Below are 143,251 nucleotides of genomic sequence, written 5' to 3'. Positions count from 1 at the left end.
CAAAGGTCACTGGATCCACGCTTTGCCCTTCCATCAGCTGAGGCTGCAGGAAGCCCCTGGGCACAGGCTGGAGGTCGGGTCCGGCTCCACAGCAGGCAGCCGTGATGAGAAAGCCTGAGAGAAGCAAACTTTGCTCATCTTTTTAACTAATCAAGACCAGAACTGCTGAATTTTTCATTGAAAACTGAGATGAGAGGGCTGGGTGTTTCAGTGCAAATGGGGGGTGAGCAGTGAAACCAGCCAGCCTGGACCCGGGGTGTTTTGGAAACCTCCAGGGTAGAGCTGGAGGACTCTTTGCCAGGAAGGGTAATGATAGGACAAGGGGAAACAGTTTTAAATTGGAAGAAAAAAGATTCAGATTAGATCTCAGGAAGAAATTTTTTACTATGAGGGTGGTGAGACACTGGAACAGGTTGCCCAGAGAAGCTGTGGATGCCCTATCCCTGGAGGGGTTCAAGGCCAGGATGGATGGGGCTTGGAGCAACCTGCTCTAGTGGGAGGTGCCCCTGCCCATGGCAGGGGGGTTGGAACTCGATGATCTTTGAGGTCCCTTCCAACCCTAACCATTCTATGATTCTATGACTTGCTTGGTCTCCTCCACTCCTGCCTGCCACAGGCAGCCCCTCTTCCCTGGCACCTCGGAGTGACCCGCTCTGGCTCGGGCACTGCGACCAGGCTGGTGGCAGCAGACCTGGAAGCACCTGCTGCCCAAGCTTCCCTGTAACCACCACAGCTCCCAGGCTTGTTCTCAAGAAGCTGTGGGAACGTTAAAAGGCTTCTCCTTTCAGACTCAGTGGTGAGGAACATGCACTCAAAACAGAGATAGGGCTAGTTTCTCTCGAGCTCATGGGAGGACATCCCTTCTCCTGCACACCGGTCCAACCCTGAGAATCTTTGAGATAAAGTGGCCTCTAAGGGTAGGAAAACCCCACAATTTGCCTAAAATGGGGCTGTTTGCACTAGTGAAACATCATTGGCAGATGGAAGTATATACCATGTATGATTCAGGCACAAGTCTGGGACACGTGAGCCGCTGCCCAAACTCCAGGCTGAGCCACGCAGCCCCAAGGGTTTCCTTGGAGACTGACGCAGAGGGGGCTGCTCCTCCAGAGGCTCCTTCTCCCTGCCTTACCGTGCAAAGGAACACCCTAAATCCCATCCCCACCAAGAGAACCGTCAAGGCTCCACCACGCCGCTGGAGGAAGGGGCAGTGCTGGGGGCCCGGCGGGTGGTTTTCCTCCCCTGGCAGTGGTTTTCCTGCTGCGCGGCTCGATCACGCTTCTAAAAATGTTCGCTGGAGCAACTGTCTCTAAGGCAATTTCCATAACAATGGGTGCAGAAGAACAATCCATGCTGCTGGTGTGCCTGGCTCCCTCACACGCACGCCGAGGAACTGGCAACGCAGCACTTTCAGGGGTGAGGTGCCTATGTGAATGAGAGGAAAAAAAAAAAGAGAAAAAAAAAAAATAGTATTTAACTGGTTTGCTCTTGATAGCTGCTAGAAAGTTCCCCACTGGACCTGCTGCCCATCGCCCAGCCAAGGGGCACAGGTTAGGGCTCCCCCCTGCCCTGCCTGGGGGAGACAGCTTGTCCCCGGGTCATTGCGAGAGTGATGGAGCCTTGATGGAGGCATAAAAACACCCAACACCAAGGGTACAAAATGACAGAAAGCAGTTCCACACCTTCCCACCAAAGCGGCTTACTGGTGCCCTGTGCCTGCCCAGTAAACACACACCAGTGTGGGCAGAGGGGAAGGACCAGCGCCGGTGGCAAGGGGTGTCCATGGCAGCACTCCTGACACCAGCCAACGTGCTTCAGCCAAGGCTTTGGTCCTCCAGAGGACACGAGTTACACAAAGTCCCCAGGTGTTGCTCTTTCACCTCACAGCCCCAACCCCAGCCAGACTCTCCCAGGTTCTCTCCTTCCCCACATCTTTCCCAGCTGACCCATTAAATCCCACACTCTGCCACTGCCTCTGGCTCAAATCGCTCACATCCTGCCACCACAGCTTTGTTTAAATCCTCACGGAGCTCAACCTGTTGTCAGACATACACTAATTTGTGTGTTTCTAATTATTTGTTTCCCTCTTAAAACCTGTTTTTCAGCAGATTGCAGCTTTATTTTAATACAGGCTTGGCTAGAGCTTGATATACTGGTTGCCAGTAACCTAGACACAAATGGGCTTGCATTGCATAGGGGGGAGCAGGGGGAGAAAAGAGACTGAGTTAAACTGAGTTAAAAGCCTGTTCATAAAAATGAATTAAGCAAAACCATGAAGCAAGTGGCAGTTTCGCAGCGCAGAAGATTCTACTTTTATGTTCCTCTGTTTCTAGCCCTTGACACCAGATGAATCTCAGCACTCGCAAAAGGGCATTTGAAACATCTCCTTACGGAAACACTTTGACCACCTCTGTTTTACGTGATTAAAGCTCTTAAGCTTCTGTTTAATCCTTTTTTCACTCATATGCTTGGTGTTAAGAACTAGCTCAGCAGCAGATGACCAAACCAGGACCATTTTCCACCTGGTTTCCCAGGATGTGAATGGAGAAAGTCAGGCACCATCCTCAGCCTCTTCATTCAAACAACGCTCCACCAACAGCCTTTTACTCTTCCGGTAGCAGGCTGGGCACTCTTTCTTGGTCATTTCCACACATGACTTCCAAAGGCAGAAGAAGCAGCTGAAAGCAAACCGGGGTGCTGCTCCAAGGCAGCCGGTGCCCCTGCGACACACCAGACAGCATACCCCCTGCTCCAGGACTTGTCCTCGTTTCATTCTTTCTCTGAAGCTCTTTCTCCTGGGCTAAGGATTTTGGGGTCTCTGATCTAAAATGCAGATTGGGAAACTGACTCTGAGGCAATTAAACCAAAAGAAAAAACATATATTATTTGCTGGCAAATACTGACCTTTTAGTATCACTTTGGTGGCTTTCTGCATGGCATGCTGGTCTGGCTGCCCACCCATCCAGCCTGGGAGAGCAGGAAGGGTGCTGTGGTGCTTGCAGCAGGTTGGGGAGACCCTCCCCAGCTCTTGGGGTAGGACCCTGGGCCAACCAAAGCTGCAACAGCTACAGAGAGGTCCGGGCTAGGTTTTGCTGGTTGCTCTTTGCATTGGTGCTGAGATGGGGCAAGTCATTTGCAGGGGGAGATGCTCAGCAGCACCAACCATTGAGCATGTTCCTCACCCCAAGGTGTTTCGCCCTTATCTCCCGTCTTCCTCAGGTCCAGGCCACAGCACCAGTTCCTTCCCCTCCTTCATGTGCATGGCCCAGCCATGCCCTTGCTTGGTGACAGTTGGACAAGTCACCTGCCCACTCTGTCTGTGCTAACTTCACACTCAGCCATGTCAGCCCTTCTTGCTGGAAAGCCATGAGGATCCTTGGTTTAAATGGCCAAACGTAGTGACACAAGACTCTGACGTGCGGCTTCACAAGTCAAATCAGTATATCTTCTGCAGGGATGGAGAAGGCTCCACAACTAACTCTGGATGGGTGGTTTAAGAATCAAGTCTTGACTGAAGCTGCTCAGAACAGTCTCGCCTTTGGCTTCCCCTTCCCACCTCCCCGAGTGTGTGAAAACTCAGGAAGAGCATCCCACAGGCAAGAAAGCTTCACACCCCCCAGCACAGGAGTTGCTGATTGCCCTCCAGGACAGGCAGGAGACACATGAGGAGCCAGCAGTGTGTTGTTTCCTGAGCGCAGCCTGGCCTCCAGCTGTCTCCATCATCAGCCACAGAGGGAGAGTGACATCCTTGTTCAGATCTTTCCAGTGGTGAACACAGTCCAAGTACATCCTGATTTCTCTGCAGGCTTTTTGTCAGTGGACAAAGGGGCTCAAAAACTTGATGTGACCAGTGAAGTGTGAGGATACCCCTTCCCAGGAGGAATGGCTAGAAGCAAGCAGCTTTTCTGCATCCACAAAGTGCCCTGGGACTTTGGAGGAGACTCTCAGTTTGAGTATGCAGTCCAGAGCACCTGGGAAAGGCATCTTGTGCAGAGGCCCAGCTGAAGGCTGATGGTGTGCAGCATCTCCACATGAGCACCAGTGACCTTCTCCTTCTTGCAGGTCTTGGATTCTGCAGGGTACTCGGCCTGGGGCAGCCTCTCCATCATTACCAGACACTTGGCAGCAGCATGGAGGTCACCTGGGAAAAGACTTTTGCCAGGCTAAATTTTGGTGTGGGCACCAGCAGCAAGGAGATCCTATGGACAAGGCCATCACATCCTGATTTCCTCCTTGCAGAGGAGCATCTCGTCCAGATATATCTGCCTCCACCTGCCAGCTGGGCCTGTGGGAACATGAAAGGTCCATCACTTCCTTGTAGCCCTTCCCTATTTCTGCCCAAAGACAATTTTGGTGAGTTCCTGATCCTTTTTTTCTTTGCTAAAAAGGAAAGAAAAAGGGAATAGACGCACTTGATGTTAAGGAAATCTAACAGAGCGTGCAGCAATCCAACTGCTCAGACACATATGCCGCCTTCCTTCTGCTCTGTACCAGCGAGGCTGTGCCATATTTAGATCTGGCTCCATCTCTCGCAAACTTGACCAACTGTTCCTCCACAGTGTCATCTTAGCTTGTTTACCCCCAAACTGTTCACTGAAATCCTCAATTCAGTGGGAGGAAAAGTAAAAAAAAAAAAAAAGTAGGTTTTTCTTTTTAATGACAGGAAAAGCACTAAGTGCCAAGAAAGTTAGATCTCAACACTGCCGGGTAGAGAGGTCAAAAGATCCCTTGGTGAGTCACCATCTCCATCAGGGACCTCCTGTGTGTGCCTGCAGCCCTGCTTCCTAGAAATCGCTCCGCTGCGGCAGCGGGGTCAGCCCTGGGCAACCTCTGGCCGAAGGAGTCATCAGCCCATGGGATGCTCCTACAGATGACCAGCAAGTTTAGTGACCACACGTGAGGGCAAGCAAAGAGCTGCAGTCATGTTTGCTGGTGGTGTAACTCCCCCAGGGAGCCACCCCGAGCAGAGCACTGCACATCTGCAAAGCAAACAGGTAACAGCCTCCTTGAGGGAAAGGCTGTAAAGTCCAGCTTTGTCACAAGTAGGAAACATGGGAAAGGACAGAGGGCATTTCCTGACCTTCCTCATTGTGCTAAACCACTGCAAGTTCACCCCAGTGTTTGGGCACTGGCTTTGAGACCAGGAGTCAGGCAGAGATGGTCTTGCTCATTGCTTTCACCCAGGGCTATATCATGCACAAGGCAGAGGTGAGCCCTTGTCCTCCCACAGACCATGGGGAGACTTGCAGGCTTCTTATTGAACATCCACATCTCTTCCTGGCTTGCCCTTGATGTCAAGGTACTGCTGGCTACTGGAAGATCTGGTGACAGCATGTCCTGCAGCCTTGCAGGACACTGCAATGTGCAGCATCTCAGCCTTCCCACCAGCTCTGGGGCTTCTATACGAACATTTCTCAGGTTTGAGGCAGATCTTACGGAGTTAAGAGCATTTTCTTGGGTTGCTGTGCCAGTGGAAGAGCAACTTACAGCACAGCAGATGGATGAAATTCTAATTTGGGTTTCACATGATTTATATAAATAGGCTTAGACGAGGTTGCGCATAGATGGCGCAGTCATCTGCCAGCTTTGCTCTGTTTACCTTAAGACCCTCTCCTCCCTTCCCACTGATCTTCCAGAGCACCCCAGGAACGTCTAGTGCTTTTGCAGTGACAAGTCATCTCAGCCTGTGCCATCCTCCCGCACACCCCACAGCTCAGGTCTGGCCTCCCAGTAATGCCGAGCTGTCTCCTGGCCACCCCAGCTCACTGGGGACAGCATTGATGTGCCTCCCTCAGAACAAGGGACAACTTGTCAAGGAACACACTGGAGCCACAACTTCAGTTGGCTCAGGAGATTTGGGACAGGGGATATGGACCATGCTGCTTCCTACCCAGGTGAGTGGGGGCAGGAATGGGACTCCTCCATCTCCACTACTCACTTGTAGGACAAGGATTTCTGCCAGTGCTTCTCCCCACCAGTGGGTACTTGGAGTGAGAGGACACCAGTGCCATCCACTGCGTGAAGATGACGCAGCAGCTCCCTCCTCCTCCTCCCCGCCAGTGCGTCACAAAGGAGCCTCCACCACATCCTAATGAGGGGAAAAAAAAATAAAAAAATCAACAAGCACATCTTTGTTGGGTTTAATTAGAAACCTCTGCCTCATCCCCACTGCTCCTCTGTCTCTTGAAGGGTGGCATGGGCTGGTGATGCTGTCAAGAAGGGGCTTGTGACAAACAGATGAAGGGCTGGCTCCTGTGGGGCTCCAGCATGTACCTGCTGAACATCTCCCTCACACATTTATTCTCTCCTAAAAAACAAGCATGACGTGATCCCAGGAGAAAAAGAACAGAAAACTAAGCTGATGCTTTCTTTATATGGCCACCAGAAGCTATTGCCAGGTTATGTGACAGCTGCATCTGCCCTGTGTCGGATACAGCTCAGGAGGTTACTCCATGCCTGGTGCAGAGGACAGCGGAAGGGCTCTGCTTTGAGCATCCACCAACCCCAAGATGTCCCTAAGTCTGAGCCGCAGGGTGATCAATGCCAAAAACGCCGAGTCTGGGCTGAAATGGGCAGCTGGACACAGGTTTCTCCAGTTTGGAGGCCAAAAGCCAGACTGCTGAAACAGAACAACTCCTCTCACCTGCGGACCCAAAGTGCCCCAAGCCCAACACTTTGCCACGCGGCACCTCTGCCTTTTGAGGCACCTTCGCCTCCAGCAAGATGAGCATCATCACAAAGCGTATACGCAATTTGGGGCAGAAACTGGTGGAAATGTCATTAAGCTTCCCCAGAGGATGCTCTGCCTGCATCCTTCATTTTACAACCTGGTTTTCTATGGAAACAAGGTTTACGCAGCCATACCATCCGGGCACCCCTCCTCTCCTTTTTTCAGCCACACTCCATAGGGGCTCCCGGTTATTATGGGAGTGTAAATTTGGTGAATGTTTAGCTTTTACTGGCCAGCGAGAGCCCACATGCACCCTTTGCCCCACGACACAAACCCATCGGAAACCAGGCTCTGCTGGCTTCCGCCCCTCGTGGAACAAGTTGTGTTATTTGTATTGTTGTATCCTAGGAGCCCTAGTTTCTGTCCCGCATTTAGTCCCTGGCGTGAGCAGCATTTTCCATGGTCAGCCTAGAAGGAGGGAGCAGACTTTAACCCCTTCGGCGCAAAGAGCAGATTCCCACGTGGTGCTATTTCCATGCAACCCTCCCCATGAGGAGGAAAGCCCTCCTAGGAGCAAGGCACATGGAGGGAAATCCCAACACCAGTGAGGGTTGCCTCTAGAAGAGGTGTGGATGGCTCAGGAGCTGCTGGGGAGGCTCCTGGGGGGCTGCTCAAGCCTTCGCAGCTCCTGTAGCTGGTACCATGCTCAAACCCCACCTTCAGCCCAGCCATTGCCAAAACTCTCTGATTCAGCCTCTCTTTTCCAGCCATGTGCCATAAAACAGCTCTTCCCCAGCTGGGCCAAGGCGCAGGTCACCAAACAAGTGAAGAAAAAGAGATTTCTCAAGAGACAAGGCAGAGAAACCCCCATGTTTCTGCCTAGTTTCCCTGTTTGCGCATCTCTGGTGGAGAAGAGTGATGGTACATTGGCAGCTAGAGATACCTCTAGTTGGGGAGACGCAAGCAGAGCCACAGTCCCTGCTCTAGTCCCCTGTGAAAGATAACAGGAACTTCATCAGGCATCTCTGGCGTGAGATGGGCAGGCCAAGGCTTTGCAGAAGTGATATGTGACTTGAAGCTTCCTGAGATCTGAGTCTGGTACACACTGAAGGACCCTGAGTTGAGAAGGCAAGGACTCAGGGAAGCCTTTGGGGAGATCACACCCATCCCAGAGCACAGCTACCCTAGTTCTTGTGGTTTGAGTCCATTACTGAGGTCCTCCTTAGCCAGCTTGAGCCACATCAACTACCATTCCCGCTCGGGTTTGTTGTCCGAGATCTGTCCCTAGTTACGGGCAGCAGAGAGAAGAAAGGAAGCACAGAGGAGGTCAGGTCAGGTCCCACAGATTCAAGTCAGGGAATGGTGGGGTCCTAGGACACCAGCAATCCCTGACAGAGCTGCAAATGGTCCATGGAGCCCCCTACCATCAGCACCTCCAGGGTCACATAGCCAACCTGGGCTATTTGCACTGTGAGTCATGGCAGATATGGACCATGAAACTGAGCTTAGAGACTCGGTTCTCCACTGCCTGGGAAAAATAAGAGCGAGCAAGCAGCAGATTCAGGGTACTGCTGGCAGAGCAAAGTTTACAACGATGTTGGGAATCGCTCTTGCATTTCCCCAGTGCCCGCGACAGCGGCAGATGAGAATCACGTCATCCGGAAAATATTTGGGGTTTTCTCCTAACAGTTGCTGCCTCTGTGCTGAGGACATGCAAGAAAAAGGGCCGGATCTTCTGTCAAAACCATGTCCCATTATTGCAATGTTTTTCAGCAAAACCCCAAGCATTCCAAAGAAGACCGAGGAAGACGCCCATAAACCAGAGAAAATCACTTCGGGGATGCAAAGCAACGGGTGGGTTGGGGTGTCATGTGCTTGTGGGAGGAATGGCAGCCTCTGCCCCGGCATCACCCAGAGAGGAGGAGACAGTGAGCCCTGGGCTCAGGACCTGGCATCCCCTCCTGCTTCCACCGCTGGATGGTGTGAGGTACGGCACCCCAGCCACCCCATTGCCTAAAACGTCTCACTGGGAACATGTCAACTGGGAAAGCCAAAGTTCCCATGGGAAACCATTCAGAGGGAAGGGCCAGCATCACCAGTGCGGAGTGGGGAAGGCAGCAGGAATACTGAGGGGGGGACAATCCCTGCCCCAGAACCCCATTTTGGGCTGAAAGGCAACCGTTTCGCCTGCCAGGATGTTCCTGCTGATGGAAATTCAGCCCCCACTAAAGCCACACACATTGCTCACTCAAGTCACAAAAGATTTGTGGCTGGGCCAGCAGTCAGAAGAGTCGATACACATCCCTCACAATGTTTCAAAGAGAAGTTTCTCCAAAAAGGTTTGCATTTATAATCAATTTCAGAACCGGATGATTTGATTATTTCTGGATTTCATTTCAGCCTTCATTTTTTCTAATCCTTTTAAAAAGCACCTGCTTAGTAGTTATGGTAAAGGTATTCCCTTGGAGAAGTTTGAGTAGTTTGTCGAGGTGATGCTTTAAGAATAATAAAAAAATAATAAAACTTTGCCAGCTCCCAAGAGCAAAGGATAAAAATCACATTTGTCTAGAAACACACACCATCAGGATTCTACTGGCACGTGAACCAGTGTTCAGTACAGACACAGTCTCTGAGGCTTTCCCTGGATATTAACAATAAAGTAACATTATTTCAGTCCCAAGCAGTAGGATTCCTTACAACACCTTCGACAAATATCCTGTGACCAAGCTGAAAGCTTTGATGAACAGGACAACTGATTCCCACAACAGGTACAAATCACCAGACCTCGATCCACGCCAGCAGAAAAGCTTGGGTGAAGCATCTACTGAAGCCTCTCTCTTGAGCAAGAGACTTTCCTGAGCCAGACACTCAGGGTCTTTCCCTCTCCCCTGGGATATAAGGGCATCACTTTGGTTATTTGGGTCTCACAGGGGGTGAAGTCTCCACCACCGCAGCGCCACTTGCGCAGAGCCCTTCCCATTCACAACTCCTGTTCATTCACTCCAAAGCATTCCCCTTGGCCAGATATTTATCATTCTTGTGTCACCCTCCAACTATTTTGCAGGGGTGGTAGGAGTGGCTTCTGGAAGACATTTGAGCACATATACAAACACAGGCTCAGGCTGCTGTGTGTTCGGACAAATAAATAAGTGCAACTTATCAGCAGAAATGTTTTTATGGTAGCTACGAGCGGGAAGAGAGTATCCCAGTCCTGCCAGAAAAGGAAAAATCCCCTTGGGGATTTCTGAGTGCACCCAAAGCCAATTGGACTAAGACCCTGCCTGTCCACCCCACTGATCTGCGTGGGCGAGGAATTCACAAAAATAGGAAGCTTTTGAAAAATAAACCTAAGCAAACAAAATAAAATCTCCTTACCTTCATAAACACAGTCTGAAAAGCCACACGGCTGTGTAGGTCGGGCAATAGGGCCACCAGGCCAGGTCTCTTCAGCCTTGAGCTGGACATGCAGCGCTGATGGAGGTGGCTGCTCCTGCAGCAACCAGGGGCCAGCACCTTCTGCCTAAAAGAGCCAGTCACCTGTATAAATTCAAATACACAGTTTTTTACCCTATTTAAAACATACATAGGAAGGTCTGCCTGCCTAGGAATGCTTTTCCTGTCCCCACGGCACGGTGACAGCAGGGAAGCACTAGCCCTGGTGCAACACTGTCGGTGGTAGTGGTCTTCCAGCTCCAGATAAAGCCATCCCAGACCCATTTGTCTCGACATTCAAAACAGACACTGGCAGGATCTGTCATTCCTGCTGGTTACAGGCAGTGACGGGCTGTTCCTGTATCAGGAGATGGTTTTGAGAAGGTGGCTGAGGAATTAGCAGCTGCTGCTCGGTGAGGTTTCACAGATGCCTCAAATGGAGCTTGAGCCCACCTCAAGCTCAAGGTGGGCTTGGTCTGGAGCTGGGATGTGCACAGGGAAGGGGAAGCACAACCATGTCACCTGCTGCTATTCTAAGTGCTCTGTGAGCCTTGCAGCACCCAGGGAGCAGGATCCCAGCCGCCTGATTGTCCTGCTGAGGGCAGATGTGCTTAACACCTGGCAGCAGGTCCCAGCCCTGATCCCTCTGAAATCAACAGCTAAAGTCCCCATTTAACGTCAATGGGACCGGGATTTGGCTTGGATCTCAACTAAATCCAGGACTGTCAATGGCTTTGCTTTGGATTTAATTCCCTGGATTAAAGGGAATTGCCCTGGGGTCCCCTGGGGAGCCTGAGGAGGAGAGCCAGCTCCCTGGGCAGAGCTCAGCACCCACGTCCCACCACCGCTCCACAGCCAACAAGAGCAAACCAACCCGAGGTCCCCGGGTTTTAAACAAACAAACAGCAAAAAGAGAAAAAAGGAAAATAAAAAAGAAGAGCATTTATTTCCCCCGCAGCTGTGCTCTCCCGGACAGAGGATTTCTGTGGCAGGACAATAACGCTTTATACGGCGAGGTTAAGTTTCAGTTACTTGAAACTATCAGCTCTTGTGTTCGAATCATCTTATTACCTCCACAACCAAACAAGGCTTCCCCGTCGGCAAGTATTCGGTCATGCTGTTTAAATCGGACACGGAGGCCAAGCAGGGCTGGATTTAAAGTGGTCTAACAGGAGCTGCCCGAGGCCCCTTTGGGGAAGGGGGGGTTACAGCCATCGTGTTATTCACCCTGTTGGGCTGCCCAGCCCCTTTCCTGTGGGGGAGAGGCAGGTCCCACACGCTGAGCCCTGTTCCTAAGAAAGAGGAACCCAAACCCAAGTTCTAGAGTTGGGCTTTTGGTTCCCACATATTCCCTCTGACAACGATGGACAACCATCTAGCATCGGGTTTGGTCCTCTGAAAAATGCTTAAGGTATCTTCAGGTCGAGAGACACATCTCCGGTAGACTTGCACTTTATCTTTCTTCAAGCAAACCTTCAACCCAATTCTCTCCTGGCTCTTGCCTCTCCCACCAGCAGGTTGGGGAGGGCAGAATCTCATCTAACTATCTATCTAAACGTTCTCCATGATCCAAGTGGAAAGAAACAGTCCCAGATCCCATCTGTCCTAGTCAGACCCAGCTTGGGAAGTTACTTAATATTTGGGCACATCCCACAGTCAGAAGCGCTAAACATGTGATGGAGCCAACGTGCGTTTCAGAGCTGTAAAGCTAAAGATAGCAGATGCTACAGCCTGGGAGGTGCTTCTGAGCTACCACTGCAAGGAGGTGGCAGGGAAGCACGCTCTGAACGTCACCTGGAGAGGCAGTGGGGGACCAACTGTTTGCATTTGTCCCTGGTGCAGGGGACAGGAATCTACAGACCAACCCAGTGCCACGCAGACCCACGGAGACAAGGGGGAACATCCTGTGCTGACATCTCACTACGCAGGCACGAAAGGCAACCAGGAGGAAAACAAGTTGCCTGCATCTCATTTATTCGTATGGAAAGCTGCTGCTCCTCCATCCATCCCCACCCTGATGGCTCCCCTTTCCCCTGCCCCAGCCTGGCCAGTGCCTCGGAGCTGTGGTTACAGAGAGGAGAAGCTGGTGGTAAAAATCAATGCTGCTTCAGCAATAAGCAGCAACCAGTTGCTGGCTGCTGCTGGTACCTTCTGCAGAGAGCGAAGCAGTCTGTCTCCTCCTCATCCAGGCGAGCTCCTCACAGCTTCACAGGCGCAATTGCATTTGGGTTTCCGCTCCAGCGTGACTGCCCTTCTCTCACTGGGCATCCCGGGTACCACCCAAAGCCTGGCTGATGCTGCACCAGCATGGGTCTGTCTCCTAGGTAAGATGCAGAGATTCATTAGCAAGAAGCTGCGTGGAGGGAGCAGACAGCACCGAAGGAAACAGCCTCATGAAACACACGCATGGGCTGGGGATACTTTACCCATCAAGGTACCATGGCTTGTGCCCCACAGCTACCCCAAACAGACACTCCAAGCTGAAATCACGCCCAAAACATCCACTTTTGAACACATTCTGCTCTTCTTCACCACTAAATAGTCTCTGGCCTTTCTCTGCACCAGAACAAACCGCTCCTCCAGAAGAAGCAGCTGAGCTGGTCTTGCAGCAGGATCCTGCAGGTTTCATAGCACTGTTGGCCTGGCTTCTTCTGCCAGCCAAAACCTGGATGCTCCATCAGCCCCTTGGAGCAGGCACCAAGCCTGGGAGCTGTGCTTGGAGCTGGCTCCAGCTCTGGACAAGTCTCCAAGGGAAAACTGTGGCTCCCATGGTCTGATCCACCCCCTTGCCCCGAGGTGACACATGTCATTCTACACTGAGGAGCTGTAGGATGAACATGTGGCATGAAATTAGCCTGCTAACCTGCACTCTTGGCTACCAAAGGGAAAGATGTTGCATTATCAGACCCCACGGCTCTCAGGAGTTCTCTCATGGCCTGGGAAGGGAAGGTGAGGGAACAACACAGAATCCTCAGGGACGCAGATGGGCACTGAGCTGCTCAGAGCAGCCTTCTGGGCTGCGTGTGGCAACGTGCTAAGGAACATCCAAAAAGCATGAGGACAGGGCATGTGTCAGCTCACCCTGTGGCTCCTTTCAAATTAACAGGTTTTTTCTCCCACCCGGCTTCCTTCTCAGTTCCTTGGGATCTCAGTCCAGGGGAAGGAGGGGAGGCCAGGAGAAGGCACAGACACAGAGGAGTTAAGCAGAGCCTTCCTAAAAGCGACGTGAAACCTTTCCACAAAGCAGGACTGACTCTGCCCCAAGACCAGCACCTGGGCTCTGCAACCCAGCCTTGCACGCCTCTTCCTACATCTCCTTTAGGTCCTGCCCTAACAGGCACCACCAACCTGAGCTCGCTGGCTGGCTCCTCAATGCGAGGTGACATCCTGGCCTTTTCAGACGAGCCCCAACCGCTCTGCCAAGATGGAGAGGAAGCTCAGCTGGGCTTTCTGCATGAGCAAGCTCTGCCCGTCCCTCCAGGGGCACAAGCCAAGAACCGGAGTCGCTGCAAACAGCAGCTCGGTTGGAGGCAGGCAGATGCTCAGGGGATCGTCTAGACACGATCGCCATTTCATCCGCGTGATTTCACAGCTTCAAGTAGCTCTTAAGTAGCTTGATTTAATGATCCGGCACATTTCCACCCAGCCCCCAGGCTACAGGGAAATTCGTGCAGGTGTGGCAGTGTTTCATTACACAGCAAGATGCAACAGCTTCTGGCCACGCTCTGGAGCTCCCGAGAGCTCCAGAGACACTATGGCTGCGTTATCTCCTGCTCAAGGTGCTCGGCGTGTGGCTCGCATCAGCCTCCACACCTCGGAGCTCACCGTCATCGGGTGGAGGAGCCAGCACAGGTCCATGGCATGGCCACATCCCACGGCAGCAGTGGAGCTGGGCATGGAGTCCACCTCCCCCCTAATGCCTCGTCTTGTACTTGTCATCATGTGGACAGCCAAGGTGTGAAAAAGCGCAGGGTAAATGAGCCAAATCCCATAACTATTTAATATAATTAACCACAGGACTGAAAAGAAGATAGGCTGCTAGAAACCTTCCCTCTTCTTAGAGCACTAATTTGAACACAAAAAAGGCTTTGCCACATCTTCCCCATCGGGGCAACAGAGAGGAGTAAGTCCTGCTTTCTTTTCTCCACCCCCCAGATTACTGATCCTGAAGCCATCTCTCATCTCAGGCTCTGACACTGCAGGATGCCAGTGTGACCCTGGGTTTCTGGGGTTTCTGGGCAGCCAGCACGGGTGGTCACGCTGGTTTGGATCAGAGCAAGGGAGGCAGCCGCCTTCCACAGCCCCATCAACCACTCACCAGGGCTGTGGCCAGCACCCTTCCTATGGGGCTAGAGAAATTAATTGATTAATCATCCCCATCCTTTGGGGTTTTACGTGAGTCAGCTCACAAGAACCATCCATTCATTTGCTTTGTGAAAAGCAGCCAAATCACTGGCTTTCTCCTTTTCACCTCTTCCACTCCCACAGAGCCGTCTTAACCCACCGGGGTCTGACCCATGAGCCAAAACATGCCATGAGGCTCTCGAGGCTTTGAGCAGAGCCACCAAAAGCCACGTTTTCGGCCAATCTGGCCGGCTCCTCACTGAGCAGCATGGCCTCAGCGTTTGCAAACACCGCCTGTAACGGGGTAGGAGGATGAAGACATCGTTGGCAGCGCTTCGCCCGGGCTCCCTTCCAGCAGCCCTGGCTGCGGGAAGGGGGTGACCCATTCCCGGAGCGGATCCGTGAAGTCATCCTCTCCCCACGTGCCTTCTCCTCCCCGACATCATCGGCCGGGGAAAGCAGGCACAACAGCGGTCCCCTGCTGCAGGATCTGCTTCCGAAGGCGCCAGCAAAGGATGCTCACAGAGTTGGCTGGCATCTCGGGGAGCCTGGCCTGGTGCCCCCAACACCTTTGCTCCCTGGTAAATTGCCATGGGGAGGCAACCCCAGAGGGCTGGTGTTGGGTGAGCTGGGTGGCCCTGGCTGGAAAAAGCTCAGAAAAGGCAGGAAGGAAGCGACTCACCCAGCTCAGACCCTCTCATTGAACCTGGCTTGGGAGCATCCTCATGCCACGGATAACCAGAAGTTCACGGGCTCAGCAAAGCCTCTGTCTACCCTCAGGTCAAGGTCTCGCAGCGGAGATCTGTGTGGTCCAGGGCAGGGATTGCAGAAACCTTCCTTTAAATGAGAGAAACATGGCATCAGTGATGGACATCTTCTAGAGGGGCTCCGATGGGAAAGGAGGGCACACACCCTTCACTGCAGCCACGGTCTTAGAATCATAGAATCATAGGATCATAGAATGGTTAGGGTTGGAAGGGACCTCAAAGATCATCGAGTTCCAACCCCCCTGCCACGGGCAGGGACACCTCCCACTAGAGCAGGTTGCTCAAGGCCACATCCAGCCTGGCCTTGAACACTTCCAGGGATGGGGCATCCACAACTTCCCTGGGCAACCTGTTCCAGTGTCTCACCACCCTCATAGTAAAAAATTTCTTCCTGAGATCTAATCTGAATCTTTTTTCTTCCAATTTAAAACCATTTCCCCTTGTCCTATCATTACCCTTCCTGGCAAAGAGTCTCTCCCCAGCTCTTCTATAGGCACCCTTCAGGTATTGAAAGGCCGCTATAAGGTCTCACCAGAGCCTTCTCTTCTCCAGGAAGAGATCTTCCTCCAGTCCCTTTCATGCCCAGCAAAATGCCCAGGCAGAGAGAGCAAGGTGCTGCCCTTGGGGATGCTGCGTGCCCAGGCTGCTCCCCTGGGAGCAGGGCATCCCCCAGCCCCAGAGAGAGCAGCTGGGAGTAGCTCCCAAATTAACAGGAGTGGGGGCTGAGCTCCTGCTTTGGAAGTATTTAAAGATTTTTCTGGGCTGGCATCTTCACCTCCTCGTCCACCCCAGCAGCACCCGCCGTGGTTTCACCCAAGGAGAGTCCCAGTATAGCTCATCCTGCAGCGCCGGGGCTGCGCGCTGCCCTTCCAAAAGCTTTTATCCACCCCGGATGTCCCTGCCAACACACCCACAAACACTCACCTTCTGCCCCAGTTTCCAAATCAAACTTCTTAATTTAAGGCAGGATGAATTATTTCAAGTGGTGGCAGTGGGGGAATCACACGCAGAAAGTGGAATTTCTCTTCCTTTTTCCAGAAATTAGCACAAACCACTTCATTTCTCTTTAAAGTTCTTAAAAGATTAATCGGAAAATGAAACATTTGGCCTTTTCATTACTTCTCCCCCTTTTTTCTTTTCAGTTTTTTTCCTGTGACAAAATGAAAAGAAGAAAACATTGAAACCATTGGAAATCATTTACAAAAGGGAAGAAACTTTTGTTTCTCAACTACAACACAAGCAAGATTTGTAGTCTTATTTAGCATCTTCACTTTATACCTTCTTAGTCTTAGAATTTAGCAGAAGGGGGAGACTTCTTAAAAGATTTTTGGAAAAAACCATCCTGAATTCCAGAGATCCTGGATCCTCGTGCTCTAGAGAACTTGCCAAAACTTACTGTACTTGAAGACTATATACCAGCACTGGAACAATGTCGGTGGTGGAAATAGCCAAGAGTTGATTTGAAATTAAGGGGGTTTGATGGTACTTGTACCTTTTTGTCTTCACTTTCGTGCTGTCAGAGTTCAATAACAGGCTGAAACGTAACCCTTGGGCTTATACCCAAGCAAGAACATTCCTCCAGGCTGGGGACAGCAGCAAAGCCACGTGCAAAGCTGCATAACCAGGACTTGCTCGTTTGAATTCCAACCAAAGATAAAGTGCAATTTGAGAATACACTTCCCCTGAGCAACTTCCATGGCAGAGTCTGAGATAACCACGGATCTGTTTGTCGATGCTCTGCCATCAGGGGAGGATGGGCTCAGGAAGGACAGGATCTGTTCTGACTGCTGGTGGTGGGCTGTCTGCAGTTTGTTCAGATGGCTGGGGGACACCAGCTTGGGAATGAGGTCTCCTTGCATGCTCCAGACCTACAGAGAGAAACCACACGATGTGAAGGTTGCATGTAGCTCAATGTGCTTTAGAGGTGCTCTTTCAGGGGGCCTCCAAGCTCTTACAAATCGAATGCACCTAAATACCAACCGGATTTCAACCTAATTCCAGAGGTAACACCACCTACTCACATGCCAAAGCAGGGAGCAGACGGCTTGCTAATTAACGTGTCTCCTTCATGAATATTACACTTTCCGAGGAGGAATTTGGTGCTGGAGCGAAAGACTGCTGAAAGGAAGCCAAGCTCAGTTGAGCAGAGAGGATGCTTTGAAACCACTGAGATCCCTCCGGTGGGGCTGGTGCTAAAGCCAGCCCCTGGTTTTCACACCTGCCAGGTGACACACAGGTGACACTTCCAAAACACACACGCAGCTCATAGCCACCTCTCAGGGGACACAGGAGAGGAGGTGGTGGCAGGGATGGGGTGGGAGAAGACAGTAAACAACAGGGTGTTCGTGGTCCTGAACCTCCGTGACATTTGACAGTACCTGGGGGCTAGTCTTTTTTAACACACACCCAAATCCTTCCCCGAAAACCTTCTGGGAGCTTCCTGGGGCTGCCATACCCCGCTGGCGCTGGCTCTCCTTTGTGCCATAAGCAGCTGCCCCAGGCAGTGGCCACGTCCTGTCCCCACACAGCAATTAGGTGGCCCAGGGAAGGGCTGAAGGGCTGGCACGGCCACACACTGCCCTGGGAAGAGCCGGCTCCACCAGCCCGATGGAGCCGGGCAGGCGGGTTTCCCTCGGCCAGGGCTCCCGAGGTTCTCCCATGACGAGGTGTTACCTTGCTCTCTATTTTTTTCCAGCCTCCTTTGATGTTACCCCACGGGGCCGAGCGGGGAGAGACCAAAGAAACCTCACCGTGAAGCATCTGGTGTTCTCAGAAAGCAGAAGGTTCCCTCGGTGTCCTCCCCAGCCCAGCATTCCCGCTCCCACCACAGCACAGCTCAGATGCCCAGTCCTCCACAACCCACGTAGTGCCTAAATCCCGTTGGTCTTGTGTAGGGTTTAGATATTTAAGTAGAAATTGTGCTCCTAAACCCCTCCAGGAGTCTCACTTTACCAGTTGTAATTGAACCAGAGAGGGAAAGCCAGGTCTGACCACATTAAAAGGGTTCCTGCTTTTACCCAAAGTGCTGGAATGGCCACGCTGGGGCCAAAGGACTCGTAGTTTGGATGCCTGCAAACTCAGCTGCCACACTGCCAGCGCTGGAGAGCAGCCAACCAACCGTCCCACCATGGCCTCATTAGGAGGAGACTTCCAGAGATACCAAACGGACACCTTTGGACTACAACACATGCTCCAGAGGAGAAGACAATGTCAGGATGTTGCTAAGGCATCATCTGCGAAGCTGTGTAGCCCCCAGCATCAGCTGCAGCCCTACCAGTATAACACGGGCCATGGGCTTTGCTGCTCATGCCTGACCCCACAGGAGGTTAAGCAGGTTGCTGCAGAGGGAACAGGGGCCATGCAAGTCCTTTGGCCAGAGGATCCTTAGATCACCTACCAAGAGAGATCGTAGGGCTAATCACCCTGCAGATCACCCCAGCAGAGACACAATAGAAGGATGACGGAAGGATGGACCAGGGTGTGCAGAACAAATGAACCTTCCCATTTTCCTCCAGGTCAGCTTGAAGGACACTGGTAACGCTGCTGAGAGGTAACAAAGCAGCTCTGTCCTCCAGGCTTGCCATGGCAAGAGAGCAAGCATGGTTTCATCTCCATCACTGGCCAACCCAAAAACACAGTCCTGCCTGGCTCTTGCTCTTGGGAGATCAAGTTCAAGGGCTGGGTTGAGCTCTCCCCACAGCCTGGCTGCTGGCATCTGGTCCATGACAAACAGCCATCCCAGCAGCAGACTCCAAGCTGAGACTGGATCCCACAGCAACCTTTAAAGCCACTTCCAAGAAAACACACAGGCCACGTTATTGCCCTGTGGGACAGGTAGAGACTTCAGAGACCTGCTCCATCGCCCTTTCTGGACAATCACCCTTTAAATTTAGCTCCTACTACAAGCGTGCATGAAATCTACTTGGCAGAGCGAAAAACCATCCCTGAAAACTCACTCAATCTTCGTTAGCATTTCCAGCCCTGCACAAACAGCCTCCCTTGGAAAGTCTGCCTTTCCCCAGCCAAAACGCTCCTCTGCAAGTCATTTGAGCTCTTACCTCAGAAAACTCCTTTCCTGCCTGCACACGGGGGGAAGCAGCTGTAATCTGACTTTATTACGGCCGCGCACGTGCCGTTGCCATGGAAATGGTGGTGATGCTACTGGGGCCGACTGCGGCACAGCTGGGCACAGGCAGGGACGGCCAACAGGCTCCCCGGGCAGAGCTGCTGGAGAACCCACCTTGGCCAAGTCGCAAGAACACCCCACCGGTGACAGTAAAACCCTCTCAGACCAGGGGCAAGAAGGCTTCACTGCTGCTCCAGCCCTCAGGGTAGCACCAACAGCACCTACATGGGGACACCATTGGAGACCACTTGACGTTCATCTTGGTAGCGACACAGCTCTTGCTATGTCATTATCAATGCACCTGCTTAATTGACTCCACTGCAAAGTCATTAATAACCCTTAGGTAAGCTAAGAGACAAACATCCCCAAACGTTTCTTTTCTTCAGACAACTTTTTCTCAAAGACTTGGTCTCTTCCACAGTTTGGCCAGTCAAGTCAGCTCCCTGAGGGTGTGAGACCAGCCACCACAAGGAAACGGGAAAGTCCTTGCCAGTGTACAGCAGGACATCTCCCAGCCTGACACATCCCTCCTCCTTGGTCTTGAACCTACAAGGTGAAAGAGCAGGAAGAAGCAGAAAGGTCTCACTGCCCTCCTTGCCCTGGTGGAGCAGGCACTGCCTGGATCCTGATCCACAGGGTGTAGACCAACCCCTCAGGAAAGTAACAGCAGCCTTGGTGATGGGGCCAAGTCCACAGAGCCTGGAGGACAAGCTTAAATTGTGATAAAAGAGGAGGGTATAAATTCCTGGAGAAGAAGTCATCCTCTCCTGACCATGATGGACTGGAAACCATCTCTGTTGGGGAAGCAGAGCTTAAACCACAGCTTGCCAAGGGCTGCCCGCCAGGGAAGAATGGGTCTACACATGCCCCTAATTCTTCTTTTAACCCCACAGCATGCCTCACAGTTGCTCTTGGAAGTAGGAGGTGCCTTCCAGTCAGACCCACGAAGGCTGTATTTATCTCCTCCTTCAGGCCTGTGCTCAAGCCTTGTGCTGGGCAGGGCTGGGGAGAAGCCCAAATCCAAGGCTTGGACTGTGCCAAAAGGGACCACACACAATCCCGGGGCAGGATGGAGGATGGCTGCCCTGGAGCTGCACAGCAGCAAGGGCTTTGTCAGCACACAGAGATGCAAACACAGACAAGCCCTGTGAGTTTAAGAGTTACCGGGGTGTCAGGCAGAAAGGGTTCTAGGGCACCCAAAGCAGAACGTGAAGGAAAGCAGAACAAAAATTTGATCTGCTGAAAACAGAGAGAGGACAAAGCTTCAGCTGTCACGTGTGGCACCCGAGGAAGCCAAAACGCTCCTCTAAGCCACAAGGAAGGAAGGAAAGACATCACAGCACCAACCTGCCCACTGACGCCCAACTGCTCCACCACCACGGGTGCGTGGGGAGCGTCGGTGATGCGAACCCCTCGCCCCGGAGCAGAGATGTGGATGCCCCGGGGGGTGCACCCGGCGCCACGACACCCAGGTTGGTCTCTTCGTCTGGGCAGGAAGGCTTTTAGCATCCTCCCATCCTGGAGCCAGCGGGAGTTATCTTCCAAGGCTGGTGTTTGGCAGGTAGAAACCGTGGCGAAGGGAGATCCCACATCAAGGGGGTGCCTCCCTGCTGCACCCCGGCGCTCGGGCTCCCAGACCGCACGGCTGAGCGCCCCGCTCCCAATTACAGATCTTCCAGCCTCCCCGGCCCTTTCATCATCCCAGACACGCAATACCCAGCAAACCTGGCAACTTGCTTCTCATTTGCCTTCAGAAGAGTTGAAAGAACCTGGCCAATATTTATAGCAGCAAATCAAGGTGGTAGCGCTTTGAGAAAAACAGCTGAGGCTTTTCTGAGCCTGAGATTATTTATTATTCATCAAATTGGATTCCACCTTCCCCCCTCAATTTTATGTGGTTTTTTTCCCTAAAATATGGGTGTTTCTTTACATTGAGGTTTTACTTAAGGATTAAAAAGTAGGGCACAGAAAGGGAAAACAGGAGAAAGGGAAAAGGGGGATAACAAAGAACTGTCGTTTCGTAAAAATAAAAAAAAATTGCAACTAACAAAGTTTACCCCCTCAGAAGCCTGCAGAGGAGGCATAACAAAGTTTACCCCCTCAGAAGCCTGCAGAGGAGAGGACATCAACAAATGGCACGATGCACATTTTTTTATGAACTACTTCTTATGAACTACTCAATGGATGGAGAACCCAGGTTACACCAACACCTCCACCACAACCAAACCCGTACAGCTGATAGAAAATGGTGTCCCAAATTGGCTGGGGGAATGAGTCCCCCCACAAACCAGGGGGATCCCTCTGGGAGGGCTGGAGGGGGGCAGTAGGGGCAGGAGCGGGCGCTTGGCTGATGCAAGGCTCCTGCTCAGAGGACCTTGCTCCTCCATCAGCCACCCAGGGCACGTCTGGTTGACCACAGGGCCGTGAGAAAAGGACGGGATCTGCAACTGAATTACCACATCTGTTTTCTCCAGGGCTTGCCCAGGAGTGAGTCACGTCAAGAGGAGGCTTTGAGCACGGTCTGGACCTGAGCAGATAAAAGCAGTGTTATTTGTGTGCGTTTGCTTGAATTAGCCAGAGAGAAAAGTGCCCAACACATCAATCCTGCAAAATAAGCACTGCCCCGTAGAGGCTGACCCAGGAGAGACTGCCCGGGAAATGCTCTCCTGCCTTTATCACCTGCCCGGGGAGGAGGAAGCACAAAGCAGGGATGCACAAGAGCACGCTCCCACAGCACTGCCCAGCCTTCAATAGGGAAGCAAAAAAAGACAAGGGCAGTTTCTTCCTGGAGAAGAGTCCTTTGGTAGAGCCACCATAAGGGCTCAGATACAGCCAGGCAGGCATTTTCCATTTCCCGGGTTACCGTGGCAAGGAATTCTTTCACCTCTGCGTTAGGGGTACTCCCTGCGTGTTAGGGAATCACACCAGGACAAGCTCTCCAGTCCCTGGGGCTTGAGCAAGTGGAGAGGCATAGCCTAAGTGTGTCTTTTCCACACAAAGGGGAGGCAGAGACAGCAAGAACCACTTGAAGGAGGAAAAAACACGTTCACAAGAGGGGTACTGCTTCAGGGATCAAATCCACCATGAAAAATCAACCCCAAGACACCAGTAAGTTGGCAGGAGGAAGGCTACAGAGCAGGCTCAAGGTGGAAAACTAAGCAGCTCCTGCAGTGGGGATCATGAAAGAGAAGAACCAGGCTGAGGAAGACACTGGGAAAGGCAAGAGACACTTCCACAGCAAGAAACAGATGGTCCAAAACGACAGGCACATCACCTCAGGTGCCGTTGGTAAACATTCACTGCTGACATTTCACATCTACACCAGGGCTTCCTTGTAACATCTCAACACCCAGAAGGTGAGACAACATCCTCACTGCGTTTGTCCCTGGTGCCAGGTCCTCCAGCCCAGATCTTTGGAATTAGACTCCACATCAGATCCCTTCCTCCCTCCCTGGAGATGCACCCAGAGGAAGCATCATCCTACCATCCCATTCCTTCAGAAGAACGGCACTTTCCTTGGCAGGGACTACCAAAGCTCCCAGCAGTAGTATTTAGACTTAACAGCTTGATGTCACCCTGAAGGAACTGCTATTTATTGGGCCACTGACTGAGGGCACTGAAGGTCCCAAACTTCAGACAGACAAAACCAAAACTCATGTAGAAAAACACCCAGTGATATTTTCCACCATTCCTTGGAGAGTCTAAACAGAATGTCTGTATGTGGTGGGAAGGGAGCCTAGTTCATGTGGCCTGTTGTCTAAAACAGTTGCTGTGCCTGAGACATCTCTGCTCTGGAGGTCTCCTATTTATTTGGTCGCTTTTCCCCTCTGGTTCAGTCTAAGGCAAGAATTTGCAAGAATTTCCCAGGGACAGGAAAGCCCCTGCCTGAATTCCTTTTGATTTCCTCACCAACCCAAGGGTCACAGCAGCCTTCCAATGCTTGTGAAGGCAGAAGACGCTTGTGAAGGGACACATCACTTGAAAGGGGACACCCCTGTCATCAATGAGACCTTTCGTCATCTGCGTCGGAGGGGAAGGGCACGGATGTCGTTACCCAAGTAGGTAACGTCACTGCAACGGCTTTGCCATTGGCAAAGGGCGCGTTGGCTTCAAGATCCTTTTCCTTCCTGACATTTTAGAAAGTACTTCTGATGTCTAAACACTTTCATCATTCAGCATTTCTCTTCCCCCACCTCCATGGGCTTCGCCACAGCACAAACCGAGCAGCTTCCTGCTTGACAGGAAAAATGCTAAAAAAAATAAAATAAAATAAAATAAAGTAAGACGAGTAGGATTTAGGAACTGGGCAAAATGGATTCAGATTTTGCCAGAAGCAAGAAGCAGTTGTTCTGAGCAGAGGGGGAGCAGCACCAACCCCAGCCCTGCCCTTACCACAGTCAGGCTGAATCCCTAACGGTTTCAGGATAAAGAAAGTGATGTTTTTCTACAAATTTGCTACAATGAGACCTTTCGTCATCTGCGTCGGAGGGGAAGGGCACGGATGTCGTTACCCAAGTAGGTAACGTCACTGCAACGGCTTTGCCATTGGCAAAGGGCGCGTTGGCTTCAAGATCCTTTTCCTTCCTGACATTTTAGAAAGTACTTCTGATGTCTAAACACTTTCATCATTCAGCATTTCTCTTCCCCCACCTCCATGGGCTTCGCCACAGCACAAACTGAGCAGCTTCCTGCTTGACAGGAAAAATGCTAAATAAAATAAAATAAGACGAGTAGGATTTAGGAACTGGGCAAAATGGATTCAGATCTTGCAGAAGCAAGAGGCAGTTGTTCTGAGCAGAGGGGGAGCAGCTTCCTGCTTGACAGGAAAAATGCTAAAAAAAATAAAATAAAATAAAATAAAGTAAGACGAGTAGGATTTAGGAACTGGGCAAAATGGATTCAGATCTTGCAGAAGCAAGAGGCAGTTGTTCTGAGCAGAGGGGGAGCAGCACCAACCCCAGCCCTGCCCTTACCACAGTCAGGCTGAATCCCTAACGGTTTCAGGATAAAGAAAGTGATGTTTTTCTACAAATTTGCTATTCACCAAAGTCTTTCACCCATCTTCACTCTACTCGGAGCAAGTCAGTAGATGCTGGCTGGCAGCAGATGCGACCTCAATGATGTTGCAGAACGACTCCCACTGAAGCACTTAACAGACTCCCAAAATTTCCATCTTTGGAAATCAAAGTTTTCCCCAAGCCTGTCCAACGGGAAGTCTTCTGTTAGATTTCAACAACCATAACAACAACATTTGGCCTTATGAAAGGTTAAGAACAATTGGAGAGCAAGATAAGAAAGCAAGCAATTTCGAAAGTGATGTTTTTCTACAAATTTGCTATTCACCAAAGTCTTTCACCCATCTTCACTCTACTCGGAGCAAGTCAGTAGATGCTGGCTGGCAGCAGATGCGACCTCAATGATGTTGCAGAACGACTCCCACTGAAGCACTTAACAGACTCCCAAAATTTCCATCTTTGGAAATCAAAGTTTTCCCCAAGCCTGTCCAACGGGAAGTCTTCTGTTAGATTTCAACAACCATAACAACAACATTTGGCCTTATGAAAGGTTAAGAACAACTGGAGACCAAGATAAGAAAGCAAGCAATTTAAAAAAAAAGACAATAAATTTTCTCTGTCATAACAAAAATATTCATCTTTTTTTTTCTCCCAAAGACCCCCAGAGATCTCTAAACAGGGAGTGAAAAAATGAAAATCGCTGCTTTATGTCTCCTCCACAACATGACTGAGTGTACGAAAACATATATAACATCTATATAATGAAGGAGAGAGATCAGAATTACCTCTACAAGAGCAGTAAGGCTCAAAGTTTTTAACACCCAGTTGTGCATATTACACCTTATACTTGCATTTTAAAATCAGTTTGCACTAAGGGTGACCGATTACACTCTGCCCCAAAATATTTCAATCGGATCTAGAGACGGCTGGAAAACGAAGGCCCATTTTATGGCAAAAGATTTGCGGTGCTCTTCTGTCCACACATGTCAAAATTTGGGGGAAATTAGAAAGGACAACTAATCAGGGAAGGCAATAGTGTCACTATTTCCACCAAGACACTTGCTCTGCCTCTCCCGGTGGGCTCTGTGCCCTGCTCACAACACGGGCAGAGGGAAAGTTTCTTGTGTGACCTGAACTTTGAACACTGAGCACCCGTGATGGGCACCACACAGTCCCAGCTCCTTCAGCCTGGGAGCTGGGAAACAATTTTGTTGAGCTGGGTCATCACATTCAACAACAGAAACTATCAGAGCTCCGAAACATCCCTCCCAAAAATGAGTTTATACAGAAATGTTGCCCAGGCTTTGAGCAAAGCAGACACTTGCCCCAGACCAAGGCAGCTGGAGAGGACACACTTGCTGCAGAGAAACCAGGGCTCCTTCACCGAGAGCTTAGACCAGTTGAGTGTTTCCTAACGCTGCAGAGGATATCTCCCAGAAAACCTGGGTGAAGCTGGACGGCCATGCTCCTTTCCCTTCATTCACCATATTTTCACTGCCATTTTCCCCTCCCCACTGTGAAACCGCACGCTCCAGGCAGTACAGAGACCTGAAGAACGGGGTTCAGGGGAAGGAAATGGTTGAAATCAGCCAGAGGCTTTCCACAAGTGTCATGCACCAAAGACAAGTTATTGCAAGGTTCCTTGTCATAACCAGGCTCACCCAGCCACACCACAGCTGCCACCTGGTAAACTCACTTCTACTCAAACCTGGAAGCTTTTGTTGCAGAACACACAACTGAGGACTTTTAGATAAGATGTGGTATTTAAGGTAAGAGAAGGTGTGATCATCTCCTGATTATGCCTCCCCATGCAGCCTGATCTGCCCCCACAATCCACACGCTGGTCTGACCACAGAGACCACCAAAGCACTGATCCCGCTCTCCACTGGTTGCCCCACGGACCTCATGCTCAAGGCAGGAGCCAAAGAGCACTGCACCCTGAAGAGCTGATACATGTGTGCACTGCTTGGCCAACATCCTCTGCCTTTCATTTGCAGCTTATTATCATCTTGGGGATGGTTTAATGAACTCATTCTTCCCCGTGGCTGGGGAGTAGACACACCAACCCCCCGGGCTTCCCTCCAGCTGTGCAGCCCCACACACCAGTAGGGTTTGGGAGCTGCCAGTTTGCCCCTTGGCAGGTCAAGCTCACAAGCTCAGGGAAAGCATTGAGCATGTCCAATTTTTGTGGAGTCCCCCTTTAACAGCACCTCTGAAACCTTTCTGCTCCACAGCACCCAGCCTGAGCAGCAGGAGCCTCACCACCACCTGCCTCCTCCTCCTCCTGCCCATTGCACCAGCCTCTCCTCGTGCCCCGGGCCACCCCGAGAAATGGTGAAAGTGCGGGTGTCACCCCAACGCATTGGAGAAGGAAGTAACACCGCCTGAGCAACCCACTTTGTGCAACGCGGGTGTAACGCGGTCAACCAGGGCAGGTCTCATGCGGCAGGAGCTTATCTCACCAGCACGAGCTCCGTGGGTCAGGTTTGAGGGGTGATTTCCCACCGCACGTTATCAGGAACGCACCAGGCGGCAGCTCTCGTTGGGCAACGGGAAATGCTGTTCCTCTTCCACTGGACGAACCGAGTCACCGAGCCACGCGGCACTGCCCACAGAGGACCTTGCTGCCTGCCCCTCTCCCAGCCCCCTGCTCGGCATGGCAGAGTCATGGAATCGTCAGAGTTGGAAGGGACCTCTAGAGATCCTCTGGTCCAACTCCCCTGCTAAAGCAGGGTTGCCCAGAGCACATCACTCAGGACTGCATCCAGGCGGGTCTTGAAGATCTCCAGAGAAGGGGACTCCAGGACCTCCCTGGGCAGTCTGTTCCAGTCCCACCAGCCTTGGCCAAACACAGCGATGGCAGAGCGGTACCAGGCTGGGAAGGGAAATTAAAGCTTGGGATTTTGTGCCTGAAGCCTGCCACCAAGGAATTTCACTGAATTTCACTGAATTTTTAGAGTTGGAAGGGACCATAGAGATCATCTAGTCCAACTCCCCTGCTAAAGCAGGGTTGCCCAGAGCACATCACTCAGGACTGCATCCAGGCGGGTCTTGAAGATCTCCAGAGAAGGGGACTCCACACCCTCCCTGGGCAGCCTGTTCCAGGGCTCCGTCACCCTCACTGTGAAAAAGTTCTTCCTCATATTCAAGTGGAACCCTTTATGTTCCAACTTGTGCCCATTGCCCCTTGTCCTCTCACTGGCAACTACTGAAAAGAGTCTGGTTCCTTCCTCCCTCAGCCCGCCCTTGAGATACTTGTAGGCATTAAGGAAAGAGGTCTCAAAGTGGTAGCAGGAGAGCACATCACTCAGGACTGCATCCAGGCGGGTCTTGAAGATCTCCAGAGAAGAGGAGAGGACCTCGCTGGGCAGCCTGTTCCAGTCCCACCAGCTTTGGCCAAACACAGCGATGGCAGAGCAGAACCAGGCTGGGAAGGGAAATTAAAGCTTGGGATTTTGTGCCTGAACCCTGCCACCAAGGAAAGAGGTCTCAAAGTGGTAGCAGCCTTGTGCCCATTGCCCCTTGTCCTCTCACTGGCAACTACTGAAAAGAGTCTGGTTCCTTCCTCCCTCAGCCCGCCCTTGAGATACTTGTAGGCATTAAGGAAAGAGGTCTCAAAGTGGTAGCAGGAGCCTGCTCCACACCTGATGCTATCATATGATCATATGTCTGGCCCCTCAGCACAACACAGCAGGGAGAAAGGCTTTGTATCAAGGGAAGCAGTCTGCAGGGAAGAAAAAGGAGAGATGGACCCCTCCCTTCACAGAGGTCTCCAGTGAACCCACCAGGCAGCATCAAACCCTTAGATGACAAAGAGGAAGGGAGTAAGTCACAAAATCCGAGTGTAGAAGCCAGCTTGTGGAGAGTCACCAAGGGAGGAGGTTTGGTGTAGGAGACAAGAAAGCCTCTTGAGAAAGGGCTGGAGAGATGAGCTGTAAGACCCACAGGAAATCAAACAGCACCAGCAGCCCCACACCTGGGCTGTGACCCAACCCTACGCATTTCAACACGGCCATGGGCTGTGTCCTCAGCCAGGCACAGACACCGGCAAGGGATGCGGGCATTTGTGAGGACCTGTCTTTAGGATGCTGTTCTGCAGTCTCCAAAGAGACTGGCTCACCCTCAGCAACCCCTGTTTTGACCAACATTTCTGCCTCCTGGAGTATATTGATAGAGAGGAGAACATCACCACAGCATGGACTTGTGGCTTTCCAACACCTGCAGGTCTTTCAGCATTACCCCTGCTCACTTGGCTTTGGCCTTTCACACCACCCCATCAATAGAAATATTATCCCTATCTATGGGAGGAAAAGGCCTTCAGGACTCAGCTCTCCAGCTCCAGTTCAGGACAGGGAACCCTGAGCCAAACCAAACTCTCCCTGCAGTGCCGAGTCTCCATCCAGTGCCCAAACGCCGGGGCGCCTTCCAGAAGGCAAAGCCACAAATTGTCCTACAGGACAGCCCTGCCAGAAGAAACAAGAACACAGGTGTTGATCTTGGCTCAGCCTCTCGCTGGCTCGGACGCTGCAGCTGCAGAAGCCAAGCTCCTCACAGGCTGCAGAAGTCAGCTGAGACAGTGGCAAAACAACCGGATGGTCCAGCCGCGCTGCACTTCCACCACTAGCAGCACCCTGGCCAGCCGGCCCAAAGCGAACCTGCATCTCCCTGTCCAAGCTGGAGATCACAGCCTGACCGCAAGCAGACAAGTTATGGAGTCTTAAGCAAGTCCCTCCTCCTTCCAGTGAGTCAGGATCCCTATCCACCAGGGGTGGTTTGAGTAGGACCTCTCCCATCTCACAGGGCTCCGTTAAAGATCTCACAGATGCTTGCACAACGCTGCCATTATGTGACACACCATCTATGTGATGGTTTTCATCAGACAGGAGCACTGAGAAACCTACCAGCAGGGAAGTGGATTGTCCACTGGAGGAAAGGACCGTTTCCAGCACTACCCAAGACTTCTGGGGGCAGATTGACTCACTGGTGAGACCCACATACCAGCACACAGAAGCGGTAGGTATTGTTCTGTCCAGCCCCGCTTTGTCAGGTCCAAGCTCACAGAACTGGCCCTGGAAGCCTTTCATAAAGGGGCTTTACAAAAAGCCTCTCCATTCCTGTCCCATGAACAGCCCTTCCTCCACAGGGGAACTCTAGCAGACAAAGCCCACCTAGAAAGGGTAAGAAGTCCTGATCCATTAGCACAATAAAGTAAGAGACATTAACCCTTCACATCTGCAGATGAGACGAAGATGGCCCTAATGCTACTGAGAGGATCTGGAAGAACATACTCCTACGTGCCTTTGGAAGAAGTCTCCTTCTACACGCCAACTGACCTGAACCCATCAATGAGGCTTCAGCCTCCATGGAAGGACCTCAGCCACGGGGCCTGCAGAAGCCCATGACTGCCAGGGTGTGATGAGAAACACGGCGCACACAGCTCTGGTAACGTAGTTTAGCCAGGCCAGAGGTGAGCAGAAGCAAAGAAAAACCAGAGCTGGCCCATCAGGCAAATTCAGAGAGACCCTGCTGAGCTGCCAAGTGCTTGGTGGGCTGTGACCATGTTTCCTCTCTTCAGGTTTCCCAGCTAGTGCTTTCCTTACCATTCCTGACTTGGTTGTCACACCAGAGGGTGATGAGAGGTTTCCAAGCACACGCCATCACCCTGAGATACAGTAGCCCAACAATGGTCTACACCAGCTGATGGACTTCATCCCTGAACAGCATGGGAACAAAGACCACAAAATTGAACACAACCCCACACAAAGTCTCCTGGAGACACTGTCTCCCACACTTTACACTGGTCCCTTGCTTAGATGCGATGGGACCCATTTGAACACCACCACCTGCATGGACCGTGTGCAACTCATCCTGCAAGGCCACAAAGCAGCTTTACGTCCAGCCAGGATGCAAACACAAGGAAAGGAAAGGCCTGGGGAAAAGGAAAATCTGTGTTGTGGCTCAGAGGAAAGGAGGCATTAAAGTCTCTCCAAAACAACAGTCCTGCAAATGGTTGCAAAGATGCTGCGTTGAGTCAAAAGCAATTTCAGTGCCACCTTTCTGAGCAACACGTTTCGCATTTGGACAACTCATCAGAGCCAAAGTCCTTGGAAGGGGCCTCCCAAACCATCCGGCCCCAGCTCTGAGCAATTTTCCATACAGGTACCTGATCTCCCCTGTGGTGAGGGAAAGCTCCTGGGCAGCCAACTGGGACATCACTGCTCGCTCTGTGCGACCTGAAGGGAAGGTAAAGGGTTAAATCCTTTGCAAAATCCCTTTTGTTTAGATGCAGAGGCTAGTTTTAACTAAACTGGGGGATTTCAACTGGGTTAAACTGGTGCAGATAGATGTGGATGGAGTCTTGCTTGGATTGCCAAGGAATCAACTTCAGGTGAATTGATGTAAAGCTTTTTAAGAACATTTTCCATGCAGCCCAAGAGCGAGCAAGAAGAGGGGAAAAAACCCTTCACTGAGTAGTTAAACCACATGAAATTTCTCACTGGATAGAAAACAAGGAGTGTTCAGTGGGGAAAAAGGTGGGGAAAAGGCAAAGGGTTCTTAAGAAGAGGAGTGGCCAACACAGGCTACAGCTCTCCACCACCCCACAGTTCTCCAAAAGCCCTGGGGCGGTTCACACCCTGGGGAAAGCAGAGATACCTGGGGAGGAGGTGGAGCCTGGATCCACAATCTCCCCCTCCTGAAGGAAAGCCTCACCTGGCTGAGACCCCAAGATGGGACCATCCCAGCTCGTTGCAGGACGAGGGGAGCCGATCCCCCAGCTCTCCGGGCGAGCCTGTGCGATGCTGGGCTGAATTAAGGAAAGACACCTTTAGTTGACCTTCCTTTAGCTTTCTGCTGCTCCTTTCCCATCAGCGTAAATTAACAAGGTATTTGCATCTAAAAGGTGGTCAAAGCCAATCCAGGGGGGCCCAGGGCAGCACACACTTGCAGAAGGGGCCAAAGGGGCTTTGCGTTTAAAAAAGTGGGGAGAAAAAGCTACTTTTCTGACTACCAGGGCCAGGCTGGAACCCCCAGAGAACACAGCAGCAGGTAAAACATGCCACTGGCTTCCCCCTCCCCTCCAGTGCCGTGGTGGAGCCTGGCATGGTCCTGGTGAGATGTCCTCCTGTGGTTTCAAAGCAGCCTCTTGACTTCAATAGGTGGGAGAGCGGGAAGGAAAACGGCCCCCAAGCACCGCGCCGATTTTCGTAGCTATTAAATACAATCATCTCCGCTCTTTCATCTTTGCTTCTCCTCCGAGAGCTGCCAACAAAGGCAGCCCAGGGCAGGGAGAGGCAGGAGAGAGGGGTAATTGCAGCAAAGAATGTGACCTGGGGAACGCGCCGCCGGGCAGGGAGCGCAGGGAAAGGGGACGGGGCCCATGGCCATGGGAGGGGGGAGAGGGGAGCGGGGCAGGAGACTCGCTCAGCTTTGTTTCTTGAAGCACAGCAATATCGATTCCTGGTGCAGGGAACAACTCGACACCCATCCCAAGCTCTAGACCTCGTTCAAGCAAGTCTTAGCTCTGTTAAAACGCTGCTTGGTCAGCAGGTGACAAGGCTGCCCCTCGGCGCAGGCAACAGGCAGCTGCTGGAGGCAGCAAACGGCCAGAGGTGGCAAAACCACCCCAGACGTGCTCACGGCAGAGCTGGTTCCTGTGGCCATGCCCTCACCCACAGCCCGGGGACAGCAAACCCATCGCTGAGTTAGACAACATCGGGCTTCCCTACCAGCTCCTGCCTTCTGCAGCACCGGGGAGGGGATGGAGGTAACGCCGAGCAAGGAGCCCAGGTGCTGGAGGGGCTGCTGGCACAGATCTTGTGCTCCGTCCGGAGATGCTATCAGGGACAATGGTTTTAAGCTGGAGGGGAGCAGATTTAGATTGGAGATTAGGAGGAAGTTCTTTACTGTGAGGGTGGTGGAGCACTGGAACAGGTTGCCCAGGGAGGTGGTTGAGGCCCCTTCCCTGGAGATATTCAAGGTGAGGCTCGACGAGGCCCTGGGCAACCTGGTCTAGTTGGGGGTGTCCCTGCTGACTGCGGGGAGGTCGGTCTAGATGACCTTTGGAGGTCCCTTCTGGCCTAGATAATTCTATGATTCTAGGGAGAAATCCGTCACAGGGGAGCAGCGAGGGGCCAGGGCTTCTCCCCGATGCTTGCTCCTGGCCCCACAAGTGGGTACAGCAGCACAGGAGACCTCCCTGTCCACTGGGGATCTGCACCCCCCATCCCACCCTCCCTGTGCAGGAAGACAGAGTGGTTTATAGCCTGGTGCTCAGGTTACCTGATTTATTACCTGGAAGCAGCAAGGGGCAGTTTAACCCCAAGCTCCCCCCTGGTCCTGCTGCCTGTTTCTTCCACAACTCTTCTCCCCTGCCCAGGCCACCCCTGCAGCCCCCCCAGACCCTGCTCCACCTCTGGGGCATCCTCCAAGGACTTATTCTGCCTTCCAACCTGTAAGACCCAGACGAGCAGATGCCCTTTGACTCAGGGAGAGAACACTCACCTGCAACAGGAAAAACATAGCAGCAGTGAGGGGGGAAATAACATTTTTCTCTTCCTCAGCTCCACCGTTTGCTGAAGATGCCTCTGCCCACATCCCCAGCCAATACCGAAGGCAGGGCTACATCAGCTGGCTCAGAAACTGGTTCTTCTGGTGGCTTTGGTTCCTCTCAAATAGCCATGTCAGTGCTGGGCTACCAATGCCTGGAGCATTAGCAACAGCTGGTGCTTTGCTCACACCAGCTGGTGACCATACCTGAGCCAGGCTGGAGACTGAGAGCCCTTCAGCTCACGTGGGTGCAGAGAAGGAGGACAAAGCCAGGGTGCTCCCGGGCTGCACCCCACCAGCTGGGTCAGCTGAGACTGCTCATTGCTGCCTCGGTACACACAGAATTTGACTTCTCCTGTCTCCGTGGAGAAGCTGGCAAAGCCACAGCGTGGAAAGCAGCAGGCCAGTTTGGGCTGTGGGACCCTAGAGGCAAAGGAACTCGTGGCACCACCTTGTCAGGCAAAAACCTGGGCTGATGCAGGTGCATCAGTAAATGACAGCCTGGAGAGGCTCGGCAGAGGCAAGAGACAGCTTTGTGCCATCTTGTGCAGGGTGCTGCACAGGAGCAACACGTCTGCCCTCTGAAAATGAGATGGAGCAGCCCCATGGACTGCTGTAAAGTCTCCAGAGCAAACCGAGCCTGCTCAACACCACCAAACAGCCCCTCTTAAAGGTATCTAAAGAATTTTCAGCGTCCTCCGCAGCACATAGCCTGGATCATGCCTCCCCTTCTCCCACCTGGGCTGCCAAATTTAGAAGACCGATCCCACGGCCCACCCTTCCTCCTGCCCCTGCCTCGCTGTGTGACCTGCAGGTACTCAGGCAAGAATTTCTGCTTTAGCCCCCTCACCTGGGCCACCGCCAAGGCATTTTCACAGACAAACCACCCCTTTGTGCTCAGGTGAGGAGCTTCTCTCCCCCTCTCTGGCAAAGACACTTGGCTGGTGGGACAGGCCGTGCTAACAGGCAGGTTTTCACATTCTCCACCAGCACACCTTGCCCCGCTCATTGTGCGCAAATGTTCCTTTTTAAGATCTATTGATTTCATAAATAATAGAGCAAAGGAAAGAAATACTTCACCCAAACACACAGGTCAAATAATCTCTCCCTTAGGAAACAAACAGGAGCTACCAAAAAAATAACCTATCAGACACACATTGATCTTTAAGCAAAAGATCAAGTGGTATTAAAGCTATTTCTTAATCAACAGCACGTAGGTATGGCCATATTTGAATGAGTCACCTTGAGGGGGTCTTGCTCCACAAACCTGCAGCTTGAAGCCTGCTTTTCTCACTCCTGAAGCTGTGGAAGCACCCGTAGTATTTTGTCACATCATCTTGCTGAAGATCAAGCCCTTGAAGAAGGGAACAGCTCCACGGCAGGGCAGCTGCACCTCTTCCAAATCACTCCTCCCCATCACACATGTAGGATTTTAGTCTCTCGTGCTAGGGCATCATCTCCAGAGCTTTAGCTGCAGTACATTCCCTAAGTATGGTTTTAAACCGAAAGAGGGGAGATTTAGATTATCTCTTAGGAAGAAATTCTTTCCTGTGAGGGTGGTGAGACACTGGAACAGGTTGCCCAGAGAAGCTGTGGCTGCCCCATCCCTGGAGGGGTTCAAGGCCAGGCTGGATGGGGCTTTGAGCAACCTGGTCTAATGGGAGGTGTCCCTGCCCAGGGCAGGGGGGTTGGAACTGGATGATCTTTAAGGTCCCTTCCAACCCAAACCATTCAAAGATTCTATCCCCCCATCCTGTAGTTCCCAACCCAAACCATTCTATGATTCTATCCCCCCATCCTATGGTTGTCTTTCAGCCAGCTGCTTTCCAGCTGTGCCACCACTGCTGCAGAGCACAACAGGGGAGATGTCCAACGAGCAGGAGGGTTTGAAAGCATCTTTCCAGGGTGGCATCAGAGCTGAGAACAGAGTTAACCTGCCATTCCCACCCGTGCTCTCAGACCCGAAGCCTGGGGTAAGTCACTTCCCAGCTGAACGCTGCCATTTCCACTCCAGCCCTTCACCTCACTCCACCTCCACAGAAAGCACCACCCCGTTAATGGGGACTTCACCTGCAGCCCAACAAGAACAGTGCCAGAAATGAAGAAAGAAGTTAAGTTTCCTCACTAGATATTTGCAGAATAATCATGGTTCCACACACAACGCACCGCTGTGTCCTCAGCGTGACCAGTGTCCGGAAGGCGGCAGTGAGTTACCAGCTGCATGGAAGATGCCTGCAGGGAGCAGAAGCAGTGAAGAAGAACCAAGGTGACAGGTTTTTGGCACTGGGTCACGACACTGATTCAGTCTAACTGTTTGGTGACAACAAAATGGTGCGTTTCCATCTTTACTGCATTATCAGGGAGGAAGGGCTGGAGCGAGCATAAAGAAATCTAAGGGTGGTCACTGGGGAAAGGTTTCCTTGCAGATGGCAAAGTCATGGCCTCAAGCAGTGGTCACCTGGCATGTCCCAGCTGCAGCTAAGCAGACAATGAGCTACCCTCTCTCAGAACATTCCCAGTCATTCACCATGCTCATCCCCCACCAGAGAGCACCCCACAGCACCATCTCCCAGCACGCTGATGTAAACACGTACCCCTGATCTTTGCTCAGAAGTGCTACTAGTTAATTTCAAACTCCACCTGAAGCCCTAGGTGACAGCCACCACTAGTGCTGAACAGCAGAAAGGTGCCCAGCACAGATCCCCCAGCAGCTCTGGCTACTGTGCTACAAGAAAATGGGGAGAAAGTCAAGGATGCTTGAGACCTGTGCTCTGTAAGTGAGCCCACCTCTCTCTCCTCTGACACACTACAGTCAAATCTCTAATGAGCTCTTCATCCACAGAACCTGTACCTCAAAAGAGGAAGTAATTTATATGCATCTCCCCTGACAAGGAGAACAGAGGGTTGAGGAGTGATGTTTGCCTGCAACGGCAGTTCTGTTGCAGAGATGGAAATAGATCCCAGTTTTCCCGGAGACGCACATAAAGCTTCCTACAGTAGGCTAAATCCAGGTTAAATATGCAGATGAGCATCAATAGGAGAATCTTCTTTCCAGTCGTGTTTCCTTCCCAAAACTACAGCTGATCAGGTCATGCCATTCGAGAAGCACTTGGAGACCAACCATTTCTAAAAGCAAGAGCAGGAACGCAGCCCTGCTCTCACGTCACAAGTGACAAACCTTTGCAAAACGATTCGCTTCCCTCCCCTCCTACTCACTCGTGTTTCAAAAAACATTTCGTTCAAAAGCAGCTCTTTAAAGAGGTTATATAATAAGTGATTTGTACCACGAGGCCGGCTAGTTTTAGCCCAGCTACTTAGATCATAACTGGATTTTATTTCCTCGTTAGCTGGCGGACTCACGTCCAGTGAGGACCCTGGAGGCAGAGGATGCTCCTGGCCATCTCGCTTCCCAGCCAGAAGAGTCAACACCACGGAGCTCTGGTGTTTTTGCCTATTCAGTTATGAGCTCAGCTGTGGTATCCGTCCAATTCCAGCTCCCAGACAGGAAGGAAAGTGGGCAGTGCTTGAAGATTCTTACTTTTTCACAGATCACGGTTATGTTTAACATGCTCCATGCTCGTAGCAGCCAAAAAGCCATTTGCAGCAGCGCCGGGCTCCCCAGGGGCCAATCTGGACACAAAGAACTGTTGCTAAAAGTTTAGTGAGGTCATACCTCTGGCAAATGTAATGGCAACAATTTAAACTACTTTTTTAAGAACTTGGCTTCAAGCTGCCTTGGAGATCCAAAACAAAAATCTTTAACTCTTTGTAGCCTCCCCATTCCCAGCTCACCACCAGCAGTTTTCAAGGCAGGGTATATCCTCACGCGAGGCAGAAGCGATGTCAGCCCAAGTACAAACACCACACTCCTCCTCGCTCGGCTGTTCCATGGCTCCCCGAGTTCACAGCTTCACAAATCAGCCACTGACGATGTTCCCAAGTCAAAAAAAGATTGAGAGTGTAAAAGGAAAAGCAGATTTAACTCATTCCAGAAGCTGCTCTCTCCTCAGCGCTCAAAAACTGTGGTGCTGAGTGGGCAGAGTTAAGCATGGAGCCCAGGGACAAGACAGGTGATAGAATGTGTTTTTGGGGTTATTGCTCAGCTTTTAAGCACAAGGATTATAATTTAAACCTTGCGTTTTCCACACCTTGCCTGCCTCTCAAGAAATAGCCACCCTTGAAAAGTGATGGCACGTTTTAAGTCCTGATATCCTACTCAAGACAAGAGGTTGTAAGGAGGGGAAATGAAGAGAGAGTGAGTTGCTGAGATCTGGGACAAGGAAATGATTGTGATGGAGTGGATCTGGGACAAGGAAATGATTGGATGATTCAGAAGAAATTCCTTTCAGGTTACCTTTCTTGCCATCTAAATCATGCAGAGGCTGTTAGATTCCCTCTCCTCCTACCTCTCCACACCCACCCAACCTGGGTTACCTCTACAACGATATGTTGTATTGATCAAATGAGTACTTTTAAGAAGTTGAGGCCAGAAAAGCATCTTTGCCTACATCCTAACTGGCTTGCCCTTCAGCACCTGAGCATCTCATCTGTTTCAGAAACACAATTAAACCTTTTAAATGGATTCACTCAGAAAAGAAAGTGTATCGAATGTGCCCAAATCATTTGTATTGCCATTCTCCCTAAAATACTATATACAAATTGCTTCTGTGGTCTCGAAGACATTAGGAGCTACACATTAAAAGGAAGCAAAGGCTATTTTTAAAGCAAAGCTTAAAACTGATGGATGTTGGAAGAGCTTAAATTTTCCTCTCCCCTCCACACCCCCACCCCAAAGGCCAGTCCACAACATTGAGGATCAAGTTGATAAATTAGGCTCCTGCAACTCATTTTTGTCATCGCTTTAGCGGCAGCAGACCAGGGCAGGAACAGCCTTCTCCTAGCAGCAAATTGGCCGCACGTACCTTCGAGTCCCCTCCTCCCCACCCACCCGCATCCCAACATAAGCTCATTTCAATGAAAATGATGTCAGGCTCTCAGCAGAAAGCCACTGAAAGCTTATAGCAAGAGCACAGAAGAATATCACTGAATTGATTCCATTAGCGTAATCTAAGAGAAAATAATGATTTATCAGACTGGGAGCTTGGAAACAGAAAACAAACAGTCTGTGGCAGAGCGGAGAGAAACTCAGATTCATAATCGACCCAATAAGCATGGAAATGAGAAAGCTCTCAGCCTCCCGCAAATGAAAAAGTGAAATATTGTGTTAATGCCAACAAGGGGCTCTTAGAGATGCAGAAAGTACCAGGAGGGAAGGAGACCAGAAGCTTCCTGGTGATGGCAGGGGAATGAGAACAGCTTCACCCAGACGGGCTGAGGAGTAGTAACACTATCAAGACACTGTACCAGCAGGCACAGCCTGCAACAGGAACAGGTGCAAAAACAAATGAACCAAAAACACATGGGCTGGCCTTAAGATCTGCTAAGCCCCATGTGAAATACGGATGCCAGCCAGTCCTCGGGGCAAGCATCCAGAATGCCCACAGCACATCTGCTGGCAGGCGGTGGGGGCAGGAGAGACCACCAAGGGCAGGGATTGAAGCAGCCCCCCCTGTTTGAAGAGGTCAGGCAGACAGTGGTAAAGAGGGTTTCTTTAACCCCGAGGTGCTCAAGTTCCCGCAGCTCATTTCTCCAGGGATGGGGGTAATAGCTTATTGCAAGAAAGGAGACCTCCAGTGTGTGTTAGCAGAAGAGGTGTTGGAGAACAGAATCACCCAGAAGTCCAAATTTTTGTGCAGCTACATATTGAACACCTGCTAAAGTCCTGAAAAAGCCAGGAGGAGCAGTGAGGGGCGCAGGGTGAGGGCGTAGGTGTGAGTAATGAGCTACTCAACTGTAAAAACATCTGCAAAATGACTGGAAATTAAAGGCAGTCCAGTGCAAGAGGGAAGTTCCACGATGAAGCAAGTGCTCAGCTGTTTAGTTGCCTTTCCTCTCCCTCTACCCTGCCTTTAATTTAAGAAGCAGACCAAGATGAAGCAAAATCCACTTGGAATCCCTGCATCTGACCAGTCAAGGCCTCTTCTCCAGCCTCAAGCAATCACTTTTCACACTTTGCAAAAAGGAGGGGGTTAAACCCCATCATTGGATTTAATCAGCTCTGCACAAACACCATCCAGGGGCTGAACTGCTCTTTGTCAGGTTTGCCAGGCACCGCCTGGGACTTGGATGAGACAGGCCCTTCTCCAGGAGCCGGTTGCGCTGGGACCTCACCTCGTCGCTATGGTCTGAGAACAGAGGGGAACTCCCACTGCCCAAAATATCCTCGTAGCTCTTTGCTTGTCACCTACAGCTGGCACTCACCTCAGCAACAAGCCTAATACAGCCCCCACCAGACACGTGACAACTCCAAGGTGCTTAAAGCTTTTAAAACTAACTCAGCAGCACCAAAGGCAGGAGAGATGCAAGCTTCCTAGTTAGTACTCAGACCACACGCTGGCTGCTATATCACTGGAAAACACAGGAGATCACAATCATTACCCACACTTATGAATAAAATATTCCTTTTATTTTAGTAAAGTAACAAAGCTTATTTACAGACAATAACTGTATACTCCAATTGAAAAATAGATTGCGCTCAAAATCGTTAAAGCAAGTCACACACAGTCTGTTAAGAACACGAACAACTTCAAACCTCCCAACACCTTCAGCTCCCATCATCTCTCTGGAAATCAGCTCATTTTGTTCTGAATGATTTTCTGCTGATTCTCAAGACATTCCTTCAGCTTGTCTTCAGTGAGTGTCAGCCGCTGCTCCAGGATGGAAACCGTCTACAAAACAAAACGAAAGCTGTTGAACCACTCAAAGACAAGCTACATACTGTACTCTTAGTGGGGAGTAAAATGCCAAATGTACAGGAGTATTTTGAGGTATTTCAGGGATGTAACTCCAGTATCAGCATTTTAGCAGAGCAGAGCCCCACGTGACTTCAGAGAGGAGCAACAGAGGCTGGTGGGCATGAAGCTCTCCTGCAGACAACACAAGCCACCCATTTCAGCACTTGGTGCTTTCAAATTGGGCTCTGCATTTCCTTTCCTGGACAGGTTTTGTCCTTCCACATTCATGAGCCACCAGAAGCTCTTCTGCTAATGAGACACAGGGGTCTTGAACAGTTTCACCCAGTTTTAGCTTTGATTTTGCCCCTCTGCTTCTTAGTCTTTCCTCCCTTCTCTGAAAGCCGTCAGTTTGCTGCAATTAAAACACACAAAACTTGCTGGACAAGCCCAATGACAAGCAAGAAAACCCTCCCAGCAGAAGGCAGTGCAAGAGTCAATGGAAGGGAACCAAAAGCCAAAGCAGCAACATCTACCTCAACGTAATGCCTAAATATTTCTGTATAATCCAGTTACCCCACAAAAGATTGTTATATCTCTCTCCTCAAGCTGAAGTCATCATGTACAGGATGCACAGGAAAAACATTTTAACCACGTGGCAATAAAAGCCTCTGCTGAAAATGTTTTATTGATCACTCTGAGGTAATCAAGGGACCTGGCTATGCAAAGCCCATTTCAGCTTCCAAAGACACCGGAACAGCTGATAATAGGCGGTGATGATCTAATACTTTAATATCCATAAACTTATCAGCAACAATCACTAGCATTTTGAGCTTTTTTACTGCATAAATAACATCCTCTGTTAAAAACAAAGGAACCTTGGACTTTAATAAAGTAATTCAAATAAACTTGGACAACCACTGTTTGTATAGAAGTTATACATAGAAAGCCTTATAATAGCACGTTTCATAAGCACATCTCTAAGTGCCTGACAAAAGAAAGCAGGTCTCAGTATCCCCATTCTACAGCTGGGGAAACTAAAGCACAAAGAGAGGAAATGGCTTGGCTAAGGCTACTCTGGTGACTAAGGAAAAGCCTCCTTAAAGTGATTTAGGGAATGATATGAATAGGGGGAGGGTGGAGAAAACAGACGCAGTAAAAACACAACACCAAGCACTATGGCAAAACCCTTTCCCTCTGCCATCTTGCAAGATTACATATCAACAAAGTCAGGAAGGGCCACCCATCATGCCATTTACCATAACACACTTTTTTTTTCCTCCCCAAACATAGTTCAAAGCTTATTTCTATTACACATGCTCTGCTGACCTGGGACGAGGCAGAAAAGGCAACTCCTGCTGCCTAATGCAGCATTGCTGCAATGGTAGAAAGCCTCACTTGAAAGAGCAAACCCTGCGTGGCTTAAATAGTCCCCTGGGCTTCGGCACCAGCTTCATTTAAGTTTTTCCTTCTCTATTTGCCACCCCTTTGAGGCACAAGAACTCAGCACACAGAGCGCCAGAAGAAAACTCATGGAGCCAGCAGGTAACATCCCAGGTGCCCCAGAGCCAGCAGGAGCCCTCCCTTCTCTTCAAAGGAGAGAGGATTTCATCTTTTTCATGTATCCAACCACACTATTGCCTAGTGGCTGCCTCAGAGAGGTCAGGAGCAAAGCTGCTCAGGACACAACACAGCAGGCTGGATGTCTACCGGGGGCTTACAGCAAAGATCTTACCCTGCAAGCAACCAGAGAGAGAATGAAAAGCAGTAGGGATCCTGGCTTTTCCATTTAAAAAAGAACTAGTAACTTAAGTCTCCGTTAAAAAAAGGGAGGGAGTGAAACATCGCATCAAATATCCTTTAGAAAGACAATCAACTGAATTCATGTCCTGGTCACATCACCCCACTAGAAGCAAAGCCCCAGATTACTCGTGTTCCCATATCCCATGATTTACTGCCACCACAATCCCACTGATACAAGTTAAATGCTGTTACACAAGGCACTGTGAGACTAAGCACAAGTAAAGCAGACTTCACAAAGTGTTGAATTCGTGAAAAAGCTGTAAGGAAAATGTTTATTGGAATGGAAACTGCATGTAAGTATAAGCAGAAACCTTGTAGTGAGTATTTTTTGGAAACTAAAAGTGGAAAAGTAGCAGTCAGAAATTAAATCCAGGAAGTCCAACGTAGGAACTGATGACTACAGCCCATTTAGACTTGAATATATGATGCCCAAAATACCCAGGGCATCTGACATCCTAGGGAGGTAAGGGAAAGCAGAAGTACTGCCCAGCTGCTATTAGTGCTATATTGTAACTTACACATAAAAGAAAAGCTCCTTTATTAGCAGCTGACAGTTTTACAATGTTTCCATGTTGTTGTTTATAAAGCAAGTCCTTGTTGGTAGGCAAATTAAACTGCACTCATTCAGTTCCCGCAAGCTTTTGCTATTGCTTTTCAAAGACAACGAACCAACAATTAAGCCAAGGAGGAAAATGCTGTTTGTCAGATTCAGTGAGGATTCCCTGGAGCCAGGTTCACGCTCGAGCCCTCTCTCTGTGGCAGGGTCTGAGCCTCCTGTCGTGTCAGGAGCACAGCACATGTCTCCATTGCCCACCAGGGAGTAAATGCTAGATAATTTATTAAAGTCCTGGCTCAAATTGGCAGAGTAACAACTTAAACAAGAAGAAAGATCAACCCATTTAATTTTTTTAAGGAATATTTCTGACATTACAGTAATATACTCTGGACACCAGAACTGAATATGGAATTTTTCACACAAACGAAAACTCACTTAAATTATTTTTACCAACACTTCCTGAAACATTTCTCTTCATTCATCTTCACAGACTTAGCCTGGAAGAAAAATTGTTCTTCTCTTTGGAAATATTAATGAGAAACTATGTAGAAACAAGAAGTTAACAGAATCACAGAATGATATGGGGTTGAAAGGGAGCTCTGGAGATCATCCAGTCCAGCCCCCCTGAGGTTGTCTCCTATTTACTTTAAGATCTGGGGAATATTCAGCTCCATCCTCCCTGAGGACACAAATTGAAGCACCCAGTAGCCACTGTTGCTTACATGACAACAAGCCCCCTGTGCCATTCCTCCAAGTTATTTTTACTCCCTCACCCCAAATAACAGTGATTTGTGATGCTGTTCCAAGCTGCTTTCATCAGTATCTTTCCCTTAGTCCCTGTTGAACATTTCCCTGCCTGATTAAGAAGCAGAGAGAGTTTAAGAACCTCTAACCTCGGGGCTGAAGCTTTGGCAGCAGCCCTGGAGGGGGAAATCAGTCCTGCCTCTTTTGAGGACTACAGATAAGGGGAACCAGGTGCTAAATTAATGCCAACAGAAACCAGTTCTACAACTGCCAAAGGAAGCCTGAAAAGCAAAGTCCAGAGCAAGCAAGGGGAAGCCACCAGCAGCCCTCTGGAGCAGTGGTGGGAGTCCCTGGGAGAGAGGAGGGACCCAGACAGACAGACTGACAGATGCTCATTAACTAAAGCAGTGCTTACTCTGGAGCTGGGGGCAAAGTGAGCAAGAGCATGGGAAGGGCAGAATAACATTAGGCTCGTCCCGCTGTAAGGGATGACTGTTCTGATGCTAAAACACGCAGCACCAGGGATTTCACTCACACCAGCTTTGCTGGAGACAGCACACATAATAGCAGGGGGGACATAACTCTGCTCCAGCTGATCACCAGTAATTGTAGAACCCCCAAAACCCCATGTATCGATACAAGAGTTACTCAGATGAGGTAACAACAGCTTGGCTGAGCCTGAGGGACACCATCCTGCACACCCACCGCAAAGCAGATGTGCTCTTGCCTATGGGCAGGCAAAGTATTACTCTTGAACTTCTGTTCCTGCCATCATTCCATAACAAAATCCATCTCTCCATTGATTTCAAAGGAGGTAGAAGTAGTTTCCTAGCTTCACCTAAATAAAAAGATACTTAAATGTTTGTTCCACCAGTTTTTCTAGGCATATGCTAAAGAAGATTGTGCAGGGCACTAACATATCAACCAGACCAAGAAAAACACGTTACTTCTACCTCTTCAGCTTTTTTGTTCCCTTCTGACATGCTAATTTATGAAGACAGCATTTTCTTCTCAATTTACCAAAAATGCACCTGCAAAAAGAACATGCAACAAATGCAGAAGTTTGTAAGTCTCCGTGCCCACAGTTCCCCCACCCCACTGTGCTGGCACAGGATGAGACTGAGGGATGCCTGTCAAGAGATGTGATGAAGACAAGAGATGGCCCATGGATTGGCAGAATGAGACTTGTTGAGTCTGACCTGGAGCTGCAGGTGTAAGAGCTCTGCCCACTGTAACAAGCAAGCTCAATGTTGGTTTGTTTTTCAAGAGCTACATGCCCTGTTATAACTCCTTATGGTTTTCCCTAAAAATGGTCATTTTGGAGCCGACCATGACCAAATACATCAAGTAAACTGCATCATAAAAGTGCTGTATTCTCATTTGCCAAGGAGGGACCCTTGGATGCCAATGAGTGGGTTCAGAGGTACCTACACACCTCTAGGGCACAAATTCATGACACCTGGGGCACAGACTGCTGCACAGCATCCCGGACACCTGTTGGCACTATACTGGAAAGTGAAAACTGTCTTGCATGAAAAGAATACAGTTGCCAACCTTCAAATACACCTGTTAGTGAGCAGTATCAACAAGAGACCCCAGTTACTGTATGTAGATCACTGAAATGGTACCTGCAACACCCCCTAAACACAGCCCTGAGCTATACACAGTCCCATGTGCGACAGAAATTAGCAAATATCCAGGTAAATTAAGCTTTGGAGCCCTTTCTCCAAATTAATGCAATGACTGAAATGAACTACCACTAGAAGGGCTTGAACCAGGATGGCCCTACCTGCCTTTTACCCAAAAAAAAATTTAAAAATTTAACTAATTCCAACCAATAATAGTTTGAAATACCCACGACAGCTGCAAGATTAAAAGGCTCATTTACTGTATGTAGATCACTGAAATGGTACCTCCAACACCCCCTAAACACAGTCCCGAGCTATACAGTCCCATGTGAGACAGAAATTAGCAAATATCCAGGGAAATTAAGCTTGGGAGCCCTTTCTCTAAATTAATGCAATGAGTGAAATGAACTACCGCTGGAAGGGTTTGCACCAGGATAGCCCTACCTGCCTTTTACCAAAAAAATTAAAAAAAATTAACTCATTCCACACCAACAATAGTTTAAAATACCCACTACAGCTGCAAGATTAAAAGGCTCACGTGGGGCACAGACTGCTGCACAGCATCCCGGACACCTGTTGGCACTATACTGGAAAGTGAAAACTGTCTTGCATGAAAAGAATACAGTTGCCAACCTTCAAATACACCTGTTAGTGAGCAGTATCAACAAGAGACCCCAGTTACTGTATGTAGATCACTGAAATGGTACCTGCAACACCCCCTAAACACAGCCCTGAGCTATACACAGTCCCATGTGCGACAGAAATTAGCAAATATCCAGGTAAATTAAGCTTTGGAGCCCTTTCTCCAAATTAATGCAATGACTGAAATGAACTACCACTAGAAGGGCTTGAACCAGGATGGCCCTACCTGCCTTTTACCCAAAAAAAAATTTAAAAATTTAACTAATTCCAACCAATAATAGTTTGAAATACCCACGACAGCTGCAAGATTAAAAGGCTCATGGGAGAACTTGTGCAGCAAAAGTCACTCTGAGGTTCAAGCACAAACCTGCCTGGTAAGAAGCAGCCTTTCCTCCTGTTGCAGTGAGTTTTGCCCTGACTTGCTGTCAGCCTCCCTTCCATCTCAGCAACTGCACCTCGAGCAACGCCAGGCAGCCCCCTACCATCGGTCAGGCTGCCCTCCTCAGGGACAAATTCCATCTTAACACAGTTTTGAGATGGGGTCCAAACCAGTGACTGTCATTGAATGTGCTCCGAAGCATTTTCAGCCAAAGCCAGCAGCTCAGATTAGCCGAGGAACTGGGCCTCGTATCTGAGAGTATAACAAGGTATGAAGCCTTCACAGTTATTAACACTTTATGCAGCAAACAAAAGGTAGGCAAAGCTCTTTGCATGCTGGGACCAGCCTCACTCTAGTGGTCAGAGCCTTAATCTCAGAGATCAAATACACAATTAAGGTTGGTTTTTTTTTTTTTTAAATATGAAATGATTTCTAAAGAAGTGATAGCTCCTCATCTGCTCAAACTAAAACAAGATCTGTTACCCCAGAGACATTTCCAATAAGTTCTGTAGCTCCTCACTATCTCAATTGCTTTGAATGCAAACTCTAAGGCGAATTCTCACAAAGCCTATTTGCATAGAATATTTCACACCAGGCTGATTTACAGATAGTATATTGATTATTACAGAATTAAGATAGCTCTTGCTGTGCTTTAGTCTTTCCCTCAATCTTTCTTCATGAATATTCCTGGGTTTACTTTGTAACATGCTTCAAATTCCACAAACTTTGCTATTTGTTACTACAAAACACCTAGCTCCAGTATGGCTAGACAGGAACAGACTGGTCAGTGGTGCTGTTGCACAGCTGCGTGTTAGGAAGTCCCACCAGCTCCTCCACACAGGTTTCACACATTCATCTACCACTATTGTGCCATGTGGGCTAGGGAAATGTGACTACGCCTGCAGATGTGCAAATGTCTCATCAGGATCTCTGTGCAGAGCTCCAGGTCTGCTCAAGAAGTTGTGCAGCTAAACCACCTGGAGGTCTTTCTCTAGGGCAGGACGCAAGAGCTCACAGTCCCACCAGCTCTCTTCAGCCAGTCCAGACATGTGCTACTCACAATACTTTAAAAGAAAAAACTTTTTACATTTAGCAGCCCAAAGCACTACAACAAGGAAGTGGGTAGTTATAAAATTCAAACCCAGTATTGCTCATCTGTCCCTTCCTCCTTATTACCAAGGGTGGTGAGACACTGGACCAGGTTGCCCAGAGAAGCTGTGGATGCCCCAATCCCAAAAGACTAGAGGTCTCCTCCAACCACGACGACTTCAAAGACTTCCCATATCCTTCCCCTGCCACCCGATCTACTTCTTGAAAGGATGCAAATCACTCAGTGAAATTAACCCAGCTGCTGGTACCCAATGGCTAAATAACAATTTATATTCGAGGTCTGATTGTGAAAAGAAGTTGTGGAAGGTGTTTAGTATTCCTCCCATGGAAGGCTAACAGAAGGTGAAGGTCCTGTGGACCTCCAGAGAGGATCTACACCTTTGAGAAGCCAGTCTTTGCACAGTGTCCTGCTAATGCAGCAATATCCCAAGGAGTGCATTTAATTTAGACAGCCACAGAAAGAAGAAAATTCCATTTGCATCTAGACTTAGAGATTTTGTAACAAGCATTATTCTGAAAGTGAATTTGAGAATGGTAGCTCTGATGACACGATACAGAGGACTGGCAACAACCAGGGTACTTCACTTGTTTTCTTTGAGTGAAAGATCAAAGCTACTGCATCTCCAAGGGATGGTTCTGACTCATGAGAAATAGCCTCTATATCCCTTAAATTAAGATTTAAAGAACAAGCTCATCTGGCATTTCACAGATTTTTCAGATGAGTATTTTTTTTTATTAGTGTTTTGGATTTCAAACTATTTCTTTAGGAATAAAGACTGCTTGCAGCTCTCCTCCCATGTGTCGGGTCCACCTGCAGCCAGTGAGTGTTCAGGTATCGAGAGCAATACAGAAAACAAGACATTTGTGGAAGGCAGAGGTAGCAGCACTAATGACCAAGAGGAAAAAAAAAATCTGTATTCTTGACTTGTAACTATTTGAAGTCCTAACAACATTTATTTTAGTAAATCAGTTGCTTAATCTACATTCAATACCTGTCAGAAGAAAGGAGCCATTCATTCCTCACCAACACAGGCTCTGAAGAACATCTCTCTCAAAAAAAAAAAAAAGAGGAGTAACAAATTTGATTTCACTCATTTTCATTAGAACTGAAAATGATGTGCTTATAATTAAAAAGCAACCCACTTGTCCAAGTCCTTTTTTTATGCTAAAGGATTTAATTTTAAAAATTCCCCTCCCTCCCTCCGCAATCTTTTCTGGAGTGAAATAATCCTTTAATCTCACATGAGCTAGATTGTCCTTCAATTCAGGCTTGGATTATTTTACGGATTTAGCAAGTCTTCTCCATTTCACTGTGTTGTTTTCTCCCAGCTTCAATGCAAGATTAGTTTGGGGAAGTATATAAAGCTGTTTCCTGTGGGTGGATTATCGCAGCTATTTATGAATTTTTATGCTAACCTGATTCTGAACTCTGCGTTTGGAGCAGACATCTTCCTTTCCACCTAAAACCAGCAGTTTTTGCCTCAATGCCCGGTGCCCACCAGTGCTGTGGATTAACAGCATGAATGTGGCAGCTGCAGGTGTTTGGAGTGAGGGCCAGAGTATACAAACCAGCAAGAGATAACAGTCTTCAGCTGATGGCTTACCATTACCTCCTTCAGCAGAAATTGAAAGTATTTTCTCCTCCTTCCCACTTTCACATGATACCAATTTTAGCATGATAAACTTTGAAATGATAGCCAAAGAAAACAAATTAGTTTCATATTTGAATAATTATCCCAAAGTAGTTTATCACAACTTTTAAGTTTCCCCCAGCACTTTGAAATGATAGCCAAAGAAAACAAATTGGGAAAATTATTTGAATATGAAACTAAAGTAGTTATCACAACTTTTAAGTTTCCCCCAGTGGTACAGTACATCATGTTAACACAGTGCTGGAAACTACAGCGAGCACAACAAGCACAAGAACTCAAGGTATCACATTAGAAATACACCCAAACTCCCACAGAACTAACAAATTATAAGTTGCTGGAAAACCTGTGGATGGCTATGTCAACAAAGGGTTTCTGGAAATATCACAGGGACCCTGCCCTTTCTCTTTAACTGTACGGCCCTGCTGTATGCCATTAGTGTTCTCTTTAAAGAAGCAGCACACAGGAATCATTTATAAATCACTTATATATATATTTATATGAGGATGTACCAGTAGTCTCTTGGTTCTCCTGGTAGTCTCCATTTCCTCAGCCCTTTCTTCCTCAAAAAGGGAAAAATACTGACACCTGTTGTACACTATTTATGAAAGTTTTTTGTTCCGTTTTTGAAGTAGCCATGTCCTCCTTTCACAACAAGGAGTTAGCAAGCCCAAAGCTGCCACGTGAAACACACAACGCTGGTTTGAACCTGCTACACACAAGGGAGCAGCTAAGATAGCTCTTGCTGTGCTTTAGTCTTTCCCTCAATCTTTCTTCATGAATATTCCTGGGTTTACTTTGTAACATGCTTCAAATTCCACAAACTTTGCTATTTGTTACTACAAAACACCTAGCTCCAGTATGGCTAGACAGGAACAGACTGGTCAGTGGTGCTGTTGCACAGCTGCGTGTTAGGAAGTCCCACCAGCTCCTCCACACAGGTTTCACACATTCATCTACCACTATTGTGCCATGTGGGCTAGGGAAATGTGACTACGCCTGCAGATGTGCAAATGTCTCATCAGGATCTCTGTGCAGAGCTCCAGGTCTGCTCAAGAAGTTGTGCAGCTAAACCACCTGGAGGTCTTTCTCTAGGGCAGGACGCAAGAGCTCACAGTCCCACCAGCTCTCTTCAGCCAGTCCAGACATGTGCTACTCACAATACTTTAAAAGAAAAAACTTTTTACATTTAGCAGCCCAAAGCACTACAACAAGGAAGTGGGTAGTTATAAAATTCAAACCCAGTATTGCTCATCTGTCCCTTCCTCCTTATTACCAAGGGTGGTGAGACACTGGACCAGGTTGCCCAGAGAAGCTGTGGATGCCCCAATCCCAAAAGACTAGAGGTCTCCTCCAACCACGACGACTTCAAAGACTTCCCATATCCTTCCCCTGCCACCCGATCTACTTCTTGAAAGGATGCAAATCACTCAGTGAAATTAACCCAGCTGCTGGTACCCAATGGCTAAATAACAATTTATATTCGAGGTCTGATTGTGAAAAGAAGTTGTGGAAGGTGTTTAGTATTCCTCCCATGGAAGGCTAACAGAAGGTGAAGGTCCTGTGGACCTCCAGAGAGGATCTACACCTTTGAGAAGCCAGTCTTTGCACAGTGTCCTGCTAATGCAGCAATATCCCAAGGAGTGCATTTAATTTAGACAGCCACAGAAAGAAGAAAATTCCATTTGCATCTAGACTTAGAGATTTTGTAACAAGCATTATTCTGAAAGTGAATTTGAGAATGGTAGCTCTGATGACACGATACAGAGGACTGGCAACAACCAGGGTACTTCACTTGTTTTCTTTGAGTGAAAGATCAAAGCTACTGCATCTCCAAGGGATGGTTCTGACTCATGAGAAATAGCCTCTATATCCCTTAAATTAAGATTTAAAGAACAAGCTCATCTGGCATTTCACAGATTTTTCAGATGAGTATTTTTTTTTATTAGTGTTTTGGATTTCAAACTATTTCTTTAGGAATAAAGACTGCTTGCAGCTCTCCTCCCATGTGTCGGGTCCACCTGCAGCCAGTGAGTGTTCAGGTATCGAGAGCAATACAGAAAACAAGACATTTGTGGAAGGCAGAGGTAGCAGCACTAATGACCAAGAGGAAAAAAAAAAAATCTGTATTCTTGACTTGTAACTATTTGAAGTCCTAACAACATTTATTTTAGTAAATCAGTTGCTTAATCTACATTCAATACCTGTCAGAAGAAAGGAGCCATTCATTCCTCACCAACACAGGCTCTGAAGAACATCTCTCTCAAAAAAAAAAAAAAGAGGAGTAACAAATTTGATTTCACTCATTTTCATTAGAACTGAAAATGATGTGCTTATAATTAAAAAGCAACCCACTTGTCCAAGTCCTTTTTTTATGCTAAAGGATTTAATTTTAAAAATTCCCCTCCCTCCCTCCGCAATCTTTTCTGGAGTGAAATAATCCTTTAATCTCACATGAGCTAGATTGTCCTTCAATTCAGGCTTGGATTATTTTACGGATTTAGCAAGTCTTCTCCATTTCACTGTGTTGTTTTCTCCCAGCTTCAATGCAAGATTAGTTTGGGGAAGTATATAAAGCTGTTTCCTGTGGGTGGATTATCGCAGCTATTTATGAATTTTTATGCTAACCTGATTCTGAACTCTGCGTTTGGAGCAGACATCTTCCTTTCCACCTAAAACCAGCAGTTTTTGCCTCAATGCCCGGTGCCCACCAGTGCTGTGGATTAACAGCATGAATGTGGCAGCTGCAGGTGTTTGGAGTGAGGGCCAGAGTATACAAACCAGCAAGAGATAACAGTCTTCAGCTGATGGTTTACCATTACCTCCTTCAGCAGAAATTGAAAGTATTTTCTCCTCCTTCCCACTTTCACATGATACCAATTTTAGCATGATAAACTTTGAAATGATAGCCAAAGAAAACAAATTGGGAAAATTATTTGAATATGAAACTAAAGTAGTTATCACAACTTTTAAGTTTCCCCCAGTGGTACAGTACATCATGTTAACACAGTGCTGGAAACTACAGCGAGCACAACAAGCACAAGAACTCAAGGTATCACATTAGAAATACACCCAAACTCCCACAGAACTAACAAATTATAAGTTGCTGGAAAACCTGTGGATGGCTATGTCAACAAAGGGTTTCTGGAAATATCACAGGGACCCTGCCCTTTCTCTTTAACTGTACGGCCCTGCTGTATGCCATTAGTGTTCTCTTTAAAGAAGCAGCACACAGGAATCATTTATAAATCATTTATATATATATTTATATGAGGATGTACCAGTAGTCTCTTGGTTCTCCTGGTAGTCTCCATTTCCTCAGCCCTTTCTTCCTCAAAAAGGGAAAAATACTGACACCTGTTGTACACTATTTATGAAAGTTTTTTGTTCCGTTTTTGAAGTAGCCATGTCCTCCTTTCACAACAAGGAGTTAGCAAGCCCAAAGCTGCCACGTGAAACACACAACGCTGGTTTGAACCTGCTACACACAAGGGAGCAGCACCCAGTTGTGCTCTGGCAGAGACAGCAAGGAGAGACAACCAACCCAACACCACCCACTGCTGTTTCCATTTGACTTGGATCTCTGCTAGCAATCACCACGCCATGGCTCCTCCCAGCCAACATCCAATTGCACAAAAGAAGGGTAACAGCAGCTCTACTGGAGCCACGTTCCCTCCTCTACTACAAGCCACCAGCATTAAAAACCCAAATTTTAGCTATGCAAGAAGATGCCATCCAGAGTTACCTTTCACGGCTCTGCCTTGCTACCCGCCTGCATCTCTCCTCCTCGAGGAACCTCCTCCCTTACTCTAGGAATGAGGGCTTCTTCCATGCTCATTTGCATTTGCTTAACTATTTAGTGTTGGTTTGTTTCACTGCTAGATATCAAAATCTTGGCATGAAAATGAAGAATTATGAAACCGTTTCAACAGTGTGTCAGGAACATCTACTTGTACAAATGCATTAGAATGGTGTTAATACAAAATACAACATACAAAGATTAGAACCAATGGGATATTAAGTACTTCGAGGATGGCAAAAAAAAGCAGCTCCAAAAAGGTAAAAGGTTGCTGAATGCAGAGTAACTCAAGCCAGCTTTTTGGTTTTTTACTATAATTTCAGGCCTATTTCCAATTTTATCCTATAACCTACTAATTTATTCCTCCCCCACTGATCTCAGTTTCTCTTTCTGCTGGGTTTAAAACAACATTTGGAATTTTCTACGGTTACACAATATCTTCGAGAGAGATGTTTGCATTGCTTATATCTAGTTTAAATCCCACACACACTGTTTACTGAAATATTTGCCTCCTCTAAACACCTATGAAGTTGAAAAGGAGGCATTACACATCCATCATCAGAAGTGTGGATCTGATTTATGTAATGAGAGATAATGATCACATTCCAAACTTACTGGGAGACGTAAAAACAGCAATAAAATATTTTGTGTATACACTGGGTTGCATTTTACTTACAAGCACGAGTGCCCAATGTCATACAAGATTTTCCCCCCACTCCAGTGTTCAGTGTTTCAGAGATCACAGGGTAAGTGCTTTCTTGCATTTCTGCCAAATGAACTTAAATACCTTTTGGTTTCCACCCTACACTATTTTAGACTGTCTGTAGTCCTGGAATGCTTTTTAATCCCTAAATCAGCCCTACTTCAATCCCCTGATGGGCCCTCAAACCCATCAGCTTACATTTTTTGACAAGTACTTCTCAAGAGCAGAGAGCTAACTCAGACCAGTAATCAGTATGTTCAATACCAAGTGTTCAAGACCTGCTTATTCTTCCTCAGAAACAACACTCAAACTCATACAAAAACCCTCCCACACAGATTTTTCCATCCTACGACCATGGTCTCAATGACAGATCACCAGTGCTTACTATCCCATCCTTTCTCCCTGCTTCTCACACACCTCAAAAATGCACAGCAAAATTCAGCCCCGGACAATGAGCAGGAATGGTATTTCTCCACAGAAGCAATGAACAGCTCTTTAGTTAAACAAAAATCAGCTTTATTCCCAAATTCTTATTAAGTAAACATATACTGTGAGGATCACCATTACTGGCTGGCGCTGTTCAAGCGCTGTGCAGTGACTGGGAGGAAGAGCTGCATGTTAATGCTTTAGCAAAGGCTTAGTTGTTTGCTGGCTGTGGGTGAAAAGCATGTTTCAGAGCTGAGGCACAGAAGGGCCCAGACTTGTTGATGGGAGGAGAACGCTGCAGAAATTGGACTGTGTAGGTGAACATTGGGCGGGGGAAAGGAGCGGGATCTGAAGAGATTTTACCTATAGACTGCAGCAGGATGGAGGAGGGGAGAGAGACAGAGATTATTCACCAAAACAGTCCTACTGCCAACCACTCCTTTAGGCATCACCTTAGATAAACCGTGGCTAATAGCACAGGGTACCAGAGCTGGCTCAAGCAGCACTCTGCTATACCACAGGAAAAGGGAATCGAGGGAAGAGCAGGGCCTGAGCTGGAAGCTTATGGGAGGGAACTGACAGAAATAAGCAGATGAAGATCAATTTATCAAGAACTACTAAAAAGCAGAGGTTTTGAACTAGCCACACTTCTATTCTATGAAAGTATTGCAACTTATTCCCAATTCCTCCAATCAGAGGTACCTTTTTCATTGCAAAATCAAACAGCAAACCATACCTGAGTCAGAACATCCAGCTGTCCCATAATATGCTCCAAGGTATTTGCAACACTGGTCTCCTCCTCTTGCTGCTCCTGGTTCCTACCAGAATCCTGAGGTTTTGTTTTCTTAAGATGAACACCACAATCCATTTCTGATTGCTAGAAAAATAAACAGACAATCTGCTATTGCGATGCAAACAACTGGAGAAGGATTGCTGTTTCAGGGAGGGTAAACAGTAAAGAACAGTTTATTTTGGGACAGCCTCTGATATTAAAATCGGGCAAAAGAGAACAGGAATTGTTTGTTCTTGTCACAGCTAGAAAAGGGAAAGCTGCTACAGACTTGCCTGTCTTTACCAGGTGAAGGGGTTTTTTTGCTGGTTTTGGGTTGTGGTTGGTTGTTGGCTTTTTTGCATGTGTGTTTTGTTTTTAAGCCTTCCTCAGGAAAGGCAAACCTTAGATAACAGTCTTGAAGCAATCCTGCAAGGTACAACTTTTGTATGTGCCAGGAGCTTTGGCACACTCAGGCAGCACACGGGCATAGACTGTACAGGCAAACACTTAGTGGAGCTGCATGGAAGCGCTACATCCAAATTATGAGAATAAAGTAAGCTACCCTGAGAGGAGTCCAATTATTTCACTCCAACAGCAAAGCAAAAGCCCCTCTCCATGCTTGGTAGTTGTAAGAAGGCAAGGATGCCATACCGCAGTTAAGGTCAGCAGAAGCAAGATGTTCCAATACGCATTAAAAGAGGCCGTTTTGATTTAGTCATTTTAATTTTGTTTATATCTTGAACTGGTTTTCCCTCCTCAATGAGGTTAAGAACAAGCTTCCTTTGAAGTTTCAATTTCAACTGTTTTAGTTATGCAAGCTTGAATATTTCATTCAGAATAAATTACGTTTCAAAAGCACAAATAGATCTCCACTAGAGAACTTATTCTTCTTCCCTTTTCTTTCAAAATGGTATTTTTCTTCTAGAAAAAATAGTAGTTGCATTATTTATCTTCATTACAACCAGCAGAAGTTCAGAGAAGTTTATCTAACTAAACAAGGTAGCCAACTGATTAAGCAATTGCAGACTTAAGTTTCTCAATTTACACTAACAGACGAGATTTGAATCTAAAGCCAAGATCACAGCACTCAAAATATAGTTCTCCATGGCCCGGTGCCCAGTGCAGCTCCATCCCATGCACTTATTAGTCACATAAATGACTGAAGTTTGCAAATCAACAAGGCAGCAAGGAATTCTGACAGAATGAAAAAGGGTCTCTAAGAGTTCTCCCACATGTACTTTTTCTAAGCAAGAAATTAAGAGTTGGTTCCATCTCTTCTCTCATACGTACTACTATGAATGTGTTTCTCATCTGCGCTGCATCAATTTACCTGCTCATCTCTGTATTTGATGCCAGGTGTGTGCAGATGTCCAACTAAGCTGCAACAAGACCTCAGAACAGCTCACAGAGCTTTAAACCTGAAACTGTTTAGTGCATTATGAAGATATATATACACAAACGTATATATATTTTAAAAAAAATATATAGGAAAAACAACACACTTGTGCTGCTGGGAGTCACTGATTTAGGTCACAGAAAGGCTCCCAAAGCTGAGGTCCAGCCCAACAGTTCGGCAAAATAAGCAATAAACAGTGCAAAGAACAGAAATGTGACTACATAGGGAAGCTGGAGGGAGGGGAAGAGAAAAGAAGAAAAAGAGGCTGCAGCTGCTGTCCTCCAGACCCTGCCAACCAAACTGTCCTCATACAGCCAAGCTGCACAAGAGCAGTTTTGCCTAAGGAGCAGGAAAGGAAGGGAAAGGTTTAAAGGATACACACAACTGCTCCCCAGGGATCACTGTGTTACACCACAGGCTTGGGATGCAGCTGGGTAGCAGCAGTACCAGCCACGCCAGCCTTGGCTAATTTGCTTCCTCCCACTCGTTTGAATAATTTGGATTATCTACAAGCCTTAGGCCAACACAGCCCACACTCCGGGTCACATTGCACAGCCCCACATGGGAGCCACACTCAAACTACTCCTGTGCTGCAGGTAGCCCAAGAGTCACATGTTGCTCACTGATGCACTGATTTAATCAACTAAAATACGCTCTTGCAGAGAGGAGATAAAGCCAGCCTTACAAAGCTGCTATTTGCTGTTTAAAAGTAAAAAACAAAAAACCAAAACACTGCTTTTCAATAGGTAATTAGCATTAAAAAGCATGTTTTCTTCTTATTTTAAGGCTGACTATCATATTGTGATGATGTAACTTCAGGCCAGTCAATCATGGCACAGCAGAAATGTGAGTGAGCTAACACTGCATACAACCTGCACTTAAAAACCCCAAATGATGATGAGCTCTCCACTTCAAAACCCATTAGAACACGCTGACTCACAGAAGCAGAAAAATGACTGTACCAACATATTTTCTCCCTTTACCTTTATAGCATATGTCAGACAGCTTTTCATAAAAAGCTGCTGGGTTGAACTCAGAGATGATATTCTCTCTGTTCCAATCCACAAAGTTTAAGAGTTTGGCATATTTGCAAAGGCAACATTGCGTAGATGTTCCCACACCTGATGGTTTAGGGTCAAGCGGTCCCTCATCATGTCAAGTTGAAGCCAGAGGCAGCAGCAGCTCTTCGTCACTGATGCTACGTTCTGCTGATCGGCTCACAGGCAGGTACCACCCCCATGAAAAACCAAGCAAGCCACCTCCACAAAGCCCATGCGGTCTCCTGAAGGCACTCTGAGTGGTGGCAACACCCCCAAGAACAGAACTATATCTACATTTAAAAACAGAAACACGACAATATGGCATATTTCCCCATTTCAACCACAGCTGCTTGAAAGGATGCTTACAGCCCACCATCATCAAGAAGATAAGCTGCACCTAGTGCCTTCAGCAATGAAATTCTGAGTTCATTGATCTACCTAAACCAGGGACACATCCAGCCAGCAAATAAAAAGCTACATCAACATGTTGTGGGAGGCTCCCAACTGGCCAAGGTCTTTGAATATTCAGTTGTAGAAACTCACACATCCTACCTGGCCTACCCAGGTCCCAGGCCCACTACAGTAGGTGCAAAAAACCAAGTATCCAGCACCCAGCCCTACAGACAGCCCCCTGACTCGCTGCCCACAGTCAGGCAGAGAAGCTGAAGTCAGTCTGCTCTAGCTTCTGACTCATCCCACCCGCTCTGATGGCATCAAGCTGCAATCTCAAGTCTGAGACCCGTCCAAGCAGGCTTCTCAGAGGGTCCCTAGATACAGCATTCAACAAGGGTTAAGGCCTGGATTTGCCCAACGTAGGCACGTCCAGCACAAGGTGGAGCTCACTGAAAATGCCTGCAAGCTCTCAGCTGAAGAGATATGAACATGCTGCAAATGCAGCCCATGGTGTACAGAAGGGCAGAAGGACAGAGGCAGAGGACTGGCTGACGGCCAACCCAGCCAAGGTGCTGCATCTCAAAGGCACAGCATTCTCCTTTTCACAACTTAAAGCAGGGCGTTTGCATCTGTCTGGATCAGATTCCCCAGGGTAATTTCAACTCCCTGTTTCTGAAGAGGCTGAGGAGCCCAAGTAGGAATGTTTGTACTGACACTGCCCAAAGCACGTCAGCTAACAGAAGCCCTGTGAAGAGAGAGGAAAAGTAACATGTGGACCCTCCTACCATGGCATCAAGGAGAAAAACAGAGTGGGTTTTTTTCTTTAATCCTTTTGGGTTTTTCTTGCCAGAGTCTCAAATTTATTTATTTTTTTTTTTAACAGTCAAGGAAAGGTCTCTGTCTGCTAAGAAAACACAAGTGGGACTTCAACGGACAGATGCTGGGGTATTTTACAGGTATCCTAAATCTGAATGGACAAGCAGAATTTTGTTCAGCGTTAATTTTAGAAAGCTGTCAAACATTTAGCGAGCTCAAACAGTCTTCTTCAATTAAAAAATGTGAAAGAATGTAGTGCTCAGAGGGACAGACTGTCTGCCATACGCATCCACCTGCAACTCTGTTGTAGTTCAAATACAGCAGCGGCACCAGCTGAAGCTGCATTATGAAGGCAATAAAGCAGCCTCTACTGAATCAGTAGTACAGCTTCCAAATTTGACAGCGGTAGCATCACTGCAGCATCCTTCAGGGGAAGCTTAACAAGAGGGAAACGTTTGGAAACTTTCCCTTAACAGCCAGACTACAACTTGTACTTACCACTACCTTAGTGGCCAGTACCTTTGAAAGGAAATGTGCACCCAAGTGAGGGAGAACTGAATTGCCCCCAGATTGAAACCTTTTCAAACTTTGTGAGAGAGGATTAAATCATTCCTGCTACTGTCCAGAAGAATAAAGAAAGAAGAAAATCCTCACACACCCAACTAAAGCCACCCTTTTCCCAATTGCAATCTCTGCCATGTGGTGAGCCAACCACTAGTAATTTAAATTCTAACAGATTTGGAAAAAAAAAACAACAACTGTAAAAATATAGAAAGAGCCCTGAAATATTCATTGGATTTGTGACAGTCTCAGTCCTGATGAGCATCATGATTAGAGACACCTGTGCTCCCATCTGACTCACCTGCAAGGTAAAGTGCCAGCTGAATCCTGGGGACAAGCACCAGAAACAATGACACTGCTGCAGAGGTTTAATTTATTTTAGTCAGAGTTCAAGTGCACAATTTACTTGGCACAACTGAACAAATGTATTTGCCATTAAATATCTTATTACAACATCTGCTTATTAAGCACTGGGAGTACAGCAAGAAGCAGCTGAACATTAAAGGAAGAATAGATGAGCAGTTTCAGAATACAATACAGCTCTCAGTGACAAAGGGAAAACAGAAGTGATTTATTTATAGCAACCACTTAAAGACAGCACAGTGCAACTACTTGGGGGAAGGGGAAAATTAATCAGCCTTCATTCCAGAGGTCTCTTACTGAGTCTCTTAAGAAAATTCTTCTGGCTAAACAGCATTCTGGCCAGCTATTATTGTGCTGATTGGAGGGGGGCAAGCATTAACTACACAACACACGTACCATCCATAGTAAAACCACAAGGGATAACTTTAAAAATGCCATTTTGCTTTCTAAATTGTGATATTTAGAAGATATATTGACAGGATAACGACCTGTCTGAATTTTATACCTACTAATAAAAAGTAGGAGTCTTACAATTCAATGCAGAGGAAATATTTTCTTTCCCTTCTCTTCACCACTCTCCACTAAGAGGCAGAAACTGAGTGAAGCAAGGAGGGTAGGTTCAGCTCTACTACCCTTAAGTCCCTTTAAATCAATTGTCACAGCCTATCTGCTGGTTTGGGCTTGTTTGGTTTTTTTTTTTTTAAAGAGAATGTGATGTGGACAAGAATGCATTTTCAAGTACCTAGAAAGATGGCATTCCCTTCAAGCAACACAGTGTATTCAAATACAGACATCCAATGTATTAAAATTTACTAAGTGCAATTAAATTCACTTCTTAGCCGAAAAAAAAAAATCCCTAGAAGAAGAGGAGCAGAAGACTCCCAAAAGCGATGTACACTGTTTATTTGGACCCAAATTCTACTAATCCAAATGAGAGAGAAATATCATGAAAAGTCTTATATTCTGAGGAGTCATTTTTACCACAGGTAAAGTGATATTTTTAATGTGTTCCCAGAGAGCAACAGTGACATCCAGTGGAAGCGTATTAGCTTCAAGGTAAGCTTCACAGGAAGGTCAGATGGAGTACACTATGCTAGACGGGATGACCCATTAAAAACTGAGGGGTAACCTCATTTCTCCCTGCTACACATAAAATATCATTGACTGAACACAGCTCTCCAAGCACAAGCACATCTCTCTAGACTGGAAAAGCATCCTCTCTTCAAGGCAGCTCTGAAATTTCTGGAGCAATCACATTCTTCCAGACTCGCATTATTCCACATTTACTATCCAGAGCAGCGTAGGGTAACAACTAGAATGAGGATACAAGTGAAATTAGTTTTGTGAAACAATTCATAGGACCATTGATTCCTGCTCACCTCTTATTTCAGGATGCAAATTTCAATAGTGGCATGGGATTTGGGAGGGAGGGAAGGGGAAAAAAAAAAAAGGAAGGGAGGTAAAAAGAACATTACTTTTCTTATTTTTGTTTGCATTTCTGCTTCACATCAAAAGGTAACGGGTTAGATATGCAGGAGGCCATAAGTGATTTAGACAAAACTCACTCCTCTCCCTATCGGTGCTATTAAAAATACCAAATTAAAACATTAGAACTTGGCACCTCTACAGTAATGGCCATGTTTTGCCACTGGCCAATAAATATTAATTCTGTGATAAGCCCAAGAAGAAATACAGTTAATAGGTACATCTCAAACCTCCTTAAATCCCAAAGCACTCTCGCACCAAAGCTTAAGCGAATCACTGGCAGAGGCTGGCGGATGGAGTAAGGTTTGTGTACCTGCAGAGAAGCAGCATCACCCCATCCACCTCTGTTGACCAGGCTGCCACAAAGAAAGAAACAGGGGTAACAACTTGCACTGAGCCAGCTACTGTGCTCAAACATGCATGAAACCAGCCTGTCCACACATAGAAGATTGCACATGGAGTGAAATTTGTATCTGCTTACAGAAATACCAGGATCCCATCCCCAAAAATGACACTGACCATCTCTGGCCAAGAGCAGAGCCTCACCCTGCTCCTGCCAAAAGGGAAAAGCTGTTCCCCCTCCCTTGTTTTCAGTGACCTTGCTCTTCTGGTTTCCTGTTGGTCAACTTAAACTTATCTCTGTATTCTGTAAGTGTCACTTTTAAACCAAGACAGACATTAGCATTGTGGTTTTTGAGGTAACTTCAGGTAACAAGCATCTCTGCAGACTGCTAAAAGCATCCAATATATACACTGTCCATGCTTTTCAGCTGGTTTCTACTGAGCACCACTTTGCACACACCATGGCATCAACTGGCTGTATGCCAGCTGAGATCAGCCTCATGGGTTTTTGTGCTATCTTTATTTTATATAAAACGTTGAAAGAAAGTAATTTCCTGCACTGATTTCTGAGGAGGAGTGTATCTGGCACCGGAAAGAAGGAAGTCAGTTCCTGATAAGCTCCGACAAAGGGGATTGCCACAATCCAAAAGCAATAAGGAACACACCTCTAAAAGCTTGGGTTTCCAAATGACTCATAATTAATACAGATCTCCATTAATTCACAGTCTTACTAAGGAAAGATCCTAAATTAACAGGAACCAATTTTCAATAGTCAGCTCCTTTCTCATTTGAATTACTTTTTAAATAGCTAAAAAATCCCTCTACATTGTCTTTTCCTAGGCATTTTACCTCCCTTAACAAATGCTCCCCTCTCCAAATGTTTTGTTAGAAGGTATAAGAAGCCTTCCAGAATTTAGGATGGAATGATTAAGTGTTGCTGTACAGGTGATGCTCAGCTGGCCATCCTAACGCTGCTCCTGGAGAATAACATCACCAAAAGTCTCAGAAGAACAGTTTTGTGTGGAAACAAGCCATTATAGGAACTGAAATAAAAATATGAGAAGCATCAGTAAGAAATGTCACTAAGAACTGAGCTCCTGTTTTCTGGCCCTTTTTAAGATCTCTAAGTGTTTATCTTCAGCCTTGGGTTATCCAGCTCCAGGTTCATTTATACTAAAGGCAACAGTCTCCAAGGCAAGAAGCAAAACACGCACAGGGAGCTCCTGAAGTGTGAACAACAGCTTCCAGCTCATTTTCTTCATCACAATCATTGGCTCTTTCTAATGAAATACGCATATGCTATGTAATATACATATCATGTGCATGCCTCTGTATGTTACTTATGTATTAATAATGCATGTTATGTATAGGTACATATATGTAAACACATGCAGACACACATAGCATGCCCATTTGTTACTACTCTTGCTTGACGTTTGGATTTTAACAGAAACATTTGAGACCTTAGAAACTTTTAAAGCTTGAGCCACCTTCATTCATCTCAAAGCTGACACAGAAAAGCAGCTTGGGAAAAAAAAAAAAAGAAAAAAAGAGTCTTGCCTCTGTCTCTTCTCTTTGAATTATGACTCAAGCATTAAAACAAGCCACATACAGCGGCAACCTAAGTGGATGAATTTACATTAATTAGCCTGAGATGCTGAACTTAAAAGGCAATTTTTATTCTGACCAATAATGACTTGTCAGGACTTGCATTATTGTTCCAGAGACTTAAAGAACAAATCTATTCCCTGTAAGATGACAGAAATTAAAAGTTAATCTCTTTATTTCTGCAAAAAATCTTGTCAAACCAGAACACAGGGGAAAACAGCTGCAGCAGCAGGGCTGCTCCCATCCACTAACAGGAAAAGCTTTTGGAGGTTGCTGCAGTCATTCAGAGCCTCTCGAAACACCAAGCTGAAGGTGCCCATACCCTGCCTTTTCCTCTTTCAAGCCCTTCATCAAGACAAGATATGAAAACTCTGATAAAAAGCCTGCAATAACGTGTAAAAAAATCTTAACACACAAAGTCAGAGAAGATAGAGGCGTTCATTTGTTTGTCATACACACCCTTCTCTCCTTACATTGAGCAGATCAAGAGAAAAGCAAACCCAAAAGCCTCAAGGGAAAGAGCAACAACATAGGGGCAAACTCCATCGATTTGTGAAAAATGCAGTTTTGTGCAACAACACATCTGAAATAAGAATCAGAGGACTAGCCATTAACAGAGGCTTTCTGGAATATCTTCTGGAAACAGCTCTGCTGTTAGCTGTTTGTGAGGGAGACACTCATTTAGTGGAGAGAAAAACCATTTATTTTGCTCTGATGCAGCCTCACAAGTCAAATTAAGATGCAGAAAATTGGTGAGATGTACAGTGAGGCTCCACAAAGAGCACAGCCAACTGGTACAGCCATCCAGTTCTGCTTCCTGAGATGAAGATACGTGGTACTGCTCATAGACTTTATTCTCCAATGAATTAGAGCTGGACTCTAGAGCTCAGCTGGATCCAGCCTTTTCAACACCGAAACCAAAGGGTTACTCCCTTGGGCTACCCACAAAACAGATGATGCAACACCGATGCCTTCCTGCCTGGTGTTTTGGGCTATAACCAGGTTATCTGTACAGGGTGAGGGAGATCAGATAGGCCTGTAAACACACAACATAAAACTAAGTTTCTATCTCTTTTGTTAACAAGAACGTGTTTATAAATGAATGGGCAGCGTGCGCTCTGTCTCATGTTAGCCATGGTTCCCACTGACCATACTACCACAATGGGAAGAATGATTATTTTCCCAGAGTCTGAGAATGCTGAACCAGGCAGGAAGAGATCAAGCAAACATTCTCAACTGGCCAGGCTTGCTCGCCACAACAGCTCCCTCAGTCAGTTAAGTGCCCAGTACCTCTTGGGGGTTAGAGTTCGTTCCGCTCCAAATCTCTGGTTTCCAGCAACATGAATGGAAGACACCCCTTCTTGCACAGCAAGAGCTATTAGCTGCTCTTGCTAAAAGAAGGACACGAGCAATGAAAGAAAACTACATCCTTCTGGCTCTTGGAAGGTTTACAAGCACAGGCCAAGGTAGAGTCCCAGCTTTGTCCACACCACAAAGCAGGGAGAAGAAAGAAGCCTTTTCCCCTGTTCCAGTTGAACCTCTCTCCTCGCAAAAAAAACCCAACACACACCCACCCAAAACCCAACAAAAACCAAAGACATGCTGCAATACGCTTACATGAGTGGGCTTCTTTCAACGACAGAAGAGAGAAGGCTCAGCAGCTACGAGTAACCATCTGCAACTGTGCTGCTGGTGAAGGATGTGGGGAAGAGCTCCTGAGCATCCTCTGATCAGTCGTAGGAAGACTCCTCCCTATCCCTATGAAGCTTCTCCAACAGCCAGGCAGGGTAGAGAACAGTGGAAGCATCCTGAGCACTCATCACACTGTTGTTCTTTAAGTAAATAATCTGCCTACTTACTCCAAGAGGAAGACAATCACGTACCAGACTAAAGCTTCTTGGAGTGGGAACTCATCCTCAGAAAAACAAGGTGACAAGCAGATCAGGACAAATAATCATTTTGCAGACCACATTTATCCTGAAGGCTGAAGGTTGGATCCCCTGCTGTTGAATACAGGATTCCTCCCTTACAACTCTTAAAAATAAATAAATAGAAGAGGGTGGAGGAGGTGCAAACAACAACACACATTCACATCCAATTGTGAAGAGTTGCAGCTCTGTGCAATGAAACTGCTTCCCAAGAGGGGATTTCACAGCAAGAAAAAAAAAGGAAAAAATGTACAAAAGTATTCATAAGTATTAACGGATGCCAAAATTAGAGATAGTTACCAATTTGGAAGCCAAAAGGTCAGAAAAAGAAAAGGCACATCTGGCCTATGAGTAACTCAGGAGGAATTTATTTACACAAGGGACGGGTGGCTGACAGAATGAACTGCTGCAGTCAGCACAGAGAGCACGGGCTGAGCACAGGAGGCACCCGAGGTCACCAAACACAAACCAGAACCAGCAAAGGAGAGAGGTGGAGTCAGCTTTGGACATTCAGTTATAGACCCCAGACAACTTCATGATCAGATCACGTTTTTTGGAATTACCCTCCTGTTCAACAGAATTTTTTAGAAAAATTGCCACTGAGGAATTAAGTATAGTCCAATGGCTGGAGAAAATGTGAAACTCAGCAGTGTAGAAAGAGGCCTGTCTTAAAAGATACATTTGAAGAGTCACCAGCTACTGAGTTATTTAAAAGTCCTTTCTGCTAAAGCGCTGTGCTGTTCTTCCCAAGCTTCACTCACCTTGTGAAGTCTGCTATGCCATGAGCTTTTGGTAGCTCCACAACGGGGTACCATTTAACTTCAAAGGAGCTAGAGATATTCAAAACATTTGTGCTTTTGAATTCAAAAGAGCAGAAAGATTCCTTGGCAAGAGAGTGAGAGAAGACAACACTGCTCCTCTGCCCACACCTCCCAAATTACCTTACCAAGAGATTACTGGCTTTTGAGCCTGTCTGCACATCTACTCACACAAGCAGGTCTCTCAGAGTCCTACCAGGAGCTGAAAACTGAGCTGCGTCTATTTAAGTTATCTGTTGCAGAATTCACAGCTGACATGGCCAGAGAAACACTTGCCCATCACCTGTAAGCTTATGTTTGCTGTACCTGGACACCTGTGGTCTGCAATAAACAGACCACACGCAACATGTATGGAGTGTGCATTTCACTGCCTTTTGGATACCTGAAGTTCCCACTCCCCCCTTCAAGACAGCTTTGCCTCCGAGATGCTGCAACATAAACACATTTTTAATATTTTTCTTTAGAAAGCTGTATGTAAAGGCTTAGACTAAAGTTTCCTTACCAGCCTCCTCCTTTGCAAAGCAGTATTTTGCAGAGTCACAACATGCCTAAGAAGGTTCATGTTTAAACTTGAGTAAAGAATCTCTGTATCAATGAGCATTTCCTATTTTCCATAATATCGCATGAAAAACTGTTTACCAACTTAGCTTATAGTACAATGTTTTTATTTGTGATTTTCAGTGTGCAAGTTTATCTAAACACCCAAGCACTTTCTAACTGTCTGTGGCATGAACTGCTCAGCATTTGCTCATAACACTTGACCATACAGAGTCTTCTCGGAATTAGTCAACAATAGCAGCAGATCTGCCACATAATGAAACAAGTGTTCTTGTGCACTCACGTCAGCTGTAACTGCATACACGAAGCTTTCCTTGTATTTGGAAGAAACCACCAAACTTCCCAAATAAAACACATTATCTGCCGTCTCTAGAAAGAACAAATTGTTTGATGAATGTTTTCACAACGTAGTAGATCCACAAACATATCCTTTGATCTGACCCTACACAAATCTTCATGCAGAAGATGTAGGTCACAGTTATTGACTCCAGGACAAGTATAAGAGCCCGTATCTATGAAGTCATGTGCAAAATCTATATCTCTTATTCTGATTTCCCGCTAGGTCCTCACCACTCAATATTACAGTTTAAAGCATTAATTTACTCTTACCCCTTAGATTCTAGATTAAGGCAAACACAAATGCTTATAGGATCAAGACATAAGACTAAGACTTAATTTCTCCCCGCCAGCTTCATGCAGCATCCATTACAAGGTTTCAAGGCAATTATGCAATAATCATTAGCTTAGAATTTAAGAGTAAGCATTTATTTCAGAGCTACTGTAACTCAGATCTAATATTCAGAGCCTCACATCTACACTAACAGACACTTGTAATTCACTTCTAACAACTTTTGTGTTTTCTTTCTGTCTATGCTTTTGCACCACAGTCACCACTGCAATTCCTGCTCATCACGAGCTTCTCTTTTGTTTGCATTAGTCCTTACATGGAGCAGTTTTACTTCCAGAGCAAGCTGCATCTCCCAAACCTCATATATTTACAGAAAACACAAGCAGGTGGGCAGAGCAACTTTGAAGTTCATGCTGATTGTTGCAAACAAGCCCAATACCCTGATTCATAATGAACTTTAACCAACTGCCTGAGAAACCAGCATCTTCTAAAGGCTCCGGTCTCCCTCTGCCTATGGAAGTGAAAATTGTTTTAAGTGTTTGTTTCAAGCTCCCCAACCTTGACAGTGTTTCATGCCTCTTATCCCACAGGCTATTTAGGATTCTTTTTTCTTCCTGTTCATCCTGATGACAAACTAGTTTTGAAGTCTGTGTTTAGTTATTCTTTCTTAGATTTCTCAGCATGTCAGTCTGTCTCTCCCCATGAGAAACCAGACACTGACCTGAGTGCTTTTACACTGTTTGATTAGCATTTGTGCTTTCACCATGCCTAAGAAAAAAATCATACAGCTACACATGACAGCCTAAGCTCTCCTTTGAATAATATTCTGACTTAAGTAAAGGATGAAAACAGATTCAAGAATAGTCTTCATGTGTTTCAGGGGTACCAAACCCAAATAACAACCTATACGTCTGTTAAAAATGTAGTTACATCTCAAAATGTCTGCAAAATGTCAGTATTATTTGAGAAGCAGAATCCTGGCACACTAACACAGCAGGAGAGAAAGATGAAGCAGCTTCATTCTTCATTGGAGGAAAAGGTGATCTTGGCATGAAATCGATGGGCCACAGGTGGCAGTTTCAAGACTGATTTTGATGGGAAAAATATCTGATTTCAACTACACAAAATCCACCAAATAAGTACTTCATTATTAAAAAGCAAACATTTTGCTCAAAACAAGAAGGAACTGGATATATAGTGAAATTTAAGTCTTGCAGTAAGTTGTAGCATTGACAGTACACTTTAAGAGCCCGGCATGATATATTTCTAAAAGATAAAAGTAATGAAATTCACTTGAAAGAAAAGAGTAGACTGCCAGGAATGGACAAGTTATTGTGGAGCCAACATTTCCATGTTCAGGTTATACATATTCCTTAAAATAACAAACCAAGCCATTTTCAGAGATATCAGCTTCCTTTTAACAGCAAAGAACATTTCACATCAATTCTAAATTTAAACTTAACCTATGCTATTCAAAACAAGCTCTTGGGCTACATTGTTTATTCTTCCCAAGTTTAGCAATTATAACTGCCTTAATATTAAAGTGTTGCATTCCTAATAGCCTGATACAAAAGGATATTGAGTACTAGTCATATTTTTTTAATTTCCATTCTCATGAAGAGTAGTGAGCTCTTAGTAGAGACCAGGTATAAGCTCTAATGTGCTACATGATGGTTCTTGTAACAGGCAACCACACTACAGTTGATGCTGTCCCAAAATTTAGACTACATTGGCTTTGGCAGCACCAGTTAGACTGAGACAAAAATTGAAACCCCACTCCTTTATAGCAGGACAGAGCTGCATCACACTTTCAAGGCAGAACAACGTTCTTAATTGCATAAAAGAGATGACATTGTTGAACTGCATCAACAGACTAAGTCTACTAAGACACTGGTTTCAGTTGTGCCAGCTGGCACCCAGGCTCTCTGTTGCAACCACCTTCATCCCTGCTTTTTGACCAGAGAGAATTGTTACTGTTGAAGGCAGTCAAAGGTTTAATTTACAAATCTCTATTCACACTCATGGCTAATCCAGCAGAGCTAATGGAAGCATCATTTGTGCTATTCAGACCAAAAGATAACGCCACATTTGCCCAAGGAATAAGTAGGAAGGAAGAATCCCACTGACTATTGCTCAGTTTGATCTTCTGTAAGTTGCACATAACACTTTTTATATTCAGGTAGCACTGCTGGGATCAGCATGCCCGAGCCAAAGGTTGCATTTGGGTGGCAGTTCAAAATACTCACTCCTTTGAAGTAATTCAGGTCCCCAAACCAAAGTGAACCTCTCTTCCACATGACTCAGCATGGATTCACTTTGCCCTCTGTAAAAACACAGCACCTGGGCCAAACCAATATATTGTACCTCAAAGAATTTGCAGCACCCTGTTTCCCACGGGGCCAGAGCATGAATAGAGCAACACCTTGTCAGCCCACGCTGCATGAGATGGGTTTGCCTGTCAGTGGTACACAAACAGTTGCTCCCAGCAGCATCTGTTAGTGGTGTTGCCAGGTAAACACTTCCACAGGGGCAATTTTGCTGGAGGGACAACAGGGTGTTTATGTTCAGGGTGGTTAGTCATTGTTCAAGGGTTTTGTTCAGCTTCTACCTTCAATGCACACCTTGCCATCTGCTGACACAGGTTCTATAACAGAGAGCTAAGTTTTAGAGATGCTTAGGCATTTCCTTCCTTTCCTTAAATTACTACTGGTTAATACACTCTGGTAATAACAGTGGTACAGATGGGGGTAAACGTACCACAATCTCCCATTAGCAGACACCTTCTCTACACTATTTAAGCCATTCCTTGGAATGTTGCAAACTGAAAACAGTATTCCTTTCCTTCACACAAAGGCTTTCTTTGCCATATTTCACCCCAGAATTATACTACACAATTTCTTAAGTTAAAGCAGATAGAGTTCAAAGTCAGTCCAGTTCAATAGGCTAACAAACAAAGAGGTCATTGGACTGCTAGCTTCATAGCCTGCATAACTTTAGAGTTAGAACACAAGAGAGGAGGAAAAGGAAGAAGTCAGTTTTAGCCAAAACCAGCTGAGAATCAATAAACACTGTCACCTCCTCCTTCCGTGTTTGTTTCTTGCCATCCTCTCATAATCACCTACCACTAATATCCTCCAGTTTGGTTTGCTTTCTTTACAGAGCACTCCACATCGTAAGGCATCAGGTTTGGAGCTGCAGACTCAAATCTTGTCCATCACAAAATACTACAGCTATCCAAACACCTCCAGCAATGGACTGACATCATATTGAACAAAAATGCTACTATGTTTAAGAGAGAACATAAGTTTAGTAGCCTGGTAAAGACGACCTAAGTTGATAAGGCTAAAGACACTGCCCCAAAGCAACTGAGGCAACGCCGTATATGTATAAACTCCCTGGTTCACAAACTGCTTTTAGCTTACAGCTAATGTTGAACAAAATGTACCAAGAAACAGCCACGGTAATAACATCTCCGAATCTTGTAGCATAGTCAAGCGCATAAAAAATACCCAAAGACTGACAAGACAAAATCAAGTTTAAGTGAAGCATCACCAAGTCCAAAAATTGTAACTCATACGGGCAGTAACTTTAAATGGTCGCTTTCATAACAGCCATGACATCCAGCATCAGTTCTACGCTTAGATCACTGCATCATAATGAATTACTTGGTAGATTTATCTATTAGATACAGTCAGATCTCAGATGTCTCTTCACACATGGTTCAGGGAACGGATATGAACTGATGCCGCCAAGTATTTAAGAAAGAAGCTCCAGAAGCTCCAGTAAAATACGTCACCTATTTCTCAAGCGTGAAGTCTATGCACAGATTCCTTTTGTCTCTGCTGTCAGTGAAAAGATATCATGAACAATATCTATTTTCAGGAGTGACACCAGCTGAAAGGATTCGTATCAGCTACCAAAACTGACTTCAGCTGTTACTCACGTCTGCGCTTTTTTGCAGACTGCCATCCAAGCCTACCACACATTCTTCAACACAGGCTGTTAATAAAGAATGCATATATACATGTACTAAATTTCTTTCCCTTTTAAAATCATCATGTATCATTTTCCTATAAAGTACAGTTTAACAAAATAAACAATATGACAGTTAAAAACAGACATCCTGCAGCTCAAATAAATACCAAGGGAAGATGATTCTATAGTTCAATTGCTTGGAAGAACCACATGCTTTGAAATTGCAGGAAGTGTTCTCAAAAGGAACTCTGTGATTTCAGTACGCTGACCTACCAGAGTGTGATGGGTCCCATCCACACTAGTGCCAGACTTCTGTGTTTTCAGTACATCACCATAATCTGCTGCGTCAAAGTTAGTCTTCCACACCATCACCTGCAGAAGAAAGGCAAGTGACTAAGTTATCTCTATTTTCCACCTGCAGTTGCTTAAAGGTCAATTTTGTCAACACATCAGAGTCAGCAGATGCACACCAAAGCTTGCCTAAGAATGTTTTGGCATCAATTAAATTAAGGATGTGATTTGTAAGTGTGCTACCAAACACAGAGCGTAACTGAGTTCTCAATGGGTAAGTGACCTAGTCTTCCAGTATTCTTTGTGTCAGGAACATCCTGAAACTAGAGCTACCAGAACAACTTCAAAGCAACATGTAGAATATACCATTAAAGCCACAAATATATTAAGATAACATGCTTAGCATTATAGCACTTATCAGCCACACCCCAAACAAACAGTGACTGGTTTATCATCAGTTCATTCATTGGAGAGTTAGTACTTTGAGTCTAGCATTAGAAAACTGGAAAGCTAGTTTGTCAGCTAAATATCAAACTTAAATCCCACTTACAGGTTTCTTCTCTCCATAGTGTGGTATTTATTTCAGAAGAGAAAAAAGGCCTCTAACACATAAACCACTTCAACGTATCAAAGCAAATCTATGGAGCAAAATCCTTAGCAGTGGCTCTAAAAGTCTAAAAAAGTTTAAGAGCAATCAATCAACTATTTCAGAAGGCTGAAAGACATCTGTGAACCCAGGCAGCTCAGCTCATCCTGGTCATCAGAACATCAGTGCTAATTCTTTACTTACAAGTTCTCATCCCTGCTTCACCCAAATAGGATTTTTCTTCTGTAGCTGCATAGTTAACCAATGGCACCATTCCATTGTGTAATAGAATAAAGTGATGCTCTTATTGTATAGATTCTCTCTCCACTGCTAGCAAGGGTGATATTCCAGAGACAGACACTGCACCTAGTCTAACCTGGGGATTACGAGCAATGCAACGCAGCTCAGCGAAGACTGATAACAGAAAAATGGATACTCAAGCAGACCACTACTTTGGGTCAAAGTCTGCCCATAACTTCAGTGGGGCAACCCACACTATGTTAAAACCAGCATATATTTGCAGCAGTGAGATGCGAAGAAAACTGTAACAAGGCACAAAACTATCAAACTGGTCAGATACCTGTTCGTCAGAACCTCCAGAGGCAAAGAAGTCTCCAGCTCTTGAAAATGCTACACAGGTAGCCGGCCCCTGCAAACAGATTTAAAAGATTGGTTTAGAAAAACGTGAAAAAGTATTACAAAGCTCCATTCATTACAGCCTTACAAGGTATTTCTCATTTGACAGCAGCGATATAAACGCAAAATTTAAAAAGCTCTTATCTGTCAGGTAATCGGGCCACAATTAACATGCTAACTTCCCTGGCACTTACCACTTCCCACATTCTCGCCCCCAGTTTAGACACCATATCTACAGCACAACATCCATGGCACTAAGACAGAGACAGGAACAAACCACGTTTTATAGCTTCAGGCTTTTCCTTGTTCCCTCTCAATCATTCTCTCTCCCCTTTCAAATTAAGAATTTCTAAAACGTGTGTTCATTTATTAAAAGCAGTAAAACTGTTGAGTTTTGTTAAATGCAGCCTTCAGTTAGCCAACTGATGGAAAGGTTTAAAGCAGAAAAGGAGGTTTAGTAGACAGATATGCACAGAGCAGCATCAAAGGGCATGAGAAAGACTTTTACCCCAACTACTGACAATTCCAAGCAGTCACAAACCTCAATGTCCCATAGAAATAATAAGCTTTAAAAAAAAACAAATTTGAGGAGTGATGAATCCATCTTTCAGGCTTCAATTGCCAAGCCCTCAGAATCTACATTTTCCAAGCTGCTCCTCACACCGTGAATACTAGAACCATGAAAGGAAAATGCACTAAGCCAAGAATTTCACATAATCATGGAACTTCAGGGGCAGGAACTTCAAACATTACCCTGAATCTTCAAAACACAAGCATCACAAGGCAGCAACTTTCATGAACTGCTGTGTGTACCAGATTCACTATGGAATCTTCCTCCACGTGCTTTCCCAGCAGCCCTTCTTTGAAAATACATAACTTTCACTAAGGGACAGCATAAAATATACAACTGATGATAAAAATAGCCAGTAGGTAATGCCACAGGCAAGAAGTGAAAGAAGTTCTATCATGAAGGAAAAGGTTGGGGGCAGTGAGTTTGTTTTTGTTCTAATTTTATTTTTTTACAGTCATCACATGCTGTCCTATATATTTCTAGGATGTTCTGTACAAACTGCTCACTGCAGAAGACGCGAGGCTTAAAGCTCGTACTTACTCCACCACAACGTAACTTCAAAACATGCTTGAGCAGCTATGAACCAAAGCAATCAATTTGTATCAATTAATTTGGCCAAGGTTAGAAGCATATTAAGTCAATAAGTCTGTACAAGCAGAATAACCGAACGCATAAGATTCAGTGTTCAGAGCAGAATCCAATTACTCGTTTTATTTAAGACCTGGCAGTCAAGAAGCCCACAAAGTTTTCAGCACAGGAGGAAGCAGCTCTGGTAAGAAGCACAGGTCACAGTGGCAGACAGAGCAGCATCAGCAGAATATGCTGTATTTGTACACTAGCTTCTATTTACTGTATTCTGTAGTACCAGCTAGAGTTTTGCAGAAGGCAGCTATTCTCTTTGGATACCAACCAGCAGGACAAAGCCACAGGGGGACATGCAAAAGCATCAGTAACAAGCCAGAATGACTGCTCTGTATCCCCTCACGTGTGGAACATGTGGCCAAGCAACAATAGAGGCTTCAGACAGGCACCTGCAGGAGCACAGGAGTGTGAGCAGTGGGCAGGCACTCCTTGCACCACCACCATCTGCCATTTCAGACCTACAGCCCAGTGCTCTATGAAGGTTTGTGTTAGCTGTCAGGTTTTCAGCTGAAGAAGAGAAGCCTGGCTTTAACTACTCTACTGTTCATAGTTTTATGGAACAGATGCCAGAGTTGATGCACCCAGCATCAGCTCTGTGCAGCACAGGTGCCTGCATTTTGACGAAGCCTTGCTCTGAAAATAGTCAGTTCCAAGAGACTTTAAATGATGCCGAAGCACTGCTTGAGTAAAAGCGTGCATTTCACACCACGCATCTATTTTAATACGTTTTCAACCTTTCAGAAAGCACACAGGAGTACGCACATGGGAAGGATGAGGCAGGCACTCCGAGATGCAGTCAAACAGAGCTGAGAAATCATTACGTGTGTTTGAGCACAGGCACAACAGACAAACTGTTCTGCTTAGAATAAACAGCCCAGGACCCAGGGAGTGAAGTTTTATGTCAGCTACTGAACACATTACTTTGCAGACTGCACTAAGCCTGAGCTTCTGCCCATGCTGGAATGGGCAGAGGCAGGAACAGCACTTGCAGAAGCAGCCTATGGCCAAGTTTGCTGGGGAAGCAAGCTGAACTAGGGACAGGTGGAAAACACCACCAAAAAAGCCACAACAATCACGACCAGAAAACTCCACCACACAGACATGCACCTCCTGACAGAAGCAGAGTTATCCTCTTTCAAGTAAGCTCACATCTCAGAAGCCAAGGAAGGAGTTTCTCCTCACCCTGTATCAAGTGGCAAGGACAGACTACTTTATTAAGAGTTCACATCTTCCCAATGGACATCACATGGAAATCTCCCATCCAGCTTGTTTCTAGTTTCTCTTCTTTCTCTCCTTTGTAAAAGTGAGCTCATCATTATAAATCCTGAAGGTGGACAAACACCCAAAGATTGCATTTGGGATAAACACCCAACTGTCACTGCAGCCTGTGTTGTGTGCTTTGAAATACACTGGCACAAGGCTATGCCAGCAAAACTAGAGTCTTGATGTGGTCACTCCAAGTGTGAAGAGTTTTAGCTTCCTTAAAATACATGAAGGGATTTTCATATTACCATTTCACCTGCTGTGATTTCAAAGGGTTTTGAGACCTTCTAATAGCAACATCTACACTTGAGAGATTCTTGCCAGAAACGATCTAGTAGCAGCAATTTCAAAATGCACGCGCAGCCATTAGCGTGACAAGGTGTCTTTAACCAACACAGCATTAAATAGCGCAGATATTTCAAACCAAAGACACTGCCATCAATCAGCTGAGACAAAACGTGCTTCTGCCTTCTACTCCCACCCGCCTTCCCCAGCAGATCAGCTCTCTGACCACACTGCCAGGAATGGAGACTCTAAAAAAAATGCAAAAGACAAATAACAGAGTAAGAAAGGGCAGAAACACATACGTAGCCAGAAAGCTGCACAGTGGTGAATAGTGCTCAAAGATAACAGAGCAGAGGATACAGAAACTGCTCTCTGACTGTAATAAACCAGAGCTGGGAAGGCAAAAAAAATCTTCAAGACACTGCTTAAGACAAAATGTTCAGGAACAAGCACAAGTGAGGAATACTGGAAAGGAGTAACGTTTCACAAAACTATTTTTATCAGTCTAAATATTTCCATGTATTTAGACAAAGTTTAACACAATACAAATCACATCAAAACAGGCAGTGAACTGGCTCCAAAGTCACAGCATTCTGAAGGGGGCAATGAAAAAAAGAGTTCAACAGAACTTACTCCTCCCAAAATAGAAACTGATATCAAAGACTGAATGCGCCTTTATAAATTGAAAGAAGGGGAACAGACAAGCCTAAAGACACAACATCCTCTGCAGATTTGTTGACATAAATTAAGTGAAAAGTATTTTTGTTACATGCACTTACAGCACTCTTCCCGGATATAACAGGTTTGCTATAGCAACATACAAATAATAGTTTCCCAAATACACTCACAATTTAATATAAACATACAAAATAAGAAGCTACACATGCCAGTGATTAGACACAGCCTAACTCCCATTTGTTCCAGGTAAGCACAGCAGAGATCCAACAGGTTTCTGATGTGGTCCTGACCACATACCTGTTGTCCAGAGACTGAAGAATTCAAATCTTCCTTCAGATTTCACTCCTTCCCCCCCCCCCTTCCCCCGCCCTTAAACTTCCTGTTTGCATTAGAAGTGCCAAAATGCAGCAGCAGTTGCATATTGTTCTATAGAAGTTGTAGGGAGAATTTCAAGCTTATTTCCCATGCAACTAGAACATGTGTGATGCAGCAACCTTCTAAAGGATCACTCTTTTCCTCTTTCTGTAGCAAGGCACAAATGTCTGTCTATTGGTACTTCCTGAGGGTTCAGAAGTTCTGCATCCTCATTGTGCAGGTGTTACACACAAGCTGCTAGCACCAGTCCCCAAACCCCAACAGCTTCTTGTCTTGGACTAAACAGCAAGCTGCAGAAAGAAGGGACTGGACAATGACATACACCAAGTCAGCAGCAAGGAACATTGCTATTTAGTCCTCAGCAGGCCAACAACACGAGGACTGTCAAGCTTTTGTACATGTCAAATTTTGACATTACAGTAATAGTAATAATGGGAGACAGCCGCAGACAGTTTGAGGGAAAATACACAAAAGAGCAAAAAAGTTATCCATTGGAAATGTTGAATGGGAAGAATGCTGCCACTAATCAATATTCAACTCATCTCCTCTAGTGAAAGAGTCCCAGGCAGAGTGGAGATAAGCCCCAAGGAGCCTTGAAAAGGACAAACAGCTCACACACTGGATGCAGCAAAGAAACTAGAAATAAAAAAAGAGAAGTCCTACTGGAGGAATGATACCAGGATTAAGCCTACTCCTTTGCAGCAGTGCTCCCAATGAACAGGATTTGGGGAAAAGTCAAATAGCCATATCACAGTAGGTGAAACACCAGGTGACGTCCCCACTTCCAGCTGCATGCGTTGGTAAGAAGGGTAAGGCACAGCATGTTACCCCATGTGATTTATGTGCAGAGTACCCCCCAGAGACAGAGATTATACCTTCTCCTTGTTTTCCCACTTCTTATAGATTGAGGCTCATCATCACAAGGCCTTTATTGCCCCAGCAATTCACAGGTTGATCAGCTAACACAAAACATGAAATGTAGCCAAAAAAGAGATGTTCAGAACTATTCTGAGTGTCTTGAATGCGTTCATCACCTACAAAGCCAGAACACAGATTACAGCAGTGAATGACCGACTGGCAGGATGATGATAGCATCAGTAACCATCAACACAGGGGATGACAAGAGACAACTGGAATAGCATCCCTGAACAGAAAGCTTTCAAAAGGTGGAGCTAAAAATAGATCTCTCTGAAATAAATAATTAAGAGAAAGGCCAAGAGTTTAGTTCAGAGAAACGGAAACATGCCTGGAGCAAACAGCCTTACCTACATGCAGACAGCAGACGAACACGTACCATCTATAAATCAGCAGACAATGAGAGAAAACCCTCTTGAACACCATTTCCTCCCCCCTAGAACTGCTGGAGGACAGAAGGCAGCCGATTTCAAGAGCAGCAGGGCCAACACCAACAGTCAAGAGAGGCCAGACTTGCGAGCTTCAGCTAGGAACAGAGCTAACGTTTTGGCTTCTGCGTAACAGAAGAAACAAGAGCCAGTCTGGAGAAGGTCCAGGAATAAACCAGAAGAGAGTAGTTTAACGATCCACAGTCTGCACAGTGACAGAAGAGGCAGAGAGGAAGGTAGCTGGAGGGACAAGTGAGGTCAAGGATGCCAGCAGAATTTTCTTCCCTCCTTCCCCTCTACGCCCCCCCCCCCCCTGATTACAGGTTACAACGACTACAAAATACATTACTATATCCCCCCCCCCCCCCCTTTTTTTTTTTAAATCCAGAGAAGAGCCAGATAAGAGTAATGAAGGTGCCAAGAGCTGAAATAAGGAAGGAATAAATAAGGAGGAAACAAACAGTTGAATTAAAGGACAGCTTCCTCTTCTGCTGCCCACAAAAGGGGATGTAGAAGTGGGAAGATACGAGTCAGTACATTCAGTCAAACTCTCCCAGAATAGATTAACTAGTGCAAAGAGAAAAAGGGAGATAAGTGGTGATAAGGTCTGGGAGGCAACAAGCGTGCTGGGATCCTAGGCATGGAATCCTCAGTCCAAAACATAAAAGAAATAATAATAAACAGAGCAGTCATCGCCACTGTTCACAGTGCTTTCAACTGCTTCATCGCACAGGAGAAGACGGCAAGCCACACTTGGCCAGACAGACATTGAAACAGAGGATAAAGAAGCAAAAGAGGCAAAGAATAAGTAATCAAGACAAACAGGAAAACACCAAGAGCAGGGAAGAAACTTGATAAATGCATTCAAGTGCCAAAGAACACAGAGAGCCTGGGACAAGATGGTGATCCCATGTGTCTTTCACCTAACTCTTGGTTTCAGCAGCAGATAAAGCAGTGAAGAGTTCAGCACAGACCAATTCAAATTAACAGACCTTTTGCTGAGGCGGAAGTACCCAGCCTGCATCTTGGGATCAATGATGAACTTGCAGCAAGGAAACCCACAGCTGTGAAGATCTATTCAATCTCACCAGAAAAGGCGAAAGACAATAGCAGGATATGCAACAGGAGAAGAAAGCTGAATTCAGAGAAGACAACAGAGGCAGGAAGAAATTCAAGGGACAAGGTAGGTGACAGTTACACACACTCATTTCACACTCTGGTACAGGATGCAGCACTGTATCCTGCAGAAGAAGCATCAGACAGAAAAATCCAAGTCTTAGAGGCAAGAGCTGGAAAAAAAGAAGCAGCTATGAAAGCCATGGATGTTTGTTGTCTTTTTACAGAACACAGATACCCTAAAGAGGGTGTGGAGAGGGAAAAAGTGTCAGCACAGGCATGGTACGCTGGGAAGTAAAGAAGTGCAGGACAGAGTTGAGTATTTTCCTCAAGCAGGGATGGAGTGGAAAGCAGTAGGGGCTGTGGAAAGAATCTACATCTCTAACAGCAAGGATAAGAAAGGTGTTTAGATAAAAAAGGCAGATTCCTAGAAACTGCACAATGGGGGTGATAAAGGAAAGAAAGGGAACCAAGGAGAAAAGCACAGGGGACAAAGATGGCAATGGCAACAAGGGAAGTTTTCATGCAGAATACCTCTGACAAAGTCACAAGGATTCTTGGTCCACACAGCTCTGAAAAGCTCCTATATCACTACACAGAGCAAGACCGTCACACCTGCACCTTCCTTCACCAGGGAGCAAGGGCTACAGCTAATGGAAACTGTACACTGGCACCTCATCATTGACTCTTCAGTAGCTTTAACTCCTCAAAGCTTCAAAAAAAATACAAGGGAAGAATAAAGCACTCATATTTCCTTTTAATACAAAGAAATGCTAATGTAGAATCAATTGCTTGTTTTTTGCAACGCACTCCTTCCCTCCCCCCTTTGCTGGTCCAGTTCTGCGCAGCCCCAAGATGTCCTCACACCCTTCAGAGATGAGTAGGCCTGCACAGATGTTTAATGCCACCTATGTAGAGCTGGCAGCAGGCCATGATAAAGCACTTTTGTTTCCCGTGCACCTGCTCAGAAGATCTTGCTCTTTAGCCAAGCAGCAAAGCAGAGAGTGCTTGTGCCACCCAGCTGGGTGGAATGCAGCTACTTCATGGTTCATGTCAAGGTTGCTTGGAGAAACATAGCTTTGCATCTTCTGTCTTCCTATTTATAAACATAAGCATACAGATGTTTTCTAAATATTTACTGAGAACTTCCATTCCACTAAGGAAGTCAGTCTAGAAATGCTCTAACCAAATGGCCCCAAAGGGCAGACAGGCACTGTGTACGTACCTGCTCTCCACAAGCAACTCTGGAGGTGACTTATGGGCCCCAAAACGTTCTGTTCCTTAATGATGATTCCACACCAGAGGTGGACCTACGTACCAACCCAGTGTCTCATCCATACGGAATTAGACAAGAGTACTTCACAGCTTGAAGCACTCCAGAACTAAAATATGCAAGCACAATACAGAATGATCTTTTACAGCTGCAAGATGTCAGCTCCAAGCTGCAAACTCCTGCCTCTAACGATCCTTCTGCTACAAGGGGGCCAGCTACATTACAATTAAAGACAGCAATGTAAACTTGGCAACCCTCCCTGTGTAAACTACAGCTAATCAGCTGCTAACAAATTCCTGGCACTCCAGCAGTTGCGTCAAAGTATGTCTAAAGGCCCTTATGTTTTTTTCCTTCAAGTGTCCACTCGCATGCAGCCTTCCCAGAACAACACAACAGCAGTCAGCTGTCAGAGCAAGGACAAAGTCTCAACCAGCATATTCACCCCCACACAGTCACAACTCAAGAATGTCTTCAGAACAGGCTGTTCATTTGGTGACTAACCTATAGCCCTCACTTAGAAAGGCAAATCTACTTAATGACCAAAAAAATCCACACCCGCTTCATTTTTAGCCACTTGGAGATACCGTCAGAAATCACAGTGAGCTTGGAGGGGGAAGAAAAAAGCCTGGGTTTATCTGCGAGGAGAGCAGGCTAGAGAAGCAGCCAGGGCAGGAATCCAGGCCAGCAGCTTCTGATGAAAGCAGGGCTTGTCATTGCTGGTGCTAACTGTGAAGGAAGTACAGGTTATCATCCGCTTTCAGTGGAAAAGCAAGGAATCTGTTAAAACAGGCATTAAAAGCACCAACCTACAGCAATATAGCACATGCCAGCAGAGGGAACGCCTGCTAAAGGCTAGGCCAGGAATGGTTCCATGGCCATCCCAGTGCAGTAACCTTAGTGATTTCTGGCCTTCTTTACCAGCCACTATACTTCTACTGTTTCCAAACCAAAGGAGATGTGATCCCAGAATGGCAAATACCCTTCAGCTGTGCCAGTGTCAAAGCATTTTCAGTGTCAGATGCCTAGGAGAGAGTGGCAGACATCTAACTGATCTGAAACAGGATGGGGGCAGGAATAGTACAGAGCTTTAACTCAACTTCTCAACAGATGATTCACAAACAAACTGTTCTGTAGAAGCCCTGAGTTAAGTACAGCATCAGCTTAAAGGGACTTTCTGTTGTCTAATTCTGAATGCCTCTATCACTATAATCAGTTTTGGATTCTTATTCAAAGCAAAGCTTTTTTTGGTGTCACTGCACCCCTCAAGGAAAAGCCTAGAGCTTGGAAGGGAGGACAATGGAAAGCAGGTTCAGCCTCCTGATGAACAATAACCAGGCACATCCTTTCCTGAGGCAAGGATGAGAGGTGCAAAGATCCACTGTCTGTCCACACCCTTTTGCAGAAAGCTACTTCCTAACTCACTTGGCCACTCACTTGGCCAATTAACACAAAAGACAAATATGAAAATGAGGTTAGGACAACAGTTAGAAGCTTTGCAGCCCCTAGTCAATAAGAGTGTCCCTTTAGTCCAGTTTTCAAGTAAGAAAGTTCCATGCAGTCAAGGTTTTTTTGTTAAGATAGCAGGCATTTATTATCTTTCCCTCATTCTTTTAAGCATTTGAACCCTTTGGTCAGTTTTAAATCAGATCTTTCCATGAAGTAAAGCTTTAAGTATAAGGCTGTCCTATTTTTCCATTAATATCACAAAAAGTGAGAAAAGTTTATTAACACAGTGTAAGAAAAGTTACAGAACAAACTTGACCTTTTTACACATCAGACAAGGTAGATGCTAAACAGAAAGCCATAAGAAGCCAGAGTTATCAGTTTTGCAGCTTACCCACCTACCATTACTGCTCAAAACTATCTCCACCACCCCCAAGAGCTTCAGGTTGTGATTTTTTCCCCAGCTAGTTTTGATGCTTTAAGACTCAGTCCCCATTTCAAGAAAGAGACAAGTCAGTTAAGAATCAGTTCTCTTTGTCCCTTTGGAAAGGGGACCTTTAAAGCAGGTCTGCTTTTCCATGCCTTTGAGCCCCACACAGCATGGACAAGGAAATTAGGCTATTTATTTTCATTTAACATTTAAAAAGAGAGCTCCAAGCATTCATATAATTAACCTTACAAGCAACACATCCAGCAGCATAATATTAATTGGCCAATCAGTTAAACTTAACCAACCAGCAGCATTTATCACCTTCAATTATTTAATTCAGGCTATTAACAAAATGGAAACATGTTCCCAAATCACATCTCAAAATGTATTTCCTCCATTTTACTGCTACTGTCCCCCCAAGCCTCCTCTCAGCTGAATAGTGTTTATCTTCATAACACATAAGTCAGGGGGCCAAGTGTTATTTGTACCACTCTGGAGAGGAAGTCAGAGCCGTGGTACAGAGAGCACAAAACAAACCCAGGATTGGAGTCTGGGGTGCAGCTCTGTGCCCCTTAGGACTTAGACCTGCATCCTCAGTCCAGGAACTCCCTTTTCTGCCTTGTTTTCTCATCCTCTTCATTCCTGCCTTAGCTCCTTCCCTTCAAAAGAGTCGTGATCTCAAAAATTATTGTTAGTACTATCATCATTGTTTTATACAAAGAAGTTTTCAAAGGATTTTTGGCCACAAACAATGAAAAGCTGGACCGTAAATTTGTCCAGTTTGTTATGAGTTTGTACATTGCTGTATAAAAGGCTTTGTCTCACCTGGTGACCATGAAGAGTATATAGAAGTCTTCCTTCTAGCAAGTCCAAAATTTTAAGAGTTGAATCATTGGAAGCAGTAACCAGATAGTTTCCAGAGGGGTGAAAGGAAAGACTGTTTACTGCAGCACTGTGCACTAAAGATGGAAAAAATATACATAATAGTCACCGAGACCAGTTTACATAAGCCCAAGTCAAAAGAATAAAATAAAGTACAAGCACATTCCAATCTTCTGTTATAAAGTTTAACAGGAAAATTATTATGGGGAAAACATTCCACGAAAACTCTTCAAAGCATTGGAGAAAAAGGGCAGTATTCAATTCTTGTAAAAATAGGCACTACCTTATTGAAAGGAAAAAGGAAGCTTTGCCAATTACTCCAGGAGATTTAAGCCTACGCTTCCAGTGCGGCCCCAAAAACTAACTATATGCACAAGTGAGCTATATGACTGTGTGAAAGAGCTGGACATTGACATATTTTACTACCATGGAGCTCCTGTTCTCTCTCCCAAGTGGTTCTAGAATATAATCTATATGCTGGTACATTAAGATGACTGAAATCATGATGAAAGAAACTCAAAGTTGGCATTACACAAGTTCTTTCGGTTTTCTACCCGACTCTAACCAAGACTGGGTTTCAGAGGAACTAGGAAAGAAGAATCAGCAACTTGAAAATGGTCCAGTATAAGCATTATTCCTTCAGCCATCCAATTCACCACCAAAATTTTAAACCAAGTATGAATAGATAAACTATCAAGAGAGTGAACTTCCAGTAAAGCAATCCTTCCTGTATCATGATGAAGCCTGAGTTATTTTGAGAAGAGTTAAAGAAAATGCTCTAGCAAAGAAGTCTAGCTACACTTTTAAATTCACTGTAACATTAAACATCTACCTAATGCAGGGCTTCTTTCCTCTACCGGAACTTTCACTATTGAACATATTTATTTATGAGAACATGCAGTACTTCACATATGCACAGCTTTCTGAGCGTATGTGACACTACAGAATATTAAAACTAAGCTTGAAGAGGGTTTTAACTATCCAATTACTCTTAATTATATTATGTACCCTCCAAATGTTCTAGTGTCTCAAATCTACCACTGCATCCTCTCCCCAACTAAATTTATATTCCTTACAGAGTCTACTGTGCATTCCAAATCCAAACTGCAAGTTAAGAGACACTCACAATTTTAAAAACACTAGAACCAAATATTATCTTTTCCAGATGCAGATCTGAAGCAGAAATCTGAAACAACCTTGCTCAATTGTAAAACAGAATACATCTAGTTTTTAAACTCCCAGAAACACTAGATACCTCAGCTTACATTCTGAGAACATAACTCCTGTTGACCTGGACTATTAAAACACACAGAAGAAAACCTTAACTCACAGATAACTTCTGAATAGTTATTCTTGTTAGTCAATACTGCTAAATCCTCCTCTACCCCCCCATCCCAGCCTTGTATTACATTATATACTACACTATTAAAGGAAGAAAGAGTCTACGTGGAGTTTTTCCTCCTTAAAGAGTGCTAAATACATTTCTCCTTTGAAAAATTATATTCTGAGTTATTTGCAATGTTCCTCACCCCATTAGTGTCTATATTCAGACAGCACACATTTTGTCAACTAAGAAAGGTTCCTGAAAGGAACCAGAAATAGATGAAGTTAATCTTCAAAATTCCAGATAGTGAATACAGTATTTCCAGCTTTACCAAAAAACCTTCTTATAATGGAAAGAAATCACACAGACCATGGCCGTGTAAGCAGTCGCAGCTTCTGTGCCCAAGGAGTTCTTGGCTGTCATCAGCTCAGAGAAAGCTTCATCTCTCTTCTGCCAAACCATCTCATGCCTCCCCACAAGACCATTCACAACACTTTTCCAAAAACTTTCCAAAACATCCTGCAACCTCCCTTGATTTCATGTTGTAAACAATAAGTCTGGTGCAGCACAACATGGCATCTCCCAGTGACTTGTTGCTACAAGCCTACCTTTCTGCCAGCCAAGCTCAAGAAAAACTAATGGCCAGTTAAATGACGTAAACTAGAGGGTTAACGACTAAAATTGAGTCATGCCAGCCTATAGTGACTGAACATTACATAAAATTAGTCTTGTCAGACTTGGGAAAGTTATCAGTGAATGCAACAGCTTAACCACCACTGAGGAGATAAATTAGGATAACTTGACACAGCCACAGTCTCCAGTCAAGAGATAACCACAGTCCAGCTCTGTCTGAACTGTACAGAAGTACCAATTGCTCTTTTTAAACATCAATATAAAAAAAACAGGCTTTAGCCATTTCTGTAGATGTGCAATAGAAGCGTGCACACACCCCAACTCTTCACAGGGAAAAAACATCATGCAATAAATATTGTCTGTTTTTGTAGGGGGCTGATCTGCTGTACAAAAAGAGTTAGTGCCAAGTAGAAGAGTGAATAAAGCATCTGTCTGTTCTCCTGTAAACGTGACCAGAGCATCCTTTACTCAGCTTAAAAAAAAAAAAAAAGGATCTCACTACACCACACAACAGTTTGGAATTGGAAAGCCAACTGCAAACTTTTATTTACAAATGTCACAGCTGGAACAAGTCCTGGCAAAAAAAGCAACAGACTTACCAGTTTTTGAAAACAACTGAACTTTAATGCAAGCGTCTGTGGCCAGGCTACTTATCTATTAACTCCTCGATGCAACTCAAATCTTTAAAATGGATTCCCTTGAAATCCGGCAGCACAGGCAGGTACTGAGGGAGGAGATGCCCTCTAGTGGGCCTGAGAGAGCAGCTTCACAGGGGAGAGCCACAAAACTAAATCTAATTTACCAAAAGGCATGTGTATAAACCCCTCAGAAGAGCAAGACTTACAAACACATCTCCAGAACACACTACAAATATGTCAGTTTGCAGCCACAGGGGCTTGATGTGACTGCAAACACCTACCACTGTATGCATTTTAGGTTTCTTTGTCTTTTATCACTATTCCTAGTCCAAAGTCTAATACACAATTAGAATTTACACAGTAGCTGCTAAAAATAACACTCATAACAGGAAAAGATCACTTAGATAGCAAGGGTGCGAGCCTAAAATGCCATTCAGTAAGGGTGGGATACACAGGAAATATATAACTTCAAGATACAAAAAATAAATCTGTCAGCCAACCTAACTGACATTAGATTTGGACAATTTAATAGCAGTAAGTGGAAAGCAGGAAGAGGTGATTTTTGAGCCAAGTTATACTGTGGCTGGAAACACACACTGCAGGTCTTGCCACTGTTGAAAAGCTGATAAAGTAGGTTAGAGGAAAATCTGGAACTGCTGAAGTATTTAAAAACGCTACCTATTTTAGCAACAAGAATTCAGAAAGGCATTTCCAAGTTTTGATACGGCCATAAGTTAACAATACTTATTACACAGACTCATACGTCAGTATTCATGATTGTAACTGTACCACCTCCATACCGATGAACAGAACTCTTCAAAATGTTTCATTTCCATTAGATTTTGTTAACTATCAGAGAACCGGCAGTGATTGTGAGTCCCTAAGAATAACTGAAGAAAAAAAATAAATCATGCTATATGAGAGTTCAAGGAGCTCAGGCAGGTCTACAGTTGAAAAAAAAAAAAAGTTCAAAGAGTGCTTGACTACACAGGGAGAATACACTCGAGAGGAGGACCCCACATTTAGAAGCCAGGAATAAAACACAACCCAGAAGCAGGAAGCTGGTGTTAAATAAGGAATATGCAGTTTTTTCTACACAAGAAAGATCCCTGTTCCAGTGATGGTGGCATCACCATCAGTGCTTAATAGTCAGATCAGATGATCATAATGGTGTTTCCATCTACATGCAAAGAGCAAAAGAACAGCATTCTATGTACAGCAGAATTAGAAAAGTATTCTAAAGTTTACAGCCTGTTTTTGCTCCACAGCAACCTCTTTCTGGTGAGCTTTTCCTTATTTTTTTATGGTACCCAAAGGACTTTCATAATCCTAACAGCTTCCCTGCAGACAATCTGCATTTGCTTTGAGATGGGTAACTCCCATCGCTCTTACCTACTAGAGGAGGTCTAGTCTTTCACAGGTTGTTGTGAAGGTGGACAAACAGAAGTCCTCTGCTCCTTAAACATCACTATACTTTTTCTGCCTTTCTGTATCGAGAGAAACTACAGAACCTGTAAATTTTCCATTGCCTTGTGAGTAAAAGGATACACACTCAAAAGCACTTTAAGAAAACAATTCTAGTTACACAAAGCTAGGAGGACCAACAGCTTTAATTTAGTACTCAATTTTTGTCTCTTGCAAAGTTAGCAGGAATCAACTGCAAGCTGTTTTAAGACTCTGCCTTTTCTGCCTGGTGTTCAGCTGTGTGGCTGCCACAGCAGGAACTGAGAGCATCTGATGTAGAAAGAACAATACACCAAGCTCCAGCCCCGTCTCTCTCTGCTTTACTATCATGCCAGAAGTAGTCTTCATGAAAAGCTAACAAAATTAAGTTTAATAAGCTATCTGTACTGGAAACTGCTTGAGAATGTATGGATTTACAAAATAGTACAGTAGCCCTAAAAATTGTTAACAGCAAAGGAAAGAAAAGCTACATTTAGGCTCAAGCAGCTAATATGCACAAGACAGGACAATCAAACTCCAAGAAGCTTGCAGGGATGGGAAAGGACCCTTTTCTATCCAGTTCTACCAAATAGCAGCACTAATCAGTTTGACAAGAACAGGTAAGGAGAGGATATGCCGTTTTGAAGGTAAGGGTGAAGAGGAAAAAAAAAAAGATATAGACTTCTAAATATAAAAGCCAGCTACTCCAAGGACAAGCCAACCTGGACAAGTTGTAAGAAGGTCAAAGCTAATTCTGGAAGCTGAAAACCAAAGCAGATACTGGAAAGAGAGCTGTAAACACGGATCATGGTATAGAATTGCAGTTGCTTGATTTTGATTTTCCTCTTTTGTTAACTCCTCCTAGTTTTCTCATGAAGACCTTAAACTTTTGCTTCACTGGAAAGCATCCGATTCCTCATCTAGGCTTACTTGGAGGCAAAGGCCACATCTTTTTTACTACACCTAACTTCCTCAAGAACAGTGAAAACAAGCCCAGTGGCACTGCAGATAACACCTGTCCCATGTCGCAGGGTGTGCATAGTTTCAGCATCGTGGCTTTTTTGCTTTTTGAGGGTGGGCAGAGGAGGAAAAAATCAGAACAGAGGTGTTTTTCACCAACTATGAGAATCAGTCTTGGAGCTAACACAACGCAAAGCATGATGTTTGGTGGGGAAAAAAAAAAAAAAAAAAAAAAAAAAAAAAAAAAAAAAAAAAAAAAAAAAAAAAAGGCTTCCACTGGCAGACCTAACCCAGTGCCTTTCTGGAAAAGCAGCAGAGGATGGAGAAACAGTCCTTGGATTTCAGAGCAATTCATATCAAAACGTGGAAAGGTCTGATTTTTCTAATATCTTAACTTGCCTTGATAATGTTGGAGAAGTCTATTCATCCTAACGTCCCACACCTTCACTGTGTTATCTGTGCCAGCCGCAGCAATGCACGTACCACTGGGATGAAAATCCGCATGATTCACAAACCTGTAATTGCAGTTAAATCCAATTGTTTAACATTCAACTCTTGCTAAAGATCAAAAAGGTCTTTTCGAGAAGGGAAGCTACGTCATGACGCATTGAACAATATGGAAAGGAGGAGTTAATGTGGAAGTTTTTATTGCTGAATTTCTCTTAAGACCTCGCTAATAAGCCCGAGTAGACTGCATGATTATATCTAAGCACAGTCTTCAATGTTTTGCATTACAAACTGTAGGAGCTGCAGACACAAGCCTCCTGAAATCTGATGGATCCAACTGTCACAACAACATTTTCAAGTGCTCATTTAATGTTTGCATAATATGTGTCTCCTATTAAATTAACAGGATTTCTAGAATGGTGTGTACAAGACTGAATGGATATTTTTCTTATATTACACTTCACACTTAACTACTTTCAAGATGGAACTCAACTGAATTTGTGCCTAAAATCATATAATGCCACTTGTAGAGGCTGAGACCAAGTTCCTCTCTGGACCTATATGCAATCAAGTTTTATTTTGCACACACAAGTACAGTAAAACCTTCAGAACCTTCACTGAAGAGCACCTTATAACTCCTCAAAGCCACGTAAGAACTTGGATAAAATAAATTATCCTTTGAGAGATCTTGTAACCAATGTGGGAGTTGAGGTATTTAAATTGGTTGTCTGGACAAACTATATTCTTAAAAGCACTGGATAAAATAACACTGTCTCAATTTGTCTTAATACCATTGTATACTGCCTGGAAAGAACACAACTTCGTACTTAGAAATTCAATGCAGCAAGAAACTAGGAAGAAACCAGTTCTCTAAGGACTTGTTTTGTGTTTCTGGAGAAATTAACTTTTGCTGTGGCTCAATATTTCTCATGAAAACAATCCCAATTCCACAGCTGTTTTTCCAAATACGAAGTGGTTTTTGGAATAACTTTGTTATTCAGAAATTTGAGGATGAAATAAAGCATCTGAGTACCAATCTGCCAGTACACTTCTGCTCTTAATTTACTTCAACTCAAGAGAAAAATAAAAAAGCTTAACATAGCTAGAAGAAAAAGAATTTAAGAATCTCCAAAAATAATCAAGCAACTAAGGCTTGACAGGCTGGACAGTTACTGAAATATAACCCTCAAGGTTGCAATCTGGAGAAGCCATAAATAGGTCAAATCAATTCTGAAAGTTCTTTTTGCATGTCATCCTCTGCTGGCTGCTTTTGTAATAGGTGCTAACAATTATTTAAGAGGTAGAAGCAATTGGCAGGACAAGAACCTCTGACTGCAGCCACAAAGCCAGGTGTACATTCACCAGGCATCCCCACTTCAGAAATCACAGGAAGGCTGGTCCTCCTGCCCCACCAGGTACTTACCCCCCATGCTCACAGAAGGAATGTATGCATTCTCTGCTGGTTTTATCCCACAGTTTGACAGTTTTATCATCGCTGGCTGACACTATCAATCGTCCATCAGGAGAGAATCTAAAACAAGAGTTATAGCAATTAAGAAGTGCCCCCAAACAAAAGGTGTAAGGGGTCAACTGGATTTGGCCAGCGGTCAAAGTACATTGGTAAACACACCTTGCTCTTCAAGAAGTTACACTGAATCAGTGGGCCTAAAGACTCAGTCACTGTAAGTTGAGGGGAAAACCAGCAAGCAATAAGCCCTCAAACTCCCCCTGATTCCACAAGCCCATTAAGTCTTGAGACTGACTTAAGATCTGTCCTCCTTGTTTCAATTTGAACATCTCGAGTTGTTTCCACGCCTTGACTCAAAACAATTCCTACCCTTGCCACAAGCATTCAGAGCAATATAATTGCTCCCAAGATAATAGCAGCAGCAGGACAAACTTCATCATTCGAGTGTCTTAGAAAAAGCATTAAGCTCTTACCTCAAAATTTCATATACAAGACAGATCAATATCTCTCTCCAGAGGGATACATTTTACAGGATCAGGACTTGAGTCCCTAACCAGAGATCATCATCCTCTATACTGGAAAAACAAAACATTCTTTCTGCTATACTGTGGGCATCTATAGGGTGTGTGTATATATATATATATATATATATAGTCACTGCCCCCGTCACATTGAAGAACTATAAGGAACTTTTCACCAACAGAGAAAACTATGGCTTTATCCTAGATGCATATATACATAAAAATTTCTCAGAACAACTGAGATGGACAACTGAAAACCAAATCTGAGATAGTTATCAGGAAATGATGTTTTTTATTACGATAGCACTTTCAGCCTTTTTCAAAGGAGCACAGGTGAGCATTTATAACTTCAGACATGACAAGTCTAAAAGTAACTAAGGTGAAATAATGATATTATAAATGTCTAATTTTGCTTCTGTTGGCAGCTTCAAGATGCAGAAGCCTCCATATGAGGTAGAAGCAAAACACAACAAATCATTAAGCAGGAAAGTCTCTGCTTGACAAAGATCACTGAAGAAACACAAAGTGGGTGCACAACTATTATCCTGAAGAGATCTCTCTTCAGGTTTGCAGTACGTTTCAGTCACTAGACACACCTGAATCACCCTGAACAGAAATGTGTTACACAAGACCATGATACTCAGTCTCTGCTTAGAGGGATAAATCCCCACCTTTATTTGTCAGAAAGCCCTTCTTACCTGGCACAGCGAACCCAGTTTATGTGTTGACTAAGTGAGAATAGAAACTTCTGCCTGTGAACTGTCCACACCTTGACTGTTTTGTCATCAGAAGCTGTAACTAAGGACTGGCCATCGCTGGAGAAATGAACACTTCTTACAGTTGCCGTATGAGCCTTGAAGACAGTAGATTCTCCTTTGCTACACAGAAGGAAAGAATACTTTAAAATTGCACAACAGGACAGCAAAGACATTATATACTTGAAAACACAAAGCTCCCATATGCTGAGCGTGCTATTAACCAGCATTTCTATGGGAACTGCATGGGCTTACATTAGGAAGAAAATGATCAACCCCAAACAAATTCACACTTCTTGAGCTTGCAACAAACTGGACATGAGAACCTGACAGAAAACAGGACGTCTCAAAGCTCACTTGCTGCAGAATACATAGCTAAAACCAGTTGATCCAGTTCAATACTGGAGCCCAATCCAACAGCAAACAACCCATGTTTCCTATAAAGGGGCAAAAATGCTATTGTTAAGTTTGTGTAACCATTTAAAAACAGCATTTATAGAAACATCAATATAAAAGATGATGCTGAGATTCTGTAATGTTACCAGGTCATTTGCTGCAAGGCAGGTGAGGAGGGAGGTGTTTTCATCATTCATCTAGACAGAGCCAAACAGGCAACCACCTCCCTATTACAGGCCATTCCTGTAAGAGTCCATACTCCAGCTGAACCCTTCTCATGTGGCATCACACAAGAAACAACAACTGAACTTGGCTTGCCTGGTGTTACACAGCTTTGAGCAAGCTACCCTTAACTGAGCCAGGCAAGACAGAAGATAAGGTGTTACTTCTTTACCCATCATTTCCAAACACATGCAAGAGGCATTCTTCTGGCAAATAAACACAAGACATATTTAGACATCCAAAGCACAATATATTTAGAGATCCAACAGGTATATGGGACTCTTAGTCCAAAATACATCTCCAGCATGTACTGTACTATCAGGAGCTCCATATTCACAGGCAGAAAAGAACAACAGAAAGACACTGATGTTTCCTCCCTTCTCCATTAGGATTTAACAGGTTTTATACTGAGGCTAAATCTGTAAAGGCCAAAAATCAAAATACTATATCTCTTCCAGTAATATTCCCTCCCTCCTCAGAAAAGGTCAGAGCTGCCTAGTTTTATTTAATCCTTTAGTTGCCAGAAGGCAAAGAACAATAAAGGTTACTTCTAAGGAAAGTTTTTCTTTCTGTCCAAAGCCATAGAACATCCTCAAGACTAACAAAAACTCATGCAGAAACATGAAATCGCAAAATTCTGACAGCACGGCTTATCAAAAAAAATCCCAAAGACAAAAATCCACACACCAGTGTAACATTAACTCCTTCAGTAACATATCGCCCCTGAAAGGGACTGCAAGTTTTCAGATTCTTTGGAAATAAAGTCCTGGCCCACAAACAGACTATGGAGGAGCTTCTCCCTTCCCTTTTAATGACAGCGCAAACCTAGCAAGCTGGAGGTCTCAAACCTAGTTCAACCTCAGTGCTCTTTTTTTGTTCTACCTAGAGAAGGTAAACTGACAAAGAACACTGAGTAAACACAGACTAAAGGTGTCACACACTGAGGTATTGACAACTGCCACAACAGTAACAACTCCCTTTCCACACTCACCCTTTTCTGACGTGACCACCGTAGGTACAACTTACACCACGGAGCTCACATCTCTAAGCAACCAAGGTAGAATCACCCAACATATCATTTAAGTTCAGTTTTTCCTATCACATCCTGGCCCTTTCTTAAAATTTATGGTTTGGCTTCTGAGAAATCTAACAAGTTTAGACTGCAATTTATTTTCACCATTCTGTGGCAGCAACACAGCTCTGGAGATGGCAAAATGACACTGTTAATCTCTTTACAGGAGACTGATGAACAGTACGGTTAAGTTTCAATCATAATCCACCTTGTGCCTTTTAATAACATATGCTGACACATCATTGGATAATTTCTTCCAGGAAAGCTTTACTAAACTGAAATTAACTATAACTGAAGTTACAAGTTGCATATTTTGCTTTTATTTCACTATAAATTAAGTTTTAACTTTATGCAATTTCTATCATATCTACTGTTTAGTCACTCCACCATTATGTGGTTCTGTAGCTAAAGGATAAAATGGAATTTGCCCAAGAAGCAGGGCCTATACTTTTGTCACATGTGACTAATAGCATATCTGCCCCAGATGCATAACTCAATCTGAATACGAAATGAGTGCTAGGAATTTACATTTCCAAGAGTTCAGGCATTCTGACAGTTTCAGGTGAGTGTCACGATGATTAATGGGTAGGGGGAAAACAGGGACATCAATCTAGTTTAACTTAGAGCAGGGTATTACTCTAGCAAACATTATCACAGAATTTTAAAAGTCACTTTCAGAACCTATCAGTTCTATGACAGAGGTTACTTATGGTTTAATAGATCATCAAATAAAGCTTCCAATGGGTAATCATAAGCAGAATAACTCAAAAAAAAAATAAACAACTAGAATAAACAAGCTTTCCCAGGTACCTGAAGTGCCATGTTTATCTTGGAGTTGGGGTATGTTTTTTGCATGGTTTGGGTTTGTTTGTTTCTTTTAAAATCCTTTTTATTTGCCACCATAAGCACCAGGTCTGTTTCTGGACACAATCTTTTAGTCTTTGATAGTAGCAATTTACAACCTCTCGCAAGCAAAGGAACCTCAAATACCTTTACATGTTCCTGACCGTTCAGAAAAAGCAATTAACTGTTTCATGTGGCAACCAGGAGACCAGAGGAAACCCTGACAGCTGCTTTTATGCATCTCAGCTGCAAAAAGCTACTTGTTACTTGCAGCAAGTTTTCAAGCAGAAGTTCTGCAGCTCTCTCCTGTTTGTGTCATATTTCAACAAAGTGTTCCTTGCTGAAGACATATCCCTTAACGCATCGCAGAGTGAAACCACAGAAGTTATGAGGTCTCTCAGCCAAGGATTGCCAAGGACTTGCCAAGTGTTAATGAGTTAAGGCAACTAAACCCTCTACTCAAAAATGGAGTGATTCATTAAGATGGCTAAGGTAGTGAAAGGGCATGTAAATTCTTGTTAATCACATGCAAGCTCACAAAAAAAGTCACTACACAAAAGTAGGAAAGGAAGGGGAAGAAAAATCCAACACCACACCATGGATGAGTTATGTTAGCATCTTGTTATATTAACATAGGAAATTTATACCGAGTTTAAGCTTTGCAAAGGATTTTAGTTTTGTTTCCAACGCAATTTCAAGAGCAAATTACCTCTCCTCTCTCACAGGTGCCACATAAAAGGGTTCTTCTTTCCTTCAAACAGATCCCAGTCCCATAGCTGGAGAACTGCTATCAAGAAGCAAAGGGAAATTCCAAATCCACATTTAAAACACAAAAAGAGAGACAAAAGGGAAGAGATACTTACGCACTGGGAATCCATAAACGGACTGTTTTGTCTCTGGAGCCTGAAGCCACCAGGTGACCAGAAGGTGAAAACTGAACACACATCACTGCATCTTTGTGGCCCACAAAGCGATAGGCTCTCATCTGAGGTTTCATACTCCAGATCATCAGGCATGAGTCCATAGAGCCACTTGCTGAAATAATTTTAAAAAAACAAAACAAACTTGCTTTAATTCTCCTCCAATTACATTGAAACTACATTTCACACCCAATTCACCATCACAGCTTCCAGCAATCTCAAGCACATTGTCCTTTAAGCTTCACCAATATCATGCATACTTATATTTCATTAGTAATTCGAACAAAACAAAAGAAAGTTATGCATTGGTTTGAGCTGACAGTTTCAGTTCCAAGAATCAGTTCACACAACAGCTGCAGAGACAAAAAGCCACACGAGTTACAAAACTTCTTCCAAATAAATATACACTAAGGAACCACTGAAAAGGTTTGTGAATGAAGGTTCTCTCATCGCTTTTTTATTGGGAAGCAGAGGCAGCTATGGGCTGCAGCAGGTTAAATATCAAGTAACACACTACAGATTAAGCAGAGAAGCCCTGTGAGTTGGTGACTTAAAGGCAACCCACTTACATCTCCCTCCACCACCTCTCCCTCGTTGCAAAACATTGATCAAAGCCAGCTCAGCATTTCTTAACAATATATGAAAAATTCCAGCTTGCAACGCAAATTTGAGCAGTGTTTAGTTTGCTAATAGTAGGAGAAGCCAGCAGGACTTGAGAGTAGTCATGAGAGGCTTGAAGGAAATATGGATGGAGCTGGGGTCCCCTCCATCTACTCACACCAACTCTTTCACTCATGCCCACTTCCATACTGTCCTGTGGGAATAAAAAACAACCAACCAACAACTACCACAACTTGTCTTTACGCTTGGGCTTCTTAGAAAAGGGTGGAAGAGGGCAAAGGCATGCTCCAAAGAAAAGAAAGGAGAGAAAGGGCTGGAGGGCAACCCCAGAGGTCAAAGACTTTACTTACAGGAAAGCAGCTATCCCCCAGGACAGATGCTGCTTTTTCAGGATCTCTCTCAGCAGGAGGAGGAAAGAGACTTAAGTAGAAGGCAGAGTTCAGGTCCACATTACATCCACACCCAGAGCACAACTGACAACTCCTCTCCACCACACTGAACTTCACACAAGCTACACCCCCCTCCCTATCTGACAGGAGCCGTATCAGTCCCCACCAAGAATACCAGGCAACAAAAATGCCAGAGTAAATTCCACTTCAGTCAAGAACTCCCTTGCTTGGGTCCCATCATCACCTCTGTGCAGTGAAAACTGAAGAGCTGCTCATCCCCTATAGCCCCCCCATACTGCATGGAGTCTGTAGGACTGGGACCCTAGTGGTCTGTAAAAGAGCCTGTGGCAACTTAAAGTCTCAGTAACAGTAAAAATACCCCTTCAAATAAATTTTAATGCCTAAATAGCAGAAAATTCTATATTTGCCGTGGAAAACCTACAAAATACACGCATCTCAGCCTGCCAACAAACCCAAGCTGCATCTCTATCTCTCTACCAAGTGCCAAGTGGGACATATCTCCAGGGAGACCTTAAGATGTTCCTAGAAAAAAAGATCAGTTTGATGGTAGGTTCTGACATGGTGGTATCATTATTACAAGATGATTTCAGTTCATTAGTGTTATGGCAAAATATCAAATAGATTTTGCTGGAAGTGTCCTTATACTTCACAGTCATTTCAACACAAAAATATAATAGTCATCTCTTCTGATATTGATTTGGGATTAATATATGCCCATTTCAAACAGGATCATTCATTATGCATGTCCCCTAAGGGGAAACCAAAAACTTTACATATTTGCCAGTTTAATTGTTGTTTTTGTTTGGTTTTGTATTTCATACAAGCAACATCTTTCCTTAGGGATATTAAAATTTAAGGGGAGACAACTGCGCAGAAGTAGATTGAGCTCATGGCATAGCATAAAGAGATTTGAATGCTAGTCGTAACTATACTGTCGTTGTCTGGCAAAGATATTAAGCTGCAATATCACAGCTTACCCAGGACTAATGTTTAAAAAATTAAGAAAAATAATGCTCTGACATCTCAATAAAGCACTTTAGAATGATACTGCTTATATGCAATTTGTTGGCAATAACTGTTATCCTTACTGGATTGGGGAAGCAATCTAATGGAATAAAGAGTGAGTCCTCTAGGCTTGGTTGTTTTAGTTTTGGGGGCCAAATGGGGAACAAGAACTTTCAAATCTCGTAAGTCAAGACCACACAACAGACTCAACAGTACCTGGAAAAGAAAAATTCTTAGAAGTTGTTCCCTTTCTTATCTGATCTCATTTAGTAAATATATCAACTATTTCATGGTCTACATGGAGGCAGCAAGGGTCCCTGTACTACTTACGAAAGGCCAATCAAAAGCAATGCTAAATTACCTTCAGAGCACCCTCACACAACAGGGATCTGCGCTGACTGAATGGAGTTTTAGGGATACAGAAACAAAGTTACCAACACAGAGGAGAGTGAATGCTTTCTCTGCAATCAAAGACATGGGAATTGTAAAAGAAAAGATACCAGAGAGCAATAAAAACAGGAGCAGGGAGGGGGTGGTGGTGCAGACCCCAGTCCACATAGCAATGTCAACAGGAGCCAACATTGCTCTTCCTTGAGTTACAAGGGCAGTGGGCCCAACATTGTCCCAACTCAGTGCGCTTGCAACAAAAACAATCTGGCACTTTCTGACTTTCCCTGCTGGGGCAGTGTGTGAAGACAAGCTGGCACCTTCTTGTCCCAGTGCATGTACAGTGAGTTGGGGCAATTAGGGACTCCCTAATTGCACCTGGAACTCCTGTTGCCTGGGAAATGTACCTGAGACTCCTCCTGCCTGCAACACAAGCCCACTCTGAAAGTTGCCAAGATCAGTGGACAAGAACTGTGGCCACAATGGAAAAGTACTGACCAAATCAATCATCTTACAACCCTATAAAAATCGATCCTAAAGCGAGGCCCTCTGGAGCTCTCTGGGATCTAAGCAGGTTGCTACCCCCTACTTCACAACGTGATTCAGACTGTTCGCTGATAGAAGCTGACATGGGGATAAGAGTTAGGAGTTTCAGATCATCAGCTGACAGAAACTGACGAAGGAAACAGAATGAGTATAGATCTATTTCAATCATTTGGTACCAAATCTGCAGAAAAGAAACACCTGATTTGTAGATAAACCTCTACATCTATTTGTGTGTGTGTTTGTACAATTTGATTTAGGAAACTGTCATAAAACTCATGTTTGTGTGTGTGAGATTTGACTCTCACAAGTCTCAGGTGAGCCGTGCCATTTTCAAATCTTTAACTAAGCCACTGTGATGATCACAGCAAATTTTATTAAATTACTGTGATAACTGGCTGATGATTGTTGTTAAAAATCATACAATCTAATTCTGTGTTAATGTATCTTAAATTGCTGCTACCTCAAAGTCGCGTAGGATCCTAAACTGACATTCACAACAGGAGGGGGTCCAAAACAGTGTGATTCATTTTCGTTTCCTTGGAGTTTCCAGAGCGTTGCGTAGGTTTCAAGATCCAGAACAGTATGAGTACCTGCTAGGCTGCTGTGTTTCTATTTATTCATGCCTACTGTGCCACTGCCTACCAGATATATTGCCTCAAACTATGATTTCTGCAAGCCAAAGCCACATCCACCGTGCTACAAAGACTGAATGGTGACTTCACTAAGACCCCAAAACCCTCCTGGTTCCTACTCATTGCACACACAGTGAATTACTGAATAGCAACTGTGACACATGCCTTGCCATAATCACAGGTAACTGTCTAAAGGGGAGATATGGAAGATGGAGAAAAAAAAAACCATAAGGTTGAGTTTGTTGATGTAAGGTTAAGTTGACTGCGTGGTAAAGCAAGGTATATGAAACAATACGTGACAGTAGATGCCCCTAAAGCTCTAGCAGGATGCATAAAATCTAACACATCTATGGTTCAACAACAGGATTTTTTTTTCAAAGCACACAGAATTGTTCATCCTGAAATTCTCCACATTTTTTTCATGAAAATAAGTTCTTTGTGCTTGTAGAGCTCAGTATGTACACTGCTCCCTCCATTTACCTAAAGGAGAGAAGCTCGCTCTTTATCATCTGGCTGTCAGAGCACAGAGAGCTTACCCAACTGTTTCTTATTGAGACTGAAGTCCACGCTAGTGACAGCATCTCTGTGGCCTTTGAAGTGTCGCTCCAGGGATGGATCTTCCTAAAAGACAAGAATGTTCAGACACTATAGCTAAGAATCATCTTTGCACAATGAAACCATTTTGTTTCTACAACAAGTGAACCAAGCCACATATTTATACCAGAAAAACTGGATAGAGATACAAACATCGGGCAACAGAAAATGTATCAAAAAACTCGAAAAGCAGCCAGTTATCCAAGCTGATAACCACCCTGGATCCTGAGTAGCTTGCACAAATCATTCATGTATTTTAACAACATGCTGTTGGTGCAGAGACCCCAAAGCTGACTTTGGGACAGATCAGTCATGTTGATGATCACCTGAGCAGGCCATCAAGCTCAGCTTTGCTCTGAGACTTGCCACTTGCTCCTCTCAGCCTGGGTAGTCAAGAGGTCACTGTTTGCACAGGAAGGACAAATTTGCAAGACCTACAACACCTATTAAAATAGGCAGGTAGAATCAGAACTGCAGCAAAACAGACTGACCCACTACCCTTCACCTACAGCTGGAGAGTAGAGCACATCCCTACACAGCACCTCACTACAAAGACAAAACAAATCCTGAGGTAAGGGCTGAGAGGACCATTACAAGGGGTTATAACACTTGAAAATTCTCCAGAGTTCAGAACAGGCTGATTAGCCTTCAGTCCCTGTTCTCACACTCACACAGCATTCTGCCTCCCGGACAACCTCCCACTGCTGCCTACCTGCTCCCCCAAACCCCAAGCATCAGCCAGCTCCCCTGTCACCCAGATGACCACAGCACACGCCGAGGCTGCAACCTGCTCCCCTTCAGGACTTGACCACAGCTCCCAGCCTGCTGAAACAAGCGGCAGCACCCCAGGACCCGGAGCTGCCCACCCCAGCAGCACTGAACTCCCCTCCCCAAGCCCAGCTCTGCCTCCAACTCCTCCCAAGCCCCAACTGCATGAGACCACCGCACAGCCCAAACCCAGGGAAGCCCCCACTGCACAGCGCACCCCCAGCAGCAGAAAGCCCTCCCCAAACCTCCCAAGCTGCCTCCCCACCACCCCCCAAGCCCTTCCCTGCACGGCCCAGCCCAGCAGCACCAGGCCTCCCTCCCTCCATCCTCCAAACCACCAGGGCCATCCCCCCCTCGCCAACCCTGCACCGTGCTCCCCCAGAACAGCTCCAAGGGCCACACTCCATCAACCCCCAAGCCCAAGGAACATCCCCCCAAAAGTGCCAGAGCCCCTCAGCACCCCCCCAGCCTCAGAGGCCACGGCCCCCACTACAGCACCCTCCCCAACCCGACCCCGGCGGGGCCCCTCTCAGCGCCGCTACACCCCTGAGCCACAGCAGACCCCCACCCGGCTCCCCAGACCCTCTCCTCTCCCAGCCCCACTGAACCCCCGGCGCTGCCGCCCCCTCACCAGGCAGCGGGCGGCCATGACAGCCCCGCGCACCGCAGCTCCCTTCCCGCGCCGCCCGCGCCCCGCACCAACGGTTCCGTTCTTAAAGGGGCCGCGGCGCCGGGCCGGAAGGGGCGGGCAGGGGCACTTCCGGCGGCGGGCGGGGCCTGTCCACTGAGGGAGCCGCCATTACAGGCACGGGAGCCGTTAAAGTCAGTTCCTCCGAGCACAGCTGGACCTGAGGTCCCTCACCGCTGTGAGGAGATTCCCCCGCCGCTACATCAATCCGTCTTTACAGTCTGAAAGCGTGTTAGCTTTAGTTTTTGATTAAGTAAAACAAGCTAAAGGAGGGCCCGGGGTGTGAGGCCTGTGCTGTTGAAGCTCAGAGCTGCCTGTGAGGGAGAAGGATACCCCTGGACAACGTTAAAGTCAGTTCCTCCGAGCACAGCTGGTCCTGAGGGCCCTCACCGCTGTGAGGAGATTCCTCCGCCGCTACATCAATCAGTCTTTGCAGTCTGAAAGCGTATTAGCTTTAGAAATACATAGGATTCACGTCACACGCTGCCACGGTAGTGAAATTTGACTGGAGACTAGTTCCTGATTAAGTAAAACAAGCTAAAGGAGGGCCCGGGGTGTGAGGCCTGTGCTGTGTGAAGCTCAGAGGTGCCCGTGAGGGGCGAAGGACACCCCTGGACAGCTGAGAGAACAGCAGTGTCCAGGCCCTTCTGACCCAGCTGTGAAACCCTCCCAGCATCTTGAAGTAACTCCCAGCAAAACCAGCTCCAGGGGCGTCTGCATCAATAGACAAGCAGCAAGAATGCGGCAGAGAGAGTCACTTTGCAAAGTTTCCCTATGATTAAGTGATGAGTCACATCGTGTTGCACCTGAACGCTTGAAGGGTGTAAGATCACAGCATAAAAACGCGTTTGGGGTGCTGGGACACCTCACGCGCATGAATAACTATCTACCATTGTAATTTTAGCCTTTATGCCCTGGTCTCTCTCCTCGGTCAGCACAGGCCAGTTGCAAATTTTGATAACATCGACTATTGCCCGCGCCGTGAATAACTATCTACCATTGTAATTTTAGACGTTATGTCCTGGCCTCTCTCCTCAGTCAGCACAGACCAGTTGCAAGTTTTGATAACATCGACTATTGCCCACGCCATGTACCTGAACGCTTGAAGGGTGTAAGATCACAGCATAAAAACGCATTTGGGGTGCTGGGACACCTCAAGCATGAATAACTATCTACCATTGTAATTTTAGACTTTATGTCCTGGTCTCTCTCCTCGGTCAGCACAGGCCAGTTGCAAATTTTGATAACATCGACTATTGCCCGCGCCGCTGCCAAAATGGCATTTTCCATCCTGTTGCACCTCTCCCCAGCATGGCTCCTACCACATCGGCAAGAAATGTGTTTCCTAACTTTGTGCTGAAGTCCAAAAAGAGCAGAACTGTACGTAGTTCTCCTGCCTGTATTTTACAGGCCCATTTTCAGGCTGTCAAACGTTGCGTTCCTTCCTCATCATCCTCTGGGCAGGAGATGGTCCTGGTCGTGTCAAGAATGCGGCAGAGAGAGTCACTTTGCAAAGTTTCCCTATGATTAAGTGATGAGTCACATCGTGTTGCACCTGAACGCTTGAAGGGTGTAAGATCACAGCATAAAAACGCGTTTGGGGTGCTGGGACACCTCACGCGCATGAATAACTATCTACCATTGTAATTTTAGACGTTATGTCCTGGCCTCTCTCCTCAGTCAGCACAGACCAGTTGCAAGTTTTGATAACATCGACTATTGCCCACGCCACTGCCAAAATGGCATTTTCCATCCTGTTGCGCCTCTCCCCAGCATGGCTCCTACCACATCGGCAGGAAATGTGTTTCCTAACTTTGTGCTGAAGTCCAAGAAGAGCAGAACTGCACATAGTTCTCCTGCCTGTATTTTACAGGCCCATTTTCAGGCTGTCAAACATTGCGTTCCTTCCTCATAATCCTCTGGGCAGGAGATGTTCCTGGTCACACTACCTGAATCACTCCTGCTTTGTTCATAAATGCAGAGCACACACTTGTTTGAAGGCCTTGTGACTTCTTTTTGAGGGAGCTTGTTCTACTACATGAAATTGGTTTAAAATGAAATTGGGTTAAAATTGAAATGGATTTTTCTCCAGTTAAGGAACTGGCAGCTTCATCCAACACACCAGGAATCCTTCATGTTTTGTTCCAGAGCTACCAAACTACTTCAAATTTACACAGGTCTGGCTTTGCTGTTGAAACCTGCCTGTTATGGTGTAGGGGAGTGGATGGGCTCTAACACGGTGCTTCTGGGGAGTCAGGAATCCTTCATGTTTTGTTCCAGAGCTACCAAACTACTTCAAATTTACACAGGTCTGGCTTTGCTGTTGAAACCTGCCTGTTATGGTGTAGGGGAGTGGATGGGCTCTAACACGGTGCTTCTGGGGAGTATAGCCAAGCAATAAGGATCTTTACAAGACACGTTTCAAGCTGCACTGAGGTTGGACCAGAAATTACTTTTGCTGCCATTCCTAGTTGATAGCAAGAAAGGGAGAGTTTTCCCTAATGTGAATCAGCCCAAGCAACCAAGCTTTCCAGTTCTCAGAAAAAGAATATATTTTGTTTAAATGCCTATTTGTGCCTTTTACAGCTGGTTTGCTTTTTCATCTTTAAGATTAGTATTTCTAACTGAAAAGCTGTTTCATGAAGGGTTAAAAACCATTCTCTTTCCTAAGGAAAAGCAGAGCCAAGTGGAACAGCTGAAAATTTCAAACCTTTTCCTTATCTGCCAGGACATTTTGCTTTGAGCAACGTCCAAACACACCTCTCCCACCACCAGCTGCAACTTCTTTCCCCCCTAAATTAGCCAACAGCATCAAACTGGTCTCAGCGTGTGCTGGCTGCACTCACAGCAGTTGTGATTGTTCCCTGGGGACGCCGTGTGCACCTCCCAGCACCTCCACACCAGATTCCAGTGAGTGGGAAAAAGACCCAAATCCCTGCTGAGGTTGACATCGGTGCGAGGCCCCACAGTCACTGCCTACATGTTGTCTCTTGAGCCTACTGACGTCTCTCATGGCCACAGCAAACCAATACTGGTGTGATCCAGGCTGCCATGGAGCTGTAAACACAATCCCATCAATTGTGCTTCTCAGGGAAGCCATCCCTCCTTCTCCCTCCTGCACTGCCATCCCGTGGCCGACAGTCTGCTGGTTCAAGAGTGTTTGTCTGTGAAAAGCTCTCCCTTTCTCCTGGCCTTTGAGTTACTGGGTCTGAAGAGATAACATACCTCCCTCAGACATGGCCCCTTCTGCCCACATCCCTATGGGTCTTGGATTTATAAATCTGAAGCAGTGTTCCAGCATCGCTTAAGCTGTTCCTCATGAAATTCTTTGGCATTTGACTATTAGCTTTTCTTTCTCTGCAAGGAAATAAACCAGAACACAGAAAAGATATGCCCGAGGTGCTGAAGAAGCCTTGTAAAAGCCATTTCAGAGAAATACTAGGTCAGAAACACAGTGTGGTTGCACTCCCACTTAAGAAGGCAGGAAATGGGAACTTTTGCTTTTATTGAAAGATTCTACCACCCCCAAAAAAAAATCCAACCCACCTTCTAGATGAGTAGCAGCATCTGTAGTGGACATGGAAGGCTACTCCACTTAGCAATTCTTCAGCCCTGGGGTGCCACTGCGCAACACCAACAGCCAGAGCAAACAGCAGCCCGTTGGTGAGCATTCACACCCGCAGCAGCCCAGAACAAATGTCAAAAGGCTACTTCACTTACCAGTTCTTCAGCCCTGGGGTGCCACTGCGCAACACCAACAGCCAGAGCAAACAGCAGCCCGTTGGTGAGCATTCACACCCGCAGCAGCCCAGAACAAATGTCAAAAGAATTAAAGAATATTCATGCCAAGGTCTTTGAGGAACAAAAAGGCCCTGAGGAGCAATGGCCGCACGTCAGGTCCTGTGGTGGAGAGGACAAGGTCTCCAGATAGCCCAGCTCAGCCAGGGCAGCACTGGTGAGGCTCTGTCCCAGCATCTGAATGTCTTTGTGACATTATCTGCCCTGGGTTTGGGCAGGATGGGATTTTTCCATCCCTCAGAAATCGTGGTCCCGGAAGCCAGCTTCCTCCCAACGCCCCAGCCAGGGAGAAGGACCTCAGCCCATGTGCTGCCACGGGCAGTACCTGGTGTCACCACCGGCTGAAGAGACACGGCCAGGAATGTGACTCCTGCTTTTCTCCAAATGACCACCTGAGGGCAGGCTGAGGCCTCGTCCAGCCTGCAGTTTTCCGAAGATAAAGAAATAAGGCGGAAAATTGGATAAAATGCAACGTGATTTCATTGAAGATGAATCATGGCAAACTAACAGGCTTCTTCATTAAGACTACAATAACTCTGGGGGAAAAAAGCGTTGAAGATTGCAACGTGATTTCATTGAAGATGAATCATGCCAAACTAATCGGCTTCTTCATTAAAACTACCATAACTCTGGGGGGAAAAAAGCGTTGAAGAGCCTCTTTCAAACACCACTTCCTACCTTGCAACTTAGACAATATATAGTAATTCTCAGCAAGTCCTTCCCTGGGGTTATTTGTGTGACCAGGAAGTGACCAGAAGCCCCAGGATCTGCCACCTCTATCATCAGGGCAGTTGCCAGCCCTGCCACGGCTGCAGCCCCGCACGCTGCAAGGCAGCACGTGGCCACGGGCAGCAAAGCTATTGCAGAGCATCAGACCCACCCAGAATTCAGGTGGGTCGTTCTTGCGTGAAATTACAGTTAACCTTTGACTTCAAGCTCAATTCAGAAAGCCCTGAACTTCTTGCTAGAGTGAGTTGGGCTAAGTTTAGCAACTAACTTGAATGTTTACCACTTCTGTATTGCAACCCTGCGTCCTCACGTGTCCTGTTAATATTTAACCTGCTGAGCACACCAATCTTGATACATACTTTTGCAGTTTTAAGAATATGCCAACTGGGGGACAGTATGCTAGGCTGCAGAAAGCCACGATGAGATTGTTTTCCTGGAAAAGCTGAGGTTCTCAACGAAGAGGAAGAAGTATTTGTCTTCTACAGAGGAAGCACCAAGAGATGTGGAGTTGGTCAAGGCAACACTCAGGAGCTAAGATGGAACCAGCAACCACAGCCAGGTCTCCCAGTTGCTAGCAGCCCTCTCAGAACAAGTTTTACATCAGCTGAAGATGTAGCTTGCTGCCACATCAGTGATTTTCTCTCTTACTAGTGATTTTGCCCTCCCATGAGTGCCAAACCCATTTATTTATAGCACACTTTTTTTTTCTCCCACCTGCCTTTGTGCTTATTTTCCCTTCTTACCGATTTAAGAAAAGGATGGGAGAAAAAAAAATCATCTTTTCCTCAAGTAAAATCTCTCTCAGTGACTTAAATGCAAATTTGTTCAAGCACCTTCAGAGAGCTTTGATCCTTCGTGAGTTAAGAGGGGAAAGGGGAGGGGAGCAGACTATCAGAGCAGATCTTTGCTGCTGCGTAACAACTAGGCAATGGAGCAAAAGCTACCAGAGTTTAAAGAGGAACCTCAGCCAAAGGTCACCTGGCTGTCCTAGGTGCTTGTTATCAGAGCCTTGAAAAGAGGGAAGAAGGTGACATGAGCTGATTATAGCAACAAGTGGAAAAGGCTGATGGTCATGGGGAGCCCATCACCCCTCCCCAGCACTCGGCATGCAGGAGTGCTCTGCTGTTGGAAAGCAAAGGGTCAGCAGAGCCCGGGCTCTGGAGCTGCTCGAGCCACTAAGAGGAAATTTGTCTGTCTGTGAAGCATGTGCTGGGCAGAGAGCAAGAAAGCACCCTGTTAATTGCAAGACTGTATTTTATTTGCTGCCTTGTCTTTGCAAGTGATTTGAACTACTTTCACTGCTCACCCATATAGCTGAAGTGGTGAGTGGAAAGGTGCCAAGGGGACAGAGAAATACTGTCACCAGGACATATCCGGGAGGGCCAGGGGAATGTACTGCTACTCTCTGTGAAAAGGTGTATATTTCTTCAGCCTTCCAAGAGAGGTGGAGGGAAGGGAGCTCGTAGATGCTTACAGTTTCCAGAACTGGCCTAAAGGAGGAGAAGGATTCAGAGTGAAAAATCCTGGCAAGCTGGATCCAGCCAGAATCCCATCAGCAGCTTTCTGGGCATCTAAGAAGTTGTCTCTGACCACTTAGGTTGGTTTTATCTCCCAATACAGGTGGCCCCAGCTCTGCTGATCTTGCTGCCCAAGGACAGGCAGCTGCTTTCAGTCCCTGAACTTTCTCTGCTGTTGCCTGCAGGGGTGAGTGGAGTTCAGACTTGGCTGAACTCACGATTGCGTCAACCCAGAACCAAAGTGCACAGGGACGGGCACGAGGAGAACGATAGCTGAGTTCACAAGAGCGAAGCTGAGACCTTTGGGACATGGAGCTCCCCGGCATCCGCACCCGGCGGGGGCGTTGCTGCACAGAGCCTGGCACTGGGGCAGGCCTGCCCAGAGCAGGTAATGCTGCACAGCTCAGCACCACCCACCTGATAAACCAGAATGGTATTATCAGCCAGAACAGTGCTAGAGGAGTAAGCTTCAAGTTCTTAATCTCTCACCATTGGGCTGCTTTCCAGTCAACGTTGATCACTGGCCTGGCCCACATTTGGTCTTCATTTTTAAGCCTATAATCTTGTTGAAAATCTTTGTCCTAAAATATCCGAAGTCCTCACTCTGCAGATAGAGGGTGTCAGTCTGCCCCTGCTAACGGTATCGAGTTTCTATGCAAAGTGTTACATGGGAAGAGCCAAAAGGATCCACGCCCAGCCATGCAGAGAGAAGAGTGGGCAGGAGGACACAGATCTTTCTAGAGAAACTCTTCTTGACAGTATTGAGTTTGGTCAGCACAGGCAAGCACGCAACCGTCTGGTCCTTCTTCTAAAGCTCTATGCTCCCTCACACCTCCTGAAGGCCCAGGATGGCCACCTGCTCTCCTCTCCACACCACTCATCCCTGCTGCGGAGGGGAATGGCAGATCAACAAGATCAGGACTGACCACAGAACAAAACCAAGTGTCTGTTGCATTTGCTGCCTTTACATCCTGAAGGGAAGGATGAATCTTTTTGCAAAAAGTCAGAGCAGCCCTGGTTCAAACCAGCATTAACTCTATAGCATCCAGCTAACCACGTCCACTGCAGCTTCCTTCTCCTGTCTGAGCAACCTTGTAGAGTTGCAGGGTCAGGAAGTGGTGGGGGGTGGCTGTGCCTGCAGGTGTATGGGGTCCAAAGATGTGGGGACATGCTTTGGCAATTAGTTGCTTTACCTTGGCAAGTATGGACTTGCTGTGAGCAGACAGCTGCGTGTCCTGTGGTGGAGCTGGTGTGAACACCTTCTACACCCCAGGAGCAGTTCCGCACAGGGGTCGAAGATCCTGGTGGTTTCTGGGGTGCTTTTCATCCATCTCCACATCCAGGCAGCTGCAGCTCCTGTTTTGCATCCCACTTTTGGCTTGCACCTTTCCAGCAGCTGTGGATCATCCCTCTTAAAGCTAAAGAAGCCTAAAACCTAAAAAAAAAAAAATTTAAAATGTAATTGTTAGGCAAAATGATTTAAGTGCTTGTGGACCTATTGAAGGGTGAAAGTCTGCTGAGTCTATAAACTCAGCCTGGGCTTCTGCTGTTCAAACAGGACAACAAAACTGGAAAAGCATTATTATGCAAAAAGTTTATTATCAACTGTTCTAAGATCTGTTTCTTACCAAGGCTATTAAGCTCTAGCTGTTAACGCTGTTAGTTAGACACTGTTGACTTTCTGCTGACTCTGTGCTCTCTAGGATGTGCCATGTCCATCTGCAGGGTTGGGGGTGCAGGTGGGGCAGTGGGGTGGTCTTGGCCCCAGCAGAGCTGAGGCTGCTGCCAGCACGGGCACTGGGAAGCACAGAGGAGCCTGAGCATGGGGCTGGAGACCCTCTGGGGCTTGGCTGCTGGGTGGTGGGAGGAAGAAGAGGGTCAGAGGGATGAGCCTCTGGCTGCCTGCTGCTCCGGCCGGCTGGGGAAGGGTGGGAGCAGCTGCTGGTGGAGGTGGAGGGACACTGGTGAGGCTGGGAGGTGCCCATTGCTTGGTGGGAGCTGGTGTGTCCCCTGCAGGCTGACCCCCTGGGCTCATGGAGGGGTGGCTTTCATCCACTGCTGGGGCATCCGAGGCTCTCCACTTGACACCAACCCTCCTCTTGCAGCTCTCCAGCAGGTGGGGATGGTCTCTGTTGAAGCTGGGGTTGTAGTAGTAGAGGATCTAAAAAAAACAAGGAAGAGTTAGTTGCCATCATTTCAGGACTGGAAAACCTAAAACTACAAGAACTTAGACTTTGAGTTTCAAGACAGGTAGCAAAGACACTCAGAGACCTCAGATTACGCTGAGTCTGTCTTTCTATTTAACGAGTTCAAACTGAGCGGATATAACTGAACTCTGTTCTATCCATGTTTCTGCCAGTCAGAGAGACTAATTACAACCTTCCTGAAAAGGACCTGAGAAGGAAATGAAACCCAGACCACTCGCTACCGTCCCCTCCTCCTCTGTTGCAAAGCCTCATTTGACATGAAGGCCCATCTCTCCCCCAAGACCACCGTGAGCATTAGTGGACGTGCAGAGCAGCTGCTGTACCTGGCTGTCAGCTGGTTCTTCTCTCAGAAACTCGGGCAGGGAGGCAGATCTTGGGACATCGCTCTTCAGTTTGGTGAATCCATAGAGGTTCATCTGCCGGAGGAAACTCTTCATGCTGTTCAAGGCAAAAACCTGCAGAGGTCCTGCCCTGCCCAGCACCTCCTCTTTGAAGAGCTCTTCATTGATGGCCACGCATTTTCCACTCAGACTCCACCGAATCGACTGAAACTGGTCGCTTTCCACCAGTTTCCACAGCTTTTGTGAAAAGTAGAGGGCTGAGAGCTCATTGGCTTCACCCGCCTTCTCCTTGGAAACAGCTAGACCAAAGCTTTCCTCGCTGGCCATCACCCTGGACAGCCAGGCCTTGTCCTGCCAGTCAGCAAGCAAAGGCCAGCTGGGGCCAGCTGTAGATACCAGTGGGACATTCTGACAAGTCATTGGGATGCCTGTGCTGCTTAGTGGGGACATCACAGCGCTGCAGTGGTGCCCTGTCAGAAGGGATGAGCCTGAGGAGACATTGCTGAAGAGCACTTGCTGCTTTTGACTCCCAGAGCCAGCGGCGGTGGGACTCCAGAGCCCAGAGGTCAATAAAGCTGTGTGGAACAGCTGTGGGCAGTGAGAGGACCATTCTGTGTCCGGTTGCATCCAGGAGTGGGTCTGCAGGGAGCAGCAGGGATGGCTGCAGCGTTGAGCATCCCAGTGCCCTATTTGGGAAGCTTTCCAGCTGGGCACCTCTGACACCTGCAGAAATGTCCTTACAGTCTGTGTTGGCTTGTTGCTGGATGCTGACTGTTAGAAAACTGTTAGGAAGAAGCCTCTGCCAAGCAGAGGAGAAGATAGCCCAAGAGACAGATAAAAGCCTTGGGGAAAAGGAGGAGCATTCTTCCAGTGCTCCACTTTTTCTAGTAGCATTGCAATACAGGGCCAGAGCAGGACAGCAGCTTTTTCTGAAGAGCAGAAAGAAGGAAGGGAAACTGCTCAGCAGAGACTTGCAGTTTCTCTTCTCTCCTGGGAACAGGGTGGTTCCTGCCTTCTCACTTCTCACTAGAGCATTGGAGAAGCAGCAGCTCCTGTAAGGAGAATCCTTTTCCTGACATCTCCTGCCCCAAAGCAGCAGGAAGTCCCTGATGTTGACCTCTTGTTCTTGCAACCTGCTCAGAAGGGGTTGCACTTCTCTAACTAATGGGTTCAGAATCCTTGGAAACTGCATGGAAGGTCTGGAAACAGCTGAGAAACTTCTGCTTTTGAGGTTTTCAAGTGTAGAGCTGGGAGAGCTGGGGTAGGTGACACACTGGCTTTGTTTCTGGCAGGAAAACCAAAAGCAGTGGCTTCTTCACCCTCTGTGAATGGCTTGGAGCGTTGGAGTGGGTGTGTCCTGCCTTTACTGGCAAACCCGTGGGTCTGGTGGGGAACAGGCCACCCTGAGCACTGCCACGGGAGGAGAAGGGTTGAATGCCTAAAGGGGAAACCTCACTTTCTGGATGCTGGCATAAAGTGTGGGACACTTACGACCAAGGTGCCAGCCAGGAACTTTGGCAGGTGACCTCTGTGTTGTGCCCGCTGCAGTTGGCACAGGAGGGCAGGGAGCAACTTGGGGTTGCTACCTCTTCCTCCTCCAGAAATACCCAACCCTGCATGTGCAGAAATTCCCTGAGTGAGCAGCCGAGGAGCTCAATGCCCCAGGCAGCAGTGCCAGGAAAGCAGACGAACCTTCTGTATCCCCAGCAGATGATGAAATGTCAGAAGTCAAAAGTGTTTGTCTGTGCACCTACCGAAGCCCCTCTTTTTGCCCTTGTCATCCCTCCCTGGACAGGCTTAGGCATGGGCTTGGCTCTCCCCACCCCGGCTTGCTGGGGCAGTGTCTCCATGTTCCTCACAGATGACCTGTCCCTGCTCCCTCCTCCTCCCCACTGCATGGCCCAGTTTGGTCAGGGGCTCCTTACTCACCCACGCGGGTCAGTGAGCACCTTTGCCTGACTCCTCCTTGCAGGGATGGATGGCTCTGGAGCCTGGTGGAGATGATCCCCGTCTCTCAGCTAGCGGAGATGGATGGCTCCGGAGCCTGGTGGAGGTGATCCTTGCCTCTCAGCCAGCAGAGCATCACACGCTTGTGCTCTCTAGTGCTAACAAACCAGGCTGGGCTCTTCTCAGAAATGACTCCACTGGTGGCAGATCAGTTGCTTCTCCTTGTTCTGTGGGTGCTGAAATAGGAAGTCACCCTGGGGTCGTGCTGTGCAAAGAGAGCAAGACAACTGGGAAAGATTTTTTCTTAAAATAGTTTTTTACTAACACTACTAGGGTCTATAGGATACCAACTCTAATAAACTATTTATGGATAACTCTATGGCGTGTCACAAGAGCGGAGTAGAAGGGCACCTCCCTCAGCCTGCTCACCACATTTCTTTTGATGCAGCCCAGGATGCGGTTGGCTTTCTGGGCTGCAAGCACACATTGCTGGCTCATGCTGAGCTTCTCATCCACCAACACCCCCAGCCTCTGCCCAGCCTGTGTTTGTGCTAGGGATTGCCCTAACCCACATGCAGGATCTCGCACTTGGCCTTTTTGAACTTCTTAAGGTTCACATGGGCCCACCTCTCAAGGCTGTCCGGGTCCCTCTGGATGGCATGCCTTCCCTCCAGCCTGTCAACCACACCACACGGCTTGGTCTTGTTGGCAAACTTGGGTGCACTCAATCCCTCTATCACTGATAAAGATGTTAAACGGCACCGGTACCAATACCAGCACCTGAGAAATGTCACTGGTTGCCACTTGGACATCAAGCCATTGACTGCAAGTCTTCAAGTGTGGCCATCCAGCCAATTCCTTATCCACTGGGTGGTCCATCTGTGAAATCCATGTCTCCAATTTAGAGACAGATGTCTTTGTGCAGGACAGTGTCAAATGCTTTGCACAAGTCCAGGTAGATGACATCAGTTGCTCTTCCCTAATCCACCAGTGCTGTGATGCCATTGTAGGTGGCCACCAAATTTGTTAGGCACAATTTGCCCATGTTGGCTCTCACTGATCACCTCATTGTCCAGGTGCCTTAGCATAGTTTCCAGGAGGATCTGCCCCATGATCTTGTTGGGTACTGAGGTGAGATTGGCCTGTAGTTCCCCATGTCTTCCTTTTTTCCTTTTTAAGTTATGTTTCCCCTTTTCCAGTCAGTGGGAACTTCACTAGACTGCCACGGTTTTTTGAATATGATGGCTAGTGGCTTGGCAACTTCAGCCACCAGCTCCCTCAAGACCTGCGGATGCATCTCATCAGGTCCCACGAACTTGAGAACCTTCAGGTTCCTTAGATGGTCTCAAACCTGATCTTCTCCATCCAAAAACCAGATTCAACTAACAAGCCAGTTCCTAACACATCTTGAACAGTATCCGTATTCAGCTTTTAGCTTTTGCTTTATTTCCAGGAAATCCTCAGCAATTCAGGCTTGCTCTGAGGGTGGAGCTTACCGAGTGTTCACACAAGCCAAGGAACAGCAAGCAATGTGCAGTTGCTGGCAGCAGGACAGACCTTTTGGGGTGGAGAGCCAAGACCCAGTGATCACAGCCACCTCTCCCATCTCTGCCTTCAGGAAGTGGCTCGTTCTGTTTTCTCCTGCGAAATGAGGAAGAGGAAGAAAGAAGCTGGTTGTCACAGGAAGATAGACAAGTCAAAAAAGAGAGGCGTTACAGCTGCAGTGAGTTTGAGATATGCTGCTCTGAGTCATCCTGAGGTGTAGGAGAAGCCAATGTCCCCTGCAGCACCTCAGGCTTCTCAGAAGAATTGATTTCCCACCACAAGTCACCCAGCCCTGCATTTCTTCATCAGGTTTACTCACTCTTGGAGAGCAAGCACATTCCTCTGCCTTTCAGCTCAATGCCAGCTCTGCAATGCGTCTGATAGATAAACCAAGCCCTATCAAGACCAAGAACATTCTTGTCTATCACCGTACCTTGACCTATTGTACAAGTTCTTTTTTATCAACTCCTGGAGATGTGGGAAGCAGCTGGAACATGGGATCAGGCATCTCAAAAATAGAAAGATCAGAAAGGTTAGGCTTGAACCAAGTGAGGCAGACAGCCCATAACCCCTGCCAGGAGGATGAGCAATGCAGACAGTGGATGCCTGATTCTGAAATAGAGATGTTTTTCCCCCAGTCACAGCAGAGGAATGTGTTTAAGTAACTGGCTTTTGGCCTTTTCTTTTGTTTACTCTTCCAAAGACAAAACCAAAAGTGACGCCATATCCTCCTTTATTGAAGCACAGAAGGAAGCATCTGGGAAGAGGCGGCAGAACATGACAAAGTCCAGACCAGCCTAAAGGGAGACATGCACAAACCCTCCTGCCCAGCCTGCTGAATATGTAGATATTTATCTACACAGCCTGCTACCACAGCCGGATGGAAAATACCTGCTGGGCTTCGGGATGCTCCAAGAAGCCAAGGGGAGATCAGAGGGAATATCACCCTCAACCCTTCCTCAGTGGTTGCTTGGTTTCTTGAATAACCACCACTACACAGAAGGACCATACTCTCAGCTGATGTGAGCAGGCTCCACAGCCTCCAGTGCAGCTGCATTCATACTTACACCAGGTGAAGAGCTGTGTGGCTACAGCCCGTTTTGAAGATCGTGGTGACTTTCAACCCTTAACCTGTACAAATACAAGCAGAAGAGTGGAATGTGGAAGTGAAACTTCCTGTGTGAGGGACTTTCCTGGAGAATCAGCATGAGAAAGGTGCTGCCTGCCCAGAGAAGCGCTGCACTAAACCTGGTGCTGAAGAATGGCCAAGCACTGGATGAAGCTGGGTGCTTTGTTCAGAGAAGAAAGTCCCTCTGCCAAGTGCGGGCAGCGGCTGAACACTGTTATAATTAGAGCTGAGGTGCCAGGCCACTTGTTTCCAACTCCAGTTATTTTTACCATGCGTCTTTCAGTATTTTATATTCACCTGAAGAGAGCCTGTGTTTGATTTCAGGGGGTAGGAGAACTTCATGCCAAGAGATCCAGTGTTTTGTTTTCCTAGTTATGCAGAATGGTCCTCATCACAAACCAAGGTGCGCCACAAAGGCTGGCAACTAGAAAGCAGAGAGGAAGGACCCCACTTGCTAAGTCAATTTCTTGAACAATTAGGGTTGGCAGCATTTAGTTCTGTCAAATTACTCCAAGGGTAATTTTTCTAATCAGCAAATGTTTATTAGAAACTGCAGAGGTACAGTAAGGGAAGGACAGGCTATTTCGTCTGCAACTGTCCTGACCTTCAGGGAAAAAACCCTCCAGCATAACACAGTTGCCATAAATACTTACACCATGACAAAAGATGTCAGAAATGCGAGCTGTTAACATTTCAGGATACTTAGCCAAAGTGAAACCTTATGCCTTCCAAACTGTGAGCTGTAGAGACCAGCAAGTTTTATGACAGTGTAATACGTTCTCCTAGAGTTTAGAGGGCGGGAAAGTGCAGCTGACACTGAACACATAATACTAATTTCTTTGAAGGAGGTTAATTTCCAAATGATACAGAACCGTCCAACTCATTGCCAAGTTCTGGATCTAAACCAAGCAAGTTCATAAAAGGGTTAGACAGATCAGTGCATAATAGGCTATGTCCTGGGCTCTATCCTCTGGCTCAGGGGATTTCCAGGAGCATAGTGCACACCAACATCTTCCCTCAGTGTCTGCTGCTAGCTGGATGGACCTTTGGCCTGACTTCTTGTCACATACAGTCAGCCAAGACTCAAGTATTGAAATGCTTAATTTTGTTTGCACAAAACAAAGCCTCCTTGCCTGGTTTGGGGTTTTACAGGCTTGTTTCTCAATATTTCATGCATTTAGTTCTTTCTTCTGTCTCTTGTGAGCCTGAGCAGCAGACACCATCTCCAAAGAGGGCATACACCTCCACACAGGGCTGCTGTGCTTCTTGTTTGTGAGGTATTACAACACACCGTACACATGGTCTAACCCCGGATAAATCCCATGCAGGGGATTAGTCACACTGATGTTGCAATCCTTGGTGTCGTGGCTAAAAATGACCCAAAGAAGAGAATTATGAGAATTTTCCATCATGGCTTATTTACATTGATTATAAACAAAGACACCTAACTCTTGTGCTAGCCCAACAACCACTTGTACTTGATGCTTGTTATCTTAGCTCAGGACTATGCTAGAGCAGATTTTCTGCCACACCTTTGGAATGGGCTGCCTTGTTCTTCCAACTTCAGCCAAACAGCAAAAGCATGACTTGACTGCAAACGCTTTACACGTTTCTTGCACAGTTACAGCAACAATTCCTTGCTGCTATAAAGCTGTACCCTGATCTCAGCTCCAGATGACATAATTATAAGCTAAAGGTTCCTAGTCCCAACCACACCATAAGCTCTTCCATTGGTGAATGTCCTTGTTCAGTGTGGTGCAGCACCAAACTCTGCCCCTGAGCCCAGCCATGGTTGCTGCTCTGCTGGTGATATTAGCACTCACAATGGTTGCTCTGGACTTAAACTGTGGAGAAGAGGCTTTAGCATGAAAAAAAAAAAAAAAAATCACTATTAAACCCATTAAATTGTTTTAAGTTGAACACATAGCTTGGCAGCACTAGGTTAATGGTTGGACTCTATGATCTTAAAAGTCTTTCCAACCTAAATGATTCTATATCTTTGACACAACCCCTTTCCAGTGAAGTGAAATACAGCTGTGCAGATGTGATGCTCTTACAGCTTTTGACCTAATGCTTTTATGCAGTAGAGGAGGTGGAAAGACAATACAAGGCCCACGCATGCTAAACCACCTTTGCAGCAGGAAAATCAAACCCTTTATGTAGTAAAAGCAACCACGAGAGTCAGGTCATGGGGCTAAATCAATTGGTCAGGTGGACAAACTGAGATACCTGACTGGTTTCCTTAGGAGTGGGTGACTACTTACACAGATTGTGCAACTCCTCTGTCTCTGCTCTGCAAACACAGCCTGATGTCCAAACACCAGTGTGTGTAATAGCCTTACTCTGCATTGATAGCCTTTGCGTGCATTTTGTAAATAAACAAACAGTGACTCGTAACTGATGGGCTTGGAGAAACTCAGGGCAAGGGTTGTAACACAGACTAAGTCATCACCTTCTCATTTGTGCAAAGATTCCATCGTACGTAATGGGACTGACTGCAACAGGGTAACTCCAGAGAGGAAGCAACCCTGGATGCTGAGGCCAAATCCTCCTGCTCGTGCTTGCCACAAGTAGCACCTTGGCTGTGGCAGAGTTCCACAGCAGCCCACGTTTGCTCCAGCAGCTCAGTGGCATTCGGTCTAACCAGCAACAGCAGCCCTGGCCTGGCAGGATATCCCACAAAGGTGGACGTTCATGCTATGTCCTCACCCAAAACCACCTCTTCCCCCCAGCACTGTGTGTACCATCCCACTCTCCAGATACCTACAATGAATCAGCACTGAGCAAGTGGAAAAAAAAGTACAGAAGATACTAGATAGAAATTAATGTTTAACCTTTGTCTGCCTTACACTACTGGCAAATAGTTGCAGGCAATCCAGAAATCTTTTCCACTCACTTGCTTTCTAACTTGTGAGCAACTTTGTGTGCTCTGCTATGCACACAGCTCCATCAATAGCAGATGTAAGGAAACCTGGTCCCTCATGGATTTAGTATTTGGATAATTAGTCTCTGCATGTTTGTTTTTTTTCTTTCATGGCTACTATGGTTTGAGTCTGCTACAGCCTCTTTCTTGGTCGCTGTATTGTAAGGGCTCTATCCACTGGTTATGTGGTTTCAGAAATCCCTTCGGGGCCTTTAAAAGCTTTACTGTTCTTTAAGCTGTTCTTTGAAGTGTGGCCACCACACTCAGAGCCGCTGGCAGGCAGTCAGCACAACCACAGCACAACTGTGTGCCACCACGACGTTCAGCTTAAAACAGATGGAAGAGGAAGCCAATAGTGAATCATGTAATAGCCTACCAAAAATCCTTTAAAACACGAGACAATGGCAATACGAAATCTAAAAAGGATCAAATCAGAAAATTCTTGTTTGTAGCCTCATCTCCTCAGTTCCCAGAGATACAGCCTGAACCTCCAAACCAAAAAGCTTGAACAGTCATGATCTAGCTACCAGATCTTCAGCCCTGAATGCCCTGACAGTAGGGAAGCTCTCTAGACCAAATCACGTTGTAGCCTCATCTCCTCAGTTCCCAGAGATACAGCCTGAACCTCCAAACCAAAAAGCTTGAACAGTCATGATCTAGCTACCAGATCTTCAGCCCTGAATGCCCTGACAGTAGGGAAGCTCTCTAGACCAAATCTGGAGTCTTGTTCTTCTCTCACAAACAGCAGCCAGCCACAACTGCCTGGCATAAACCCTGCTGTCACAGGAGGAGAGACAGTCCTTTATCCTTGCAGCCCATCACCCTGCAGGACTGCCTGGTACCACTGGAGAAGTAGTAACTGTATATAAATGGATGGCTGATTCATGCTGGGACACTGGTCTATTTTCTTGTCCCCCTAATACGGTCTCACAAGTACAAGAGAGCTGTAAAGCCAGTTCCCTGCATGGTCCCACTCCAAGCTGCAGTGACCACACTGAGCGTAGCAACCAGAGACGTCAGTGGCTTCCTGGAGGCTGTCATCCTTAAGGCTTTGTCTGGTGGTAACTAAGCCATCTCATTCTTCTTGATGAAGGCTTGGTGGGGAGGGTACCCTGCTTGGTTTACTTGGCAGTGGCTGAAAATACTGTGTGAGCAGGGGAGCAAGGTGGGCACAGGGACAGAGGCTGATGGGATCTGCAGAAAGAAGAGCAGAGCCATGCTAAGACCATTAGCTCAAGCTTCCAGTGACCTTACCCCACCTCTTCATCTCCCTCGACATGCATCGCCACGTCCTTCCTCTCTTGGCCATCAGGGCCCAGCTGTGCTCCTCACTCCCACCCTGGGCAACCCAGGCCACTGCTCCACCCCAGAAGTGGAAGCCAGGACCTGAACCCTGGCAGAGTGGGGGGCATGCAGGAAAGAACAACCTTGGGTTGCAGCGAGCTCACTGCAGCACCAACAGCCAAGGTGTTTTACTTCTTCAAGCATCCTCTACTTTGAAATTAATTCAAATAAAAGTTGTTTCATTCATAGGACAATTGAAGCTTGCAAGACAAGTAACTGGTGGGACAGCTACTCACTAGTGGCCCTAATTATTATTCAAGACCCAGGCTGATTTTTACTTTAAAGACCCTCCATACTCCAGTACAGCTCTTCCACTGCCCAAAATAATTCAGCAACATCTGAGGCTACCATTAAACTGTTGTCCCGTGGTTTGGGTGAAAACCTGCGTTAAACAACATCAAGACTTATCTTGAGATGAACTAAACAAAGTTGAGCAAACGAGAAATGTGCTCTCGCAACAGAAAGCTGTGCAGAGCCCCAAGCAGAGTGTTACTGACACCTCCATCTCAAGAAGTGAAGTCCAAGGGCCACGCAATCTCATCTTTTGTCCAGAGCAACAGCAGACACTTCCCAAAGATGTCCAAGAACACCAGCCTACCTGCACAGGTCTCAACCTGCCCTCCAGTACCTTGGGACTGGTTTATGTCTAGACTATAACACCTATTATGCCCTTGGGAAACTATCACAGTTCATTACAAGACTAGGTCATCTGCTTCCCATTTAAGAACTTGAGTTAAGACACTCCATCTTGCTAAATTTATGACCTCACCAACTTCTGAAGACAATGAGATACACATAAGCAAACTCAGTTAATCAGTGGTTAAAGTTATTTTTTCACAGCCCAATCATCCTTTAGTTAAGTTCCACAATTTCATGGCAAGAAGCCTCAGACAGGCCGGAGATGTTGGGAACAGGAGGCTCTCCCCAGTTACCACACAATACATACAATTCCTGGGGAGCTGTTTGTTGCCACTAATCGTGCTGGGAACAGCATTGTGCCCTGTGAAACAGTGGGCTTGATTTATATTAAAACCAAAAAGAGAAAAAATAGGGCAGCCTTGACAAGATCTGTCTGACTCACCCCTGCTGCTGTGTTTAATATTGTTGGAGAATTGCTCCTTGCAGGAAGCAATTTAGAAAAAGCTTGATAAGGAAAAGCTTGTGATGAGGAAAGCTCATCTGCTTTCCTGTAGACCAGCTGCACGCCTGCCCAGGACAGATGCACTTGGCACGTATATGGAGATGGCTCATACATACTGAAGGAGCAACACATTCAATAATCACACATTTATGAGACAGTTTCTAATCAAACCCTTCCTCCATGCAAAGATAACAGGCTATCCTTGACATTCTCACCACAAGTACACGACAGCTCCAGCACTCTGCTGTCTACAGCACACAGCAGCCTCGTTGTGCAAGGACCCACCAAGCCAATGTGACAATACCAGCCTCAGGGCACCCGTCCCCCGTCTAACGCAGAAAATCTTGTGCTAGAAACTTAGCCTAATCCTACATCTTAAGTAAGACTTCCAAGCTGTCTATGGTACACTGGCAGATCGCATGGCAGTGCCTCCGGCTAAGACACATGCCTGCTTTCTTCATGCTCCGCTTTGTGTGGGTGCACAAAGCATGGGAGATGTCTTTTTAATGTAGGTGAAAAAAAATGTCATTTTGTTCAAAATTTCACTGCTGTATTGCTTCCTACATTGACTTGCCTCTAGACTATTGTGGTGTGATGAGACGAGGAGGACTGCCTACCCTTGGCTTAGACAGCAGGAGAACTGGGGTCCACAGAGAGATCTTTATAAATTAAATAGAAACCACCAAGATCAAGATGCTGAAGAAGGAGGACAGATCAAGTCACAGACAGATGCAAGTCCTTTATGTAGACAGCACAGCAGATGCTGGTATAAAGCAAAGAGCAAAGGCTGCAGGAAGCGAGCACACCTAAAACAAAGCAAACAGAACCTGTATTCTGGGAAAAGATCAGTTGCACCTTCAAGCACAAGAGTTTGTGCCAGGCGCCTCCTGTAACTGGAGAGGCTTCACTCAGGCCTGGCAGGGATGAATGCAGCAACAGCTCAAGTGCCCAGCCAGGGGTTGCTCCTGCAGCCCTGCTACAGTGAGCAGCGCCACAGCCGTGAGGGGAACCTGGGGGGGACCCTGCAAAGGCAGAGGGGACAGAGCCCTCTCCTCACTGCACAACCCACCTCCCCAAACACCTCTTCATTGCCAAGAACACGGCACATTGGAAACTCATTTCCTAAAGTAACAACTTAGAAGATTGTGTTGTATCACCTTGATTACTAGTGAAGCCTGTGAGTGATTTCAGCTTCTCCTGCCAAGCCTGGTTGTCTCAAAAGCATCACATTTCAACACATTCAGGAAGGAAAACAGAAATCCCTCAGTGAGCAGGTAGAGAGGGGATCCCATTGGTGCTCTGGCTAAGGAAAGGCTGCAGCCCTATACCTGCCTGCTGGTGGTCAGCAAACACTCACACACACTTCCCCAAGCGGGAAGTAGCCAGGGCACAGGGTGTCTCCAGCCCAGCTGATATTTAGGGGATTTGGGAGTGAAGCAAGGATAGTGAGGGGTATTAAGAGTTATTGCATCAGAGGCAAGTATGAGTGAAGTCAGACAGAACCCGTTGTTCACTGGGCAGTTTGTCCCTTGCTTAAATCACAGCCGGGAGGTTATGCTAAAGGGCTTTCTCTTTTCTCCGAGGGTACCACAAGTTGTCAGCTCTGCTACAAGCAAAGTGGAGCAGCCCCAGGAGCTGGGTAATGGCACTGGCACGACACCGAGATGAATTTTGGTTCAGGTCCCAGTTTTGCTTTTGGCATCCAGAGACATTTGCTTGTTCTGTGTCCCCTTTTTACCCCTGGCAGGATGTTTTTTTCTCCCAGCAGGGACTGCTCCTCCAGCACATATGGCACAGGTTTCTGCTGTGCAGACACATGACCAAGGTCCTAACAACCTCCTAATTACCAAAATCAAGCCCAAGAAAGTCATTAAAGGAAAAACAACACCTGACCACCCATGTCAAGTCCCTGTTGTCTACCTTAATGGACTGTTACCCCATCAGAGGGCACGCTGGGTCTGCTTGCTTTCAGGGTATTGCACATCCCTCCAGCTGCAGTTTCCTCTCTCCAACTACTGTGCCCAGGATGAGTGTAAGAGGAACAGGCCCCGCTGCCTGCCACCTTCCCCAGGGGAACTTTCCCTGCTTTTCCAGAAAGAGCTGCTCAGTGGAGGAGCCCTACTAGATTTCTCCTACTTTTGAAATTGTTTTTTCCTTCCAGCTGGTGATGACCTACATAGTAAGCAGGTCACTGGAACATGAGAGATGTTTTCTGAGGCAGAGGAGAAAAGCCAAGCAGTTCCCCCACTGGGCGTGCTTCTGAGGACAAAGTGAAGCACTGTTTCCCAGGGGTCCCACTCAGCAGCCTCCTTCGTGCTCTTCCTGTCTGAAATCAGTGGGAGCTCCAGGGATCCCACCAGGGACACGAGCAGACCCTGAGCAGAACATCAGGCTAGTTAAGGACCAGCTCAACAGGGGACGGAGATGAGCTTCAGGAACATAAACCCTCCTCATGTGGGCAGTAAAGCTGCCATGTGCAGCCCCTGCGCACACGGCCGTGAGCCCGTGCCATGGCCCAGCTGCATGAGATTCAATCCACAGGGCAAGGGGAGCTCTCAGCAAACGAGCAGCAAAGAGTGAAGGAGAGAGCAGGAAGATGTGAAGGGGACAAGTTCCCACCATGAGCCCTGTGGTGCAATCCCTCTCCAGCTGAAGGAAGGATCTGGTTATAGCCAGTCTGCAGACCAGAGGAATACATGACCAAGTCATCCCCAGCTGGAACAGCGCCCTACCTGAAAATCTGGCAGGCAAGAAACACAGGTTAGAAGAGATTGAACTCAATTTGCTTCTTAAGCTGTAGTCATTTCTGCTCCTTTACAGGGAGCATTCCTAAAGGCTTCCTACAATGAAGTACAAACTAGAAGTGAGAACAATTTCAGTAGCCAAGAGAAGAGAGACCCTGGGATATCCTTTCAGCATCAGTACGGTTTAAGGCATAGCAGCACGGAACTGGACTGTCTCAGGATGTTGTCTCCAGCACCATCCTCTCTAAATCTTGCAGCTGATCTCCCGCCATCTTCAGAGCCCCCTCGCAACGCTGTGAAAGATATAGGCCAGCATATCTAATCCTTACGATGACTGGTGCACTGCAGGCAAGAAGCAGGTAGCTATATACCCAAGGGTAAGGCAAGAATCTATCTATTAGAGAATTGAATGTAACGTGATCCTGCCTGGGGCCCAGAGTCGGTCCCAGAAGGATACACAGAGTGAGTAACCAGAGCAGACAAGGGTAAGAAGCTCTCTCAAACAGCCTGATGGCTCAGAGAGCTCCAGTAACAATAGTGCAAGTCTGGTAACTAGGTCACAGTTATGATCCTTAATTAATCCTAAAGAGACCCCATCTGCCAGGGGGAACATGACAGGTAAGGTAGCTCATTAAGCCCAGAAGGAGGCCAGGGGTAATGCCAGACCCCAGCCTTGCCCCCAGAGGTTTGGGGACAAAATCCCATTCGGCAGCAGCAGCTGCTTTACCCAGCCCACTCTCTGCCAAGCTTTTAGCCAGCAGACACACCAGGCTCTCCCCATTCCCTCCAAGGAAGCAACAGCAGCCCAGAGCCCGTTCACTAGCCACTGCCCAAACCACACTGACATAGGCCATGAAACAGGAGAGAGACGGGATCAAAAACAGCCCAGGGGCAGGCAGACATGGAGCTCCAGCAAAGGAGCCTTACCAAATCCTGCTGGATAGCTGAGCCCTGGCTCCCTGCAACCCTGCTTTTTGCCCCCACACCCCTCTGTGCCAGGGCATGCTATCCCAAGTCATTTCTTCCCCTGACTCCTCTGGAAGAAGCTGAGAGATACCAGCTTCTCCATGTGTGCTGCCTCAGCTTCCACAGAGGGTTAAATTAACATGCTGGGCTCACAGCCACAGCCTGAGACACAGGTTCTGTAAAGGGGCATCAAGGCCAGTAGAGAAAAGGGCCTGACACTTCAGCTGAAGTTAGGAGAGTTCATGTGCCCGTAGGGCAGGTCATTCACTTGGCAGAAAGATTTGTCCCTGACCATGACAGCAGAGAATACATCTGGCAGCGTGTTGGCAGAGACTGTCTGAGGGCAAGGGCATGGATGGCTGACACCTGGGAGAACAGTCTAGGTGCACGTGATCTGCCCTGGCCTCTAGAGCTAGCTGTGTTTTGCATCTACACATGATTCCCACAAATGTCTTGATCTGCATAAATCCACTGGTGACAGGTAGATAAGCTGAGATAATGCTGATTGAGTTTTCAAGCCCCACTTCTGCTACCTGAGCAATTAAAAAGCAGCCACTGTCAGCAAAGACAGCAAAACCTAACAGGGCTTCTGAGGACGCAGCACAGAGCAGGAGCATTAAAAATAGATTTTTCAAAGAAGGGATGTGTGACTAATAAGCCTTAAACTAACAATTGTTGGGAGATGGGGGCAGCTTAGTACTAAAGCCAAGTCACCAGGGACCCTTATTAAGGTGTCACTTGTGCTCACTACCACCCCTAAAGGCACTGTGTTCAGCAAAATCCACAACTGACATAACTTCATACAATTAAACTAGAACAAGTAGCAAGGAGAAGAGCTGCCAAGTAAACACAGAACAGTATTTCTACCCAAGGAAACTTTGAATAGCAGAGAAATCAAAGTCCAGGCATACACACCATCACCGTACACATGAAAGTGCAGCTGGGTGAGGGACTGCACCACTGCGAGATGGCTCCAAGAAAATGAGGCCACTGGCTATCAAGGCCAAGAGACAGTGCAAGCACTTTGGGAAGGATGTACTGAAATCACTCCTTCCAATTAAAACACAAGCACAGGAAGCAGCTCTAGTTTATTTGCTCTTGTAATTGGAGCTTTAAATCTCAATTACTCGCTTAAAATCTTATTGTCCTTCATGGTAAATATATCTTGACAGGGTTTTTGCTGTGGAGGAGACACGTGGTTTTGGGAATCAAGCTGAAGCAAACATAGAAAAGGTTATCACCTTGCTGAGACAATAGTACAGAGAGTACAGGTAGTGGGGAACTACCAAAGGCTCAAAAGGGAACCCAGAGGTTGCCCCCTTCACTCACCCACGGAAGAGAGCACACTTCTTCACTGTGCAAAGCACCAGCCTCCTCTCTCCCACCTCCAGCCAAAGTGCAAGACCAGGCCCTACACAAGCCCTGAAGACCTTTCTGGATTTCAGCAGTAGATAGCACAAGGATCCAGAGGGTTGGCACAGCTTCACATATTAGAGTTGTTGGCTCCTGTTTTGCGGCTGAAGTGGTGGCTGCACCCCTCCAGGTATCCCACCCTCTACTACATGGTCCCATTCCTGCTGTGGGTTGGACAGGATGAAAGTCTGGTTCCTATCTTAGAGCCTGGCCTAATAAGTATGTATTGCCCAGCTTGACATCTCTTCCCAAAACTGCTTCTTCCAAGACATTGTTGCCTCACAAAATGCAGCTTGGCAAAAAAAGCCCAACCTTACACCTACAGAGATTCCTTAAGACACTCCATCAGAGACAGAAGAATTAATCAATTAGGGAAGTGATTGTCCCCCTGTACTCGGCACTGGTGAGGCCACACCTAGACTACTGTGTTCAGTTTTGGGCCCCAAACTACAAGACAGACATTGAGGTGCTGGAACATGTCCAAGCTGGTGAGGAGTCTAGAACACACATCTTATGAGGAGCGACTGAGGGAACAGGGGTTGTTCAGCCTGGAGAAAGGTTATAGAGAGGTGAGTGTTAGTCTCTTCTCCCAAGAAACAACGAATAGGTCAAGAGGAAATGGCCTGAAGTTGTGCCAGGGGAGGTTTAGGATGGATATTAGGAAAAAATTCTTCAACAAAAGGGTTGTCAAGCATTTAACAGGCTGCCCAGGGAAGTGGTTGAGTCACCATCCCTGGAGGTATTTAAGAGACATGTAAATGTGGCACTTGGGACAGGATTTAGTGGTAGACTTGGCAGTGTTTGGTTAACAACTGGACTTGATCTTAAATGTCCTTTCCAACATAAACAATTCTATGAACCTATGTTTGCACTTCCATCTCTTTCTAGGACATTTCCTAGAATCAGCCTGTATCTTCTTCACCCAGGGCATTTCCAAGAGAAAGCACATGCCTCTTGCCTGATTAAATGGAGGGATTCCTGAAAGAAGACATTAGATACTCCAGGTTCTTTACCACATCTCCTGGAGATACAAAGACACTACATTTTTCAACCATTACCACCACCTCAAGCCAACACCTGACAAGACTAGGTTTGCTCAGTACACCAAGTCAGAGGCTTTTAAAACTCACTCCTTTGAGTCCTCTAGCCCTGTAAATCTCAACTGGACACCAAGTCAGAGGCTTTTAAAACTCACTCCTGAGTCCTCTAGCCCTGTAAATCTCAACTAGAATGGGCTTCAAAGCAGCTGCAAAACCATCAGGTCAAATAAACTACATGCTGAAAAGGTTACCAGTGGGGTCACAGTACTTCAGGAAACCTCCCATCCCAGCTGTCCTGGCTGATCCTCACTTGCACTCCTCCTGGTACCGCCTGTGCTGCTTGGCAGGCGGAGTGGCCCAGGAGCCCAGAGCTTTGCGTGACTTGGGCTGTTTGTAAGACAGTGCAAACAGAGCACTTGGCAGCTTTTCCAAGAGTTCAGTACAAAGGCAAACCAGGAATGGAAGCCTCATATACTCAACTAACCCGAACACCTCACAGAGTTTCTCTAGTCTGCAGCTCCCAAGTTCAGATTTGGAGATACGATGTGCTAATTTCCTCCCTTCATATTTTAGTGCTGGCCCCTTCTACCCTATTGCTGCCACTCTTCTCATTTTAACACCTTCACCACCCTCTAACTTTATCTATAGAGCACGAGGAAGAACAATATGTCTTGCATCTCCAAGGTTAAGCAACAAGAGCTATTGCGAAATAGCACAGCAAACCCCATGGGCAGAAAGCACGAACACTTACACGGGGAGATGGAAAGATTTGCGGAGGAAGGAGCCAGACACCAAGAAGGCTGTTGCTCGTCCTTCCAGCTTTCTGCTGTGGCACAGGGGCTACGGTGTTACACAGACTCTCCTCCCACTCACAGGAGTGGGTTTGGCCTTGTGATGTTTCATAGACCCTATTGCCACACGTTTTCATGCTATTTTCATGTCTGGAACATCTCCACTTAGATGTGAGACATCCTTCTGCTCTGCTCCTTGGCCACTTCCTCTCAACCCTTTGGATTGTTTGTTTCAAGGAGCTAATTCTAATTGCTATACAACTAATTGCTATATAATTCTTTAGCTATAAAGTTTCCCTGACCATTGATGGAAACAATAAAAGATCAAAACTGCTGTACACTTCCCTCTGTTTATTGCTTGCTTTTTCCAAAACCGTTCTCAAGACTGTCTCAAGACCAGCTATATCTAGTGCTATGGAATGGCTGGATAAGGAGAAAAGCCACCCAGGTAACAAAAGAGCCACCCAGTTGCCTCACTGGGTACTTGTTCATGGGATAACACCCACACAGGAATTCCCAGCATGGGGCTAGTCAGGAGGGGGATTTTCCCCCACCTTCTCATGTCATCAGCAGGTGTTTCATTCTGAAATGCTTCTCCTTCTCCTTACTTCACTGAAATATCCATCCTTGCAGAAGAAATTAAAATACCAGATGCATAAGAGAAGAATAAGCCTTTGCTGAAATGAACCACAACTAGCCTTGCTTGTAGGTGTACTGTACCTACAATAGACATTTTAAGGTGACAGCCTTTTGAAATTCCATCATTTTCTGTCAATTTCCATCAATTCCATCCGCCCAAAAGAGATCAGAGACTATTAGGACTTCACAGGATGCCCTTATCCCTGTTTCCAGGCTGAAAATGCAATCTTATTTGTATTACTACACCTGGGAAAGGTACATCTGCAGGAAATCATACTGATTAAAAGCCTGTCTAGTCAGGGCATCTCCATTTTGACAAACAAAACTACATCAATTTATACAAAGAATTTAACTTACTGTGTCAGCCTGAGTCTCAGGTGGCCGAGGAGGAATGAGGGCACTTGAATATGGTGCTGCCTTGTAAGGTGTCCCTGTGGGCCCATGGGACAAGGATAAAAGTCAGAGACATTATTTTTCTTGTGGTGGTTTAGCCCCAGTAGGCAGCTAATCCCCACACAGCCACTCACTTCCCCCCAGCAGGATGGGTAAAAGTGTGAAAACTTGTGGGTTGAGATAAAGACAGTTTAATAATTAAAAAAGAGGAAAAAAACAACAAAGAGATAAAAACACTCACCAAACCCCCCCAAAAACCAAGCGATGCAAAAGAAAACAATTGCTCACCACTGACTGAGGCCCAGCCAGTCCCTGAGCCACAGCAACCCCAACCAAGCTCCATCCCCCAAGCTGCTGAGCGTAATGTCATATGGTGAGGGATGTCCCTTTGGTCAGTTGGGGTCGTCCCCTCCTGACTTTTCATGCACCCCCAGCCTACTTGCTGCCAGAACAGTGTGAGAAACAGAAAAGCCCTTGACACTGTGCAAGTGCTGTTTAGCAATGACTAAAGCATCCCTGTGTTATCAACACTATTTTCGTCACAAATCTAAAACATAGCCCCATACAAGCTGCTGTGAAGAAAATGAACTCTCTCTCAGTCAAAACCAGTACGTTTTTACAGCAGGCTAGCTCCTTAATTCCTGTTTGGAAACTCCATTTTTTTATAGAGAGCTCTGACTTCAGAGCCAAGTCCTTTCCCCACCTTCTCACACCTTCACACAGGAAGCCCTCAGATTGACTTTTTCTAAGGTACTTCTGCTCTCTGCTGACTACATAGAGAGTTCAAGCTCCTAAACTGGATGTAGAAGGTGGTATCTCTGCCTGAGTAGCTAATTAATGAGGAGAAATGAGGGCTGAGATATGCAAGAAAAATGACAGGCTGAAGCCCAGCAATAATCCTAACTAAAAAATATACTGGTTGGAGCCTACTGGTTCTTTCTAGGAGAAGGATGAAAACAGTGTGAGAGAGAAGCAAACAAGGGTATGAATGCAAGTCATTACAAGTGCAAAGCTCACAGTAGCTGGAAGGATTCATGTGTCATTTCCTGCTGTGTGCTGCATAAAGCAAGACAAAGTCAAGGATGCAAGATGAAAAAAGACTATTGTGTGATGTTCCACATCTGAAGCAACTGAAAAGATGTCAGGGAGATACTCTAGAATTAAGATAAACCACTGCTGGATATGTTAATCAGATGGGCTGTAGACCACAGCAGCCCTGGTGTGGGAGTGGTGCCCTTCAGCAGAAGGGCAGGGTACCTTGTATGAGGGTGGCAGTAGCTTCTACTGTCCCAACTGAGCGTGAGTCATGCCCCTGTAATGGGACTTTGCGAAGACACCAAACTCCCCTGCACCAGTGGGCAGCACCTGGGGCCTGGCAGATGGGCAAGAGAGTCCTGACCCAACACCTTTGTGAGGACCCACCAGCAGTTCATGAATTTTAAAAGATACCCATTACATTGTGGAGAAAAACAACTTGACACTTTTTTGTATGAGATGGGGTAAGAAGCTTGCCTGGCCTGCGTCTGTGAAACACGGGTGCTGCTCAGTCACTCTGCAACAGGTCCCATGTGCCTCAGCATTCAGCAGCTCTTCCAGCTTGGTCAAATTCTCTATCGCTTTCAGGGTCCTATAAAGGAATGAGATTTCCTGTTCTGTCACGTAGAGAGGACACTGGATACAAATGAGGAAAATCTGCTAAAAAAATTCACCATGGGAAGAATTTTCACTATGCAGCTACTATCACAACCCTCAAATTTTGCCTTAAAAGGTAAACTAAGTTCTCTGTAAGAACTGCCGGTCTCAGGACCGGAGGTGGAAGTTCTCAGATCTAAGCCTGGAATTTGAGCCTGGATTAAATCCAGATGTCAGGATCACATCCACGCCCTTGGAAAATTCAGATCTCAATATAGACATTGCGTTGTGCTTGGGGAGGGGGAATTGTTTTTCTGGCTCGCCCTCTTGTGACACTGCCTGGGTGGGAAAAAATTAGGAATACATGCAGTTCTGGCTTCAGAAGTGGGCAAAAGGGATTAAATGTCACTAATGGTACAGTTACATGCTTTCATTTAGACAGGCCAAGTGCAGAGGGGCTTTGTCTCTTGCTTTTCTGCTGAAGTATCTAAATACTCTCTTAAAAGCATAAAATTCATTAAAATTCCATGAAAGGAGTTAACTGCTGACAGATCTGAGGCTAGATGGAGACTACAAACATCTGAATCGAGTTCTGTTTTCAGGAATATTGGGCAAAACATGCTTGAGAGAAGAGGGATGGGAGGGAATTATTGAAGGTAACTTACACCTGATCCTACATGGTAAGTGGGAAGAGACCACCTTCAGCTGCAACTCTTCACAGACACCTGCAGAAACCAACTTGACCCTGTGGCAGGGGCTTTTTTTCTCCATTTCAATTTCTGTACGGGAAGCACTTTCTATGGCTTCTCATCCACCTCCCAAACTGCTGGAATTTAATCATTTTTTCCCCCCTTGCAACTTATTTAGCAAAAAAAATGGACAAATCATCACAATGGAATGTGCTTTGAAAAACTAAAATCAGCAGAAGCTCTCAGGGCAGCTGAGAGTCTTCCCTTCCCCTGCTGCTGCATCAGATGGGCCTTTCAGGCAGATTGAGCTTCCTCTGCTGAACCCATCTGGTACCCAGCATCTCAGGTACCAGCTCCAAAACACAGTTACAGCCAGGAACTACCCACCTTCCAACCTAAACTTTGTCACAGCTGAATAAATTTGTTCTCACACCAATGCTATCCCCTCAGCTTAAACCATTTTCCTTCTTTATTACACCCTCCTCTGCCCTTTAGATATTGACAGGCAGTCACTGCTCCTCCCCAGCCTGCTGTACCTGCTCTCTCTCTCAGGATGGGCTCCCTGTTCCCCCTTGGGCTGCTGAGGTACCGTCCCCCTCGTCGAAGCCTGAAGTCCTCCTCCTGGAGTGTGTCAAACAGCATTTCCATGTCACTTCATGCTAGTTTCTCCTGAGCCCTGTAGGATGACAGTAACACATTGCCACAATTAGCATTGTTAAATACCATTTAATTAATCCACTGAAGCTGTAAGAAACTTTAATTAATGGCAGCTTTATTAGTATTTACTTCACCTTCAACATGTAAGCTCTGACGCTATTTCCAAAGGGCACAGACTGGCAGAGCAGCTGAGAAGACACCCTTTCCCCCTGACTTTTCCCCACTCTGTTGGTCCCAGAGCTCACAGCCATCTCTGGGCACTGACAAGGACATGTTCCTTCGGCAGCTCTCCAGGATGAGGGTCAAGTTAATGCCATTCCGTCACTATTTAGCTCTGCGCAACTCCTGTCATGTACAAGGTTAAATAAATTCACCAAAACCAAGCTCTAAAGAAGTGCTATTGCGGGGTCTGATTAATAGCACAGATTGTAGGGAAGGCTGACAGGAAAGCTGAGAGTTCTGCTCCACTTGGAGATCTCTGTATCATAGCCAAGGTCACTGTGTCTCAGCTGCCAACCTTGAACGATGTTTGTGTAAAAAAGCAGATGCTCTTCAGGCTTCAGACTTCACATGCAAGCTTTTGAATACAGAACCACGAGTTCCTGAATTCCAGCAACAGAGCAGACTAATGTACTTCATCTCTCAACCTTGCAACATGGTAAAATGCTGCTGTTAAGATTATCAGGATAAAGAGGGATTAACAGATTTCTGTGGGATTGAACCTGCTGTGGCAGGTGTGCCCACAGAAGAGCTCTGCAGCCTGTTGCAGTACTCTGCCAGCATATGTGCACACCACCTTTCTCTGGTGCCTCTTACAACAAAACATGCATTCCCTCTGGCCCACTCGAGTTAAGTACCACCGTCAATTAAGATGCATTCCCTCTGGCCCACTCGAGTTAAGTCAATTAATAAGGGAAGAATAGGAGGAGAAGGAAAAATACTACCAACCTGCTATAAACGAAGCATGTGAGACTTGATTTCTGTTGTTAAAACTGAAATTAATCCAAGGAGCACCGGAGTGATCCCTTAGGTTCGGACATATTAACTCTGTGCTCTAAGGACACTCCTCAGGTATCTACATGGCAGAACGTCGTGATATTTCCTCATTTTTAAAAGTGACTGATATGACACAAGGCCTCAGGGTAGGGAGTCAAATGTTGATGGTCAGGGGAACAGGGGCAGCACTAATCTGAAACACCGACCAGGTGTCTTTAAACTGTTAAAACTGAAATTAATCCAAGGAGCACCAAAGTGATCACTTAGGTTCAGACATATTAACTCTGTGCTCTAAGGACACTCCTCAGGTATCTACATGGCAGAACGTCATGATATTTCCTCATTTTTAAAAGTGACTGATATGACACAAGGCCTCAGGGTAGGGAGTCAAATGTTGATGGTCAGGGGAACAGGGGCAGCACTAATCTGAAACACCGACCAGGTGTCTTTAAACTTCAAGTGCTAATTAACTATTGTATTTTGCAAAATGTAAATATTTGAGGCATGTAATAGTAACTGAAACTTCAAGTGCTAATTAACTATTGTATTTTGTAAAATGTAAATATTTGAGGCATGTAACAGTAACTGAAAGCCAGTTGTGAAAAAAAAAAAAAGCACTTTTCATGAGCAAACTGAAGTAATACTTTGAAACATTGTCCTCATGTTACCAAATGACCAAGAGTCTTGCTATCACAGCTGCTACACAGGGTCAGGTCAAATACTATAGCCTTAGTTTAATCATATATTTACAGAACAAGTTTAACGATACCCAGTGATGGCCTTAGTTTAATCATATATTTACAGAACAAATTAAAACTAGTATATATCTAGTTTAACAATACCCAGTGATAAAAGGCTGTTTCTTAATGGTAACCTCTGCATTAAATTGCTGGAATAACAAATTGAATTGGTTAAGAAGTAACACTAAGACTTATTAAACAATGCAGTCTTAAATTCCTAATAAGCAGGAAGTGAACTGTTTAAAAAAAAAAAAAACATCTAGCCTTACTAAAACCCAAATCCCATGCCTGCACCTTGTAAAGCCCTATCTACTTTTTCAGAGCCCCAGGAGGGGTACGTTAGGGCAGAACTCTGTCTTGTTTCCTACCTCAGAGCTTAGTAACGTGCTGGAGTTGACAGCAAGTCTGCTGTTTGACTATGTTTTGTTTAAGGCTGTCTTCCTCTTGATCTGCTTACGCCAATCACAAAGTTTACATATAGTGCAGCCAGCATCCGCAAAGTGAGTCAGGGATGAAGAGAGAAGAGTCAGGCAGATACCCTGCTGGTCTTCCCCCTGCCCTCTAATCTAAAGATTAATTTGCAACTTGTAAATACTGACCAATACTTTCCGAGTGCCTTTGATATCCAAACTTGAGTTCAGCAACCACAGTCCTATACAGGATTTGTACTTCCCTAATCACTCTACTGCGAGCACTTTCTAGAATCTACACAACATGACTGCATGGAAGACACGCTTCAAGTAGGAGGGAGCTTTAAGAGAGCTCACCTCAAAACTCTGTACCTGTTAAAGAAACCACTCTTGCCTCAAAATGCCCAAGCCTGCTCTCAGCTGGCTGAGGGATGTGAAGCCAAGAGAGGCAGTACTCTGCCCGCATTCTCTCTTCCGTGAAATTATTGTTTCGCAAGATGAGGGCAAAAATGCATCATCATGTTTCTTTTCCATTCTTTCCACACTTCAGTTGTTAGTATATGCTTACAGGAATTAGTACTACGCAGCTCAGATGGCCAGATATCCAAGAGCTCCTTTTATCATTACCCACCTCTAAATATTCTTTTAAACAAATAAACTTTAATACCTATTGCAAACCAGGGGATGCAGGATTCAATTTCACTTGCTGCTGTCTTTCTCACAAGTCTTAAGTTATCTTCAAAACCTGGGCAATGGACCCACACTTCAAAAACACTGTGGTGGAAGTCTGAGTATCTCCGATACAGAAACTCTTAGATTCCTACCAGCTGTAGGCGAAGTGAGAGGGGTTCAGGACCCCACCACCAGTGGCGAGACCCTCTGCTTTCTGAGCCCCCAGGCAAGGGCTCTGTAGGGAGCCAGAGGTGCGTGTTAAGGAAGAAAATACATGAGATGGGTCTGAGCAGCGCTGGGTTTCCACACTCAGCAGACTCAGAGCTCATGCTTTCCAAAGAACAGACACGCTGGGGACCCCCCAATCTACCGCTCTGGGGGTAAGGGCCTTCAGTGCTTCAGGGAAACAAGCGCTGCATAGCCTGGGGCTGAGGGGAAACCCACAGCAGGACAACTACCCTCTCTTCTTCCCCTGTGGGCCATGTACCAATTGCAGGCTGCCCCCTCGGGCCAGCTGCTCCCCTCTGTCCCCTCACACACCCCAGCAGCTACTCAGGCCCACTCTGTAACCTCACCGCCCCTCCATCCCCTCAAGGCCCCCAGGAGCTGCCTACGCCCCCTCCGGACCTTCAGGGTCCCCCAGGGACCGCTCAGGACCCCCCAGGAGCCGCCTAAGGCCCACTCTATTCCCTCAAGGCCCCCCAGAAGCCACCTACGCCCCTTCCAACCCTTCAGGGTCCCCCAAGGACCGCTCAGAGCCCCCCAGGAGCCACCTAAGGTCCACTCCGTCCCCTCAGGGCGCCCCAGGGATCCCTCCGGCCCCTCAGGGCGCCCCAGGAGCCACCCAGGGATCCCTCCGGCCCCTCAGAACGCCCCAGGAGCCGCCCAGGGATCCCTCCGGCCCCTCACGGCACCCCAGCAGCCGCCCAGGGATCCCTCCATCCCCACGGGAGCTGCCCCCGGCGCCCCACAGCAACACAGCCCGCCCCCCCGCCACCCTCCTCCGCGGTCACCGCCCCCAGCCCCTCAGGGCCCGGCCCGCGCCTGCTCCGTGCGGCGGAGCATCCGCATGACGCATGCGCCCTGCCCGGCGGGGCTTATATAGGCGGCGGCGCAGCCGGTACCGGGAGCAGCGCTCCGTCCTCGCACCCGCGGTGGTCTCGTTCCCGCTGACGTCACGTCCGGTCTCCCTCCGCTACTCACCCTCTAAGGCGGCGAAGATGGAGGCGGTGGTGCGGCGCTGCCCGTTCCTGGCCCGCGTCTCGCAGGCTTTCCTGCAGAAGGCCGGGCCCTCCCTGCTCCTCTACGCCCAGCACTGCCCCCGCATGATGGAGGCGGCGGCCGCCCCCGCCCGCGGCCTGGCCACGTCCGCCGCCCGCGGGCAGCAGGCGGAGGAGGAGACCCCCGCCGCCCGCCGCGGTGAGTAGGGACACGGGGGCGGGGGAGCGGCAGCCAGGCCTCTCCTCAGGGCGGGCGGGCGGCGGGCTGGGTGTCGGTAGCCGTTGTGGGAAGCTTCCCGAGTGACCTAGTCGCCCTTAATTAAGAAAGAAAAAAAAAAAAATCCATACAGATATAGCAGGAAACTTCTGGAATGGTCAGCTCCGAGATGAGGGCTGCTTCATCTTTTAAATGTCGGTGGTAATGACGGGAGGGCGGCCTGTCAGGACGTCCTGCAGCGACCTCCGGCCCGGCATCCGCGATCCCGGAGCGCCCAGCTGGGATTTCCAGCGGCTCCTCACCCCGCCCGGGGACATTCCTTGGGGGAGCCTTGCCCTGGCACCCAGGGGAAAGCATTGAGCCTTGCGGCAGAGGAAGGGCCGGTGGCTGAGGATAGCCAAAATCCTCAAAAGACAATCTCCCCTTTTGGAGCAAAAGAGATTTTTATTTTATTCCCCCCACCCCCAAGCATATACTGCCACATCTAGTGTCATAAATCATAAGCACCCTTGGGTGTTAGAGGGACTTTGTGCTTGTATAAGTAAAATCTGACCGCTCAGTTAATAATAGCCTGTGCCAAATAAATTGCAAAGGTAATGGATAGAAAAGCTTAAGTCACTGTATTAAAATGATGAAGCTGAGGAGCTTTCACTGTATTAAAATGATGAAGCTGAAGAGCTTTCCTTTCTCTTCCCCCACCTCAGAGGCCAAAAATGCCAAAGAGGTGGCCCAACAGAATACAGATGGATCCCAGGCACCTGCTGGCCACCCACCTGCTGGTGCTAGCCAGAGCTCTGCTACCAAATGCCCATTCCTGGCAGCTGAGATGAATCATAAGAACAGTAATGTTTTCTGCAAAGCCAGCCTAGAACTCCAAGAAGATGTGCAGGAAATGCAGGCAGACAGGAAAGGTATGTATTCTGTGCTCCGAAGCATTGGTTTCTTCTGAGAGCTTCTGGTGCCTGACTGTTCTCTAGAGTGTGCCAAGTCTAACTGTCACCACTTAAATTACACAGGTAGGATTATGGGGGACTTCAGCAAAAAGCTGTTGGGAGAACAAAGGTGTTAATGGCACACCTGCAACATTGTGCAGTGTTCCCTCTGGGTGATTTTGCTGTGGGAATGGCGTATGCTGTATTTTTATATGCTTTCTCTAAATGTGTGAATTGATGTGTTAGGTTTGCATCCCAAGTGGATGCTTAGAATTGAAGAGAGCTTTGTCAGGGTGCTGGTACAGACAAAGGTGGTATATCCAGAGACAGAAGAAACAGCACTGAGGTACTAGGCAAGTACTAGCACAAATCAAAGCTGGAAAGCAAACTTTTTTTTGTTTATGGAACTAAAGGGTGGTGGCTGGCTCACAATCCCGATGCGGAAGGGCTGTCCCTTCAAAGGAAGGAACTTTTCACCAATATCAGTAGAGCCTTGCTGTCTGTCTCAGGAAGCTTATTTTACTTTTCTGTTTGTTTTCTGTGGCATAGCTTTAAAAAAATGTGTGCTAACTGAACAAAATACTAGGAATTAAAAGGAAGCAACTAACTAGAACTCTGCCTTTGATTAGGTGTGTACCAGCTATTTCAGATAAATACGTAGCTCTATGGAGTGGTTTTCTGAGTCATGATGAGCCAAATGTGTTGTGAGGAAATTACTTATTGTATTGTCATCGATTAGCAAATCTTACCTTTTGTTACGTACAATGCAAAATTGTAAGCAAATCAAGTAGTAGATCCTAACAAGGGCACATGGATTCAGGCATGTGCTTCCTAAAGAATGAAGGGTTAGAGTTACTTAAAATGTTGCCTTTGCTGAGCTCAACTTACTTCATGTTTGTTTCAAATTGATTAAGCTCACTGGAATTTATGACAATCTCTGTAGGTACAGAATTTGCCAAAATACCAACCACTTCCACAGTGAGGAACATTGAGACTGAGGGAGAAGAGCAGAGTGGCTTGCTCAAGAAGTTTAAGGATATGGTGCTGAAGCAAAGACCAGAAAGCGTTTCTCACCTGCTTCAGGATAACTTGCCAAAATGTAAGATTGTCTGGCAAAGCCCCCCCACCATAGGCCCGGTCTCCTGTGATTATTTCTTGTGTACTTAAGTTTCTTTCTCATTTTCAGCTGTATCAACCTTCCAGTATGATCAGTTCTTTGAGAAAAAGATAGATGAGAAGAAGAAGGATCACACCTACCGAGTATTCAAAACGGTGAACCGAAAGGCACAGGTCTTTCCCATGGCAGATGACTACACTGATTCTCTGATCACCAAGAAAGAGGTGTCTGTCTGGTGCAGCAACGATTACCTGGGGATGAGTCGTCACCCTCGTGTGTGTGGAGCAGTTATGTGAGTAGTGCCGTGTTCTTAAGAGGCTGTGTCCAGCTGTAGTGCCCTGCAGGAGCTTTTGTGGGAAGGCTTTTGAAGAATTGATTTCTGTACTGTGCTGCATAAGCTGCTTCTGATATTATTCTTGGTATATAATTAAGCTTACGGTCTTCTCTTGAGCTGGGGTAGGTAACTTAGTATTAGCCCCAGGGTGATAGCATACCTGTCCATTACTGACCCTGCTCAGAAGCCCCCAGATCACAGAATCATCGTAAAATAGTTTGGGTTGGAAGGGACCTTTAAAGGTCATCTAGTCCAGCCCTCCTGCAGTGAGCAGGATGCAGTGAGCAGATGTTACCAGATAAACTGGCTGGTGTATTGCAGCTCTACTTGGTAACTGTTTTTTTAGCTTATTGGATTTCTGAGGTGTGCAGGTTGCTCAAAGACCTTAAACCTTACAGCTGCTTCTTGCAGCCAGTTCTTTTTTAGAACAATACCAGTTATGTATTGTAAAACTAGACTGTTTTCAGCAATGATCCTCTATTCATCTGTGTGTCACACAGTAATGCTAATGCCTCTCTTTGGGCCCTCTGTAGGGAGACACTGAAACAACATGGTGCTGGGGCAGGAGGCACAAGAAATATTTCAGGAACGAGCAAATTTCACGTTGATTTGGAGAAGGAGCTAGCTGATCTTCATGGAAAAGATGCAGCACTATTGTTCTCATCTTGCTTTGTAGCCAATGACTCCACCCTCTTCACTCTAGCTAAGATGCTGCCAGGTGAGATCTCAAACTGCACCCCTTGTTTACCACAAAAACACAACCCTGCTCTAAGCAGTTGGGAGTATATTTCACAAATGACTACCCAAAGTGAGGATTCATCTTACTCGATTAGCAAAGTACAGTGTTTGTTGGTTTTTTTTAAGTGCCATATTCAGCTTGGGCAAATCACAGTAGCAGCCTGAGATTGAGATCTAGGAGCTAGGAACTGCAGAAGGCATTAGACAAAAAGCATAGAGTCTTCTGCTCTTACGTTTAAATTCCACCTGAAAATGAGGCAGCAGGAATTTAGTGTCCTCTCACCTGTAAGTGTGAACTTCTTTCCCTCTGTAACTTAAAGAAATATATTAAGGACTTGGAAAAACCCTTCTGTATTTCCTTAAGTTCAAGTTTGTGTTAGTTTAAACACCTAAAATAATCCTTAAATATTATTATTCTTGCTTCATGATCTGTAATTTGCTTTTTTGATCAAGAGCAGCATTTTCTAGAACGTGCTCCCCTTGCTGTCTGAACACTTCCCATACATAAAGCAATGCTGGGAGCCAGTTAATGCTTTCTATACTTAAAGTGTAACTGGACTGTTCCCTCAGGCTGTGAGATCTACTCTGATTCTGGAAACCATGCCTCCATGATCCAGGGGATCCGAAACAGCAGGGTGCCAAAACACATATTCCGCCATAATGATGTCAACCATCTTCGAGAACTATTGAAGAAGTCTGATCCATCTACCCCTAAAATCGTTGCATTTGAAACTGTTCACTCAATGGATGGTAAGTTGACATCAAACCCTTCTTTCTCTCCTTCCAGTGCAGTTAGTGCTTAAATCATCTGTATTTTAGGTCTAGAAGTGTACAGTGCTATAGGAGCTCACATGAAAACTGTTTTCTGAAGTGCCCGGGTTACTTTTGAGATTTATCCAAGCTGAGTACAGCGAATCCTAACCTGCCAGTCACTGCTTTGGTTCCTAGGTGCAGTCTGTCCTCTGGAAGAGCTGTGTGACGTGGCCCACGAGCATGGGGCAATCACTTTTGTGGATGAAGTGCACGCTGTGGGGCTGTATGGAGCTCGAGGTGGTGGTATAGGAGACCGGGATGGAATTATGCACAAGATGGACATCATCTCTGGAACGCTTGGTATGCATGGCCTGGTGTTCTTACAGAAGCTAAGGCAGCAAAGCTGCTGAGCAGCCAAACTAAATGGTTTAACTCAAAATCAGTCTGTTCACATGAACTTCCTAAGGGCTGTTGGGGACTAGGATTTTTCAGAAAGCCCAGGGGATTTAAGTAAGTATTCCCCACAGTTTGAAAAGCTGGTGTTAAGCTGCTTACGCTGCTTTACAAATCAGTTAAGGTAGCATTGGTTTGGTTTTTTTTCCTTTAAACAAGCTAGCAAAAAGTCCTCCAGTGGCATATTATACAACTCAAGAATAAATTCAGGTGAGAGTGCTAGTAGAGTAGTACTCTATATTTAGTAGTGCTTAGTTCTTTTATGTGAAATGGAGCGTTCCTAATCTAGAAACCTGAGATGGGGAGTTATGCAAAGAGATTTGGCAAGAACTGAAGCAACTGCTATTATCTGAGTAGAATGCAGGCTTAGGAGTAAGTTTACTGCTGCAAATTGGAAAGTTGTTTAAACAGGTTCCAAAATTCTTAGAATTTACTAGGAAATTTCATGGCTTTGAAACTTACAGTCTTGGCCTACAGGCCAACAGAAACAGATGCACTCACCAGACTTCCTAGTTCTACCTGTGCCTCCATTCTGGTACCTGAACATTTGGAAAGCAGAGCTGGTATCAGCAACACAGTCTCAGTAACAACCTTGTGTGCTCCTTAGGAGCAGAGGCTATTTCTAGTGTCTCTGAAACAGATTAATTTAAATCTGCTGAGAGACTTAGTGTTGACTCCTGGGGCCGCTATTGAAGTCTATGCCTGATGATTGGGCTTATAAGGTCTTCCCCAAAATCAAAACTTGAGTGTCTGGAGAGTCTTAAACTCTCCTTGCTGTGTAATAACTAGATCCATGTTATCAGGATTGGCTTAAAAAGAAAGCTGTAACACGTGCTGAGTAAATACAAGATTAGCAGGAGGGGGGCGAGGAGGCTAGAATTGTTGCCTGCCATGACTACGTTAAGTATGTAGTCAAAATAACTCATTCCCTCAAGTGGAAGGCTCTAATACTTCAAGCCAGTCTAGTGGGTAGAAGGAATAAGTTTGGTTGCTTTTTTTTTCCACAGGCAAAGCATTTGGCTGTGTAGGAGGCTACATCTCCAGTACGAGTTCTCTGATAGACACTGTTCGTTCGTATGCTGCTGGCTTTATTTTCACCACGTCCCTGCCCCCCATGCTCTTAGCTGGGGCCCTCGAATCCGTCCGGACGCTGAAGAGCGCGGAGGGGCAAGTTCTCAGGCGCCAGCACCAACGCAACGTGAAGCTTATGAGGCAGATGCTGATGGACGCGGGGCTGCCTGTGGTGCACTGCCCCAGCCACATCATTCCCATCAGGGTGAGTATGTGGGAGCCACAGACCTGTATCAACAGCGTCCTCTTTTCCTGTCCGTGATCACGTTACACTGTCAGGTATTAGTTAACATTCACACAGTTCAAATCTGTCCTCGTATTGGGCAGTGATGTGCTAGGAGTCTGGCTTCATTTATAGCAAACTGAGCTTAACTTTTGTAAAGCCGAATGATAAATTGTATGAAACCCACAATCTCACAGTATAAGGAGAGCAAGGAGACTGCTAACAAGCTGCTAAAAAGAAGAACTCAAGGATAAACAGCTACCTGCCTGGGGTGCAATGGTGTGTTTGCACCCAGAGGGCTCTACAGCACAAGCTTTGGGCTCTTCTTTCTGATGTATGTGCTACTTACAGCGGCACAAGGAAGACTGACTAACCCTAATTGATTCCTGTGGCTAGCCACCTTCTGCCACCTTGCTTGTTTTGGTTGATCTTGTAACTTGCAATTTTGAACTTTAGGTTGCAGATGCTGCTAAAAATACAGAGATCTGTGACAAGCTGATGAGCCAGCACAGCATCTACGTCCAAGCAATCAACTACCCCACAGTTCCCCGTGGAGAAGAGTTGCTACGTATCGCCCCGACACCTCACCACACTCCTCAGATGATGAGTTACTTTCTTGGTAAGTAGATTCTTGCATTGGTGCAATAAAAATACTGGGTTTTCTAGTCTTTGTACTAAAGATGAGACACTAGGAGACACTTAAGTTCTAGATGCCACTAGCTGGACAGTGTCTGCAGCATACATAATGCGTACTTCTGCACTTAACCTGCCTTGAAGATGATAGGTGACAGCCACTGCAGTGCCACCTAGAATAGAGTCTGTCAGGCCAGTGAGTGCAGTCGCCAGTTCTGTCACAGCCACCTCTGTGTGAGCAGAGCCCCAGCATTGTCCAAACCAATCTTCACTTGTTACATGGGGTCCAAAGAAATGTGATGTCCTCTGAGCTGTTACCATGTCTTAAACAGTCCAGGGAAAGTAGCTCCCTGATCCTGTCAGAAGAGGTGGCATGAGGACAGCTGAGACTTAGTTGCAGCCCAGTCACCTCACTCAAGAGGTAAATTATGTCATCACTGTTATCCCTCCTCATTTGCTAGGAAAATAGGTATGCTGGCACTACTGCTGCTGCTTCTCTAAAGCAATCCACTGTCTTAAGTCTTGATCTTGATTAACTTTCCTGTTCCTAACAGAAAAACTGCTGGCCACATGGAAGGATGTTGGTCTGGAGCTGAAACCACATTCATCAGCTGAATGCAACTTCTGTAGAAGACCCCTACATTTTGAAGTGATGAGTGAACGGGAGAGATCCTACTTCAGTGGCATGAGCAAATTAGTGTCTGTCAGTGCATGAAAGTAATTGTGTTAATTGTAGTCTTGTCTACTTCCAGTACCCAGTCAGTAGCATTTTTAAATTGCTTAATAAGTATTTTAATCATAGTTGAAGCACTAAGCTCTGAAAATAAATTTCTAGAGCCATTATGCCCAGTTCTGGTTTTGTTTGCTTCTCTACTTATCTTCCATAAGTGAAACTAGAGTGTTGGTGGTTGGAAGGGCAGCTGGTGGAATAAAAACAATGGTCTACAGCTTAATGCTTTTCAATGAGCGTATGCCAAAAAAACTTCAGTAGTGTTTCCTGGTGTACAACAAGAGTTGGGTTTACTTCTTGGGAAAAGGAAAGGTGTCTAGATTTCCTCATGAGCTGCTGCCTGAAACTTAAGCAAGAGTCTACTAAGGAAGTGCTGTATAGTAAGCTTAGACTCATGTGTTTGGGTGCAGGCATTTAGGCTGGGTTCTGCTAGATGCTGTCTCCCTCTACTGCCATGTTCCCCTTGAAGTTGTGTGCACAAGCATTCCCCCTCTGTGCATGGGATTTAATAAGCTTGATTGTTAGAAAACCAGGGTGACTGGGTGGTGTAGGGGTGGGGAAAGGAAGGCACATTCACTGCTGCAGGTGGTAGATGCAGGTTACCTCTGGCTGCCTGTGTCTCCTCAAATTTGCAGTTTGCTCCCCAGTGTGCTCAGAGCCAAAACTTCAACACAAAAACTGATTATCAGCAGGCAATCTAATAATTCATGTCCCTGGCAGAAAGTCCTTGTAAGAGAATATCGGTGCTGCTTTTGCAACCCCTGTGAACACTTGAGCCTTCTGCCTAATTACCATGCTAGTTAATGCTTTTATGAATAGCAAGGGCATGCTTTGAACAGGGGGAAGTAGTTTTGTGGGTTTATACATGTACTCAGAGGTCAATATTAGCATGAAGTCTAGAGCAAAGCACTAAACTGCTTCCTTCAGGTACAGGCATGCCCAAGAACTGCTGCAGCCTAGCGCTCACAAGCTGCCCTGTCCAGGTACTCTTGTTTTCTGGATGTGACAAGCCACCCTCCTGGCCCTGCCTGTGGCTGTCACGCTCACGGGTGTGCTGTGAAACTCCCCATTAGGGATCCATTATAGTGTCACAAACAGCCACGTGTTGAGGTGATGGAAGCCCAAGTGAAAACAAATAATCAGCTCCATCAAATGCAAGTCACCAGTCATTTAAGCATCTACTGGAGCACACCCCTGCTCTCAGAAGAATTCTTATAAAAATATTTGAGTTCCCAAGCACTCAAACAACTGTTTAGAGGCCACGTGCCAGCTGGTCAAGTGGTTGCTGCCTCCGTCACGTGAAGTGCAGGAAGGAGGAACCTGCCCACCATCAGGCTTCGGGATTAACAGGGCAGTTTTTCTCTGTAGCTAAAACAAGGCAGTGTTTGGACTGCTGTGCTCAGGCCCACGGCCAGGTTACCCTGTGTGCAAGTGGCTACGTTGCTGGTCACAAGTGGATTGACTTTCAGGTGTGTGACATTATCCTGATTTCACTGAGACAAATTCAGTGCTACTCCCTGACTCTGCCTTCCCTCGAGCAGCCCATGGCCTAACCCTGAATGAATATACAGCTTCCTTACAGAGCTTCTCTCATTCTATATTAGGTTATATTACTACATTAACTCGAGACATCAAGTACAAAGCCACAAATCCTACATCAACCTCTCCTAGAAACACCACAACCTGCCTTCAGTGCCATTCCCAGCTGCTGGCGTAGGCAACCAGTGTGTGGGGTGCCTTCAGTGCCATTCCCAGCTGCTGGCGTGTGTGTGGGGGACAACACATGATGCGTTGACTAATATATAGCCATGATGTGACAGTATAGCATTACTTGCATTTCTAGCTTCTTCACTGAGAGCATTCAAAAATCGACACAGCGGGTTTTACATACCAGTTTATGAGCCCAATTTTTCTTTCTAGTTTTTACAGCAGCTACTCTATATGCTGTATTGCAGAGGAGAAGTAAGACACAAGAAGGGTACTGGCTATTGGAAATCTCAAACGTTATTCCAAGTAAGTCACAGGAGAGAACCAAATCCTAAGATTCAAAGCCAGCAACCCTTGAGATGACAGCAGCACAACTAACCTCAGCACGTGGCGGTCAGTACCTCTGCGCCCGTTAACGTCCCGTGTGACAAGTTGCCTTAAGTTCAAGGAGGGGTGTGAAAGCAGAACCAGCACAGATGGCTGAAGTCCATCGCTTAACTGCAAAGGAAAGACAAATCCAACGAGACATAGGAAGGATAAATTTTCCCTCAGTGAAAAGGCCAAAGAACGAAAAAAAACAAACACATATTGTTTCCCAGCAAACAGGACTTGAATGGCAGGTTGCATAACGAGGGGTGCTTGTGTAAGCTTTAGTTTGGTTTCTGGAAAATAATAGAGGAAGCAATCAGTAAAAGATGTTTAAAGTCTGAGACAAATGGTCCATGGCAGCGGCAGAGTAAGCAAGCGAGAACGCAGCTGTAAAGCCACTTCTGACATTTGTTAGGGACAAAAATAATTCATCTAGTTGGACATTGCATAGCCCTAAACTCACGCCCTCCTCCCTTTCTCACCCTATTTACACAATGGAGAACCCCCAGCGGCACAGGGGGCCGTGAAAATGTCCTAAGTACAAACAGGAGCACGTGTTCCCCATCACTGGGAAGTGCCATCAGGAGGATGCTCTCCCTACCAGGGCCAGGTCTCAGGTGGGGCAAGCTGTGGCATTTTCCACCCCTTGGCTCCCTCCCCCACAGCACAGCCCCACCGAGCAGAGACGGCTCATTTGCAGAGCTGTTAATGTTCATTAAAGCTTTTGGGGGCCTCAGTTCTCTGCCAAGCCTCTTGCTGCTTGCTGTAGGTGGTTGGAGATAACCCATGGGTTCAGCCCAGGAGGAAGAAAGCAGCATCACGGGCTTGTGACCTTCATTTCTTTAGGGAACTGGACTAAAAATAGCCCATCAGGCTGGGGTCAGCCTCTCCCACCGGCAGGACTTTGCTGCAGGAGGAGGAGGAGGAGGATGATGATGCTGTCACAGCTCCTGGGCTGTGTGCTCAGCCCACCCTGCCCAGCCCCAGCTGCCCCTCGCCAAAACACACTCCTGGGGGGAAATAAATGCCCTGAACACCATTCCCAGCACCTGCTCTCACTGCTGCTGCTTTAAGCTGTTAAGTCCATGCTGTTTCCTAGACAGCTATGGTAGTGATAATAATACCAATAATTGGAGCATTATTAACACTACCAGATTCATGGCTCTTATGTCCCTGGTGCCTTGCACCCGTTTATTTTGGGGCATATCTTTGCACTGCAGCCCCTCAGTCCCCCAGTGCTCACAATTCCCAGAGTTTCCCTCCTGGCACAGGAAGGACCTCACAGCCCATCTCTGCCCCCAGTGCTGCAGCTTTTAAAGCCCCATGTCCTCCCCATGATATCTGCAGCTCAGGGAAGGTTCTCCTGCCTGGCAATGGGTATTTTAGAGCCCGTGCTGGTGGCTCACCATGTGCATTCCCCTCAGGGTGTG

General features: G+C 46.3%; 3 protein-coding genes and 1 long non-coding RNA gene across 7 annotated transcripts; 1 reads left to right on the top strand and 3 right to left on the bottom strand.

The window, feature by feature from the left end:
- Nucleotides 1–39,405: 39,405 nt before the first annotated feature.
- On the bottom strand, nt 39,406–106,208 carry POC1A (POC1 centriolar protein A). 3 transcript variants are annotated; one of them, XM_014959454.1, is made up of 11 exons: nt 106,159–106,208; nt 97,408–97,492; nt 93,214–93,385; nt 89,761–89,940; nt 88,497–88,604; nt 87,026–87,141; nt 81,572–81,705; nt 71,272–71,340; nt 70,088–70,186; nt 53,868–54,008; nt 39,406–39,689 (listed from the first exon to the last, which is right to left on the bottom strand). In XM_014959454.1, the coding sequence occupies exons 3-11, from the start codon at nt 93,372–93,374 to the stop codon at nt 39,591–39,593; spliced, it is 1,107 nt and encodes a 368-aa protein (XP_014814940.1). In that variant the 5' UTR covers nt 93,375–93,385; nt 97,408–97,492; nt 106,159–106,208; the 3' UTR covers nt 39,406–39,590. The 3 variants fall into 3 exon arrangements, with proteins under 3 accessions (XP_014814940.1, XP_014814938.1, XP_014814939.1); XM_014959452.1 differs by lacking the exon at nt 106,159–106,208 and adding an exon at nt 98,865–98,964; XM_014959453.1 differs by lacking the exon at nt 106,159–106,208 and adding an exon at nt 98,865–98,964 and having other exon boundaries at nt 97,413–97,492.
- An 85-nt stretch (nt 106,209–106,293) lies between these two features.
- On the bottom strand, nt 106,294–125,560 carry LOC106898296 (heat shock transcription factor, X-linked-like). 2 transcript variants are annotated; one of them, XM_014959455.1, is made up of 5 exons: nt 125,493–125,560; nt 109,443–111,101; nt 107,496–108,565; nt 106,594–107,126; nt 106,294–106,400 (listed from the first exon to the last, which is right to left on the bottom strand). In XM_014959455.1, the coding sequence occupies exons 3-4, from the start codon at nt 108,138–108,140 to the stop codon at nt 106,665–106,667; spliced, it is 1,107 nt and encodes a 368-aa protein (XP_014814941.1). In that variant the 5' UTR covers nt 108,141–108,565; nt 109,443–111,101; nt 125,493–125,560; the 3' UTR covers nt 106,294–106,400; nt 106,594–106,664. The 2 variants fall into 2 exon arrangements, with proteins under 2 accessions (XP_014814941.1, XP_014814943.1); XM_014959457.1 differs by having other exon boundaries at nt 107,496–108,442.
- Nucleotides 125,561–127,039: 1,479 nt separating this feature from the next.
- Nucleotides 127,040–131,814, bottom strand: LOC106898297. The gene is made up of 3 exons (XR_001413911.1): nt 131,320–131,814; nt 128,386–128,525; nt 127,040–127,155 (listed from the first exon to the last, which is right to left on the bottom strand). It is a non-coding gene; the product is annotated as an uncharacterized LOC106898297 (long non-coding RNA).
- Nucleotides 131,815–132,429: 615 nt separating this feature from the next.
- Nucleotides 132,430–139,864, top strand: ALAS1 (5'-aminolevulinate synthase 1). The gene is made up of 10 exons (XM_014959451.1): nt 132,430–132,743; nt 133,466–133,672; nt 134,637–134,792; nt 134,880–135,102; nt 135,678–135,862; nt 136,453–136,632; nt 136,831–136,995; nt 138,096–138,364; nt 138,839–139,001; nt 139,570–139,864. The coding sequence occupies exons 1-10, from the start codon at nt 132,545–132,547 to the stop codon at nt 139,728–139,730; spliced, it is 1,908 nt and encodes a 635-aa protein (XP_014814937.1). The 5' UTR covers nt 132,430–132,544; the 3' UTR covers nt 139,731–139,864.
- The last annotated feature ends 3,387 nt before the right edge of the window (nt 139,865–143,251 follow it).

Source organism: Calidris pugnax, unplaced genomic scaffold (assembly GCF_001431845.1).
Source record: "Calidris pugnax isolate Ruff unplaced genomic scaffold, ASM143184v1 scaffold407, whole genome shotgun sequence".
In the NCBI taxonomy this organism is placed as follows: Eukaryota; Metazoa; Chordata; class Aves; order Charadriiformes; family Scolopacidae; genus Calidris; species Calidris pugnax.
The sequence above is the reverse complement of the archived record's forward strand: the minus strand, read 5'-3'. Positions and strand labels throughout refer to the sequence as shown.

Bases quoted from the DNA above. Each gene is read 5' to 3' on its own strand.
- POC1A (XM_014959452.1), bottom strand. The intron at 88,605-89,760 runs GTAAGAAGGGCT...CTCTTGTTTTAG, and splicing joins AACTGGGTTCGCTGTGCCAG to ATTCTCTCCTGATGGACGAT. The intron at 87,142-88,496 runs GTAAGTACCTGG...CTGCAATTACAG, and splicing joins TCCTTCTGTGAGCATGGGGG to GTTTGTGAATCATGCGGATT.
- LOC106898296 (XM_014959455.1), bottom strand. From the start codon at position 108,140: ATGCAACCGGACACAGAATGGTCCTCTCACTGCCCACAGCTGTTCCAC. The intron at 107,127-107,495 runs GTACAGCAGCTG...TGTTTTTTTTAG, and splicing joins AAGAACCAGCTGACAGCCAG to ATCCTCTACTACTACAACCC.
- ALAS1 (XM_014959451.1), top strand. From the start codon at position 132,545: ATGGAGGCGGTGGTGCGGCGCTGCCCGTTCCTGGCCCGCGTCTCGCAG. The intron at 133,673-134,636 runs GTATGTATTCTG...CAATCTCTGTAG, and splicing joins AATGCAGGCAGACAGGAAAG to GTACAGAATTTGCCAAAATA. The intron at 138,365-138,838 runs GTGAGTATGTGG...TTTGAACTTTAG, and splicing joins GCCACATCATTCCCATCAGG to GTTGCAGATGCTGCTAAAAA.